Genomic DNA, 144,179 nt, shown 5'->3' with positions numbered 1-144,179 from the left:
TTTTTCCCGATTTTTTTTATATTTTTTTTATCAGTACACATGATCCCTCACTGCTTCTAGCTTGTGGGCCAATAAGAAGGCTGCAATATACTTGACTTTAGGAGTAGTAGTGTTTGCGAATTTTGCTCTATATTCGTTTTTTTGGAATATTCGCTATATTGCTATATATTCTTGTTTTAGAATATTATGAATATTCGAAAAAACAAAGTTATAGCAATATAGAGAATATTCAAAAAAAATCGAATAGAGCAATCTAGCTAATATAGTGCTATAATCTCCTTTGTCTAATAGTTGTAAGTTGAAAAATTTGCAATAAAAAAATCGAATCCGAAAAATCGAATTCCGAAAATTTGCATATTGCAGAATCATTACCTTTCCGATTTTTTGAGTAAAAAAAAAAATCGTGAATTTGAGAATTTGAGAATTTTCGACGAATATTCTACAAAATATTCACAAAATATCGCGAATTCGAATATGACCCCTGCCGCTCATCACTACTCACTACTGATATATCTGCATCTGACCTATAACCATCGCTGGATTCTTCACACCAGTCTCTAAGTATATTGATAAAGCTCTGGTATGAATTGGCATTTCTCAGGGCAATCCTATTAGGATAGTTCACATAACATATATTGGCCATTGAGTATATGAAGCCCGAATCATCAGCAGACATATCAGGACAGTTATACACACTTTTGTACAGTGAAAGATATTGGTTACAGAACAATATAGGGTCATCTCCTCTTCTAAATCTCATTCTTTGTAACGCATTCATCCCTCTATCATCACGACTCTGTAACACACGCTGCAGTTCTTTCATCCTTCCCTCTGCATCTAAGTTATCATTCTCATATGCAGATACCTGGGCTGCTAGAGGTGCTGGTACCCAAGTCCTTAGAAGAGAGCATGCATCTTTATCACTCAAAGTGTATTTCTGTACCATAGCCTCAAATTTATTAGACAGGCACACGGGTGACTCCAGTGTATTAGACTCACCCAGAATCTGGCACAATGTAAGTTTTTCATTAATTGTGAGTACACTAGTACCCTCCCCTAAATATCCAGGAGCATTTGCTAATGCCACCTCATTGGATATATTCACATCAGTGACCGTACAGATATTGGCTGATGGACACTTTTTCTTCCATTCATTGAGGGATAATATCCATTGCTCCTTTCTAAGTAGCTGGGAGTTTGTATCTTCCAATTTCCTCTCCAAAGACATTACCAATTCCTCCATATGAGATAATTTTAGTTGCAATGAACCAACAAGCCTACTCTTCATATCAAAGTTTGCATTGCATTGTTCCAATTGTTCTTGCAGCTCACAATTTCTTTCGGATAAATTGCACACAGTAGCCCTCAAGTCATCCATTTCAACACTGGAGGCAGTTGAAATGCTACTAAGATTATCTCCAATTTTCTCTATCTGCTCTCCAAGATGACTCCTTTCTGCTCTCCATTGATCCCCCATTTGCTCAGAAATTTCTGTGATTCTGAGCAATACCGCAATTTCGTTAGCCAATTTCTGTTTGTTACCTTTATTTGTAAGCGGTCTACTCTGCAGCTTGTCATTACACTGCGTGCAGAATTATTAGGCAAATGAGTATTTTGACCACATCATCCTCTTTATGCATGTTGTCTTACTCCAAGCTGTAAAGGCTCGAAAGCCTACTACCAATTAAGCATATTAGGTGATGTGCATCTCTGTAATGAGAAGGGGTGTGGTCTAATGACATCAACACCCTATATCAGGTGTGCATAATTATTAGGCAACTTCCTTTCCTTTGGCAAAATGGGTCAAAAGAAGAACTTGACAGGCTCAGAAAAGTCAAAAATAGTGAGATATCTTGCAGAGGGATGCAGCACTCTTAAAATTGCAAAGCTTCTGAAGCGTGATCATCGAACAATCAAGCATTTCATTCAAAATAGTCAACAGGGTCGCAAGAAGCGTGTGGAAAAACCAAGGCGCAAAATAACTGCCCATGAACTGAGAAAAGTCAAGCGTGCAGCTGCCAAGATGCCACTTGCCACCAGTTTGGCCATATTTCAGAGCTGCAACATCACTGGAGTGCCCAAAAGCACAAGGTGTGCAATACTCAGAGACATGGCCAAGGTAAGAAAGGCTGAAAGACGACCACCACTGAACAAGACACACAAGCTGAAACGTCAAGACTGGGCCAAGAAATATCTCAAGACTGATTTTTCTAAGGTTTTATGGACTGATGAAATGAGAGTGAGTCTTGATGGGCCAGATGGATGGGCCCGTGGCTGGATTGGTAAAGGGCAGAGAGCTCCAGTCCGACTCAGACGCCAGCAAGGTGGAGGTGGAGTACTGGTTTGGGTTGATATCATCAAAGATGAGCTTGTGGGGCCTTTTCGGGTTGAGGATGGAGTCAAGCTCAACTCCCAGTCCTACTGCCAGTTTCTGGAAGACACCTTCTTCAAGCAGTGGTACAGGAAGAAGTCTGCGTCCTTCAAGAAAAACATGATTTTCATGCAGGACAATGCTCCATCACACGCGTCCAAGTACTCCACAGCGTGGCTGGCAAGAAAGGGTATAAAAGAAGAAAATCTAATGACATGGCCTCCTTGTTCACCTGATCTAAACCCCATTGAGAACCTGTGGTCCATCATCAAATGTGAGATTTACAAGGAGGGAAAACAGTACACCTCTCTGAACAGTGTCTGGGAGGCTGTGGTTGCTGCTGCACGCAATGTTGATGGTGAACAGATCAAAACACTGACAGAATCCATGGATGGCAGGCTTTTGAGTGTCCTTGCAAAGAAAGGTGGCTATATTGGTCACTGATTTGTTTTTGTTTTGTTTTTGAATGTCAGAAATGTATATTTGTGAATGTTGAGATGTTATATTGGTTTCACTGGTAAAAATAAATAATTGAAATGGGTATATATTTGTTTTTTGTTAAGTTGCCTAATAATTATGCACAGTAATAGTCACCTGCACACACAGATATCCCCCTAAAATAGCTAAAACTAAAAACAAACTAAAAACTACTTCCAAAAATATTCAGCTTTGATATTAATGAGTTTTTTGGGTTCATTGAGAACATGGTTGTTGTTCAATAATAAAATTAATCCTCAAAAATACAACTTGCCTAATAATTCTGCACTCCCTGTATGTTGCTGACACTGAGACAACAACGCATTAACTTGACTCTTTTTTATTTTTTTTTTAAACAATTTTTATTGGTTTTTCATTAGAATAAACAAAGGAATAACAAATACAGTACATTTCTGAGAGTGTTTAGGTTCATCTGACGCAGCAGAAGAATAGAGTAGAGTATGAGCATCAAGAAGTACAAGCAGTAAATTGTACAAGGAGGCCAAAATAAGAGAGAATTACAATTGGTAAGTCATACAAACTAGAATGTACACCCGTATACAGTAAAACCATGGGTTCACAATCCTAGAGCTTTAACTTAGAACCCAAAAAGTCGAACATACAGAGGAAATGGCCAAAAGACATAAGGAAGTAATAGGACTGATTTAACTATGAAAAGCCTCTATATTTCCTCCAAGCCGACTATGTTGCAAGAAATTTCTTTCTCGTACCCAGTTCCCAATTGGACAGCTCCTCTAGACGATAGATTTGGTCGACCCTAGATTTCCAATGGTCAAGGGAAGGGACTTCAGATGAACGCCATTTGGTTGGAACCAAGAGACGGGCAGCCGCTAGTAGGAATTTTAGTAGGCCATGGCATTTATCATATCTAGCTAAGTCTAAAGATAATAGAGCAAGTTCAGGAGAACAGGGTGCGTTCGAGTTGCAGATGGAATTGCAGGTTTGGAAGATTTGGTTCCACCATAATGAAATAGGGGAGCATTCCCACCATACGTGGATGAAGGTGCCTTTTTCTGATCCGCAACACAGATCTGAAGCGTCTGGGTAAAGGATAGAAATTTTGTCAGGGGTTTTGTACCATCTCGTCAAGATTTTGTACCCGTTCTCCTGAACTCGGATGCATCTAGAAACTTTATGGGGAGCAATTGTTTATTTAGATCCTTCTCCCAGTAGCCTATAAAAGAGGGTTTGACCTTAGTGGGGGGGTCTATGAGCTTTTTATAAAGAAATGAGATCAGTTTAGGAGGGTATTTGCCAGTAGAAAGCAAATTTTCAAACCAAGTGGAGGAATGATCCATCGGCAGAGAGCGGGAAAGGGAGAGTAGTTCTTTTTTAAGATATTGGAGAGTGAGGAAATTAGGAGTGGTATCGAGAATGGAAGTTAAGTTTAATTCTAAAGGGGTACATCCCTCTTCATCTAACAGATCTGATATGGGGAGGTTTGAGTCTCTAAGCTGGGGGGAAGTGGAGGATCTTATCTCAGGTGGAGCTAAGGAGAAAAGATCTTTCATTCGAAGGAGGGAAGTTAAGGGGAGCAAATCGCTGTATTTGGACGAGAACCAGTTCCACACTTTAATGGAAGAGCGAATTAAAGGGTTGGACATTTGAGGAAGTAGAGTAAGGGGTTTCCCTGATAGCAGAAGGGATCTAAGAGAGGAATCGAGGTTAGCATTTTCCATATGGACCCAGAGTTTGTTAGGAGGGGAACGAATCCAATCAATCACCCTGCATAAATGTATCGCTTTTAGGTAAAGTTCCGGGTTAGGTAGACCAATTCCTCCCAGACGTTTGGACTTAGTGAGAGTAGCAATAGAGATTCTAGGCTTTTTCTTTTCCCATAAAAAGCGGTTTATGAGAGTATAAGGTTTCCTAAGGAAAGCACGGGGTATCCCGATGGGGAGGACTTGGAAAAGGTACGTAAGTCTAGGGAGAATTAGAGACATCACCATATTTTTTCTCCCAAACCAGGACAGGAAGTGGCCTTCAAGAGATTCCAATTGAGCGGTGATAGAGTGCAACAAGGGAGTATAATTCAGATGGAAAAGATCCGGTAGATGGGCATTGATTTTAATTCCTAAATAGGAGATAAGCTGGGTGGACCAATTAAAAGGTGAGTTTGCCTGTAGTTGTTTGATGGTTGCAGGGAGTAGGCCTATATGTAGGATCTGCGATTTGTGGGGATTAATTTTAAAGTTAGAAAGTGAGCTAAAGGTGTCTAAAATTTTTAGAATTTTGGGCATAGAAATGAGGGGGTTGGTAGTTAAGATCAATAAATCGTCTGCAAATGCAGCTAATTTACATTCATGCAAACCCACCTTCAGACCCTGAATAGAGTTTTCTTGTCTGAGAGCCTGTAAGAGGGTTTCCATGACTAAAACGAAAATAAGGGGGGAAAGAGGACAACCCTGACGAGTTCCATTCTTAATTAGGAAGTAGTTAGATAATTGGTTATTTACTAGGACAGACGCGGAGGCATTATCGTACATTGTAAAAATGGCTTGAATATAGGATTCTGGAAAATTGAATTTCTTTAGGGTATGTTTGATAAAGGACCAATCAATCCTATCAAACGCCTTTTCCGCATCTGTACCTAGGAGAACCAATGGTCGTTTTTTGCTAGAAGCAAAATAAAGGGCATTTAGTACTTTGGTAGTGTTATCCTTTCCCTCTCCGCTTTAATAAATCCTACTTGGTCGGGGTGGATTAAATCAGGAAGAATAGACTGAATTCTAGTTGCGAGCATTTTAGCTAAGAGTTTCAAGTCTGTGTTCAGGAGAGATATGGGTCTATAGTTAGCGCAGATGGAGGGATCTTTACCCTCTTTAGGAATGATCGTGATTACAGCTCTTGTCATGTCTGAAGAGAGAGGGAAATTTAAAAGCGTTTGATTGTAAACACGGATAAGATAAGGGGCTAAAGTTTTGGAGAAAGCCGAATAATAAGTTGTTGGGAGACCGTCGGGGCCAGGACATTTTTTTTTAGGGGAGGATTTTAAGGCGATGGAAAATTCAGTGATGTCGAAAGGTTTTGAGATGTCTAATTTTTGGGCTATAGTTAGGGAAGGTAAGTTAAGGGAGTCCAAAAATGATTTAGTATGAGAAGATGAACCTGAGGGAGGGGGTAAATTATAAAGTTCTTTATAGAAAAGTCTAAATTGTTCTGCAATGGACTCGGGGGAAAAAAGTTGGTGTCCCTGAATCGATTTGATCGAAGTTACATATCTAGCGTTTTTTCATTTTTTTAAACGATTCATCATGAATCTGGAGGCCTTATTGCCATGGGCATAAAATTTGTGTTGGGAAGAAAGATAAATTTTGGCCGACTTATTATTTAAAAGGTTCTTGAGCTCTGATCTGAGGGTGATAAGATCAGAAAGGTGTTGGGGGTCTAGGGAATGTTTGTGGAGGTTTTCCATTGTATGTATGCGGTCTAATAGAGAGGAGAAATGCTGGTCTGCTACTTTCTTCAAATGGGAACATTTACTTATAAAATGACCACGTATGTAAGCTTTGTGGGCATCCCATAAGGTTTGTGGAGATATATCAGGGGAGTCGTTCTCTCTAAAATAATGTTCCAGAAGGGAGGTGAAGTGTGCTGCATGTCTATCATCGCTCAAAATGGATTCGTTTAATCTCCAGCTGGAGGACTTACCAGAGCCAGCCTGAGTGTGGAAGGAGCAGAACACTGGGGCATGGTCGGATATGGTGATGTCTCCAATTTTCGGGTTTGATGTAAACATTTTGTGACCTATGAGTCCTTTTAAAATAAGAAATCTTCCCTCAGTGTCAGCAGTATGTGAAGAATATTGAAAAGGGAAGTTCTTTCTGAAGCCAATGCTGACTCCCCTGGAAGCCGCCCCATCCGAACCACTATGGAACCAAACGGGAAATCTGGAGTGGGAAAGGTCCGGAAATTTCCCTTGTTTGTAATGCGTTTCTTGAAGGAAAATGACTGAACATTTTTCCCTCCATAATAGGGAAAGAATCTGGGTTCTTTTAGAAGGAGATCTTAAATCCTTCACGTTAAAGGAAGATAAAGTAAAATCAGTCATGATGGGTCATATTTGGGGAGGGGGTGAGGGATAATGGCAGCTTCCAGGGAGGTCAGGAATCCCATAGGAGTAAGTTTGCGGCTCTCCAACGGAAGGGTCCGTACTCTCAGGGTGTACCGTGTCATATAATAACAAAAACATAACACAAAATAACAAATAAAGCCGGGTTGCAGAATAGCAACCAACTCAAGTGCAATTTGTTAATTATTCAGGTAAAAGAATGCCTGAACAGTGGAGTATCAGGGGGGAAAGGAGGTGAAGACCCTCTTAAAAGATGACCTGCACATGGATACCATCTAGGACAAGTCTAGAGACCATTAAGTTTTAGAGAAAGGGGAGAAAGGAAAAAGGAAAAAGGAAAAAAGGGGGGGGAGGGGTTAAGGGACAGGAAAGGGACGTGGAGGGAAAGAGAAAGGGAGAGTATGAAAACAGCCAAGAGCGGTAAGTAAATGGTTAATAGGTTATATCAACGAAAAGACCATGCTATTTTCTTGGGGGTCAGGAGACTGCTTCTTTTCTTCAATCTCTGTTGCTTCGGGGTGCCGACTTTCTCCCACGGTGTCATCTTTGGGAGGTCAGGGAGCACTGTGATATCTGAAACGGAGTCCCAGCTGGCAATATCAAGCGAAGGGGTGTCCGTTGAGGAGCAGAAATCTTGTAAATCCTCGTGAGAGGAGATCCTGAAGGCTTTCCTATCACGGTCGGCGTGGCTATCACATACGTGACACAGAGGGAGGGAACGAGGAAGGCCCTGACCAAGTGAGAGGGAAGATGGTGACCCCTGACTCACCTGGCGGCTGGCACCTGGCTGCCCTGACGTCCCTAGACGGGTTCCTCACCCGTACGCCGATCACGTGCCTAAAGCCCTGGCTTTCCCTGAGCTGAGCCCTAGGTAGTGAACAGGGCGATGGGAACACCAGTCCGCACCACTAACTCTAAGGGAAAACACCAAGGGGAGGACAGACAACACAGACTCAACATATATTCCCAGGTGGGCGACAACAGGAGACAACAATAAGCCCAACAGGGATCCGGAGGGTAGCACTCAGGAACGACAAGCAGGATTCACCACTCCAGTGGGTCAGTATAGATGTCCAGGCAGGAAGCTCTATAACTGGCAACTAGAGAAGTGTGAGGGGAGAATATAAGGAGGTAGGGAGTGGCAGACAAGAAACAGCTGAGGAGGAGAAGCTACGGATCCCTGAGAGAGACAAAAAGGATAGCAAGGCAAACACAGAAAACAATCACTAAAAAACAACGTGATCTTTAGATATAGAGCGCGCAGCCACCCGCTGCGACTTCCTGACCCCGGGTATAACGGAGTCAGACGTGGCTCTTGATACCCTCGTGACATTTCCCTGAGAAGTTGAAGGCAATCCCAAAGGGAAAGGTCCAACGGTAAGGAATGCGTTCAGCACGGAGGAAGTCGGTAAGCGGCTTGAGGACTTTACGCTTCTGGAGGGTGACCGGGGCTAGGTCTTGGAAGATAGAAATCGGGTTGTTATTGAAGTTAATATTCTTCATGGATCTTGCCGCAGTGAGAATTTTTTCTTTGTCCCCAAAGTTAAGAAAGCGACAAATGATGTCTCTAGGGGGTTCGTTGCTTTTTGGCTTGGGTCTTAGAGCTCTGTGAGCTCTTTCGATAACCATAAGGGAAAGATCATCACCCTCTAGGATTGAAGCGATTATAGTAAAGATTGCGGGCAAGATGTCTTCATTATCCACTGTTTCTGGAACCCCTCTGAAACGTAGATTATTCCTACGACTTCGATTTTCTTGGTCCTCCAGGTTGACGTACAATGTGTTAATGTGGCTTTGGCACACAGATAAGGATTGAGCCATCGCTGCACTGTGATCTAACGCAGCTGACTGAGTGGATTCAAGAGTTTCAATTCTGTGACCCACAAGGAGAATCTCCTGTGTCAGGCCGGCCAGCTCTTGTTTTAAAGGTAGGAGAGCTTCAGCTAAAGCTTGCTTTATAAACGATCTCGATACCGGGAGGTCTCGGGTTAGAGATGTTTCTCCGGTCTCACTTTCTCCTTCCGATTGGCCCTCTTCTCCGCAGTTAGGAGCGCGGTCAGTCATCGGCGCCATCTTGGAGAGATTAGCTTCGGCGGTTGAAGTCTGTTTTTTGAGGAATTTAGCCATACCCGAGTTCGGGTTCACAGCTTTAGGGATGGCCCCTTGGGGTCTCTGCTTAAGTAAGCTTGAATCCCGGCAGGTCTGTGTACGGAGCCTAGCGAGACACAGCCATTCAGCTCCGGCGCTAGCTCCGCCCCCTATTAACTTGACTCTTGAGAGGTTCATCTGCACATGAATGATACTTGGCAGAGGCATATTTCTTAACATAACTATAGGCCGGTTCCATTTCACCAAAGTACACTCAACACAAGATACAACTATTAATATAAAAGCTATTGTACTGCCAATACACACTCACAAGTGAACAAGACAAAGAACCAAACTTTTCAGTGTTCCCACAATGTCTTTACATACATGCACACACTTAGTCTGAACTCAAGTCAAGATTCCAAACAAGCACAAATTGTTCCTCTACAGAGAATCCACACTTTCCTCTGCTTTAACGCTTATTAACATACAGCATTCAATACTTTATCCACTATTACAACTCCACATACACTCAAGGACAACAAACAATTAGAACTTTTGCACATCCAATGAATAACTCAGCACACTTTCAATCCTTCTACGAAGTCCAAGATCCAGCTGACTTCACCACGGAATCTGTGCAAAAGGTCTGGTCTGTTCTTTCAGCAATTTGAATTAGAGCAATTCCGTCTTATAGGTTCTATGTGGATTTAGGAATTTCCACACTCTTTCTGGGGTGCCAAATGTAGAATGTGCTCTGCTTTACTGGTGCCTTAAATTCCTGAAGAACAACTGTATCTTAAAGAGGACCTTTCACCTGTATAAACTATGTGAACTGAGTATGCTGCCATATAGAGCGGCACCCGGGGATCTCACTGCACCTACTATTATCCCCGGGCGCCGCTCCGTTCTCCCGTTATAGGCTCCGGTACCTTTGCTCCTTAAGTTATAGTAGGCGGGTCTTCCCTTGTCCTGTGGGCGTCTCCTTCTCCTAGGCTGCAGCGCTGGCCAATCGCAGCGCACAGCTCACAGCCTGGGAGGTTTTTTTCTCCCAGGCTGTGAGCTGTGCGCTGCGATTGGCCAGCGCTGCAGCCTAGGAGAAGGAGACGCCCACAGGACAAGGGAAGACCCGCCTACTATAACTTAAGAAGCAAAGGTACCGGAGGGCATAACGGGAGAACGGAGCGGCGCCCGGGGATAATAGTAGGTGCAGTGAGATCCCCGGGCGCCGCTCTATATGGCAGCATACTCAGTTCACATAGTTTATACAGGTGAAAGGTCCTCTTTAAGTCAGTGTTGGATTTATTTACAAATAGGGATATACCTACATTCTAAATACAATTAAGGGAATGGGAGAGGGGATTGGAGGGAGTCAGGGTCCTTGAGCTAGCTACACCATTCTCTCTCTCAGTCACACATGCCATGGGCTTTTCTCTGTACTCAGAACACTCCTCTCCAGCAGGTCTCAGCAAATCACATTCTTGATTGTAGAGTCCAGAAAGACTTGTCTTGTCCCAGAGGTCACCAAGGTCACCATTGCTCCTACTTGTGAGCTAGGTTAAATGCAGGTAATTACACAGGAAGAAAGTTATATCATATACCCCTGCCCCCATCCCAGCATGTATGTCCTTGCCGACACAGGTGTGGGCAGTAAATACCAGCAGGGGGTCGGGTTTTCCCCAGGATATGACAGTCCTGGCAGATCTTCCTTTCATCAGTGTCCTGCCCCAAGAACCCTTTGATGGTCCTCATTTGCATATCTAGCAGACCCGGGCTCATTCAGTTCAAGATATCAAGGAACATCTTTGCATCAAAGCTGTATCATAGATGTCAATTTTATCGGTTCCAACAGGGGGTATAAACCTGTGGTCCTTAAGTGGTTAATAAACAGCAAACTAAGCTGCAAAAACCAGTGTCAGGCGGCTGCTGCCAAGGCCAATAAGATAATGGGTTGCATCAAAAGGGGCATAGATGCCCGTGATAAGAACATAGTCCTAACACTTTACAAATCACTGGTCAGACCACACATGGAGGACTGTGTACAGTTCTGGGCTCCTGTGAACAAGGCAGACATAGCAGAGCTGGAGAGGGTCCAGAGGAGGGCAACTAAAGTAATAACTGGAATGGGGCAACTACAGTACCCTGAAAGATTATCAAAATTAGGGTTATTCACGTTAGAAAAAAGACGACTGAGGGGAGATCTAATTACTATGTATAACTATATCAGGGGTCAGTACAGAGATCTATCCCATCATCTATTTATCCCCAGGACTGTGACTGTGACGAGGGGACATCCTCTGCGTCTGGAGGAAAGAAGGTTTGTACACAAACATAGAAGAGGATTCTTTACGGTAAGAGCAGTGAGACTATGGAGCTCTCTGCCTGAGGAGGTGGTGATGGTGAGTACAATAAAGGAATTCAGGAGGGGCCTGGATGTATTTCTGGAGCGTAATAATATTACAGGATATAGCTACTAGAGAGGGGTAGGTGATCCAGGGAGTTATTCTGATGCCTGATTGGAGTCGGGAAGGAATTTTTTATTCCCCTAAAGTGAGGAAAATTGGCTTCTACCTCACAGGGTTTTTTTGCCTTCCTCTGGATCAACTTGCAGGATAACAGGCCGAACTGGATGGACAAATGTCCTTTTTTCGGCCTTATGTACTATGTTACTTGGTCAATACATTTTGATCAAAACACATCTAAGCCCACCTACCAAGCGACAAGGTGGTCTCAGTTCAGGCGGGTCCTACGCTAAACCTGCCTATGCCATTATGCATTTATGTTCAGGAGCGCAGACCCCGCACATATAGTGTGTTGCTCCTAGTTACCTTCATGTGCAGCAGCAACCGGTGGGAGAAGGAGCACACACACCTATATGTACCACCTTATCAAGGTCGCCTATTAGATAGGTAGGGCAAAAGTGCACATGAATTCTACTCCCAAGATAGGAGCGTATTCACAAATGAAGGTGCCACTCCTTCAAAACAAGTTAAACAAATCACGAAAAAAAATAATGATGTTGCTTGGTAGGTGGTGTGGGGATTCGCTCTGGTAGGCAGATTAGCGGACGCAGTACAGAGGCAAAAACAAAGACTTAAACAGTGCAGTGTTTATTCACACACAAACAAAAATGACAGTTCATCATCTTGGTGTTCATTCACACCATGGCAAGTCCACAGAACAAAAAGCATTTACCTTGTCACCGGTTTTGGCAGTAGCAGTCCCCAACAGGCTATAAGGCCTGCTTCCCAGCAATACGGCTCTCAGCCCTTTAGTACAGCACACAATATGCAGATCCCAAACCACAGAGATTCACAGTGAAATGAAGGATAATCCACACCAGCTGAGACTGCTGGCTGGGTTTTATATCTCTAACCAAATCCCGGCTTGGATCGTGGGGAGCAGCCACCCACCCTGCACTTTGGCTGCTCCCAGTAAGAGCCGGCCCGGATCGGCTTTACAGCCACACTAAATAACCAATAGTGTCAGTCAGCACTAACGCCCGCTGACACTTAAAATTACCGGCTCTTACTTCACCGAGGCCAGGAACCTCGGTGACACATATCTTCTGTCAATGACGGCCCCTTGCGCTTTCCTACAGTGGGCTTACATGTGTTTAGATTCAAATGTATTGACCAAGTGTCCCAGATTTTATCAATAGAGTGAGGGCTTAGTCCATATGTTATGCTTGCATCCAGGGCCGGTGCAAGGATTTTTGCCGCCCTAGGCAAGATAAAAATTGCCGCCCCCCTTTCCTTATCAGATGATCTGCCCATATCATGTTCCACCCCTTTCTCAGCTTTTAAATTAAAAGAACTGCTATGTTTCCCTTAGGGTTAATTCAGCTTCTTGTAGCCGTCTCTTTTTGCGGAACGGAATTGCAGACCCATACATTTCTATGGGGCCTCACGACGTGCGGTCCCAATCCGGAATTGCGGACCCGGATCCGCAATTCCGATCCTGAAAAAAATAGAACATGTCCTATTCTTGTCCGCAATGGCGGACAAGAATAGGCATATTCTCTTAGTGCCGGCAATGTGCGGTCAACAAAATGCGGAACGCACATTGCCGCTGTCCGTGTTTTGTGGATCCGCAAAACACACACGGATGTGTGAATGGACCCTAAATGTGAGGTAAATTAGTTTCCAATGTAGTATTAATAACTAAACAATTAAATAATAAACATATTGCATTGTCTACTGACCACCAGGACAATAAGATGATCTGGTCTCTGGCTGCAGTCTGGCTCTGGGTCTGGCTCTGCGGACTCCCTTGTCACTCTCTCCCCCCCTCCCTCCTTTGTCACTCTCTCCCGCCCCTCCCTAGTCCCTCCCTTGTCACTCTCCCCCCCTTGTCACTCTCATTCCCCCCCTCCCTTGTCACTCTCATTATTCCCCCCTCCCTTGTCACCCCCCCTCCCTTGTCACTCTCATTATTCCACCCCTCCCTTGTCACTCTCATTAGTCCACCCCCCTCCCTTGTCACTCTCATCATTCCCCCCTCCCTTGTCACTCTCATTATTCCACCCCCCCTCCCTTGTCACTCTCATTATTCCCCCCTCCCTTGTCAATCTCATTATTCCCCCCCTCCCTTGTCACTCTCATTATTCCCCCCTCCCTTGTCACTCTCATTATTCCACCCCCCTCCCTTGTCACTCTCACTATTCCACCCCCTCTCCCTTGTCACTCTCATTATTCTCCCCCTTCCCTTGTCACTCTCATTATTCCAACCCCCCTGCCTTGTCACTCTCATTATTCCCCCCTCTCCCTTGTCACTCTCATTATTCCACCCCCCCCTCCCTTGTCACTCTTATTATTCCCCCCTCTCCCTTGTCACTCTCATTATTCCACCCCCCTCCCTTGTCACTCTCATTATTCCACCCCCCTCCCTTGTCACTCTCACTATTCCACCCCCTCTCCCTTGTCACTCTCATTATTCTCCCCCTTCCCTTGTCACTCTCATTATTCCACCCCCCTCCCTTGTCACTCTCATTATTCCCCCCTCTCCCTTGTCACTCTCATTATTCCACCCCCCTCCCTTGTCACTCTTATTATTCCCCCCTCTCCCTTGTCACTCTCATTATTCCACCCCCCTCCCTTGTCACTCTCATTATTCCACCCCCCCTCCCTTGTCACTCTCATTATTCCCCCCCTCTCCCTTGTCACTCTCATTATTCCACCCCCTCTCCCTTGTCACTCTCATTATTCCCCCCTCTCCCTTGTCACTCTCATTATTCCACCCCCCTCCCTTGTCACTCTCATTATTCCACCCCCCCTCCCTTGTCACTCTCATTATTCCACCCCTCCCTTGTCACTCTCATTATTCCACACCCCCTTGTCACTCTCATTATTCCACCCCCCCTTGTCACTCTCATTATTGCACCCCCCCCCTTGTCACTCTCATTATTCCACCCCCCCTTGTCACTCTCATTATTCCACCCCCCCCTCTCCCTTGTCACTTTTATTCTACCCCCACCTCTAGTGTAGCGTGGCCGAGCTCTGTTCGGTCCGCGGTACAGGAGCATTTGTTTCCTGTACCCGGCCGGACTGACAGGAAGTGCACACTAAGTGAGCACTTCCTGTCAGTCCGGCCGGGTACAGGTCAGGAAACAAAAGCTCCTTTACCGCAGACCAAACAGAGCTCGGCCACGCTACATTAACAACAGCACAGAGCAGACACAGCAGGCGCAGGCAGGATTCTTTAGAGCGGCAAGCGCTCAGCCTCAGCCGCTCAGGCGGTGCTGCATGAGGGGCGCCGCCGGCCGGCCGCCCGCCCGCCCGAACTTATATAACCAACTTTCTTTTTTTTTTTTTAACTGCGACGGGCGCCCCCTGCTCAATGGCGCCCTAGGCGACTGCCTAAGTGGCCTTACTGGTGGCGCCGGCCCAGCTTGCATCTATTATTATAGTGCATTATTTTCTGTGATTCTATCAGATAGTGCAAACCTAAAAGCAGCAGCATAACAGCAATTTGGATCCCCAATGAATGGAGCAAGGTGTAATAGAATCGCTCCTATTACCCAGGCTTTACATTCCCTTATTGGTCCCTGCTCTCCCCTTATAGTGTTGATGATGTCTCCCTATCTTTTCCCTACACTTTGAATGATCTTTCCTTGAACTTGTAAATATTTTCTAATACTATATGTAAGTATTTTCTAATACTATCCCTAGCGCCTGTCACGTCTCTCCCTGCATTAAGTACACTGGAAAATAGCAGCAACCAAGTTGGCTGTGCCTATTTATAGGGCTGTGACAGCACAGGGCTGGCTGCTGATTGGCTGCATGCATGGCATGGTGGGTGATCTCTTGTTCCCAGAGTTCTTAGCTCTATGTTCTAACATGTGCAGCAGCCATTATAGGAAAAAATGTGATTCGTTCGCACAAAGCGTGAGAAAATATGACTTTGGTGCAAAAATAATTTTTCCTGAAATTTAGATCGAATTCCACTTCGTCAACTTCGATTCACTCATCTCTAATGTGATCCCTCATATTTATATTAAAACAGCTGACACTGATGGATGCAGCAGGGGATGGTTAAGGAAGAAGAACATCTAGTGTATCTTTCTGTCCACCCTATAGCTGTTGGGGACCCACAAGGAGAATCTCCCATGGAAGAGGATGAAGATGAGATTCTGCTACTGCAAGAGGAGGAGGAGAAGTCAGTGGTGGAGGAGCGAAAGGACGATGATGATGGCAGTGGCCAGGACACCCAATCATGTCAGTGGGATGCGGAGCCAGAAAGAACTGGCTCTTCGGGCACACTGACCAGTATGTGAGTGTTGTAGTTGTTGAAGAGGGTTTTATATACCAATTTTCAGGGCAATTGGAGCCAATTTGGTTTGGTCCATCTGTCTATAAATTGTGTCGGTGACATAAACCCATTTTTGAGTTGCGATACACCTCCTTTGCATCTGTGACACAGAAATACAATAATTAATCTGTCTGTTAATTCTGTCCATGACATAAACCCATTTTTTGAGGTGCAAAACACCTCCCTTGCATCTGTGACACGGAAATACAACAGATAATCTGTCTGTCAAAGTTTTGAGTGCCCTCAAAGAATGAGCAGAGCATTAAATAAGGTAAGTGGTCATGGTGCTGCTAGTGTTGGTGGAGCTGCTGCAGGGAGAGGACGTTGTCTCACAAGTCAGGCAGCAGTCACTTATGCTTTTTGATGACTCTGCTGACGGTGGTTCCAGGGTACATCCACCTATCCTTGCCCCAGGAGTGGAAGAGATTGAGTGCAATGATGCCAAACCACTTGTTTGAGGATGAGGACGTGGGAAGACAACCGCAGCAAGTCTCTGATGATGATAACGAAACACAGGTGTCAACTGCTGCGGCTTTATGCAGTGTGCAGACCGATCAGAAGGGCAGGGATGAAGTGTAGATGGAAGATCATGTGGAAGATGATGAGGTCCTAGACCTCATATGGAATCAAGGTTATCAGAGTCACATGTGCAGTTATGAGGAAGAGGTCGTGGTCAAGCAGGACCAGCCGCAAAGTAAAAGAGAGAGCAGGGTGCAAAAGCACAGTGACTGGCCCCCCTCACTTCCTCTTCTGCTATGGTCTCAGCCTCGTCCTCCCCCTCTAAAGCAACAGGGCCACCTGGCTCCCTGCAAAGAGAGAATGTGACAGCACCACCAGCAGTTATCTTAGAAGGGGAGGGGACAAGAACAAGATTTTGAGAAATAAAGAACTCAAATGGATATATAATCTGAAGTCACTCCAACCCTATGGACTAAACATTGAGTTCAATGTTGCCACAATAGATTAAGTTTGGGTTGTGTGATCTCTTTGTGGGTGTACAACGTTAGTATTGTTTTTACATACAGTGGCCTTTTCCCCATCCGTGATTGTCTGAGGGAGTGTATATGGCAATTCTGTCCTTTGACAATGGCGGAGCGGGATATGTTGCTGCCCGCTTTGGTTATTGGGGGGACAGAATTAGGTTATGAGGAGTGTATATAGTGACATCGGATTATGCCTCTGTAGATTAGAACAGATAGGAGTTACCCTGATCATATACATATCTGACTCTATTATAATATGTAGATTCATCACCCGGACAGTCTGGGGGTATTATCCCATAATCCATACTTGTATGGATTGTGATCATTGATCATCTAGTTCCCCTTACACATGTGATTTATCACAGTTTGTAGGTATGGGACTCCTATGGATCCTTGGATACCTTCAGTGTCTTTATGTGTTGCCGTGGTAACACTGGGACGCCCGTTGTGAGGTCAGTAAGTTGCGCGTCGATGCCAGGATGAGGTAATCGGGATCACTTGTCGCGATCGTATGACGTCGGCAGTAGAGGACGGAGCAACATGACGCTTAGGGGCGGACCGATGGACACAGTACGTAGGTCATCAATGATGATGTGAATGATTAGACAGCTGGGTATACATGCTCACTGAGCGGTAAGCAACGCCGGACATGGCAAGTGTTATTTTGTTTTATATTTGAGATTCAGCAATTACAGACATTATTGTCACGGATGATATAGCAGATAGCTGGAAGTTATGGATAAACATCCGACTGGCTTGATCCCAAACTAAGGAGCATAAAAGTGACCCCTGTAAAACCCTAAGAGCTCACCCTGACTGCTAAGCACATACAAGGGTCTCAGAGGTAGACGATTGCATGCCCTCGTACCTAGACTGTGTGACACCTGAAAATCCTATAATAGTGAGGGGACACGACCACCGGCTCCCTGCACTTAATACGGAGGGAGTCAGGGTCACCTAGAATCAAGCCAGCAAAGAAACACAATACAAGAAAGGACTTATCTGAACAAGCAGTAACAGAAGACTCCAGCAGTGATCACTTCAATCCAGGAAGTAGTATAAACCGCAAAGTGAGGCAGTATGGGAGGGAATATAAAGGGAGGCAATTAGTGTGAATAGGTGACAGCTGGGAGAAGGAAAGGAGATGACAAAGTGAAGCCAAAACAAAGAACATCATGCAAGAGGTAGAGAAGAACGTCTGCCAGACCTTCTCAGAGAGCTGGCGGTTACAGTTATGTGATGATGGGATTAACCTTTAGGATGATTGTTGGAGACTCAGGTGAGGCACATAGGTGAATTAGATGAAGTGAACACACATTCTCATTGGTGTATTTGCGCCATTGCCTGCAATTGGATAATCTGGATGGGGGTGGCGCACTTGTTTTTTATTATAAATTGATGTATGTAACACAATGTGAACAGGCTTGACAAAGACTGTGTATCCGCCGAAACGTTGTCATTTGTATTACTGCTTTGAAGTCCGAATAAAGTCGATGATGTGAGATGCTGCTGATACCGTCTGCATTTTTTTAGCACCACCAGCAGTGTCACCGAGCATCTCCACACTGTCCCATGGAAGCATTTAGCTGTCCACCCCCCTAACACTGGAGAGAAAGAGGAAGTACCCCCCTACCCACCCACGATCCCTGGAACTGAATGCCAGCATTTAAAAATTCCTGGCCTTTGAAATGCTGCCATTCTGTCTGGTGGAGACTGACACTTTTAAAAACCTTATGGCGGTGGCTGTCCTTCAGTACGTGGTTCTCAGCCACCACTACTTTCCCAGGTGGGCTATCCTTACTCTGCACGAATACGTGGTGGACAAAATCAAGTGTGCGCTGTGCAAAGCCATCAGTGGCAAGGTCCACATAACCACTGATACGTGGACCAGTAAGCATGGGCATGGACATTATATCTCCCTAACTGCCCACTGGGTAAATATAGTGGCAGCTGGGCCTGAGGCGGAAAGAAGTTTGGAGTATGCCCTACTGTCACTGAGGATTGCTGGACGTTTCTCGGTGCCTCCTGTTGCCTCCTCTTCCTACTCCGCTACCTCCTCTACCGCCTCCGCATCTGGTCTGTTTAACACTTACACCACCAGCTTCAGCACAGCCAGGGGGGAAATGACAGCAGGTTGTTCTGAAACTCCTCTCCACACCGTGCAGGAGCTGTGAACGGGCATGGAAGAACAGACCGATGAGTGATTTGTGCCGCTGAGCCTCAAGCCCAGCATGGTGGTGTGCGACAATGGGCAAAATCTCGTAGCAGCTCTGGGACTAGCCGATGTGATGAACATCCCTTGCCTGGTGCATGTGCTTAATTTGGTGGTGCAGAAGTTTCTGAACAATCACCCCGAGATGTCAGAGCTTCTGTAGAAAGTGAGGGCCGTCTGTGCGCGCTTTCGCCATTCTTACCCTGATGCTGCTTTTCTGTCTGCTCTGCAGTGTAACTTCGGCCTTCCCGCTCACTGACTGTCATGGTCATATTGTTGTTTGACCGTCAAGCGGTTGCCGTGAAGACTCGTTGCTGGGGGCAACATGTAGTTTTTGGTTTGCACGTGCAATTCCTCTTTAAGGTGTGCCTCCCTGCTGTTTGGTGTGCTAGGGGTTAATCTTCTAGTTTGTGGGGATTATGGTGTATATAAGCTTGTTATATACCTGTGGCTTGCATGCTGGGGGCAGTGGTTCTACAGCCTTGCCTGGGTGATTCTGCCTAGTCCTTGAGGGCCACCTTATTGGACATACAGTACAGACCAAAAGTTTGGACACACCTTCTCATTCAAAGAGTTTTCTTTATTTTCATGACTATGAAAATTGTAGATTCACACTGAAGGCATCAAAACTATGAATTAACACATGTGGAATTATATACATAACAAACAAGTGTGAAACAACTGAAAATATGTCATATTCTAGGTTCTTCAAAGTAGCCACCTTTTGCTTTGATTACTGCTTTGCACACTCTTGGCATTCTCTTGATGAGCTTCAAGAGGTAGTCCCCTGAAATGGTTTTCACTTCAAAGGTGTGCCCTGTCAGGTTTAATAAGTGGGATTTCTTGCCTTATAAATGGGGTTGGGACTAGGGATGAGCGAACCCGAACTGTATAGTTCGGGTTCGTACCTAATTTTGGGGTGTCCGTGACACAGACCCGAACCCGAACATTTTCGTAAAAGTCTGGGTTCGGTGTTCGTCGTTTTCTTGGCGCTTTTTGAAAGGCTGCAAAGCAGCCAATCAACAAGCGTCATACTACTTGCCCCAAGAGGCCATCACAGCCATGCCTACTATTGGCATGGCTGTGATTGGCCAGTGCACCATGTGACCCAGCCTCTATTTAAGCTGGAGTCACGTAGCGCCGCACGTCACTCTGCTATGATCAGTATAGGGAGAGGTTGCAGCTGCGACGTTAGGGCGAGATTAGGCAGATTAACTCCTCCAATAGACTTCATTCTATGATCGATCTGCAGCTGTGGATCATTGAAGTGCTATTATTGACTTGCTCACTTTTTTGAGGCTGCCCAGAGCGTTTTTAGATCACTTTTTTTCTGGGGTGATCGGCGGCCATTTTGTGACTTGTGGTGCGCCAGCACGAGCTATCACCAAGTGTATTTAACCATCGATAGTGTGGTTATTTTGTGATATATCCTACATCAGCTGCAGGCTGAGCCTGTGTCACCGAAGTGCATTTAACCATCAACAGTCTGGTTATTTTTTGGCCATATACTACATCAGCTGCAGGCTGAGCCTGTGTCACCCAAGTGCATTTAACCATCAACAGTCTGATTATTTTTTGGCCATATATTACATCAGGGGCAAGTTGAGCCTGTCACCCAGCGCCTAAAAAATAGACCTGACATTTCTATTCAACCAAATCTGCACAGTTTTAGCTGGTCAAGTTATTTGTAGTGACCGTAAAAGCAGACTTTTTGTTCTGGGTTGAAAAAGCATTCCCAAATTTGCCATTCTCAAAATAACTAGTTTGTGGTATTTGAGGCCTACTTGAAATCTATCCCAAAAATAAAATCTTACATTGAAGGTATTGATAGTGTCATTCAGAAAAACCTAAGACAGACGCTAGCGTGCTGATAGAAGTGTCATTCTGTGAATAAACCTATAACTGTCACACAGCGCAAAAAAAACCAGGTCTCACATCTCTATTCAACCAAATCTGTACTGTTTTAGCTGGTCAAGTTATTTGTAGTGACCGTAAAAGCAGACTTTTTGTTCTGGGTTGAAAAAGCATTCCCAAATTTGCCATTCTGAAAATAACTAGTTTCTGGTATTTGAGGCCTACTTGAAATCTATCCCAAAAAGAAAATCTTACATTGAAGGTATTGATAGTGTCATTCAGAAAAACCAGACAGATTCTGCGCTGACATAAGGCCAGATTCTCTGTTACGGGACCGCTCTCCTCTGTCTGGGTGCCGGGGCCTAAATGTGTGACAGTGGCCTTTTCCAGTGGTGGGTGACGTGAAGCCTGATTCTCTGCTATGACATGAATACAGATTCTGCGCTGACATAAGGCTAGATTCTCTGTTACGGGACCTCTCTCCTCTGCCTGGGTGCCTGGGCCTAAATGTGTGACAGTGGCCTGTTCCAGTGGTGGGTGACGTGAAGCCTGATTCTCTGCTATGACATGAATACAGATTCTGCGCTGACATAAGGCCAGATTCTCTGTTACGGGACCGCTCTCCTCTGTCTGGGTGCCGGGGCCTAAATGTGTGACAGTGGCCTGTTCCAGTGGTGGGTGACGTGAAGCCTGATTCTCTGCTATGACATGAAGACAGATTCTGCGCTGACATAAGGCCAGATTCTCTGTTACTGGACCTCTCTCCTCTGCCTGGGTGCCTGGGCCTAAATGTGTGACAGTGGCCTGTTCCAGTGGTGGGTGACGTGAAGCCTGATTCTCTGCTATGACATGAAGACTGATTCTGCGCTGACATAAGGCCAGATTCTCTGTTACGGGACCGCTCTCCTCTGTCTGGGTGCCTGGGCCTAAATATGTGACAGTGGCCTGTTCCAGTGGTGGGTGATGTGAAGCCTGATTCTCTGCTATGACATGAAGACAGATTCTGCGCTGACATAAGGTCAGATTCTCTGTTACGGGACCTCTCTCCTCTGCCTGGGTGCCTGGGCCTAAATGTGTGACAGTGGCCTGTTCCAGTGGTGGGTGACGTGAAGCCTGATTCTCTGCTATGACATGAAGACAGATTCTGCGCTGACATAAGGCCAGATTCTCTGTTACGGGACCGCTCTCCTCTGTCTGGGTGCCTGGGCCTAAATTTGTGACAGTGGCCTGTTCCAGTGGTGGGTGACGTGAAGCCTGATTCTCTGCTATGACATGAAGACAAATTCTGTGCTGACATAAGGCCAGATTCTCTGTTACGGGACCTCTCTCCTCTGCCTGGGTGCCTGGGCCTAAATGTGTGACAGTGGCCTGTTCCAGTGGTGGGTGACGTGAAGCCTGATTCTCTGCTATGACATGAAGACAGATTCTGCGCTGACATAAGGCCAGATTCTCTGTTACGGGACCGCTCTCCTCTGTCTGGGTGCCGGGGCCTAAATGTGTGACAGTGGCCTGTTCCAGTGGTGGGTGACGTGAAGCCTGATTCTCTGCTATGACATGAAGACAGATTCTGCGCTGACATAAGGCCAGATTCTCTGTAACGGGACCGCTCTCCTCTGTCTGGGTGCCGGGGCCTAAATGTGTGACAGTGGCCTGTTCCAGTGGTGGGTGACGTGAAGCCTGATTCTCTGCTATGACATGAAGACTGATTCTGCACTGACATAAGGCCAGATTCTCTGCTATGGCATGAAGAGACTGATTCTCTGCTGACATGAAGCCAGATTCTTTGCTATGGCATGAAGAGACTGATTCTCTGCTATGGGACCTCTGTCCAATTGATATTGGTTCATTTTTATTTTTTTAATTTTAATTTTAATTCATTTCCCTTTCCACATTTGTTTGCAGGGGATTTACCTACATGTTGCTGCCTTTTGCAGCCCTCTAGCTCTTTCCTGGGCTGTTTTACAGCCTTTTTAGTGCCCAAAAGTTCGGGTCCCCATTGACTTCAATGGGGTTCGGGTTCGGGACGAAGGTCGGTTCGGGTTCAGATCCCGAACCCGAACATTTACGGGAAGTTCGGCCGAACTTCTCGAACCCGAACATCCAGGTGTTCGCTCAACTCTAGTTGGGACCATCAGTTGCATTGAGGATAAGTCAGGTGGAAACACAGCTGATAGTCCTACTGAATAGACTGTTAGAATTTGTATTATGGCAAGAAAAATGCAGCTAAGTAAAGAAAAACGAGTGGCCATCATTACTTTAAGAAATGAAGGTCAGTCAGTCAGCCGAAAAATTGGGAAAACTTTGAAAGTAAGGGCTATTTGACCATGAAGGAGAGTGATGGGGTGCTGCGCCAGATGACCTGGCCTCCACAGTCACCGGACCTGAACCCAATCGAGATGGTTTGGGGTGAGCTGGACCGCAGAGTGAAGGCAAAAGGGCCAACAAGTGCTAAGCATCTCTGGGAACTCCTTCTAGACTGTTGGAAGACCATTTCAGGGGACTACCTCTTGAAGCTCATCAAGAGAATGCCAAGAGTGTGCAAAGCAGTAATCAAAGCAAAAGGTGGCTACTTTGAAGAACCTAGAATATGACATATTTTCAGTTGTTTCACACTTGTTTGTTATGTTTATAATTCCACATGTGTTATTTCATAGTTTTGATGCCTTCATAGTCATGAAAATAAAGAAAACTCTTTGAATGAGAAGGTGTGTCCAAACTTTTGGTCTGTACTGTACATTGTCTTTCCTTATGTTTGCTCCTGATTCCCTACCTCACTTGTTATTTGTTAGGTGTGATTTTATGTTCAGGGTGTGTTGTACGTCTTCATGGTTGTTACATGTCTGGGCTGTTGTTGGTGTTTGTCCCCACATGTATGTTTGACGTTTGCCCTGTATGTTGTAGCCTGTATGCAGCGCTGCTTGGGGCTGCCATGCACTGTGTGAGCATGGGGGGCTCTGGCAGAGTTGGTATGCTGGATTCCTGTGTGGGTTGTTTGTACTGTGACCTGCTGTGTGTTCGGGCCCCTGTACTGATGCACGGGTTCCAGTTGTGGAGGCTTCTGCAGGTAAGTGAGTTGTCTTGTTGTTCTTACCTGCCGATCCTCTTGCTGTGAATGGTCTCTCCTTTTCCCTGCTTCTAGGCCTTTAGAGACTCCTGTTCCTCAGTGTTGTGATTGAACAGGTCGTCTCTCCCCTGCTCCTATTTGAGGGATTTCCAGGGCGACTCAGGATATTAGGTATCCAGGGTATGAGCCGTCCCACCATCAGGGTCCGCTCATGCGGTTAGGAGTTAGGGAGAGGATTAGGAACACAATAGGAGGTGACCTGCTTCCCTTTTCCTTGCTTCCTGGTCTAGCAGCTATCCACTATCCCTCTAACATTGTACAGTGGGGGGTTTCCCCCACTCCCCACCGTGACAGTATGTAAAAGGGATAGTGAATAACTGCTAGGCCAGGAAGCAAGGAAAAGAGAAGCAGTATTGACTACCTTCTCCCCCTTTCTACCTCCTTCATTTGGACCCCCACCTCCTGGTTCAAGATTATAATTTTTTTTATATTGGCAGAGTAAAGAAGTATACTGGCTACACCCAGCCATTGTTATACTTCAGCACAGTTTGTTCATTCTGTTTGCCATTTCTCAATGTTTTGTGGCCTACCCAACAAAAAATATAATAATAAAAAACAAACAAACAAACACAAAAACAGTGTTGACTACCTCCTCCGCCTACACTGCCACATCCACTGCCTCCTCAACCTCTTACTCCACTTGGGCCTCCGCCTCCTGGTTCAAGATTATTATATGTTATTTTAAGTAGTTTTCCTATACACATTTGTTTGTGGGGCAATTGGTTCTTTTTTCACCCCTCTAGCACTTACTATGACTATTTTACAGCCATTTTACTGCACCAAAGTTCGGGTCTCCATTAACTTCAATGGGGTTCGGGGTCAAGTCCGGGTAACCAAACCGAACTTTGAACTAAAGTTCAGCCGAACCCGAACATCCATGGGTTTGCTCATACCTACTCTTTACATGATAGAGCTTGCAACTAGTGAGGAGCGGACTGGTGGATGTCCAGGTTCAAGGGGTTAGACCGCACTTTGAAATAAAGTTCGGTTCGGCTTCCGAACTTGACCCCGAACAATGAACTCCATTGAAGTCAATAGGGACCCGAACTTTGGGGCTGATAAATGGCTATAATAAAAGAAATACAAAGGGCCAGAGGGCTGCAAAATGGGGGTAAGAGCAGAACAATTACCCTTCAACAAATGTGGATAGGGAAATTACTTAAAATAATAAAGAAATAAAAAACAACAATCTTGAACCAGGAAACAGAGGCTCAAGTGGAGTAGGAAGTTGAGGAGGATGTGGACATGGCAGTGTAGGTGGCGGAGGTGGATGAAGAAGCCAACATTCTTTCTGTTTTGTTGTTTGTTTTTTTGTTATGTGTCTGTCAATTCGGTATGTGACCTTTAGCTATTTTTTGGGGTGCGGCCAGTATATTTCTCTACTCTGCCAATATAAGTAAATGAATAAATGAGATAGGCACTCCTCCTTCTGGTATGTATATAGGATACACATATGTATCCATATAAAAATATATATAACAATGTGCAAAACACCATAAAAATAAAAAATAAAAATAAAAATGAGTAAAAAAAAGATTAAAAAAATATATATACAGATATGTTATACACTCACCTAAAGAATTATTAGGAACACCTGTTCTATTTCTCATTAATGCAATTATCTAGTCAACCAATCACATGGTAGTTGCTTCAATGCATTTAGGGGTGTGGTCCTGGTCAAGACAATCTCCTGAACTCAAACTGAACGTCAGAATGGGAAAGAAAGGTCATTTAAGCAATTTTGAGCGTGGCATGGTTGTTGGTGCCAGACGGGCCGGTCTGAGTATTTCAGAATCTGCTCAGTTACTGGGATTTTCACGCACAACCATTTCTAGGGTTTACAAAGAATGGTGTGAAAAGGAAAAACATCCAGTATGCGGCCGTCCTGTGGGCGAAAATGCCTTGTGGATGCTAGAGGTCAGAGGAGAATGGGCCGACTGATTCAAGCTGATAGAAGAGCAACGTTGACTGAAATAACCACTCGTTACAACCGAGATATGCAGCAAAGCATTTGTGAAGCCACAACACGCACAACCTTGAGGCGGATGGGCTACAACAGCAGAAGACCCCACCGGGTACCACTCATCTCCACTACAAATAGGAAAAAGAGGCTACAATTTGCACGAGCTCACCAAAATTGGACTGTTGAAGATTGGAAAAATGTTGCCTGGTCTGATGAGTCTAGATTTCTGTTGAGACATTCAAATGGTAGAGTCCGAATTTGGCGTAAACAGAATGAGAACATGTATCCATCCTCTGATGGCTACTTCCAGCAGGATAATGCACCATGTCACAAAGCTCGAATCATTTCAAATTGGTTTCTTGAACATGACAATGAGTTCACTGTACTAAAATGGCCCCCACAGTCACCAGATCTCAACCCAATAGAGCATCTTTGGGATGTGGTGGAACGGGAGCTTCGTGCTCTGGATGTGCATCCCTCAAATCTCCATCAACTGCAAGATGCTATCCTATCAATATGGGCCAACATTTCTAAAGAATGCTATCAGCACCTTGTGGAATCAATGCCACGTAGAATTAAGGCAGTTCTGAAGGCAAAAGGGGGTCCAACACCGTATTAGTATGGTGTTCCTAATAATTCTTTAGGTGAGTGTATATTCACCATACTATACAAGAATCGTTGTTACCCCGTTGTTAAATGGCCAATATAGAGATAATAATCCTCTCAACATTGAATCTTTAAATACATTCTATTTGTATTTGTAGGTGAACCTCTATATATACAAATACAGTCAGGTCCATAAATATTGGGACATGGACACAATTCTAACATTTTTGGCTCTATACACCACCACAATGTATTTGAAATGAAACAAACAAGATGTGCTTTACCTGCAGACTGTCAGCTGTAATTTGAGGGTACATCCAAATCAGGTGAACGGTGGGGGAATTACAACAGTTTGCATATGTGCCACTTGTAAAGGAACCAAAAGTAATGGGACAGAATAATAATCATAAATCAAACTTTCACTTTTTAATACTTGGTTGCAAATACTTTGCAGTCAATTACAGCCTGAAGTCTGGAACGCATAGACATCACCAGACGCTGGGTTTCATCCCTGGTGATGCTCTGCCAGGCCTCTACTGCAACTGTCCTCAGTTCCTGCTTGTTCTTGGGGCATTTTCCCTTCAGTTTTGTCTTCAGCAAGTAAAATGCTCAATCGGATTCAGGTCAGGTGATTGACTTGGCCATTGCATAACATTCCACTTATTTCCCTTAAAAAACTCTTTGGTTGCTTTTGCAGTATGCTTTGGGTCATTGTCCATCTGCACTGTGAAGCGCCATCCAATGAGTTCTGAAGCATTTGGCTGAATATGAGCAGATAATATTGCCCGAATCACTTCAGAATTCATCCTGCTGCTTTTGTCAGCAGTCACATCATCAATAAATACAAGAGAACCAGTTCCATTGGCAGCCATACATGCCCACGCCATGACACTACCACCACCATGCTTCACTGATGAGGTGGTATGCTTAGGATCATGAGCAGTTCCTTTCCTTCCCCATACTCTTCTCTTCCCATCACTCTGGTACAAGTTGATCTTGGTCTCATCTGTCCATAGGATGTTGTTCCAGAACTGTGAAGGCTTTTTTAGATGTCGTTTGGCAAACTCTAATCTGGGCTTCCTGTTTTTGAGGCTCACCAATGGTTTACATCTTGTGGTGAACCCTCTGTATTCACTCTGGTGAAGTCTTCTCTTGATGGTTGACTTTGACACACATACACCTACCTCCTAGAGAGTGTTCTTGATCTGGCCAACTGTTGTGAAGGGTGTTTAGGCAGCAGTCTAGAGACACCCAGTTGGACTGCTTACATCCAGCCGGCACATCATTGTATTAAGCTCTATAGCCATCAAGCTTTATTGTATCGTCTTCATCCCCTGATGAATCTGTCTTCTACTTTGACGGAGGAAACGCGTCGGGATGGTATATCTGGAAAGTAGTATGGTTATCGCTTGGGAGCACTACATTTAGGGAGGGAAAGCTATTGCTAGGGTCAGCCACCGATAAGTGGGGCCGCTCCATTTGGGGCTATACTTCTGCATTTAGGCGGGAGACTCCTCCGCTTTCAGGCAGGGCTTGATAGTCCAAGTAGGGATTTATCTCCCATGACCCAGCCTAAGCCCCTGTCTAAGAAGGGACACGTGGACTTGGTGATCTAGGGGGTAATATATTGTTGCATCTAAAACCTCTGGACCTTCCCTACTGATCCGGCAATCAAGCGGCAGAGAAAAGGTGTGAAAAAAATGGAAACGGAATCACCACCAAAGACGCCTTTCCCTCTAACTCCAAAGCTCAGAGCCACCACATTATCCTGGATACAACCATCATTTTCCAGACTACCTATGCAGTCAATTTTATGAATAATTTTTTGTTGTGGGACTTATTTTAAAAAGCAAATATAAAAGCTACGTTTTAAGTAGGTTAACCTCTTCCAGGGACAAAGATTAAATGAACTTGAATTTGTTTAGCCTTGAAAATAGACATCTATGGGGGGGGGGACATGATTAACCTGTACAAATATACAAAAGAAGCATACAAAAAATATCAAGGGAAGCTCTTCTGTGTTAAACCCCCTCAAAAAACAAGGGGCCACTACTTACTGTACGCCCGGAGAAAAAAAGATTCAGTCATAAGAGGCGACAAGCATTCTTTACAGTAAGATCTGTGAATCTCTGGAATAGCCGCAGGAGCCGGTCACAGCAAGTACAGGAGATGGTTTAGATGGCTTTATAATCAAAAATAACATTGAGGCTTATGACAAAGTGCAGAAATCTTGTTCTACAAGCCCTTTCCCTTTGGCCCAACCACTTTTTAAAAATAAGATAAGGAGGAGGCATGGTGGAGCTGGGCACAGCACACATGCACACTTCACTAATCGGCACACACGCATGGACGCGCATGCACATAGGGATTTTATTATAGAGGATATATACCTACTATAATAAAAGCCCTGTTTGCATGCTCATGGCTGCGTGTCCGTGCGAGTGTGCTGATAATTGAACTGCGCATGCGCGGCACGCCATCCAGTCAGCAGTGTTGACTGGACTATGCTCCACACGACGCCCGCACCGCCCACACCAGAGCGCTTCCCAATCACCAGTGCCCCACACGCAACCGTGCTGCCCACACCAGTGCGTACGGTGCACCCACCAATCATCACACGCCGTTCTGCATGCCACCCACACTGCCCACACCTGCGTGCCGGCCAATCATCGCCGCCGCTCGCAGGTTATGGTGTGCTCTCCACGTCGGGGCACTGCCATTACTGTTCGTGCATCACACAGCCGCACAGTCCCAGCACTGTCAGCCTCAGCCACCAGTCGCTGCCAGCAGTCTCAGCACCACCAGTCTGTGCCAGCCGTCTCAGCCATCAGTCAGTGCCACCAGCCACAGCCACCAGTCACAGTGCCAGCAGTCTCAGACAGCAGTCAGTGCAAGCCGTCTCAGCCATCAGTCAGTGCCACAAGTCACAGTGCCAGCAGTCTCAGACACCAGTCAATGCCACCAGCCACCAGTCACAGTGCCAGCAGTCTCAGCCACCAGTCAGTGCCACCAGCCACAGCCACCAGTCAGTGATAGCTGTCTCAGCCATCAGTCGGTGCCACCAGTCACAGTGCCAGCAGTCTCAGCCACCAGTCAGTGCCAGCCATCTCTGCCATCAGTCAGTGCCACCAGTCACAGTGCCAGCCATCAGTCAGTGCCACCAGTCACCAGTCACAGTGCCAGCAGTCTCAGCCACCAGTCAGTGCCACCAGCTACATCCACCAGTCAGTGCCAGCTGTCTCAGCCATCAGTCAGTGCTAGCAGTCTTAGCCACCAGTTAGTGCCAGCTGTCTCAGCCATCAGTCTTTGACACCAGCCACAGCCATCAGTCACAGTGCCAGGAGTCTCCGCCACCAGTTAGTGCCAGCCATTTCAGCCAGCAGTCTCAGCCACCAGTCAGTGCTAGCAGTCTCAGCCACCAATCGCTGCCAGCAGTCTCAGCACCACCAGTCAGTGCCACCAGTCAGTGCTAGCCGTCTCAGCCATCAGTCAGTGCAACCAGCCACAGCCACCAGTCACAGTGCCATAAGTCTCAGCCACAGCCAACAGTCTCGGCCACCAGCCACAGCCACCAGTCTCAGCCACCAGTCAGTGCCAGTGCCATTTAATATAAACTGTTCCTACTAATGTTTATGCACCAATGTTCTAGCGCCCGTTATTTTAACTGGCTTAATGTCTAGTATATGATAATCCTGTAACAATGAGGTTCCATTAATGAGTAACAGAAATGTATTTTAGTTTGAGCAATGGCCCCCAATTATATTATTCAAGTTCTCGATTCCTCATTTGAATACAGAAGAAAAGAATCTAAAAATTGCTGACGAGAACTGCGAAAAAGAGGAACTCGAAGATTTAAACATGATACAGTATTTAAACCTCGAATATCAGTCAGAGGAAAACAGGCCAGATGAGGGACATATTCCTGAGAGGTAATTTATTCATTGCTTTTCACTCACTACAATTATTTTTTTAGTTTTTGTTGTTTTTATATGCCATCGTTTTGGATTATAGGATGCAGTTGATAAGATGTGTCCATGCTTAAATGGGAGAAAAATGGGGCTAACCTGTGCATGCACTAATATTTTTACATTTATATAGGGATCAATAGTATTACAGCCTTAGGCTTTAGGTCTGTAAATTCAAGTGATCAAAGTTCAACATATCGTAGAAGTAAGGTTTATGTTTTTAATGTGCATTAAATGGATATTCCTAACTCATCCCTAGAACATGCCATCACTTTATTATCAATGGTGATCCAACCTCTGAGACCCTACCTATTTTCTTTTCCAATCGGAGGCAGTGCTCCCTTGTCTTTTGAGGGCATTTTACATGGAACAGTTATTCACCGTATTTTTTGTATGGCCCATTTTTATATTTGTACAGGTTAATCATGTCCTTAGATGTCTTTTCTCAAGACTAAATAAATTCACTTCTTTTAATCTTTCTTCATAACCAAGACCCTCCATGCCCCTTATCAGTTTAGTCGCTCTCCTCTGTACTCTCTCCAGCTCCAGGGCGCCCTTTCTATGGACTGGTGCCCAGAACTGAACTGCATATTCCAGATGAGGCCGCACCAGCGCTTTGTAAAGTGGTAATATTACATCCCTGCCCCGCGAGTCCATGTCTCGTTTAATGCATGACAATATCCTGGTGGCCTTAGAAGCAGCTGATTGACATTGTGCTGTAATTTAATCTACCATCCACAAGGACACCCAAATCCTTCTCAATAAGTGACTCTCCCAGTGTTACATCACCTAGGACATATGAAGCATGGAGATTATTACTACCAAGATGCAGAACTTTACATTTAGCCACATTGAACCTCATTTGCCAAGTTGATGCCCAATCACTCAGAGTGTCCACGTCAGCTTGTAGTTTATGGACATCTTCCATAGACTGTACAGTTCTACACAGCTTAGTGTCATCTGCAAAAATAGAAATGGTGCTATTAATCCAGTCCTCGATATCATTAATAAATAAATTAAATTATAGAGGACCCAACACTGAACCTTGGCGTCACCACTTATAACCCGGGACCATTCTGAATAGGAATCATTGACCACAACTCTCTGGACATGGTTCTTCAGCCAGTTTTCAATCCAATGTTGGGTAAATAAAAACAATTTATGGATTACTAAAACCTTTTTGAATGAAATGAAAGGGCAAAAATGATGTCCAGAGCTTTGCCCCACTGGCTATCATCGGCTCTGCTTGGTCATTCCAGTGGGGTATAATATTTCCCACTGTGTAAAAATATTCCATGGGTCAAAAATTCTAAATTAGGGCTCATGCTTACAACCATATGTATTTTTCAGTCCGCAAAACACGGATTCACAAAAAATACGATGGTGTCCGTGTGCATTCCGTATTTTGCGGAACGGAACAGCTGACCCCTGAAAGAACAGTCCTATCCTTGTCTGTTATGTGAACAATAATTGGACATGTTCTATTTAATGCAGAACGGACATGTAGACATACGGAAACGGAATGCACACGGAGTAACTTCCTTTATTTTTGCGGACCTATTGAAATGAATGGCTCTCTATACGGTCCACAAAAAAACGGAACGGACACGGAAAGAAAATACGTTTGACATTTGTATGTTCGACAATGCGTGATTGCCATGATATTTAGGTCAGGAAGTCAAGTAACATGGACAATGTAGACCTCTCCAAGACAAGGAAAAAAATGTAAAAAGCACTAATGAGGATAGATACAGAAGTGATCAACAAAGTGGTCCTCATCATGTCATGTGTGATCCAAATCCAAACAGGCAGAGACACAATCAGATTAGGCCAGGTAGACAATTATTACAACTCCTTTACTTGAAAGTTGGGACTAGCTTAAATTCTAGTGCAAAAAACTATGAAGGGGAGATACAACATATGCTGAGGATTCACTGTCGGACTGATGTTTCTTGGGTTCACCAGAGGAGATGTTTCTGAGGGACCACCCCACACCTATACAAAACATAGAGCACATCCACTAATTTCATTGTAAGTCCTAATAGATCATTTTTGATCTAATCCGTATGAAACAGGCCATATTGGCATTGATTGAGTCCTAACGTTGAAGTCTCCTGCTGGACCATTGGGCTTATTATTGTGTCAAAGCCTGGGCCCTTCGAAGGATCTTCTGGTAGTCTGGTATCGCAGTCAAATCATATAACAAAATCAGCAACTTTGCTCTAATAACTACCTCCCCCCATAGTAAATGAGTAATAAAAATAGACCCTGAATGTGCAGTTCTCATTCTCCTGTGGTTTGAACTTTACTTAGGAACAACTTCTTTTCTACGATCAGCAGATCTCACACTTCCATTTCAATGAGAAATGAGAAAAGTTATTTGGAGTTCTCTAAGCATAAATCTCACACACTGTATTTAACCTCTTAAAGGCTTTGTACATCTTCAGATGCCTATTTATTTTTTACTTTTTACTAGTGATGATCGAGCATGCCCGGCCGAACACCTGGCATTACAGTGATTGGCTGGCCGGAACATGTCATGATGATACGGGTTCGGCTCAGTCTTAGTCAGGGAGAGCTGTGCATAGGAAGGGACAGATAGTGTAGGGAGTGTTATTGGAAGATTTTTATTACAAAAACTTTCAAGGACTATTGTGTGACAGCAGCCATATATATTTTTAGCGCATCCTGTGCTAAATAGCGTCTAATAGGCCGCTGCTGACAGTGAAATTATCCGCGCCACATCTCCTGTGTAAAGTGTGCGTATCCCTAAAATATCAGTAACATCCAGTGTACTTTTTCCGTAGACGGTATCCGCTGCGGACAGTTACATTTTTGTGCCACATCTCCCGTGTAAAGTGTGCGCATCCAAAAAATATCTGTGACATCCAGTGTACTTTATCCGTAGACGGTGTCCGCTGCGAACAGTTAAATTATCCAGTTATTATAACCTTTTGCAGACAGAATTGTGGATCAATTGTCCCTTCTGACCGTAGGGGGCTGCATGAGAGAAAGGTGTCAAACATTCCTTTGTCTCACACAACCTTTTGCAGACAGAGGGCGATGAAAGCCAAATCATTTTAAAATAGAAAATAAAAATAAAAATTTAACTTCTAAGTGCCAGCGTTCTACGTAAGAACCCCAGGGCCACACTGTAGACATATGTCGTCCCTGAGGTTGCTCCGTAACCACTCAGGGCCTGAACTTCCTTGTTGTAGTCCCTCTTGAAGCGGTCCCGCATTGACCGCCACCAAGTGGTAAGCTTGTCCACTGTGGGGAAAAAAAAAGGTTAATTTAAGAATATTATTGTGGACTAGGTTTACATTATACATGAGTTAGTGCTGTACTTACCACATTCTTTCTGATCCACCGCACTGAGATCCTCCCAGCCACCAAACAAACATTCATATATCTGCCTCCAGAGCCGCTGGGTCAGGTGATGGTCTGCATGGTGGCGGTCGGTGTGGTCCCATAAGGTGGGACGCGCCTCCACCAGCTGGATAAGGAGATCGTTGTCTATACGAGGGACAACTATTGTTGCGTGTACTTACCGGTTCTTGAATTCAGCGACGCCATGCGAAACAGCATAATTGACATAGATTTCCCAAATTTTTGTTACTTACTTTTGGATAATTTTTCAATGGATGGATGTCCCAATTTTTTTCTTGTTTGAATCGTAGATGCTAAAAGAAAACGAAAAATATTCTAATAAACATAAATGAAATTTTATTGATTACCAAACTCAGTGCCGTCTGCCCACCCCCATTGCCATTGGCTTCATTGCATTGCCATCTGCCTCCACCTGTACCATCTGTCCCCATTCCGTGCCATTTTTGACCCACCCCACACGTGCAATAATCTGCAACCTATTCAATTACCTAGGCAAAGTGCGTCGGTCACGCCCCCAATTGCCATCAACCAAAACTCGGAACCATCACTAGCCAAACCACCACCACCCCCGGTGAAACTTGCCATAATCAGCCCCCTTTTCAATATCCGCACAAATAATCACACCCCACACCCCTGCGCTCGGCCACACCTGTTGTCAATCTGCTCCCAATCACTGCCATATTTGCCCGACCCCACACGTGCAATAATCGTGCCCCTAATCACTGCCCAAACCAACGTGCGTATTTCATGCCAGAATTGCCATCATCCCTACCGCTGACCCATCTGCCCACACACCCCCCCTCGCCATTTGACAATCGGCCACCTATTACATGACCACACCAAAATTTCATAAACCACCCCCGCACACCAAACCCCCACCCCACCATCAGCGACACTGCTCTGGAATCTGACCCCTCTATGACAACTTTCCCACCCCTGAAATAATCAGGCCCGTGCTCAATAACCCAAACACCCTCCCATACCATTGCCCCCACACCACACCACTGACATCTGCAAAAACACACCCATGCAAGTGCGATTATATGCCCCCATTATAGAAAGAAAGATTTTATGAAAGTGTACAGAAAGAGATAAAGAAAGAATGAAAAATAGAGAGAGAGAGAGAGAGAACTTTTCTGCACATACCTGTTTGTGACTTGTGCATCCAAGATGGCCGCTGGGTTTGCAGGGGGAGGAGACAAGCAGGGGGAGGTTAAATACATTCTGAGCATGCTCAGATATTGCAAATCAATGGAAACGGATCTGCCTCTGAAGGAAGCCATCACAGACGGATCCGTCTCCATTAACTTCTATTGTTTGTTCGGACGGATCCGTTAGGCTGCGCTTCGTCAGGCGGACACCAAAACGCTGCAAGCAGTGTTTTGGTGACCGCTAACCTAGCGGATTACAGACGTAACGAAGCACAAAATGATGCATTCTGAACGGATCCTTATCCATTCAGAATGCATTGGGGCTCAACGGATCCGTAGGCAACTAGCTATTTCTCCCAACACCCCATTCACATGCATGCTTGGCTTGGCATCTTCCTGGGAACATAGGATTGGATATGTTGAATAGTGATGGACGAACATCAGCCAGGACGTTTCGCAGGCGAACCTGAAAAACCTTCAGGTCATATTTGCAGCCACCAAATACTTACTAGAAGTGCACAAATAGTCCCACAACATAGACAGTGATATACCAAAGGGGGGGTCAATGGCAAAAATGTGCCCTGCTGAAGCCTAGAAATTTTTTATTTTAGGCCACGGGAGTATGGGCCCCAAAAATTAGGCATTCACCTAAAATAAAAAAACAAGTGATTATGTGGCTGGAGGTACAGTTGTGTTCAAAATTATTCAACCCCCACTGAAATTGAGTGTTTTGGCCAGTTTGACATTGATTTTGATCATTTCAGTCATCTTGTTTACAATTAAATCAAAGAGACCCTTGTAAGTCAGACAAATATTACATAACATTTATAATGAAATAACCACAAATGTCTTTTCTGTGCTCACATCATTATCAGTTTTATTCAACCCCCAAGTGACATTCAATCTTAGTACTTAGTACAACATTCTTTTCCAGTTATAACAGCTTTTAAACGTGAAGCATAGCTTGACACAAGTGTCTTGCAGCGATCTACGGGTATCTTCGCCCATTCTTCATGGGCAAAAGCCTCCAGTTCAGTCACATTCTTAGGCTTGCGCGCTGCAACTGCTTTCTTTAAGTCCCACCAGAGGTTCTCAATCGGATTTAAGTCTGGTGACTGCGATGGCCACTTCAAAATGTTCCAGCCTTTAATCTGCAGCCATGCTCTAGTGGACTTGGAGGTATGCTTGGGATCATTGTCCTGTTGAAAGGTCCAACGTCTCCCAAGCCTCAGGTTTGTGACGGACTGCATCACATTTTCATCCAATATCTCCTGGTACTGAAGAGAATTCATGGTACCTTGCACACGCTGAAGCTTCCCTGTACCTGTAGAAGCAAAACAGCCCCAAAGCATGATTGACCCCCCCGCCATGCTTCACAGTAGGCAAGGTGTTCTTTTCTTCATAGGCCTTCTTCTTCCTCCTCCAAACATAGCGTTGATCCATGGGCCCAAACATTTCTCATTTTTTTTGTCCACATGACTTTTGGCATACTGCAGTTTGTCCACATGACTTTTGGCATACTGCAGTCGACTCTTCTTATTCTTTGGAGACAGCAAGGGGGTGTGCCTGGGAGTTCTGGCATGGAGGCCTTCATTATGCAGTGTGCACCTTATTGTCTGAGCTGAAACTTCAGTACCCGCATCTGACAAATCTTTTTTCAGTTCCTCAGCAGTCACACGGGGACTTTTCTCCACTTTGCGCTTCAGGTAGCGCACAGCAGTTGAAGTTAGCATCTTCTTTCTGCCACGACCAGGTAGCGTTTCAATAGTGCCCTTTGCCTTGAATTTGCGAATGATGCTTCCTATGGTGTCTCTTGGTATGTTTAACATCTTTGCAATCTTCTTATAGACATTGCCCTTCCTGTGAAGAGAAATCACCTCTTCTCTTGTCTTCCTGGACCATTCTCTTGACTTCACCATGTTTGTAAACACACCAGTAAATGTCTAGAAGGAGCCGAGTATCACAGTCCTTTTACATCTGCCTAATTGGTGCTTATTATGCTTGATTGCTGCTCCTTGACATCCACAGGTGTTTTCAATACCTGATCGAAAACACTTGAATGAACCTCTGTTCTTAAGCGTGGTAGTCTTTAAGGGGTTGAATAATTGTGTCAATGAAGAAATCACAAAAAAAAACATTTAATACTGTATTACAAAAACAATTGATGTCATTTAAGTTGCATTTGGTTCTTTAAAAAGTCCTTGTAAGATTTAATTCTGAACACAATTACCAATGTACACTAAATTCCCTAAAACCCATAACAGCATTGGGGGTTGAATAATTTTGAACACAACTGTATATTAGACTGTCAGTGGATGACAATTTTACTGTAGGCCTGTACAGGCCCCAAAAATTAGGCATTCACCTGCCAGAAAAGAACAAGTGATTATGTGGCTGGAGGTACAATTCCTTCCGGGGACTTCCATTGCAGTGTGCCAATGGCCACAAACTTTCTAAAGGCCTCCGAGTCCACCAGTTTATATGGCAGTAGTTGGCGGGCTAGCAGTTCTGACAAGCCAGCACTCAGCCGTTGGGCAAGAGGGTTATCCGGCGTCATCAACTTTTTACATTCGAACATTTGGGCCACGGAAGCTTGGCTTTTGCCAGATGAACGCGACGATGGCACAGTGGAAGGTGGAGTGGAGGACAAATGGGAGGAGAGAGGAGAAGGAGAAGAGGCAGTACGAGGAGCGCCGCCAGTGTGGCTTTGTGTACAGTGTTGCTCCCACTGGGCTCGGTGATGGGAGGCCAGGTGCCTTCTTAAGGTGGTCGTCCCTAGTTGAGTGTTGGGCATACAGCGACTTATGCGTTGACAACACAGGCTGAAGATGGCAACACTATTTTAATTAGGGGGGGGGGAGAGGGGAGGCCGCACTGGTCACATTTAATACTGGGAATCCGCACTGGCCACCAATGAATATAGAGGGAGGGGGGCCGCACTGGTCACATTTAATACTGGGGAGGGAGGAAGGGGGGCCGCACTGGCCACCAATGAATATAGAGGGAGGGGGGCCGCACTGGTCACAATTAATACTAGGGAGGGAGGGGGGGGGCCGCACTGGCCACCAATGAATATAGAGGGAGGGGGGTCGCACTGGTCACATTTAATACTGGGGAGGGAGGGGGGCCGCACTGGCCACCAATGAGTTAAATACAGGAGGGGGGGTCTGCCCCCTGCTGCCTGGCAGCACCTGCCAGGCAGCAGGGGGCAGTCATGTACACAGTTCTCAGTATATTCTAACTTGAAGCGTCCCCATCACCATGGGAACGCCTCTGTGTTAGAATATACTGTCGGATCTGAGTTTCACAATGTAACTCAAATCCGATGGTATATTCTAACATAGAGGAGTTCCCATGGTGATGGGGACGCTTCAAGTTAAAATATACCATCGGATTGGAGAAAACTCCGATCTGATGGTATATTAATAGGGGACTGAAAGTCAATGGGAGACGGATGTTGAAATCGCCATGCGATTACTTCGAGTTATATTAATCGCATTGCGATTTCAACTTGGACCTGGTTTACTATGGTTGGTATGGTAGAATTAGCGAATATGACGAATATATTCATTATATTCCACAAAACGAAGAATTCTGCATCTTCGTTTTAGCTACCTATTCGACAACTTCGCTAATTCTAGCAATCATATAGGAAAGTTTACTATAGAGACAGCTAAGTTTAATTCGCTATGCGATTATATGACTGCTTTTTTTATAAAAATAAATAGAATAATTATAATACCTGATAATTATTATAACTTGAAATAATCACATTGTTATTTCAATAGGAGAGTAGCCTTTAAGTTAAAATCGCAATACGCGATTATTTAAATCGCATATTAATTGCGATAACAATAAAAATGACGAATATTCGATTTCGACTAATTCTAATATTCTATCGAATATTCGCGAATTTCGTCGAAATCGAATATGGCACCTCCCGCTCATCACTATTCCTTAATCAATATTTGGTGAAAGCAGGTATATCGCAACCCTCAATCTGTATTTTGTGGAAGAAGGTATATCAAACCCCTTAATCAGTATTTTGTAGAAGCAGGTATATCGCACCCCTAATCAATATTTTGTGGAAGCAGGTATATCGCACCCCTTAATCAGTATTTTGTGGAAGCAGGTAGATAGAACCCCTTAATCTAAATTTGCTGGAATCAGGTATATCAAACCCCTTAAAGTATTTTGTGGAGGAAGGTACAGTACAGACCAAAAGTTTGGACACACCTTCTCATTCAAAGAGTTTTCTTTATTTTCATGACTATGAAGGCATCAAAACTATGAATTAACACATGTGGAATTATATACATAACAAACAAGTGTGAAACAACTGAAAATATGTCATATTCTAGGTTCTTCAAAGTAGCCACCTTTTGCTTTGATTACTGCTTTGCACACTCTTGGCATTCTCTTGATGAGCTTCAAGAGGTAGTCCCCTGAAATGGTCTTCCAACAGTCTTGCAGGAGTTCCCAGAGATGCTTAGCACTTGTTGGCCCTTTTGCCTTCACTCTGCGGTCCAACTCACCCCAAACCATCTCGATTGGGCTCAGGTCCGGTGACTGTGGAGGCCAGGTCATCTGGCGCAGCACCCTATCACTCTCCTTCATGGTCAAATAGCCCTTACTTGCAAAGTTTTCCCAATTTTTCGGCTGACTGACTGACCTTCATTTCTTAAAGTAATGATGGCCACTCGTTTTTCTTTACTTAGCTGCTTTTTTCTTGCCATAATACAAATTCTAAGAGTCTATTCAGTAGGACTATCAGCTGTGTATCCACCTGACTTCTCCTCAACGCAACTGATGGTCCCAACCCCATTTATAAGGCAAGAAATCCCACTTATTAAACCTGACAGGGCACACCTGTGAAGTGAAAACCATTTCAGGGGACTACCTCTTGAAGCTCATCAAGAGAATGCCAAGAGTGTGCAAAGCAGTAATCAAAGCAAAAGGTGGCTACTTTGAAGAACCTAGAATATGACATATTTTCAGTTGTTTCACACTTGTTTGTTATGACTATAATTCCACGTGTTAATTCATAGTTTTGATGCCTTTATAGTCATGAAAATAAAGAAAACTCTTTGAATGAGAAGGTGTATCCAAACTTTTGGTCTGTACTGTACATCAATCCCCTTTTTCAGTATTTTGTGGAAGCAGGTATATGGCACCCCTCAATCAATATTTTGTGGAAGCAGGTATATAAATCCCCTTAATCAGTATTTTGTTGAAGCAGGTATATCAAACCCCTTATTAAGTAATTTGTAGAAGCAGGTATATCGCACCCCTCAATCAGTATTTTGTGGAAGCAGGATATCAAACCCCTTAATCAGTATTTTGCGGAAGCAGGTATATAGAACCCCTTAATCAATATTTGGTAGAAGCAGGTATATCGCACCCCTCAATCTGTATTTTGTGGAAGAAGGCATATCAAACCCCTTAATCAATATTTTGTGGAAGCAGGTTTATCAAACTCCTTAATCAGTAATTTGTGGAAGCATGTGTATCGTAGGCCTCAATCAATATTTGGTGGAAGCAGGTATATCAAGCCGCTTAATTAGTATTTTGTGGAAGTAGGTATTTCGCACCCCTTAATCTGTATTTTTTGGAAGCAGGTATATAGAACCCCTTAATCAATATTTGGTGGAAGCAGGTATATCACAACTCTCAATCAGTATTTTGTGGAAGCAGGTATATCAAACCCCTTAATCAGTATTTTGTGAAAGCAGGTATATCACACCCCTCAATCAGTTTTTTTGGGGGCAACAGGTATATCACACAAATTGCAATTAGTTATTCCAATAGCGTTTGTCCCTCTTTATAGCTGCGGTATCGCAGCAGAACCGCACACAACTGCTGCACAGTACAAATGCACTATAACATACTTTCTATGTTATAAAGTATATTATAAGTATATCACACCCCTCAGTATATCACACCTATCGATAGCACAACTATACCAGTCCTTAAAAGGACTTTTGTGGCCCTATTAGGTAGGCGTTTGGTGTCCCTAACAGCCTGTACCTGCTTCACAAAGCAGCCTCTTCCTACACTGGCAAAACACAGAATGTAAAATGGCTACCAGATCGGATTCTGTTATAAGGTGGGGATGTGTCCATGTGCTGAAATGTCTCAATTGGCTGTCCTGTCCCACCTGATGGATGTGTCATGGGTTAATTTGTGGAAGCATGTGTATCGCAGGCCTCAATCAATATTTGGTGGAAGCAGGTATATCAATCCGCTTAATCAGTATTTTGTGGAAGCAGGTATATTGCTCCCCTCAGGGTCCATTCACACGTCAGTATTTTTACCTTTCCAGATAAACGTTCCTTTTTTTTGCGGATCCGATTTTCAGTACAACCTTCAGTTTTTTTACTAAAGTGCTTCCGAATCCGTTCCGTGTTTCCGTTATTCAGTTTTTTTGTTTTTTTTTCCCCATCCATTTTCCTGTCAACAGATCCGCAAAATCGGATGACATTCGGATGGTTTTGTGCATGTCATCCGCATTTATGCGGATCCATTGACTTGAATGGACAACGGACCCGAAAAACGGACAGAAAGTAGGACAAGCTTAATTTTTTTTCAGGATCCGCATACTCAAAAATAGGAAAACGGAACGTATTCCGTGATTCGGACAGCACTATGATTGTTGTCCGCATTTTTGCAGAGGCAATTGAAATTAATGGATCCGAAAAAACGTTCCGATTTAAACGGAACGTAAAACTGAGTTTTATAATGGACGTGTGAATGGACCCTCAATCAGTATTTTCTGGAAACAGGTATATAGAACCCCTTAATCAATATTTTGTGGAAGCAGTATATCGCACCCCTCAATCATTATTTTGTGGAAGCAGGTATATCAAACCCCTTAATAAATATTTTGTGGAAGCAGTTGTATCACAGGCCTCAATCAATATTTGGTGGAAGCAGGTATATCAATCCCCTTTTTCAGTATTTTGTGGAAGCAGGTATATCGCACCCCTCAATCAGTATTTTGTGGAAGCAGGTATATAGAACCCATTAATCAATATTTTGTGGAAGCAGGTATATAAATCCCCTTAATCAGTATTTTGTGGAAGAAGGTATATCAATCCCCTTTTTCAGTATTTTGTGGAAGCAGGTATATGGCACCCCTCAATCTGTATTTTATGGAAGCAGGTATATCAAACCCCTTAATCAGTATTTTGTGGAAGTAGGTATATCAATCCCCTTAATCAGTATTTTGTGGAAGCAGGTATATAGAACCCCTTAATCAATATTTGGTGGAAGCAGGTATATCGCACCCCTCAATCAGTATTTTGTGGACGTAGGCATATCAAACCACTTAATCAATATTTTGCGGAAGCAGGTTTATCAAACTCCTTAATCAGTATTTTGTGGAAGCAGGTATATGACACCCCTCAATCAGTTTTTTGGGGGGCAACAGGTATATCACACCCATTGCAATTAGTTATTTCAATAGCGTTTGTTCCTCTTTATAGCTGCGGTATCGCAGCAGAACCGCACACAACTGCTGCACAATACAAATGCACTATAATATACTTTCTATGTTATAAAGTTATAAGTATATCACACCCCTCAGTATATCACACCTATCGATAGCACAGCTATACCAGTCCTTAAAAGGACTTTTGTGGCCCTATTAGGTAGGCGTTTGGTGTCCCTAACAGCCTGTCCCTGCTCCACAAAGCAGCCTCTCCCTACACTGGCAAATCACAGAATGTAAAATGGCTACCAGATCGGGTTCTGTTATAAAGTGGGGGTGTGTCCATGTGCTGAAATGTCTCAATTGGCTGTCCTGTCCCACCTGATGGATGTGTCATGGGTCAAAGTTCGGCGCAATGAGAAAGAATATGGCGCATGTTCGGCGAATCGTGAACGAGCAAAGTTCGCCGAAAAATGACCATCGTGCGAATCGCAAGACCATCTCTAATGTTTAACAGCTAAATCCTTATCTCCCCCACATCTGCCATTGGGGAACAGATTTCTCAAAGCCCCCATACAGATTAAACAATTGGCTGATTCTGTCAAAATCAACCAATATAAATCTAATGTGCGCAGCCAGAACATATATAAGTATCTGAGATTCTGATATTGATGACCTATCCTAAAGATAGGTAAGTTTCACATCAGCCGGGGTCCGACACCCTGGACTCCAATCAGCTGTTTGAGTGCAGTGCCACTTGCAGCTTGCCAACCACAGCACCTTCCATTGGATAGTGGCTGTGCTTGGTATTGCAGCTCAGCCCCATTCACTCGAATGCGACTGAACGAAGTCTAGGAAACGTGACCAATGAACATGATGTCACTTGCCTAGGAAGAGGCTGCAGCACTCACCGGAGTGCCATGGGTTCTTCAAACAGCAGAGTTTGCCAGGAGTCAACTCTCACCGATCTGATATTGATGACCTATTCTGAGGATAGGCCAACAATAGCAAAATATTCGAATTCGGGAATATATGACGAATATTCTACAAAATATTTGCGAAATGTCACGAATTCGAAAATGACCTTTGCCGCTCATAACTAACAATTCAGACGATCCCTGTAGACATTTCTAGGATGCACTTAGTATCTGCAATTCATTTGCATTGCTCCTAAATGTAAGAAAAAAATATTAAAAGGGGTCTGTCAGCAGCTTTGACCAAACAAACTGCTGACAGCACTAGCTAGGGGCCAGGCCAACCAGGACAAACATACCTTTAATGGAGCATTTATTAAGAGGATTCTGCTGGGCACTTCTCCTGTAAGTGGCCTGGAGGGAGTGCGCTGCTTTCCAAGGGAGGGGCTATGTAGCAACGCACTGCCTCTAGGGCAATTACAGGAGCAGTGCCCAGCAGAATAAAACTTCATACTCACTCACTGCTGATGGGATAAGCTCCACAAAAGATATGTTTGTCCTTCTTTCCTGGCAACCTATCCAGAACTATCAGCAGTTTTCCATGTTAAAAGCAGCTGACAGCATTCCTTTCAGTTCAAAACATTTTTGTAGGAAATAAAGTAAAACAAAAAATATTTCTAGAACTTTCCAAGTCTAACTATACATATTGTCAGTCTCTTGTTACAGGCGCTAAAGCAAGAACATGTTGGTGCCGAGATTTTCTCTTGTGAACCTTCTGTATATCACAGGTACAGTATGGGACAGATAAAGCTGTAGCTTCCCCGAATTCACTGATCAGGAGATAATTAGTGTTAAACGAATTGAAGTCCACAATTTGAATTTTAAGATAAATTTGATTTTCCGCAAAGCAAAATTTCCTTGTGCTTTGAGGTAGCGAATTGATTTTACCTAAAATGGTGTAAAAAAACCAAAAAATCATACTTACAGTACAGTACCTCATCCATTTGCTCCTGACGGGCCAGCCGCTACCGTCTTGCTTGAAGATCTTGTATGAAATCCCTTGCGCTGTGTCACAGGCCGTGTGAGATTTCTCTCCAGATCTTCATTCAAGATGGCAGCGTCCGGCTCGTCGCAAGCAAATGGATGAGTTAAGTATGATTTTGTAAAATTTATTTTACACTCTGTTTTTACTATCAGATGCGGCGATCAGCTATGAACACGGCATCTGAGGGGTACAATGACGGGTGGGAGGAGCACTGTCATTGCACCCACTATTTATAAAGAAATGTGCCTCGTAACAAGGTAATTCGTCACGAAGCGCATTTTTTTGTAAAATTCTGTGAAGCAGCTAAATAGTATTTTCCAACACTTTGTTCGTCTCTAGAGATAATATAATGTTTCTTTTTTTAGACTGATATTCGCATAGTGTCTTTCTACACGTGGCAAATTTCTGTCCCGAATGAGCTCCGATTTACGATATATCGTCCGAAAAGCACTTTCTTTTACACAGCCCGATAAAAACTGGATGGGGGACAAATAATCGTTATTACGATCATTCGCCCCTCATTCAGTTTACATATGGTCAGCATTCCCTATTCACTCAGGGTGATGAGATGCTGACACAGAGCACTTTTGATGCTGCGTGAAACATGCGATCACCCAACAAATGAGGCTTTGTTCATTTGTTTGTTCTCCGGCATGTTTTCATGGCGAAATGAACAGGAAAAAGGTTTTTTTTCAATCCTGATCTTCGGCCCATGTTAAAAGGTTGTTAAAATATTTAGGGCATTAACTTGAAAATGTGCAGTTTTCTCACTAGTAGCTTTAGCGGATTGCAGTTTAAGATGTCATATCAGTTTTCCAATCTGAACAAGCAGAGCTGTGGGACATGCCAGCCGTTCGAGCCTCTGAAAGGGAATTTTGACTCCAATAGACGATAAAGTGGAGACAGAGTTATTACTCTGCCATGTTATCTTTTTTTCCAAATTTTTGAATATTCATGTAGATGAAAGCCTCCACCAGACATCTGACATAAATGTTCCTATTTCTAGGAGTCTACTGCAACTGGGAAGTAATTTACCCCAATACAGCGAAGAGTGTCCAAGGATCTTGTGCCCTAATCCCATGCTCTTTCAACTACCCCAGTGATGTTCAAGCTTTGGATGGAATTGTCAAGATTTGGTACAAGGACTATGATGGTGACCGAAAGCTAGTTTACAATCCTACTGACCCCACAGATTCATCTTTTCAAGGACGAGTAGAATTGGTGGGTGCGCCAGAGCCCAAAAACTGCACCATCCTATTAAAAAACCTCCAGACCTCTGACTCCGGGATATTTCAGTTCAGATTTGAGGTTATTAATGGCAATAAATGGCTAGACAAGACTGGAGTCAGCCTGGACGTTACAGGTGAGTCTCCAGAAACGAGTCCTTACTAACTCCACTTTACTTATTCTACACTGATTGGGGGTTATAGCATGTCCATGTCCACATTCAGAGCTTCATTCAGATCTTTGCAAGTTTCCCATTACACTTGAGCATTAGGAGCAAGACAGTTCCATAAGTCTAGTTTTGGGTAACTTAAAGTTATAACAGTTTTAAAGTTTTAGCTTTAGTTAAAGGGATTTTTTCACTTCAGTAAGTGGCATTTATCATGTAGTAAAAGTTAATACAAGGCACTTACTAATGTATTGTTATTGGATTCATTTTTCCATCACATTATACACTTCTCGTTTCCATGATTACAGACCACCCTGAAATCCATCAGTGGTGGTCGTGCATGCATAATATAGGAAAAAGCACCAGCCTATGTGCACTCCCATGGTCCTGGACCACCAGAGAAGCTGACACTTTCTCCTATACTGTGCAAGCACGACCACCACTGATGGACTGCAGGGTTGTCTGTAATCATGGAAACAAGCAGTGTATAATGGGATGGAAAAATGAATCCAGCCAGCAAAGGAAGCAATATGGGTAATAACACTACATTAATAAGTAGCTTGTATTAACTTTCTCTACATGCTAAATGCCATTTACTGAAGTGAGACAACCCCTTTAACAGTTCAACAGTAAATGACTGTCTTATTCTAAAGGCAACCAGTAGAATTATGAATGCAGCTCGTGGTTCACAGTTGTGCTTTCCAGAGATTTTTCAGAGATTTCCAGAGATTGTCTTCAATCTAGTTTCCCATTGGGGTTCACAATCTAAATTTCTAAATGAACCTATCAGTATGTTTTTGTAGTGTGGGAGGAAATTGGGATAAGAAAATGAACAGGTTGACCATGGTTGGATTCAAAGTGCTAAGCCTTTGTGCTATCATAGTTCACAATATCCTAGATTCTAGTTTTTGCGAGAAAGGCAAGACTGTGGACCTTTAAACAAGGACACCTATAAGTTGCTCAGTAATAATGAACACTAGAAGCTCCCCCTTAAAAAGTTCCCAGAACTGGAGTTTGGGGTGTTGCCATGGGCAGGTCAAGATCTTTTGGTGCCCAAGGCAAGTATTTCAGAATGGATCTGGTTGCTGATGTTTGCACAATAGCTAAAAATCGTACACTCATTTGTCCATCAAATTTCTTTTATGAGCCCCTTGTTACCTTCCCACCAGTTCCTTGCATTTTCATTTCTGATACATACTCCTAATTTTCTTCAATCCAACCCCTCCACACATATGAATTTTGCCTGAACAATAGGTTGCCTAGTTTGCTAGTTCCCTGCAAAGGTGTGCTGTTTCTCTTGTCTGCCCTTGTACTAATGTCTACCTCTTAACTGGATTCTGACTCAATGCTGCCTGACCTGTGCTTGCCTTCTGTATTGAACCTTCCCTGCCTGCCCTGACCTCAGACAGGGAAATTACTGAGACTGAATTGGTAGTTACCTACCTTAGACTTTTTTCATGTCTACTCTTACAGAAAATTTACTGTTTAGTTGTGGATCTACTTCTCCTCTCCGTGGCTCAAAGACAAATGTTCACAAATAGGACATGAGTTTATTCAATACAATTGGTGGCCATTCTTGTATTTCAAACTTCACCATGATCCATGTTTGAAGGACTCTCAAGATGAGAAGCTTGATGATTTATCAAACTCTGTCCTAGAACCACTTTCTAATGGAAAGCTACTCAGCCTGTCTTCTTCCTTTTAACCTATAGTCCATAATACATGATCTTTCTACAGATGATCTCCTTCCTCCAGAGGTTGTGTTTCCCCCACAAATTGATGAAGGCTCTTCAGTAACATTTCAGTGCTCAACACCATACTTTTGTCCAGATGGTTCAGTGTCGCTAGAATGGATGGACTACCCTTCAGAGAGATCATACCTATCCTTCATGGTACAAATGGACACAAAGGCTGTTCTTTTCACTAGAAACCTGACCACCAGCTTCTCCTGGACAGACCACCAGAAAAAAATCCGCTGTGAGGTATCTATTGGACAGAAAAAAGCAATGAAAGAAATTACCCTCAATGTTGCACGTAAGTAGGAATGCCAAAAGTATATCTAACCCAAAATGAATATAAGCTGAAACATTTACAACTATTTCAGATTTTTTCCGATTAAAATTGTGATTGTCTGAAAAAGTCTATAAAGTATAAACGCATTTAATGTAGTCTCATGTTCCTACCTTAAGGAACTATATCTTATAGGAAATTTTTATTGGGTTTGACTAGAGTGAATTAGAGTAATTTTTTGTTTGATTTGGGTTTTTTAAAATTCCTAAAGCCTTTTTTCTTTTTTTCTTTTTTTTTTTTGCATTTTTGGGGGTTAGCAAATTTTCAAAGTAGTGTGTATACAGTGCATTGAAAAAGTATTCATACCCCTTGAATTTTTCCATATTTTTCCACATTACACCCTCAAACTTAAATGTATTTTATTGTGATTTTATGTCATACACCAACACAAAGTAGCAAGTATGCATGAAGTCAAAAGAAAATGATAAATGGTTTTCAAAATTTGTGATAAATAAAAATCTTAAAAGTGTGGTGTGCATTTGTATTCATCCCCCTGTACTCAGATACCCCTAAATAAAATCCAGCGTGACCAATTGCCTTCAGAAGTCACCTAATTAGTAAATAGTGTCCACCTCTGTGTAATGGCTTCTCATTATAACTACAGCTGTTCTGTGAAGGCCTCAGAGTTTTTAGAGAACATAAGTGATAAGACAGCATCTTGAAAACCAAAAAACAAACCAGAAAGGTCAGGGATAAAGTTGTGGAGAAGTGTAAAGCAGGTTTAGGTCATAAAAAATATCCCAAGCTCTGAACATCTCACAGAGCACTGTTAATACAAAAATTGATGGGGTACGGAATAACTGCAAATCACCTAAAATAACAGCCCAGGAAAGGAGAGCACTAATTAGAGAAGCAGCCAAGAGGTCCATGGTCACTCTGGAGGAGTGCAGAGATCCACAGCTCAGGTGGGAGAATCTGTCCACAGTACAACTATTAGTCATGTACTCCACAAATCTGGCCTATATGAAAGAGTGGCAAGAAGAAAGCAAGCCATAAGAAGTCCCCTAGAAGAGCCCAGTCAAAGTCCAGACCTTAAAGGGAGTCTGTCCCCACAAGTTGCCCTTATAGACCGCTTACATAGCGCTGTAGCATAACTATAGATCAGTCAGAGCTGAACCTGGACATATCCCCATTTTCACCCAGGCAGCCCCCCTGACTTGAGCATCGGAGCAGTTCATGCTCGCTCTCCTTTGCCCTGCGCTAAATCGCGTTGGGAAAAGGCATTTCTGGAGTTCCGGAGACAAACCGGGCTCTCCATAGGGCTGCCAGACGGAGGCTAGGGCAGCGCTAAAGTCCACCCATCAGAGCCGGTGATGTCACCGAACACACTGCTGGGCAAAAGCCTCCGATGCTAAGATCAGGGGGGCTGCCTGGGTGAAATTATGGGTATGTCTGGGTTCAGCCCTGAACTCGGACAACCACTTTGAGTTTGTTGGTGTAACATGAAAAAATGGGGAAAAGTTCAAGGAATATAAAGACTTTTTCAAGGCACTTTATCAGTTAAATTAGTGTTCATCCGCATTGTATCGGGCATAGAGAGGGTACATATTGTAAATAATGTTTTTCAGGGAATTTCCTGTTACAGACCCATATTAAGTCTAATGTAAGTCATTAAATATTGAAACCTTTTATTACAAATCCCCGTTTTAGACTTACTGTCTTATATGAGAAGAATGTGGCTCTGTAAGAGAAAATTTACCAGCTGCCGAAATAACAGCAAAGCCATTAACGCTCTATGTGGTGATAACTGCACCAACAACTCTCCCTTATTTCTTCATTTTAATAGGACACATGAGGATTGTTTTAGGCTCTGTTCACATAGTATTTTTTCCATCCTAGGTCTAAGTCAGGCGCAGGGGCATAACTGCGACTCATGGGGCCCCACAGTAAAACTTGTAACTGAGCTCTACTCCACCATGATGACTACCTTCAGAACATGAGCAACTTATGATTATGTTGGTTTCCCTAAAACGCACCCAAATGTGCACAGTGAAGCTATAGCACAAGCATAATGTTATGCCTGCTACCCTGGTAGTTGCGCCTATGATTAAGGGTACTCCCCAATATGTACCTCCAACTAAAGCCTCTGACATATACCATTAAATAAGGGTAGATAAGCCATTAATGTCCATTTTAAGAAAAAAAAGATATACAGCACGGTATGTGTCTTTTACTGTATCCCTCTGTATAGGAAAGCGTAAAATACTGAACTTTCCCATACAGTAAAAGCATAGGTAGGCCAACAATTAACCCAGCCTATGCAAAAAAGACACTTTTACCAAGAGACCCTTAGTCTTTATTCCAAGTACTTCATTATAGGATTTGTGCGGTATTTTGCTATTGATGGCCTATCCTTAGGATAGGACATCCGTATCTTATCGGCAGCGATCGGATCAGCGATCAGCCTATCCTTGATATAGGCCATCCATATCTTATCGGCAGTGATCGGATCACCGATCAGTCTATCCTTGATGAAGGCCATCTATATCTTATCGGCAGTGATCTGATTATCGATCAGCCCTTCCATGATATAGGCCATCCATATCTTATCGGCAGTGATCGGATCACCGATCAGTCTATCCTTGATGTAGGCCATCCATATCTTATCGGCAGCGATCGGATCAGCGATCAGCCTATTCTTGATATAGGCCATCCATATCTTATCGGCAGTGATCGGATCACCGATCAGTCTATCCTTGATGTAGGCCATCCATATCTTACGATCAGTCTATCCTTGATATAGGCCATCCATATCTTATCGGCAGTGATCGGATCACCGATCAGTCTATCCTTGATATAGGCCATCCATATCTTATCGGCAGCGATCGGATCAGCGATCAGCCTATCCTTGATATAGGCCATCCAAATCTTATCGGCAGCGATCGGATCAGCGATCAGCTTATCCTTGATATAACACACACCTGACCAGCTGAGAAGCCAATTGTCGCATTACTTTTGGTCCCTTAACAAGTGGGAGGCACTGTAACGGATCTCCTGGCACCCCGACCGGGTACCTCCGTTGATAGGTGCTCCTAGTGCTTTCCGAGGACACCAAGCATTCCACTTGACACCGTACGCACTGCAGACCCCACGAACCGCTGAAGCTTGGTTGAGGTCTCGCCGTCTCCTACCCACCCTGGACCTACGACAAGGCTCCAGGTTCCAGTGGGTGAACCTCTCCTAAAACCAGAGAGCAGGAACAGCTCTTAAAAGAGCTAGTAGTTATAGCCAGGAGAGTATAGCAAATCTTCAGCGTATAGCAATCCCCCAGTGTTGATCAGTTACCCAAACACCAGCCTCAACATGATGAAGGATAAAACAGGCACACTTTATTGAGGGCTACCCGCCCGTATTTATGCAGGTCCCCATCTGGTGGACACGCCCCTAGGGGACCAGAAGGAAGACTGTGACACAGGACAGATACGTAGCAACTCAGGATACACAGACACAACACATCCCCACAATGCATCATGGTTACCTCCTCTCTGCCCTGGAGACACCTGAGGAGAAATTCAATTATCTCTCAGGACAAAGGGAAATCGCCAATACACATGTGGGGACAACAGGACAGAAATCACCACCCAAACACACAATGTCACACCCCCACAGCAAACACAGACATTTAACATATCCCCAGATAGCTCAAGTCTGAGTGCATATCATTAGGTGAATGGCACTCTGAATACACGAATACAATAAAATTAGCTATCTGGGTACCCTCACATAACAAAATACAATTCCAAAGACAGATTTAAGCTGTGCGGCCGGTCTGTCTTCTCCTTTAAAGTTAGTATGGGCCATAATCCTGAGGCAAGAGGCTGGTAAACAGGCCTCTCCAAAACCCAGTGGCGAGGTTGGTTTCGCCACAGGCACATATGCAAATTGTTGTAATTCCTACACCGTTCACCTGATTTGGATGTAAATACCCTCAAATTAAAGCTGTCAGTCTGCAGGTAAAGCACATCTTGTTCATTTCATTTCAAATCCATTGTGGGGGTGTATAGAGCCAAAGATGTTAGAATTGTGTCGATGTCCCAATATTTATGGACCTGACTGTAGGCCATCCATATCTTATCGTCAGCGATTGGATCAGCGATCAGCCTATCTTTGCTATAGGCCATCCATATCTTATCAGCAGTGATCAGATCAGCGATCAGCTTATCCTTGATATACTGTAGGCCATCCATATCTCATCGGCAGCAATCGGGTTAGCGATCAGGCTATCCTTGATATAGGCCATCCATATCTTATCAGCAGTGATCAGATCAGCGATCGGCCTATCCTTGATATACTGTAGGCCATCCATATCTTATCGGCAGCAATCGGATTAGCGATCAGCCTATCCTTGATATAGGCCATCCATATCTTATCAGCAGTGATCAGATCAGCGATCGGCCTATCCTTGATATACTGTAGGCCATCCATATCTTATCGGCAGCAATCGGATCAGCGATCAGCCTATCCTTGATATACTGTAGGCCATCCATATCTTATCGGCAGCAATCAGATCAGTGGTCAACCTATCCTCAGGATAGGCCATCCATAACTTATCGGCAGCGATTGGATCAGCGATCAGCCTATCCTCAGCATAGGCCATCCATATATTATGGGCAGCGATCAGATCAGCGCGGATAGCGTACAGAATGAGCGCAATAATTTTGAAGCACTTGTTTCTCTTTTTCCCAACTTAAAAGTCAGATAAAGAGGTTGAGGCCAAAGGATTTTTTTTAACTTACAAATTGTATTTATTCAAAGTCCTTCCACTTAATTTTCTTAAGAGAAAAGTGTAAATTCGGAAATCTAGGACATTGCACTTTGTGGTCTCCATGCCTAGGAGTTATGCACACAGGGGCGTTGCTAGAGTCTGAAGAGATCCGGGGCATGAGCCCATGTAAAGCCATGCCCCCACCCCCATGAAGCCACGCCCTCATCACCACCGGGGGGGGGGCCTTCACAGTAGTTATTAACCCCTTTCAGCAGTCCCGCCTTCACCTTCAGTGAATGGGGGACTGCTGAATGGGGTAATAACTACAGTGAAGGGCCTAGCCATCTGGGCAACCCCCACAGATCATCCATAACAGTGTCATCCACAGATCCCCTATAAGTGTCATCCACAGATCCCCATCAGTGTCATCCACAGATCCCCCATAAGTGTCATCCACAGATCCCCATCAGTGTGATCCACAGATCCCCCATAAGTGTCATCCACAGATCCCCATCAGTGTCATCCACAGATCCCCCATAAGTGTCATCCACAGATCCCCCATAAGTGTCATCCACAGATCCCCCATAAGTGTCATCCACAGATTCCCCATAAGTGTCATCCACAGATTCCCCATAAGTGTCATCCACAGATCCCCCATAAATGTCATCCCCAGATCCCCCATAAGTGTCATCCACAGATCCCCCATAAGTGTCATCCAAAGATCCCCCATAAGTGTCATCCACCACAGATCCCCATAAATGTCATTAACAGTTCCACCTAAGTGTCATCCACAGATCCCCTCCTCACCCAGCGGCGCCATCTAGCTAATTTATTCACTTCACTTGCCTCTGTGTAATCTCAGGCGCACTGGCAGAGGCATTGTCGAACGAGGTGCGCTGGAAGACGGCGCATGCGTACTTCGCTCAACGATGCCTCTGCCAGTGCGCCTGTGCGAGATTACACAGAGGCAAGTGAAGTGAATAAATTAGCTAGCAGGCGGCGCTGGGCGGGGAGGTGATCTGTGGATGACAGAGGCAAGTGAAGTAAATAAATTAGCTAGGAGGCGGCGCTGTGGGCATTCGGGGCACTGGACAAAACACAAATGTTTTGACCTAACGACGCCCCTGGATGGACACACACATACTAAGAAACTGGGTGCAGAAGGGGGCCACATACAAAGTTTTGCTGTATAGTCCTATAAGATCTGTGTATGCCCTTGACTGGAAAACCCCTTTAAGGTATATAGGGACAGTGACGGGAAAGTTCCTGATTTGCTACTAAAAGCATTAGTCAAAATAGCTGGAATGTAATATTTCACTTACCGAGTAGTTACCCCTGGCATTAGCAGATGAATGTAAGGGGAACCGGCAGCTGACCCACCTTCTATCAAGAATGTTCAGTCAAGAATGTGCCTAAAAGTTCTTTAACTTGTTTTGGGGCTGAGAGCTCAATGATCTGGTTTAACGTAATTATCAATTCAGATTTTGTGTGCTTACTGTTTATAATTAATTTCTCCATAGATCGGCCCAAAGAAGTGAAAATCGTATTGCATCCTTCAGGTGGAAATATCAAAGAAGGTGACTCTGTCAGCCTGACCTGTCAGGTCAATAGCAGCTACCCCTTGGTGACCAGCTACACTTGGTACAAGGAAGGACAGCAATTTTCCAAAGAAAAGATTGTATCATTCCACAGCCTATCCAGAACTGACCACGGGGAATATCGATGTGAAGTGGAAAATTCTTTAGGCCATGTGTCATCGGATATACGTCGAATAATTGTCTTCTGTAAGTAATATCCTAACAAAGGTTCACGAAACACTAATGAAAGATCAGCTTGGACTTAATAATATCACCAGGTAGGGGACCTCGTGCTTGGTCTGGGAAAGACGGCTTGTGTGCCGGCCACATCAACATGTGAGTATAGTACAATAGATCCATAGTCAGATAGGAACCCATTGCACTACAAATTACTCAGAGGAGCTGCCATAGATCCGGGAGGTATGGCCACCTCATAAGCTGTGTTTTCCGGACAAGGCACAGTCACTTGCAGGACCCCTCAGTCTGCAATAATAGCCCAACTAGGTGTTACTTTCACAGCGCATTATCCAATCACTGCTACCAGTGTCAGACTATGCAGCGACACCCCCCAACTGGTAACATGCAGGTGGACCTCCATTGCAAGCTATTGGTAATTTCTTCATAACTTTTAGTAGGGATAATGGCACAGCTCAGAGTCATGCTCCAGAATTGTCATTACATAGGAATTGCAAGTAAAACAGACTTGTCAGGAGATGGGACAGCTCCTCTTTAAGTACATGCACAAACCTAGCTTTGTGGATTCTGGTAGCTCATTGTTGCAGAACAAAAGAACTTTGTGCAAATGAGCTGGCCACCAACCAGTAGACTGCCCTTTTGATACTCCTTAACAGTAGATATGTCCTTTAGTGTCCCTCATAGTAGATATCTTCCCTTAGTGCCCCTCCCCGTGGCTATGCCACCTTAGTGCCCCCTCATAGGAGATATGCCCCTGTAGTTTTAATAAAATAAAAAATCACTACTCACCTAGGCCTGCTCCACAGATGACTGAAACACATTCTCCTCTTGCTTATATATTGTGTCAAAGGCCTTATTTGCATGGGCCGAGGTTCAGGGCAATTATTGAGAACGACCATACTGTTTAGTAGTGTTGAGCGCGAATATTCGAATTGCGAATTTTTATCGCGAATATCGCCACTTCGAGAATTCGCGAATATTTAGAATATAGTGCTATAATTCGTATTCGCGAATAGTGTTGAATATTCTAATCGCAAATTTATCGCGAATGTATTACATTGTCGATTTTTTGCAATCAAGTAAACAATGACTGGAGATCACGAATTCTCAAATTTACAAATTGATGGCGAATTTTCAGCTACAAATTCACAAAATATCGCAAATTCGAATATTGCCTATGCCGCTCATCACTACTGTTTAGATGGTGTTATGGTAGCTAACTGGTTGGTTTACATTTGGGTTTGCTCATATTTTACAGTATTGCAGTTTTTTGTTTTGAGTTACAGTAATTTTTTCCATTCAGCCCTTTACTCAATTTTCTAATGATTACAAGGAATATGAAATTGGAATTTTTTTCAATACATCCCAAAAATATCAGACGACGTTGATAGAAATGTCACAGCCGGAGCTTCTCCGGGTCCGGTCTATCATGAGATCATGGAGATATGGTGGCATAGCTTCTTGTAATATCTACAGTGTAGTGAATGAGGTCTGTCGAGAGCAGAACTCTAGAAGGAAACTATTTATCAATAATAAAAAACATATTTTAGGATGCCGCCATAATTACAACTTTTCATTTCCCCGACTGACTGCATGAAAATATATGACATAACAGAAGTGAAAGTTTCATTTCTGTGAAAGGAAAGATAGAACGTCCAAATTAATAAAATACATGATAAAATGTAAAGAAGTGCAGTTTTTGGAGAAACGAAACAAGGATTGTAAACTCGGTGTAGGTGCTGACTGCAGGGATCTATTCGATTTGCAGAAGTGTAAGTTATGAGTCAAAATTATGATTTATATATTTTAAATGATAATTTAAAGAAAACTAGAAAATATATCATCCTGCAGAAGCCCCGAGGAAGCTGAAAGACCTCGCACCCTCTTAGGGTCACCTATAGGTATCTATCTTGTAAAGAAATTGTCCACCCTTTTCAAGTGGTGACCTATCTCCTCAGGAGAGGCCATCACTGTCTGATTGGTAGGGCCCCGACACCCCTCACCCCCACTACCCCGATGTTCTGTAATAGAGCTGGAATTACACAGCTCTGCCTATCATGCAGTGGACGGAGCTGGCCACGTCAGCGCCCTGTACCCCACTTATACAGATCCATCTTTTGTACAGTGGATAGAACTGGTTACTACAGCTCCACTACCACTCTCGTCAATGGGAACAGCCCTGTAATATCCAACACGTAGTCCTGCCACAGGGACTACGGCAGAACAGCTGATCAGCAGGGATTAGGGGTGCTGGACAACCACCAATCGGATAGTGATGACCTATCCTGTATTACCATGAGTTGGAAGATAATCTAGAGAGTAGTGTGACTCTGAGGAACTTGGCATAGCCATCTATTGCATTGTCACCAACTGATTTGAGCAAGTTTGGTGTTATACTATATGTATAGTGCAATGCGTAACCACCCTTCAGATGTGTCAACCCTTACCATTCCTCGTATTTTATTACTGACTGCAATTTTAAAAGGATAAAAATATAATATAATATTGTGACATATATGCAAAAACCTCATCAGGCTGCAATTCACATCATAAGTAGAGATGAGCGAATCGATGTTAACAAAGTGGAATTAGATCCTAATTTCAGAAAAAATTTGATTTGCACCGAATTCGAATTCGCAACGAATCACATTTTTTCCTATAATGGCTGCTGCACGTGTGAGGACATGGAGAAAGGAACTCTGGGAAGGCGGGATCACCCATAATGCAATGCATGCAGCCAATCAGCAGCCAGCCAGCCCTGTGATGTCACAGCTCTATAAATAGCCTCAGCCATCTTGGAATCTGTCATTCTCCAGTGTGCTTAGTGCAGGGAGAGACATCAGCAGGCGCTAGGGACAGTGCTAGGAAAGACTTCATTGTGATGAAAAAACGATTTAGAAGTTCAGGGAAAGATTAGTCAAGATGTAGGGAAAGGATAGGGAGGCATCATCTACACTATAAAAGCAGAACAGGGTTCAGTAGGGGAGGTTACAGCCTGGGTAATAAGAACGATCCTATTACACCTTGCTCCACTGACTGGGGTTGCAATATATGATACCTCTGTAATTCCAGCAAACCGATCTCTTTATTGTGGTGCAAGTGCTGTGTAATGCAGCCATTAAAAGGGTTTATTACTAGGAAATATTTATACATCTTATTAGCCCTTGTGCAGTGCAGTTATATGTTCTAAAGCCTTTTTTGTGGTGTATTAGTGGCAAAAAAGAGTATTATTAGCCGTTGTGTGGTGAAGTCCAGCAACCCGGCAGTTCTTGAAAGGTTGACTCAGTCTTCCACTTCGTCCCAAGTGATATCAGACACCCCCAGTCAAGGGTTGGTGGGTTCGTCAGACACAAACCTTAGTTGGCATCGTCTGGGAGCAGCCAGAGAAGTATTATATGCTGTGGGCTCAGCTCCACTATACAGTGAGGACAAGCTACTAGAGGACAGTCAGCAGCTACTGGCCAGCCAGAATGTGGAGGAGACATCTGCCATAGGTGAGGAAAGTGGCGTTGGAGCTGGTGTCGCGAGCAGTCAGGCTCCTGACTCAGAGACCTTGAGGAGGACATCAGTGACGTGCAGACAGTACTCGATGATAATGTAGCTGATCGCAATTGGGAGCCGGGTGACAAGGGGCTTCATCATCATCAGGAGAAGAGGGTGGCAGCTCGTGCATGAGGCAGCGGTGGAGCCAGCAAGTTGGTAGTGCGGCCGGGAGGGTGGCAGCAGTGGGAGGTCGAGAACCAAACGTGCCTAGGGTAGACCACACTCTTTGTCGGAGCCTATCTGCCTAGAAAGTAGTGGTGCAGGGGTTCACAGAGGCAGCGGCAGTAGCAGTCAGTCAGTGCGTAGTGTTGGGGTTAAAATCACCTACTCGGCGGTGTGGCAGTTTTTTGTTAAGCCGCCGGAGGAGGTAAACATGGTCATTTGACAAAGTTGTGGGCAGAAGGTGAAGCGTGGCCAGGGTGCCAATATTGGCACCACAGCCCTGCGTCAACATATGCAGCGTCACTATAAAGTGGCATGGAAGAACCGTGACTCCAATGTGGTGGCCCAGCCTGCCGCAGCAACTGCTGCATCACCCAGTGGCACACACACAGTTTCAGGCAGTCAAGACTCCACCACCTCAGCTGAAGGGAGCTGCCTTTCCTTCCCATCATCTACCGGTCTTGATGCTCCTGCTCCTCACCCTCCTCGTCAATCATTCCGTCAGAAATCGATCACCGAAGCGATTGCCAAGAGACAACAGCATGCGTGCACTCATCCAACGAAAAGCTGAATGTGCTCCTGGCATAGTTGCTGGTGCTGCAGCCCTCCCTTTCCAAATGGTGGACTCTGCACCTTTCATAGAACTGATGGCTTGTGACAAGCCGAGGTGGAGAGTCCCAAGCCTTCATTTATTTGCCAAAAAGGCAGTACCAGCCCCGCACACGCATGTAGAACAGAATGTGGGCCAGTCCTTGAGCCTGTTGGTGTCTGCCAAAGTGCACAGCAGCTCCGACATGTGGAGCTGTAACTACAGTCAAGGACAATATATGTTCTTTACGGCCCAGTCAAACCAGCAACTTGGCTAGGTGACACCGCTTCCGCCTTCATGTTCTGACGCCGTTTATCTTGCAACAATGTCCACCTCTGTCTCCACATCCTCCACCGTGTTCTCAGCCTTCACTGCAGGGACAATTCACAGTGCTCCTCCAGCATACCATATGTGCAGGGCACGGCGGTGTCACGCTGTTCTACACCTCATTTGCCTGGGCGAACAGAGTCGAACAGGAGAGAAACTTCACTGTGTCCTTCTTCAAGAAATCGAATCCTGTCTTTCTCCGCGACAACTCAAAATCGGAACCATGGCGACCAACAACGGGAAGAACATTGTGTTGGTGCTTCGTCATGAAGGGCTGAGCCATGGCACACGTGTTCAATCTGGTTGTCAAGCGGTTCCTGAAGTCTTCCACCCATCTGCAAGACATCCTAAAAATGGTCAGGAAACTTTGCATGCACTTGGTATAGGGTGGCCTAAAATGTCCCTTTTAGTTTAAGTGAGTGTCACGGTGCTCCTACCTGGATAGTTGGACCCCAGGCATTGGCTCCAAAGCAGACAAACAGGAGGGGGAAATAGTTGAGAAATTTGAAGAAATAATTGTGTCCAAACCTTGTGATGAAGTTTAATAGCAGCTTTACTTTGATAAACTTTCCATCAGACACAATCTTCCAACTTTGTCTTAGTCCCAGCAGGCTTTGGCATTTAAACTCTGGCAGGCAGGCAAACTCAACTTTGCTACATCTGTTGCTCGCTGGCTCTGCTGTACTGACAGGGTAGCTGTATAACTTAGCTTCTTCTCTATGCTGCAACTTCTCTCTTTATAGTCTGTCTCTTAATTATGCCAGGGAACTCTCCTCCTGGCTCCTGAGGCTCTAAGCTGTGGCCTCCACATCCAGCAGAGCTTAAGGTGCTCTGGCTGGCTTTGGCACGTCCAGCAGAGACGTGCCCAGGACACCCTTCTTCCCCTAGCAGGGGGTAAGCTAGACTAACCAAAACTGATCCCCACATTTCCTCCAGGAAATGGGACTCGCCCACTCCTCCACAGAGGGGGGTTAGAATAGAATGGAAAGCTTCATTCTACCTAACTGTAACTCTGCCGTGTTTGCTGCCACCTGCTGGTACACCAGGCACATTACATTTGAACATGACAGTTACAAACATTAGAAATGCACAGTGCATAGGAGCTGAAATAAATGCATAGATGACATGATATTAGCATACACAGATAGAAGCAGGGCATAGGTTTGGTAATGCCACTCTGGGGCGTTAAACAAGCACACCCTCCTTGAGCTACAGCAGCGGCATCCCACCAACATAGGCTGCTATGCAACGTTTCTACCCGTTGGAATTCCACCCTCCATATGTTTGACTGGAGTACTCCCCTGTGTAACTTCGATGTCAGCCAGTGGCAGCTCACGTGTGACACCTGCCGTTTGCTCAGGGTATTTGAAGAGGCCACATTATTTGTCAGTTGCCAGGACTACAGGATGAACAATGTAATTCCACTGCTTCATGTCCTGGAACAGATGCTGGTAAATCTGGGGACTGGAGACGTGGTACATAGATCTCACGGCCATATGAGCCCTGTGGGGGCTGAACTGAAGGAGGAGGAGGCACACCGTAGCAGTATGCAGTGGAGATGGAGGCAGGGAGTTCCTCCGAGTCACTTGCGCGTATATAATTATATATGTACAGCTGGTATAAGTTATACATCTTCTTGTATATAGTGATATGGACCATGCTGGTATAACCTGGGTATCTCCTGTATATAATTATATATGTACAGCTGGTATCAGTTATACATCTTCTTGTATATAGTGATATGGACCATGCTGGTATAACCTGGGTATCTCCTGTATATAATTATATATGTACAGCTGGTATAAGTTATACATCTTCTTGTATATAGTGATATGGACCATGCTGGTATAACCTGGGTATCTCCTGTATATAATTATATATGTACAGCTGGTATAAGTTATACATCTTCTTGTATATAGTGATATGGACCATGCTGGTATAACCTGGGTATCTCCTGTATATAATTATATATGTACAGCTGGTATAAGTTATACATCTTCTTGTATATAGTGATATGGACCATGCTGGTATAACCTGGGTATCTCCTGTATATAATTATATATGTACAGCTGGTATCAGTTATACATCTTCTTGTATATAGTGATATGGACCATGCTGGTATAACCTTAGTATCTCCTGTATATAATTATATATGTACAGCTGGTATAAGTTATACATCTTCTTGTATATAGTGATATGGACCATGCTGGTATAACCTGGGTATCTCCTGTATATAATTATATATGTAGAGCTGGTATAAGTTATACATCTTCTTGTATATAGTGATATGGACCATGCTGGTATAACCTGGGTATCTCCTGTATATAATTATATATGTACAGCTGGTATAAGTTATACATCTTCTTGTATATAGTGATATGGACCATGCTGGTATAACCTGGGTATCTCCTGTATATAATTATATATGTACAGCTGGTATCAGTTATACATCTTCTTGTATATAGTGATATGGACCATGCTGGTATAACCTGGGTATCTCCTGTATATAATTATATATGTACAGCTGGTATAAGTTATACATCTTCTTGTATATAGTGATATGGAGCATGCTGGTATAACCTGGGTATCTCCTGTATATAATTATATATGTACAGCTGGTATAAGTTATACATCTTCTTGTATATAGTGATATGGACCATGCTGGTATAACCTGGGTATCTCCTGTATATAATTATATATGTACAGCTGGTATAAGTTATACATCTTCTTGTATACAGTGATATGGACCATGCTGGTATAACCTGGGTATCTCCTGTATATAATTATATATGTACAGCTGGTATAAGTTATACATCTTCTTGTATATAGTGATATGGACCATGCTGGTATAACCTGGGTATCTCCTGTATATAATTATATATGTACAGCTGGTATAAGTTATACATCTTCTTGTATACAGTGATATGGACCATGCTGGTATAACCTGGGCATCTCCTGTATATAATTATATATGTACAGCTGGTATACGTTATACATCTTCTTGTATATAGTGATATGGACCATGCTGGTATAACCTGGGCATCTCCTGTATATAATTATATATGTACAGCTGGTATAAGTTATACATCTTCTTGTATACAGTGATATGGAGCATGCTGGTATAACCTGGGCATCTCCTGTATATAATTATATATGTACAGCTGGTATAAGTTATACATCTTCTTGTATATAGTGATATGGACCATGCTGGTATAACCTGGGTATCTCCTGTATATAATTATATATGTACAGCTGGTATAAGTTATTCTTCTTCTTGTATACAGTGATATGGACCATGCTGGTATAACCTGGGTATCTCCTGTATATAATTATATATGTACAGCTGGTATAAGTTATACATCATCTTGTATACAATGATATGGAGCATGCTGGTATAACCTGGGTATCTCCTGTATATAATTATATATGTACAGCTGGTATAAGTTATACATCATCTTGTATACAGTGATATGGAGCATGCTAGTATAACCTGGGTATATCCTGTATATAATTATATATGTACAGCTGGTATAAGTTATACATCTTCTTGTATATAGTGATATGGACCATGCTGGAATAACCTGGGTATCTCCTGTATATAATTATATATGTACAGCTGGTATAAGTTATACATCTTCTGTATATAGTGATATGGACCATGCTGGTATAACCTGGGTATCTCCTGTATATAATTATATATATACAGCTGGTATAAGTTATACATCTTCTTGTATATAGTGATATGGAGCATGCTGGTATAATCTGGGCATCTCCTGTATATAATTATATATGTACAGCCGGTATAATTTATACATCTTCTTGTATATAGTGATATGGACCATGCTGGTATAACCTGGGCATCTCCTGTATATAATTATATATGTACAGCTGGTATAAGTTATACATCTTCTTGTATATAGTGATATGGACCATGCTGGTATAACCTAGGCATCTCCTGTATATAATTATATATGTACAGCTGGTATAAGTTATACATCATCTTGTATACAATGATATGGAGCATGCTGGTATAACCTGGGTATATCCTGTATATAATTATATATGTACAGCTGGTATAAGTAATACATCTTCTTGTATATAGTGATATGGAGCATGCTGGTATAACCTGGGTATCTCCTGTATATAAATATATATGTACAGCTGGTATAAGTTATAAATCTTCTTGTATATAGTGATATGGACCATGCTGGTATAACCTGGGTATCTCCTGTATATAATTATATATGTACAGCTGGTATAAGTTATACATCTTCTTGTATACAGTGATGTGGACCATGCTGGTATAACCTGGGTATCTCCTGTATATAATTATATATGTACAGCTGGTATAAGTTATACATCTTCTTGTATATAGTGATATGGACCATGCTGGTATAACCTGGGCATCTCCTGTATATAATTATATATGTACAGCTGGTTTAAGTTATACATCTTCTTGTATATAGTGATATGGAGCATGCTGGTATAACCTGGGCATCTCCTGTATATAATTATATATGTACAGCTGGCATAAGTTATATATCTTCTTGTATATAGTGATATGGAGCATGCTGGCATAACCTGGGCATCTCCTGTATATAATTATATATGTACAGCTGGTATACGTTTTACATCTTCTTGTATATAGTGATATGGACCATGCTGGTATAACCTGGGCATCTCCTGTATATAATTATATATGCACAGCTGGTATAAGTTATACATCTTCTTGTATACAGTGATATGGGCCATGCTGGTATAACCTGGGTATCACCTGTATATAATTATATATGTACAGCTGGTATAAGTTATACATCTTCTTGTATATAGTGATATGGACCATGCTGGTATAACCTGGGCATCTCCTGTATATAATTATATATGTAGAGCTGGTATAAGTTATACATCTTCTTGTATATAGTGATATGGACCATGCTGGTATAACCTGGGCATCTCCTGTATATAATTATATATGTACAGCTGGTATAAGTTATACATCTTCTTGTATATAGTGGTATGGACCATGCTGGTATAACCTGGGCATCTCCTGTATATAATTATATATGTACAGCTGGTATCAGTTATACATCTTCTTGTATATAGTGATATGGACCATGCTGGTATAACCTGGGTATCTCCTGTATATAATTATATATGTACAGCTGGTATAAGTTATACATCTTCTTGTATATAGTGATATGGACCATGCTGGTATAACCTGGGCATCTCCTGTATATAATTATATATGTACAGCTGGTTTAAGTTATACATCTTCTTGTATGTAGTGATATGGAGCATGCTGGTATAACCTGGGCATCTCCTGTATATAATTATATATGTACAGCTGGCATAAGTTATATATCTTCTTGTATATAGTGATATGGACCATGCTGGTATAACCTGGGCATCTCCTGTATATAATTATATATGTACAGCTGGTATACGTTATACATCTTCTTGTATATAGTGATATGGACCATGCTGGTATAACCTGGGCATCTCCTGTATATAATTATATATGTACAGCTGGTATAAGTTATACATCTTCTTGTATACAGTGATATGGAGCATGCTGGTATAACCTGGGCATCTCCTGTATATAATTATATATGTACAGCTGGTTTAAGTTATACATCTTCTTGTATATAGTGATATGGAGCATGCTGGTATAACCTGGGCATCTCCTGTATAAAATTATATATGTACAGCTGGCATAAGTTAAATATCTTCTTGTATACAGTGATATGGGCCATGCTGGTATAACCTGGGCATCTCCTGTATATAATTATATATGTACAGCTGGTATAAGTTATACATCTTCTTGTATATAGTGGTATGGAGCATGCTGGTATAACCTGGGCATCTCCTGTATATAATTATATATGTACAGCTAGTATCAGTTATACATCTTCTTGTATATAGTGATATGGACCATGCTGGTATAACCTGGGTATCTCCTGTATATAATTATATATGTACAGCTGGTATAAGTTATACATCTTCTGTATATAGTGATATGGAGCATGCTGGTATAGCCTGGGCATCTCCTGTATATAATTATATATGTACAGCTGGTATAAGTTATACATCTTCTTGTATACAGTGATATGGACCATGCTGGTATAACCTGGGCATCTCCTGTATATAATTATATATGTACAGCTGGTATAACTTATACATCTTCTTGTATATAGTGATATGGACCATGCTGGTATAACCTGGGCATCTCCTGTATATAATTATATATGTACAGCTGGTATAAGTTATACATCTTCTTGTATATAGTGATATGGACCATGCTGGTATAACCTGGGCATCTCCTGTATATAATTATATATGTACAGCTGGTTTAAGTTATACATCTTCTTGTATGTAGTGATATGGAGCATGCTGGTATAACCTGGGCATCTCCTGTATATAATTATATATGTACAGCTGGCATAAGTTATATATCTTCTTGTATATAGTGATATGGACCATGCTGGTATAACCTGGGCATCTCCTGTATATAATTATATATGTACAGCTGGTATACGTTATACATCTTCTTGTATATAGTGGTATGGAGCATGCTGGTATAACCTGGGCATCTCCTGTATATAATTATATATGTACAGCTAGTATCAGTTATACATCTTCTTGTATATAGTGATATGGACCATGCTGGTATAACCTGGGTATCTCCTGTATATAATTATATATGTACAGCTGGTATAAGTTATACATCTTCTGTATATAGTGATATGGAGCATGCTGGTATAGCCTGGGCATCTCCTGTATATAATTATATATGTACAGCTGGTATAAGTTATACATCTTCTTGTATACAGTGATATGGACCATGCTGGTATAACCTGGGCATCTCCTGTATATAATTATATATGTACAGCTGGTATAACTTATACATCTTCTTGTATATAGTGATATGGACCATGCTGGTATAACCTGGGCATCTCCTGTATATAATTATATATGTACAGCTGGTATAAGTTATACATCTTCTTGTATATAGTGATATGGACCATGCTGGTATAACCTGGGCATCTCCTGTATACAGGGAGTGCAGAATTATTAGGCAAGTTGTATTTTTGAGGATTAATTTTATTATTTAACAACCAGTGGGTTCTCAATGACCCCAAAAAACTCATTAATATCAAAGCTGAATATTTTTGGAAGTAGTTTTTAGTTTGTTTTTAGTTTTAGCTATTTTAGGGGGATATCTGTGTGTGCAGGTGACTATTACTGTGCATAATTATTAGGCAACTTAACAAAAAACAAATATATACCCATTTCAATTATTTATTTTTACCAGTGAAACCAATATAACATCTCAACATTCACAAATATACATTTCTGACATTCAAAAACAAAACAAAAACAAATCAGTGACCAATATAGCCACCTTTCTTTGCAAGGACACTCAAAAGCCTGCCATCCATGGATTCTGTCAGTGTTTTGATCTGTTCACCATCAACATTGCGTGCAGCAGCAACCACAGCCTCCCAGACACTGTTCAAAGAGGTGTACTGTTTTCCCTCCTTGTAAATCTCACATTTGATGATGGACCACAGGTTCTCAATCGGGTTCAGATCAGGTGAACAAGGCCATGTCATTAGATTTTCTTCTTTTATACCCTTTCTTGCCAGCCACGCTGTGGAGTACTTGGACGCGTGTGATGGAGCATTGTCCTGCATGAAAATCATGTTTTTCTTGAAGGATGCAGACTTCTTCCTGTACCACTGCTTGAAGAAGGTGTCTTCCAGAAACTGGCAGTAGGACTGGGAGTTGAGCTTGACTCCATCCTCAACCCGAAAAGGCCCCACAAGCTCATCTTTGATGATACCAGCCCAAACCAGTACTCCACCTCCACCTTGCTGGCGTCTGAGTCGGACTGGAGCTCTCTGCCCTTTACCAATCCAGCCACGGGCCCATCCATCTGGCCCATCAAGACTCACTCTCATTTCATCAGTCCATAAAACCTTAGAAAAATCAGTCTTGAGATATTTCTTAGCCCAGTCTTGACGTTTCAGCTTGTGTGTCTTGTTCAGTGGTGGTCGTCTTTCAGCCTTTCTTACCTTGGCCATGTCTCTGAGTATTGCACACCTTGTGCTTTTGGGCACTCCAGTGATGTTGCAGCTCTGAAATATGGCCAAACTGGTGGCAAGTGGCATCTTGGCAGCTGCACGCTTTACTTTTCTCAGTTCATGGGCAGTTATTTTGCACCTTGGTTTTTCCACACGCTTCTAGCGACCCTGTTGACTATTTTGAATGAAACGCTTGATTGTTCGATGATCACGCTTCAGAAGCTTTGCAATTTTAAGAGTGCTTCATCCCTCTGCAAGATATCTCACTTTTTTTGACTTTTCTGAGCCTGTCAAGTCCTTCTTTTGACCCATTTTGCCAAAGGAAAGGAAGTTGCCTAATAATTATGCACACCTAATATAGGGTGTTGATGTCATTATACCACACCCCTTCTCATTACAGAGATGCACATCACCTAATATGCTTAATTGGTAGTAGGCTTTCGAGCCTATACAGCTTGGAGTAAGACAACATGCATAAAGAGGATGATGTGGTCAAAATACTCATTTGCCTAATAATTCTGCACGTAGTGTATAATTATATATGTACAGCTGGTATAAGTTATACATCTTCTTGTATATAGTGATATGGACCATGCTGGTATAACCTGGGCATCTCCTGTATATAATTATATATGTACAGCTGGTATAAGTTATACATCTTCTTGTATATAGTGATATGGACCATGCTGGTATAACCTGGGTATCTCCTGTATATAATTATATGTGTACAGCTGGTATATGTTATACATCTTCTTGTATATAGTGATATGGACCATGCTGGTATAACCTGGGTATCTCCTGTATATAATTATATATGTACAGCTGGTATAAGTTATACATCTTCTTGTACACAGTGATGTGGACCATGCTGGTATAACCTGAGCATCTCCTGTATATAATTATATATGTACAGCTGGTATAAGTTATACATCTTCTTGTATATAGTGATATGGAGCATGGTGGTATAACCTGGGCATCTCCTGTATATAATTATATATGTACAGCTGGTATAAGTTATACATCTTCTTGTATACAGTGATATGGACCATGCTGGTATAACCTGGGCATCTCCTGTATACAATTATATATGTACAGCTGGTTTAAGTTATACATCTTCTTGTACATAGTGATATGGACCATGCTGGTATAACCTGGGCATCTCCTGTATATAATTATATATGTACAGCTGGCATAAGTTAAATATCTTCTTGTATACAGTGATATGGGCCATGCTGGTATAACCTGGGCATCTCCTGTATATAATTATATACGTACAGCTGGTATAAGTTATACATCTTCTTGTATATAGTGGTATGGAGCATGCTGGTATAACCTGGGCATCTCCTGTATATAATTATATATGTACAGCTAGTATCAGTTATACATCTTCTTGTATATAGTGATATGGACCATGCTGGTATAACCTGGGTATCTCCTGTATATAATTATATATGTACAGCTGGTATAAGTTATACATCTTCTGTATATAGTGATATGGAGCATGCTGGTATAACCTGGGCATCTCCTGTATATAATTATATATGTACAGCTGGTATAAGTTATACATCTTCTTGTATATAGTGATATGGACCATGCTGATATAACCTGGGTATCTCCTGTATATAATTATATATGTACAGCTGGTATAAGTTATACATCTTCTTGTATACAGTCATATGGACCGTGCTGGTATAACCTGGGTATCTCCTGTATATAATTATATATGTACAGCTGGTATAAGTTATACATCTTCTTGTATATAGTGATATGGAGCATGCTGGTATAACCTGGGCATCTCCTGTATATAATTATATATGTACAGCTGGTATAACTTATACATCTTCTTGTATATAGTGATATGGAGCATGCTGGTATAACCTGGGCATCTCCTGTATATAATTATATATGTACAGCTGGTATAAGTTATACATCTTCTTGTATATAGTGATATGGACCATGCTGGTATAACCTGGGCATCTCCTGTATATAATTATATATGTACAGCTGGTATAAGGTTACATCTTCTTGTATATAGTGATATGGACCATGCTGGTATAACCTGGGTATCTCCTGTATATAATTATATATGTACAGCTGGTATAAGTTATACATCTTCTTGTATATAGTGATATGGACCATGCTGGTATAACCTGGGCATCTCCTGTATATAATTATATATGTACAGCTGGTATAAGTTAAACATCTTCTTGTATATAGTGATATGGACCATGCTGGTATAACCTGGGCATCTCCTGTATATAATTATATATGTACAGCTGGTATAAGTTATACATCTTCTTGTATATAGTGATATGGACCATGCTGGTATAACCTGGGTATCTCCTGTATATAATTATATATGTACAGCTGGTATAAGTTATACATCTTCTTGTATACAGTGATATGGAGCATGCTGGTATAACCTGGGTATCTCCTGTATATAATTATATATGTACAGCTGGTATAAGTTATACATCTTCTTGTATACAGTGATATGGACCATGCTGGTATAACCTGGGTATCTCCTGTATATAATTATATATGTACAGCTGGTATAAGTTATACATCTTCTGTATATAGTGATATGGAGCATGCTGGTATAACCTGGGCATCTCCTGTATATAATTATATATGTACAGCTGGTATAAGGTTACATCTTCTTGTATATAGTGATATGGACCATGCTGGTATAACCTGGGTATCTCCTGTATATAATTATATATGTACAGCTGGTATAAGTTATACATCTTCTTGTATATAGTGATATGGACCATGCTGGTATAACCTGGGCATCTCCTGTATATAATTATATATGTACAGCTGGTATAAGTTAAACATCTTCTTGTATATAGTGATATGGACCATGCTGGTATAACCTGGGCATCTCCTGTATATAATTATATATGTACAGCTGGTATAAGTTATACATCTTCTTGTATATAGTGATATGGACCATGCTGGTATAACCTGGGTATCTCCTGTATATAATTATATATGTACAGCTGGTATAAGTTATACATCTTCTTGTATACAGTGATATGGACCATGCTGGTATAACCTGGGTATCTCCTGTATATAATTATATATGTACAGCTGGTATAAGTTATACATCTTCTTGTATATAGTGATATGGACCATGCTGGTATAACCTGGGTATCTCCTGTATATAATTATATATGTACAGCTGGTATAAGTTATACATCTTCTTGTATACAGTGATATGGACCATGCTGGTATAACCTGGGTATCTCCTGTATATAATTATATATGTACAGCTGGTATAACCTGGGTATCTCCTGTATATAATTATATATGTACAGCTGGTATAAGTTATACATCTTCTTCTATATAGTGATATGGACCATGCTGGTATAACCTGGGTATCTCCTGTATATAATTATATATGTACAGCTGGTATAAGTTATACATCTTCTGTATATAGTGATATGGAGCATGCTGGTATAACCTGGGCATCTCCTGTATATAATTATATATGTACAGCTGGCATACGTTATACATCTTCTTGTATACAGTGATATGGACCATGCTGGTATAACCTGGGTATCTCCTGTATATAATTATATATGTACAGCTGGTATAAGTTATACATCTTCTTGTATACAGTGATATGGACCATGCTGGTATAACCTGGGTATCTCCTGTATATAATTATATATGTACAGCTGGTATAACCTGGGTATCTCCTGTATATAATTATATATGTACAGCTGGTATAAGTTATACATCTTCTTCTATATAGTGATATGGACCATGCTGGTATAACCTGGGTATCTCCTGTATATAATTATATATGTACAGTTGGTATAAGTTATACATTTTCTGTATATAGTGATATGGAGCATGCTGGTATAACCTGGGCATCTCCTGTATATAATTATATATGTACAGCTGGCATACGTTATACATCTTCTTGTATACAGTGATATGGACCATGCTGGTATAACCTGGGTATCTCCTGTATATAATTATATATGTACAGCTGGCATAAGTTATACATCTTCTTCTATACAGTGATATGGACCGTGCTGGTATAACCTGGGCATCTCCTCTATATAATTATATATGCACTCTGTGGACTTCTCAAGCTGTTCTCCCACCCTTCCCACTCCATGACTGGGCCACTATTTTGCCTTTTTGGCCTGGTTGACATCATCATCAGAGATGAGCGATTTAAAAAAAAAAATCGATTCGGCTGGTTCGCCAAATTTTTTGAAAAAATTTGCCTTGATCCGAATTTATTTGTGGTGAATCTTGTTAAAAAACAGCTATTTTCTGGCTGCAGAGAGCCTTATAGTGGTGCCTTGCAGTAACACACATAGGGAGTCTGCTTTGGTAGTGAAATAACACTGTGAGTCCGTATGACATGCAGATGACAGGCGTCGCTCTTAGAATCACTGCGCACTTCACTTATTGGAGCAGTCACGGGGCCAAAACTGACCAAATAACTCAAGCATGACCTCAGCCTTACAGGTCGATGTTAGCGCCAAGAAGAAGCGCACTCCTTTTACACCGTCGTCAGCTGATTCCACATAGATGTCAGAGGAAGGGCAAATTAATCAGTGACGTCACCACACACTTACTGCTGACCCCCTCTCCACTCTGTCGGGGGCTCTACTTGTATAAGCGTTTAATAGAACAGGTTCTGTAGACATCTATGTGGGATCAGCTGAAGACGGTGTAAAAGGAGTGCGCTTCTTCTCGACGCTAACATCGACCTGTACGGCTGAGTTCACACTTGAGTTTTGGCCCCGGAACTGCCTAAATAAGTGAAGTGTGCAGTGATTCTAAGAGCGACGCCTGTCATCTGCATGTCATAAGGACTCACAGTGTTACTTCACTACCACAGCAGACTCCCTATGTGTGTTACTGCAAGGCACAGTGTTCTACACCCCTATACAGGCACAGTGTTCTACACCACTATACAGGCACAGTGTTCTACACCACTATACAGGCACAGTGTTCTACACCACTATACAGGCACAGTGCTCTACACCACTATACAGGCACAGTGTTCTACACCGCTATACAGGCACAGTGTTCTACACCACTATACAGGCACAGTGTTCTACACCGCTATACAGGCACAGTGTTCTACACCACTATACAGGCACAGTGTTCTACACCGCTATACAGGCACAGTGTTCTACACCACTATACAGGCACAGTGTTCTACACCACTATACAGGCACAGTGTTCTACACCACTATACAGGCACAGTGTTCTACACCACTATACAGGCACAGTGTTCTACACCACTATACAGGCACAGTGTTCTACACCACTATACAGGCACAGTGTTCTACACCCCTATACAGGCACAGTGTTCTACACCACTATACAGGCACAGTGCTCTACACCACTATACAGGCACAGTGTTCTACACCGCTATACAGGCACAGTGTTCTACACCACTATACAGGCACAGTGTTCTACACCGCTATACAGGCACAGTGTTCTACACCACTATACAGGCACAGTGTTCTACACCGCTATACAGGCACAGTGTTCTACACCACTATACAGGCACAGTGTTCTACACCACTATACAGGCACAGTGTTCTACACCACTATACAGGCACAGTGTTCTACACCACTATACAGGCACAGTGTTCTACACCACTATACAGGCACAGTGTTCTACACCACTATACAGGCACAGTGTTCTACACCACTATACAGGCACAGTGTTCTACACCACTATACAGGCACAGTGTTCTACACCGCTATACAGGCACAGTGTTCTACACCACTATACAGGCACAGTGCTCTACACCACTATACAGACACAGTGCTCTACACCGCTATACAGGCACAGTGTTCTACACCACTATACAGGCACAGTGTTCTACACCACTATAGAGGCACAGTGTTCTACACCACTATACAGGCACAGTGTTCTACACCGCTATACAGGCACAGTGTTCTACACCACTATAGAGGCACAGTGTTCTACACCACTATACAGGCACAGTGTTCTACACCACTATACAGGCACAGTGTTCTACACCACTATACAGGCACAGTGTTCTACACCACTATACAGGCACAGTGTTCTACACCACTATACAGGCACAGTGTTCTACACCACTATACAGGCACAGTGTTCTACACCACTATACAGGCACAGTGTTCTACACCACTATACAGGCACAGTGTTCTACACCGCTATACAGGCACAGTGTTCTACACCACTATACAGGCACAGTGCTCTACACCACTATACAGACACAGTGCTCTACACCGCTATACAGGCACAGTGTTCTACACCACTATACAGGCACAGTGTTCTACACCACTATACAGGCACAGTGTTCTACACCGCTATACAGGCACAGTGCTCCACACCGCTATACAGGCACAGTGTTCTACACCACTATACAGGCACAGTGTTCTACACCACTATACAGGCACAGTGTTCTACACCACTATACAGGCACAGTGTTCTACACCACTATACAGGCACAGTGTTCTACACCGCTATACGGGGACAGTGTTCTACACCGCTATACAGGCACAGTGTTCTACACCGCTATACAGGCACAGTGTTCTACACCGCTATACGGGCACAGTGTTCTACACCACTATACAGGCACAGTGTTCTACACCACTATACAGGCACAGTGTTCTACACCACTATACAGGCACAGTGTTCTACACCACTATACAGGCACAGTGTTCTACACCACTATACAGGCACAGTGTTCTACACCGCTATTCAGGCACAGTGTTCTACACCACTATACGGGCACAGTGTTCTACACCACTATACAGGCACAGTGTTCTACACCACTATACAGGCACAGTGTTCTACACCACTATACAGGCACAGTGTTCTACACCACTATACAGGCACAGTGTTCTACACCACTATACAGGCACAGTGTTCTACACCGCTATACGGGCACAGTGTTCTACACCGCTATACAGGCACAGTGTTCTACACCGCTATACAGACACAGTGTTCTACACCACTATACGGGCACAGTGTTTTACACCACTATACAGGCACAGTGTTCTATACCACTATACAGGCACAGTGTTCTACACCACTATACAGGCACAGTGCTCTACACCGCTATACAGGCACAGTGTTCTACACCTCTATACAGGCACAGTGTTCTACACCGCTATACAGGCACAGTGTTCTACACCGCTATACAGGCACAGTGTTCTACACCGCTATACAGGCACAGTGTTCTACACCACTATACAGGCACAGTGTTCTACACCACTATACAGGCACAGTGTTCTACACCACTATACAGGCACAGTGTTCTACACCACTATACAGGCACAGTGTTCTACACCACTATACAGGCACAGTGTTCTACACCACTATACAGGCACAGTGTTCTACACCACTATACAGGCACAGTGTTCTACACCGCTATACAGGCACAGTGTTCTACACCGCTATACAGGCACAGTGTTCTACACCGCTATACAGGCACAGTGTTCTACACCGCTATACAGGCACAGTGTTCTATACCACTATACATTCACAGTGTTCTACACCGCTATACAGGCACAGTGTTCTACACCGCTATACAGGCACAGTGTTCTACACCGCTATACAGGCACAGTGTTCTACACCGCTATACAGGCACAGTGTTCTACACCGCTATACAGCACAGTGTTCTACACCGCTATACAGGCACAGTGTTCTACACTACTATACAGGCACAGTGTTCTACACCACTATAAAGGCGCAGTGCTCTACACCACTATACAGGCACAGTGTTCTACACCACTATACAGGCACAGTGTTCTACACCGCTATACAGGCACAGTGTTCTACACCCCTATACAGGCACAGTGTTCTACATCACTATACAGGCACAGTGTTCTACACCACTATACAGGCACAGTGTTCTACACCGCTATACAGGCTCTCTGCAGCCAGAAAATAGCTGTTATTTAACGAGATTGTCCGCGAATAAATTTGGATCGAATATAATCTTTTTGTAAAATTCGGCAAACCGGCTGAATCAAATTTTTGAGAAATTCGCTCATCTCTAATCATAACCATTGGGTGGCCACACGTAGACATATAGTATAAACATCTCCTGACAGAGGATCTTGAAATAATGGTTTGGTTTTTCAATGTTGATCATGTTGTGATCAGAGCAGTTTCTGTTTTCAGCGGTTCAGAAATGAGGTAATAGAACCTTGTTGCATATAATTCCCACTTCTTGATCAGTGTTAATATACTACCAAAACCTAATGGTGTGTTATTTCTGTGTCATGTCTATAGCGGCTAGGATCGTGGTCTCTCCCTTACAAGGTATGAGAGAAGGAGAGCCGGTGACCCTGACCTGCGAGGTTCCTGGCATCAGACCCGATGAAGTTCACTACAGCTGGTTTAAGAACAATATCTGGATCAAACAAACTTCAGCGCCATCGCTCCACTTCCCAGGAGTATCCATCAGCGATGCCGGTTATTACCACTGCACTGTGCAAAATGACAAAGGCATCGACACTTCCCCTCCTGTCACAGTAAATGTCAAATGTGAGTCTACCTTAACCCATCATCTACAATATGTGATACTACTGTACGTAGAGTATGGCTGCATGCACATGTTTTTAATGGCCACTTAAACAGTAGTGAACCGGTCTAACAGCCGTTAAAAACGGGTACACTAGTGCAATATGGAATAAAAAATCAATCGCCTCATCCACTTGCATGCGCAGAGGCAGTCATTCCTCTCTTGATACTGAAGGACCTGCACTCAGGCGTCACATTTCAGTGCAGGACCTTCGGCAGGTCCTTCAGAATCAAGAGAGGAGCAACTACCTCTGCACAAGTGTATTTCAGCTGAGGATCACTATGGGTGACATTGGGGGCCACTATGGGGACATTATTACAGTGGTGGGCCATTATGGGGGACATTAGGTACTGTATATTACAGGGTTTTAGATTTTATTGATAAAAGCCAATTCAATTCATCCGTTTTAAACGGTCAGGAAAAACGGATGCAAAGCGGCCATTAGAAATGGACAGAAAATGAATGCACATGGGGTTGAAAAATGGCCTTGGAAAAACTGACAGTGTGACATATGCCTGCAGCCTAAGGACCTTCATGTCACTCCACACTGGAGATGTTTGCTCTTTTCATGAAGAATTCTCTCTAATCTGTGAGACTGCAAGGATTAGTATAGTCCTGATGTCTATGAGGGGAATTTCATCAAGCTCCACACTAGAATTTCGGCTTCAAAAAGACATAAAAATAAGACCTTGCAAATTTTAGGGCTTATTTGCCCAAAAATATTGTGGCATTTTCCTTTTTTTTACACCGCACAGTCACTCGTTGACAGGGTCAGGCAATATGACAATGCGGGGACTAGGCCCAGTGAACAAAGAAGGAAAGGCAGAGGATTGTAGAGGAAGGAGGAGAGCAAAGGTGCAGAGAAGTGGCTTGGGCCCACCCTTGGTGCACTTAAAGGAGTTGTCTCATCTGAGACCTTGGTGGAATATCTCTGGGATATGCCACCAATGTCAGATAGGTATGGGGTTCCACCTTTGGCATCTGAACCTATCTCAGAATGGGATACCCTGTGAGCAGCAGTGAGCAGTGAGTGGAGGGCAGCATTCTCTTCTATGGGACTGCTGAAAATGGCTGAGTGCTGACTCTATCTGTGGAAGACCCATAGTAGTGGATAGAGGGGTGGCTGCGCGGGTGCGATCAACTCCCGATTCATTTCTATGGCACTTGGCACTCAGCTATTTTTGGAACTCCCATAGAAATGAATGAAGAACACGCTACACGTGCGCAGTATGATCCCCTTCAATTTTGAGCCCCATTCCAGAGACAGGTGTTTGGTCCCAGAGGTGAGACCCACACCTATCTGACATTGGTGGCATATCCTAGAGATATGCCCCTGTCTCAGATGAGACAACCCCTTTAACTGCTCATTTGCATATGGATGAAGAGTACCTTTTCTCCAGAATGAAGCAGCAGAAAGGTGTGAAAGAGGTAAAAGCCTAAACAAGTAGAGACGTCCAGCTTCCCATCAAAAAGTGATAGCCTTTACTCTTTAAAGTGATAAAATATCCAATGACACAACATAAGCGTTTACGCGTTTTGGATCACATTTTAAGATTATATACAGGATTATATTCAGTGCCCGGTTCCAGGATGATCCGTGCCTCCCCAAGTGATTGCAGGTGAGCTGCTGTTGAGAACTGTAGAAGGTATAATCACCAGTGATGGCCAGTTCACATTATTCACCCGCGAACACATGCGGGCTGCCATCTTTTCTCACAAGTCCGGCGATGCACTGGTAAGCCCTTACCTGTGCCTGTGCGCGATCCAGTCTGAAATCAAATGCAGTTCCGAGAACAGCCGCCGGGGGCCTTCATCGGGATGTTCTCGGAACTGCCTGCTCCCGCTGACCGCATTTGTTTCAGACCGGCTCGCGGCACAGGCACAGGTAAGGGCTTACCTGTGCATCACCGGACTTGTGAGAAAAGATGGCAGCCCGCATGTGTTCGTGGGCGAACAATGCGAACTGGCCATCACTGATCATCACATCCAGCTGAGCTAGCCCTACAAGGCATTTTAGATGGTTTCTCCGTGAATTTCCTAGTGACAGGCTTCCTTTAACCGAAGACATTGCATTGGGTTGATGTATTTAGAAAAAAATTAATAGATTTTAAACAAATTAAATTCTCAAAAAACTGCATTCTAGCCATTTGGAAATTTTTGTGATTTGTTTCGGACTAAATGCAAAAAATGGTGAATGTCAGCAGACAATGCCTTTCAGTCAGCCTCAGCCAATCAGGAGAGACTATACTGACACGGATCATTAGAAAGTAGATAAGATCCTAGCCAGGACATTCATGTATTTTCTGTGGTTATACATTGCTGTTCAGGATGAGCGAATCGACTTCGGATGAAACATCCGAAGTCGATTTGCATAAAACTTTGTTTCAATAGTCTACAATACTGTACAATACTGTACTTTGCGAAGTCTCGCGATACTTCGCATAATATCTTCAGAAATTAATTTGTACTGTAAAAAAACATTTCCCGAACGTGGCACCTTGGGACCGAACCTGTTTTTACAGTAAAAATCAACTTCTGAAGTTATTATGCGAAGTATCGCGAGACTTCGCAAAGTAATAACTTCGGCCCTTCGGAGGCAATACATTCTATTACTCTACAGAGCGCTCGCTCCGTACAGTATTAAAACAAAGTTTTATGCGGATCGACTTTGGATTTTTCATCCGAAGTTGATTCGCTCATCCCTAATTTCTGTGATAGGGTGTCTGACAGAGAGAGAGAAATGAAATCTTACCTTTAAAGACAGGATCAGCTACTATAGTGGAGACAGCACGTCCTTTCTGGGAGGTTTATTCCAGATGTGACGTTTCGGCCTTTTTCAAGCATGCATTGAGGCTTGTTAGCCGAAACGTCGCATCTGGAATAAACCTGACTGAAAGGACCTGCTGTCTCAATACTCTCTTTATTTTTTGTGGATATCCGACTTGTTAGAGGAATCTAACCACTTCCCCTGGAGACGTGCACCCACCATCAGATCTACTTGGGTGTACTGGCCATCTTAGATTTTTTTCCAGCTACTATAGTGTCTACTATAAGGAGAGTTTACTGAGACCATAGCCAGTTAGATTTCAAGAGAAACTAAACTTTTAATGATTTTTTTTTAAATGTCCCTACTGCCCTAGTAATAATTTTTCGAATGTTTTTTATTTAACGATTTCGAATTTTTAATATAGATATCAACCCCCTAAAGCGCAGATTTCTTGCACACTTTAAATTTATTACTCTCCACACCACTGACTTCTCAGCGGTGTATGGAGCACGGACTGTACACCTCATTAGTAGGGCCGCAGAGAGCGGAGTAGGGGCAGGAGCTCACATTGCTGAATCGGAGCCAGAATGAATTTAAAGAAATGTGCTCATGTCTAGTGTACAATCTTTTCCTATTCTTCCATGGTTGAGGTTACTCTACGATCAATGGTTTTGATTGAAAAATACAACAAAATGGCCGTCACACTGAGCAGTTTGGATACATTATATTTTTTTACAAAACTGGGACTGGACCCAATAAAGACAAGTCTTTGTCCCTACACCAATTTGGGTAGGCGGGCAAAGCCTAAAAATTGCTGTGGTGTATAAACTGCAAAATATGATACAATTATAAGAAAATAAAATTACTGTAAATGTAAACGCTAAGTCATAATGACCTTCTCTTCTTCTTATCATACCGTAGATCCTCCAAGAATCCCATCACTCTCATCCTTCCTGGAGACTCAACACGGCAACTTGGCAATAATTCACTGTACTGTGGAAAGCAATCCCTTCTCACAGCTAGCACTATACAAAGATGGGAGTCTAATGGGAAACTCCAGTTCTCATGGCACCCCCAGCGAGAGGCTACAGGTGGTATCAACTGGGAACTCTCTGAGCCTGAAGATCCAGGACGTGAAGCTATCTGATGGAGGGCTGTACAGCTGCAGTGCAAAGAATTATTTGGGAAACTCATCTGCAAGTCTTCAGCTGACAGTAGAAAGTTAGTAGTACTGGTTGTTACCTGCTCTGCACTGGGGCAGATGGGGCTAGTGGGTGTCAAAAGTCAAGTGTATGAGGAAGATGGGGCTTGTTATCCCCCCCAGCAGTTCCAAACAACTGCTAATATGGTCCCGGAATTTAGTAGGTGTGCATGTTCTGTGGGGAACATAGGGTAGACTGCTGTCCTGTAGGTAATAGTGTTGTCCAATATGACAAAGTCATGTAATATAAATGATATTGCATGCATATATGGTGCAGCGCCGTCCTATAGGTAACAGCTCATTCTTAACAGTAATAGAGCTGTCCTATAGGTAATAGTGCTATATAGAGGGTCAAGTGTAGTGTTGTACTATAGGGTCTAGTGCTGTACGATAAGCTCTAGTGCAGTACTATAGGGTCTAGCGCTGTACTATAGGGTCTAGTGCTGTACTATAGGGTCTAGTGCTGTACTATAGGGTCTAGTGATGTACTATAGGGTCTAGTGCTGTACTATAGGGTCTAGTGCTGTACTAAAGGGTCTAGTGCTGTACTATAGGGTCTAGTGCTGTACTATCGGGTCTAGTGCTGTACTAAAGGGTCTAGTGCTGTACTAAAGGGTCTAGTGCTGTACTATAGGATCTAGTGCTGTACTATAAGGTCTAGTGCTGTACTATAGGGTCTAGTGCTGTACTAAAGGGTCTAGTGCTGTACTATAGGGTCTAGTGCTGTATTATAAGGTCTAGTGCTGTACTATAGGATCTAGTGCTGTACTATAAGGTCTAGTGTTGTACTATAGGGTCTAGTGCTGTACTAAAGGGTCTAGTGCTGTACTATAGGGTCTAGTGCTGTACTATCAGGTCTAGTGCTGTACTATCAGGTCTAGTGCTGTACTATAGGGTCTAGTGCTGTACTATAGGGTCTAGTGCTGTACTAAAGGGTCTAGTGCTGTACTATAGGGTCTAGTGCTGTACTATAGGGTCTAGTGCTGTACTAAAGGGTCTAGTGCTGTACTATAGGGTCTAGTGCTGTACTATATGGTCTAGTGCTGTACTAAAGGGTCTAGTGCTGTACTATAGGGTCTAGTGCTGTACTATAGGTTATAGTGCTGTACTATAGGGTCTAGTGCTGTACTATAGGGTCTATTGCTGTACTATAGGGTCTAGTGCTGTACTATCAGGTCTAGTGCTGTACTATCAGGTCTAGTGCTGTACTATAGGGTCTAGTGCTGTTCTATAGGGTCTAGTGCTGTACTAAAGGGTCTAGTGCTGTACTATAGGGTCTAGTGCTGTACTATAGGGTCTAGTGCTGTACTATCAGGTCTAGTGCTGTACTATAGGGTATAGCGCTGTACTATAGGGTCTAGTGCTGTAATATAAGGTCTAGTGATGTACTATAAGGTCTAGAACTGTACTATGGGGTCTAGTGCTGTACTATAGGATCTAGTGCTGTACTATAGGGTCTAGCGCTGTACTATAGGGCCTAGTGCTGTAATATAGGGTCTAGTGATGTACTATAAGGTCTAGAACTGTACTATGGGGTCTAGTGCTGTACTATAGGATCTAGTGCTGTACTATAGGGGATAGTGCTGTATTATAGGGTCTAGTGCTGTACTATAGGGTCTAGTGCTGTACTATAGGGTCTAGTGCTGTACTATAAGGTCTAGTGCTGTACTATAGGGTATAGCGCTGTACTATAGGGTCTAGTGCTGTACTATAAGGTCTAGTGCTGTACTATAGGGTATAGTGCTGTACTATAGGGTCTAGTGCTGTACTATAGGGTCTAGTGCGGTACTATAGGGTCTAGTGCTGTACTATAGGGTCTAGTGCTGTACTATAAGGTCTAGTGCTGTACTATAGGGTCTAGTGCTGTACTATAGGGTCTAGCGCTGTACTATAAGGTCTAGTGCTGTACTATAGGGTATAATGCTGTACTATAAGGTCTAGTGCTGTACTATAGTGTCTAGTGCTGTACTATAATGTCTAGTGCTGTACTATAGGGTCTAGTGCTGTACTATAAGGTCTAGTGCTGTACTATAGGGTCTAGTGCTGTACTATAGGGTCTAGTGCTGTACTATAGGGTATAGTGCTGTACTATAAGGTCTAGTGCTGTACTATAGTGTCTAGTGCTGTACTATAATTCTAGTGCTGTACTATAGGGTCTAGTGAAGTACTATAAGGTCTAGTGCAGTACTATAGGGTCTAGTGCTGTACTATTTGGTCTAGTGCTGTACTATAGGGTTTAGTGCTGTACTATAGGGTCTAGTGCTGTACTATGGGGTCTAGTGCTGTACTATAAGGTCTAGTGCTGTACTATGGGGTCTAGTGATGTACTATAGGGTCTAGTGCTGTACTATAAGGTCTAGTGATGTATTATAGGGTCTAGTGCTGTACTATAAGGTCTAGTGCTGTACTATAGGGTCTAGTGCTGTACTATAAGGTCTAGTGCTGTACTATAGGGTCTAGTGATGTATTATAGGGTCTAGTGCTGTACTATGGGGTCTAGTGCAGTACTATAAGGTCTAGTGCTGTACTATAGGGTCTAGTGATGTATTATAGGGTCTAGTGCTATACTATGGGGTCAAGTGCTGTACTATAAGGTCTAGTGCTGTACTATAAGGTCTAGTGCTGTATTATAATGTCTAGTGCTGTAATATAGGGTCCAGTGCTGTACTATAGGGTCTAGTGCTGTACTATGGGGTCTAGTGCTGTACTATAAGGTCTAGTGCTGTACTATAACGTCTAGTGATGTACTACAGGGTCTAGTGCTGTACTATAGGGTCTAGTGCTGTATTATAAGGTCTAGTGCTGTATTATAAGGTCTAGTGCTGTACTATAACGTCTAGTGATGTACTACAGGGTCTAGTGCTGTACTATAGGGTCTAGTGCTGTACTATAAGGTCTAGTGCTGTACTATAAGGTCTAGTGCTGTACTATAACGTCTAGTGATGTACTACAGGGTCTAGTGCTGTACTATAGGGTCTAGTGCTGTATTATAAGGTCTAGTGCTGTATTATAAGGTCTAGTGCTGTACTATAACGTCTAGTGATGTACTACAGGGTCTAGAGCTGTACTATAAGGTCTAGTGCTGTACTATAGGGTCTAGTGCTGTACTATAGGGTCTAGTGCTGTACTATAGGGTCTAGTGCTGCACTATAAGGTCTAGTGCTGTACTATAGGGTCTAGTGCTGTACTATAGGGTCTAGTGCTGTACTATAAGGTCTAGTGCTGTACTATAGGGTCTAGTGCTGTGCTATAGGGTCTAGTGCTGTACTATAAGGTCTAGTGCTGTACTATAAGGTCTAGTGATGTACTACAGGGTCTAGTGCTGTACTATAGGGTCTAGTGCTGTACTATAGGATCTAGTGCTGTACTATAAGGTCTAGTGCTGTACTATAGGGTCTAGTGCTGTACTATAGGGTAAAATGCTGTACTATAGGGTCTAGTGCTGTACTATAGGGTCTAGTGATGTACTATAGGGTCTAGTGCTATACTATAGGGTATAGTGATGTAATATAAGGTCTAGTGCTGTACTATAGGGTCTAGTGCTGTACGATAAGCTCTAGTGCTGTAATATAAGGTCTAGTGCTGTAATAAACGGTCTAGTGCTGTATTATAGGGTCTAGTGCTGTACTATAGGGTCTAGTGCTGTACTATAGGGTCTAGTGCTGTACTATAGGGTCTAGTGCTGTACTATAGGGTCTAGTGCTGTATTATAGGGTCTAGTGCTGTACTATAGGGTCTAGTGCTGTACTATAGGGTCTAGTGCTGTACTATAGGGTCTAGTGCTGCACTATAAGGTCTAGTGCTGTACTATAGGGTCTAGTGCTGTACTATAGGGTCTAGTGCTGTACTATAGGGTCTAGTGCTGTACTATAAGGTCTAGTGCTGTACTATAAGGTCTAGTGCTGTACTATAAGGTCTAGTGCAGTACTATAGGGTCTAGGGCTGTACTATAGGGTCTAGTGCTGTACTATAGGGTCTAGTGCTGTACTATAGGGTCTAGTGCTGTACTATAAGGTCTAGTGCTGTACTATAAGGTCTAGTGCTGTACTATAGGGTCTAGTGCTGTGCTATAGGGTCTAGTGCTGTACTATAAGGTCTAGTGCTGAACTATGGGGTCTAGTGCTGTATTATAGGGTCTAGTGCTGTATTATAGGGTCTAGTGCTGTACTATAGGGTCTAGTGCTGTACTATTTGGTCTAGTGCTGTACTATAGGGTCTATTGCTGTACTATTTGGTCTAGTGCTGTACTATAGGGTCTAGTGCTGTATTATAGGGTCTAGTGCTGTATTATAGGGTCTAGTGCTGAACTATAGGGTATAGTGTGTACTATAGGGTCTAGTGCTGTGCTATAGGGTCTAGTGCTGTACTATTTGGTCTAGTGCTGTACTATAGGGTCTAGTGCTGTATTATAGGGTCTAGTGCTGTACTATAGGGTCTAGTGCTGTACTATAGGTTATAGTGCTGTACTATAGGGTCTAGTGCTGTACTATAGGGTCTATTGCTGTACTATAGGGTCTAGTGCTGTGCTATAGGGTCTAGTGCTGTACTATTTGGTCTAGTGCTGTATTATAGGGTCTAGTGCTGTATTATAGGGTCTAGTGCTGTATTATAGGGTCTAGTGCTGTACTATAGGGTCTAGTGCTGTACTATTTGGTCTAGTGCTGTACTATAGGGTCTAGTGCTGTATTATAGGGTCTAGTGCTGTACTATAGGGTCTAGTGCTGTACTATAGGTTATAGTGCTGTACTATAGGGTCTAGTGCTGTACTATAGGGTCTATTGCTGTACTATAGGGTCTAGTGCTGTACTATAGGGTCTAGTGCTGTACTATAAGGTCTAGTGCTGTAATATAAGGTCTAGCGATGTACTATAAGGTCTAGTGCTGTATTAAAGGGTCTAGTGCTGTATTATAGGGTCTAGTGCAGTACTATAAGGTATAGTGCTGTACTATAAGGTCTAGTGCTGTGCTATAGGGTCTAGTGCTGTACTATAGGGTCTAATGATCTACTATAGGGTCTAGTGCTGTACTATAGGGTCTAGTGCTGCACTATAAGGTCTAGTGCTGTACTATAGGGTCTAGTGCTGTACTATAGGGTCTAGTGCTGTACTATAAGGTCTAGTGCTGTACTATAGGGTCTAGTGCTGTGCTATAGGGTCTAGTGCTGTACTATAAGGTCTAGTGCTGTACTATAAGGTCTAGTGATGTACTACAGGGTCTAGTGCTGTACTATAGGGTCTAGTGCTGTACTATAGGATCTAGTGCTGTACTATAAGGTCTAGTGCTGTACTATAGGGTCTAGTGCTGTACTATAGGGTAAAATGCTGTACTATAGGGTCTAGTGCTGTACTATAGGGTCTAGTGATGTACTATAGGGTCTAGTGCTATACTATAGGGTATAGTGATGTAATATAAGGTCTAGTGCTGTACTATAGGGTCTAGTGCTGTACGATAAGCTCTAGTGCTGTAATATAAGGTCTAGTGCTGTAATAAACGGTCTAGTGCTGTATTATAGGGTCTAGTGCTGTACTATAGGGTCTAGTGCTGTACTATAGGGTCTAGTGCTGTACTATAGGGTCTAGTGCTGTACTATAGGGTCTAGTGCTGTATTATAGGGTCTAGTGCTGTACTATAGGGTCTAGTGCTGTACTATAGGGTCTAGTGCTGTACTATAGGGTCTAGTGCTGCACTATAAGGTCTAGTGCTGTACTATAGGGTCTAGTGCTGTACTATAGGGTCTAGTGCTGTACTATAGGGTCTAGTGCTGTACTATAGGGTCTAGTGCTGTACTATAAGGTCTAGTGCTGTACTATAAGGTCTAGTGCAGTACTATAGGGTCTAGCGCTGTACTATAGGGTCTAGTGCTGTACTATAGGGTCTAGTGCTGTACTATAGGGTCTAGTGCTGTACTATAAGGTCTAGTGCTGTACTATAAGGTCTAGTGCTGTAATATAGGGTCTAGTGCTGTGCTATAGGATCTAGTGCTGTACTATAAGGTCTAGTGCTGAACTATGGGGTCTAGTGCTGTATTATAGGGTCTAGTGCTGTATTATAGGGTCTAGTGCTGTACTATAGGGTCTAGTGCTGTACTATTTGGTCTAGTGCTGTACTATAGGGTCTATTGCTGTACTATTTGGTCTAGTGCTGTACTATAGGGTCTAGTGCTGTATTATAGGGTCTAGTGCTGTATTATAGGGTCTAGTGCTGAACTATAGGGTATAGTGTGTACTATAGGGTCTAGTGCTGTGCTATAGGGTCTAGTGCTGTACTATTTGGTCTAGTGCTGTACTATAGGGTCTAGTGCTGTATTATAGGGTCTAGTGCTGTACTATAGGGTCTAGTGCTGTACTATAGGTTATAGTGCTGTACTATAGGGTCTAGTGCTGTACTATAGGGTCTATTGCTGTACTATAGGGTCTAGTGCTGTGCTATAGGGTCTAGTGCTGTACTATTTGGTCTAGTGCTGTATTATAGGGTCTAGTGCTGTATTATAGGGTCTAGTGCTGTATTATAGGGACTAGTGCTGTACTATAGGGTCTAGTGCTGTACTATTTGGTCTAGTGCTGTACTATAGGGTCTAGTGCTGTATTATAGGGTCTAGTGCTGTACTATAGGGTCTAGTGCTGTACTATAGGTTATAGTGCTGTACTATAGGGTCTAGTGCTGTACTATAGGGTCTATTGCTGTACTATAGGGTCTAGTGCTGTACTATAGGGTTTAGTGCTGTACTATAAGGTCTAGTGCTGTAATATAAGGTCTAGCGATGTACTATAAGGTCTAGTGCTGTATTAAAGGGTCTAGTGCTGTATTATAGGGTCTAGTGCAGTACTATAAGGTATAGTGCTGTACTATAAGGTCTAGTGCTGTGCTATAGGGTCTAGTGCTGTACTATAGGGTCTAATGATCTACTATAGGGTCTAGTGCTGTACTATAGGGTCTAGTGCTGTACTATTTGGTCTAGTGATGTACTATAAGGTCTAGTGCTGTACTATAGGGTCTAGTGCTGTACTATAAGGTCTAGTGCTGTACTATTTGGTCTAGTGATGTACTATAGGGTCTAGTGCTATACTATAGGGTCTAGTGCTGTACTATAGGGTATAGTGCTGTACGATAAGCTCTAGTGCTGTAATATAAGGTCTAGTATAGTACTATAGGGTCTAGTAATGTATTATAGGGTCTAGTGCTGTACTATAATGTCTAGTGCTGTACTATAAGGTCTAGTGCTGTACTATAGGGTCTAGTGCTGTACTATAGGGTCTAGTGCTTTACTATAAGGTCTAGTGCTGTACTATGGGGTCTAGTGCTGTACTATAAGGTATAGTGCTGTACAATAGGATCTAGTGCTGTATTATAGGGTCTAGTGCTGTACTATAATGTCTAGTGCTGTACTATAAGGTCTAGTGCTGTACTATAGGGTCTAGTGCTGTACTATAGGGTCTAGTGCTGTACTATAAGGTCTAGTGCTGTACTATAGGGTCTAGTGATGTACTATAGGGTCTACTGCTGTGCTATATGGCCTAGTGATGTACTATAGGGTCTAGTGCTGTATTATAGGGTCTAGTGCTGTATTATAGGGTCTAGTGCTGTACTATAATGTCTAGTGCTGTACTATAAGGTCTAGTGCTGTACTATAGGGTCTAGTGCTGTACTATAGGGTCTAGTGCTGTACTATAAGGTCTAGTGCTGTACTATAGGGTCTAGTGATGTACTATAGGGTCTACTGCTGTGCTATATGGCCTAGTGATGTACTATAGGGTCTAGTGCTGTATTATAGGGTCTAGTGCTGTATTATAGGGTCTAGTGCTGTACTATAGGGTATAGTGTGTACTATAAGGTCTAGTGCTGTACTATAGGGTCTAGTGCTGTATTATAGGGTCTAGTGCTGTACTATAAGTTCTAGTGCTGTACTATAAGGTCTAGTGCTGTACTATAGAGTCTAGTGCTGTATTATAGGGTCTAGTGCTGTATTATAAGGTCTAGTGCTGTACTATAGGGTCTATTGCTGTACTATAGGGTCTAGCGCTGTACTATAGGGCATATTGCTGTTCTGTAGGGTCTAGCGCTGTACTATAGGGTCTAGCGCTGTACTATAGGGTCTAGTGCTGTACTATAGGGTATATTGCTGTACTATAGGGTCTAGTGCTGTACTATAGGGTATATTGCTGTACTATAGGGTCTAGCGCTGTACTATAGGGTCTAGTGCTGTACTATAGGGTCTAGTGCTGTATTATAGGGTCTAGTGCTGTACTATAGGGTATAGTGTGTACTATAGGGTCTAGCGCTGTACTATAGGGTCTAGTGCTGTACTATAAGTTCTAGTGCTGTACTATAAGGTCTAGTGCTGTACTATAGAGTCTAGTGCTGTATTATAGGGTCTAGTGCTGTATTATAAGGTCTAGTGCTGTACTATAGGGTCTATTGCTGTACTATAGGGTCTAGCGCTGTACTATAGGGTATATTGCTGTTCTGTAGGGTCTAGCGCTGTAGTATAGGGTCTAGCGCTGTACTATAGGGTCTAGTGCTGTACTATAGGGTATATTGCTGTACTATAGGGTCTAGCGCTGTACTATAGGGTCTAGTGCTGTACTATAGGGTCTAGTGCTGTATTATAGGGTCTAGTGCTGTACTATAGGGTATAGTGTGTACTATAGGGTCTAGCGCTGTACTATAGGGTCTAGTGCCGTACTATAGGGTCTAGTGCTGTACTATAGGGTCTAGTGCTGTACTATAGGGTCTAGTGCTGTACTATAAGTTCCAGTGCTGTACTATAAGGTCTAGTGCTGTACTATAGGGTCTAGTGCTGTACTATAGGGTCTAGTGCTGTACTATAGGGTCTAGTGCTGTACTATAAGGTCTAGTGCTTTACTATAAGGTCTAGTGCTGTACTATAGGGTATAGTGTGTACTATAGGATCTAGTGCTGTACTATAGGGTCTAGTGCTGTACTATAGGGTCTAGTGCTGTACTATAGGGTCTAGTGCTGTACTATAGGGTCTAGTGCTGTACTATAAGGTCTAGTGCTGTACTATAGGGTCTAGTGCTGTACTATAAGTTGCAGTGCTGTACTATAAGGTCTAGTGCTGTACTATAAGTTCCAGTGCTATACAATGGGGTCTAGTGCTGTATTATAGGGTCTAGTGCTGTACTATAAGGTCTAGTGCTGTACTATAGGGTCTAATGATGTACTATAGGGTCTAGAGCTGTAATATAGGGTCTAGTGCTGTACTATAAGGTCTAGTGCTGTACTATAGGGTATAATGCTGTACTGTAGAGTCTAGTGCTGTATTATAGGGTCTAGTGCTATACTATAGGGTATAGTGATGTAATATAGGGTCTAGTATAGTACTATAGGGTATAGTGCAGTACTATAGGGTCAAGTGATGTGATATAGGGTCTAGAATAGTACTATAGGGTCTAGTGATGTACCATAAGCTCCAGCTGTGTACTAAACGGTCTAGTGCTATACTATAGGGTATGGTGTGTACTATAAGGTCTAGTGCTGTACTATGGGGTCTAGTCATGTACTATAAGTTCTAGTGCTGTACTATAGGGTCTAGTGCTGTACTATAGGGTCTAGTGCTGTACTATAGGGTCTTGTGCTGTACTATAGGGTCTAATGCTGTACTATGGGGTCTAGTGCTGTACTATAGGGTCTAGTGCTGTACTATAGGGTCTAGTGCTTTATTATAGGTTCTAGTGCTGTACTATAGGGTCTAGTGCTGTACTAAAGGGTCTAGTGCTGTACTATGGGGTCTAGTGCTGTATTATAGGGTCTACTACTGTACTATAAGGACTAGTGCTGTACTATAGGATCTAGTGCTGTACTATAAGGTCTAGTGCTGTACTATAAGGTCTAGTGCTGTACTATAGGGTCTAGTGCTGTACTATAGGATCTAGTGCTGTACTATAGGGTTCAGTGCTGTACTATAGGGTCCAGTGCTGTACTATAGGTTCGAATGATCTTCTATAGGGTCTAGTGCTGTACTATAGGGTCTAGTGCTGTACTATAAGGTCTAGTGCTGTACTATAGGGTCCAGTGCTGTACTATAGGGTCTAATGATCTTCTATAGGGTCTAGTGCTGTACTATAGGGTCTAGTGCAGTACTATAGGGTCTAGTGCTGTACTATAAGGTCTAGTGCTGTACTATAGGGTCTAGTGCTGTACTATAGGGTCCAGTGCTGTACTATAGGGTCCAGTGCTGTACTATAGGGTCTAATGATCTTCTATAGGGTCTAGTGCTGTACTATATGGTCTAGTGATGTACTATAAGGTCTAGTGCTGTACTATAGGGTCCAGTGCTGTACTATAGGGTCCAGTGCTGTACTCTAGGGTCTAATGATCTTCTATAGGGTCTAGTGCTGTACTATAGGGTCTAGTGCTGTACTTTAGGGTCTAGCGCTGTACTTTAGGGTCTAGTGCTGTACTTTAGGGTCTAGTGCTGTATTATAGGGTCTAGTGCTGTACTATAAGATCTAGTGCTGTACTATAAGATCTAGTGCTGTACTATAGGGTCTAATGATCTACTATAGGGTCTAGTTCTGTACTATAAGGTCTAGTGCTGTACTATAGGGTCTAGTGCTGTACTATAGGGTCTAGTGCTGTACTATAGGATCTAGTGCTGTACTATAAGGTCCAGTGCTGTACTATAAGGTCTAGTGCTGTACTATAAGGTATTTTGCTATACTATAGGGTCTAGTGCTGTACTATAGAGTCTAGTGCTGTATTATAGGGTCTAGTGCTGTACTATAGGGTCTAGTGCAGTACTATAAGGTATATTGCTGTACTATAGGGTCTAGCGCTGTACTTTAGGGTCTAGCGCTGTACTTTAGGGTCTAGTGCTGTATTATAGGGTCTAGTGCTGTACTATAAGATCTAGTGCTGTACTATAGGGTCTAATGATCTACTATAGGGTCTAGTGCTGTACTATAGGGTCTAGTGCTGTACTATAGGGTATAATGCTGTACTGTAGAGTCTAGTGCTGTATTATAGGGTCTAGTGCTATACTATAGGGTATAGTGATGTAATATAGGGTCTAGTATAGTACTATAGGGTATAGTGCAGTACTATAGGGTCAAGTGATGTGATATAGGGTCTAGAATAGTACTATAGGGTCTAGTGATGTACCATAAGCTCCAGCTGTGTACTAAACGGTCTAGTGCTATACTATAGGGTATGGTGTGTACCATAAGGTCTAGTGCTGTACTATGGGGTCTAGTCATGTACTATAAGTTCTAGTGCTGTACTATAGGGTCTAGTGCTGTACTATAGGGTCTAGTGCTGTACTATAGGGTCTTGTGCTGTACTATAGGGTCTAATGCTGTACTATGGGGTCTAGTGCTGTACTATAGGGTCTAGTGCTGTACTATAGGGTCTAGTGCTTTATTATAGGTTCTAGTGCTGTACTATAGGGTCTAGTGCTGTACTAAAGGGTCTAGTGCTGTACTATGGGGTCTAGTGCTGTATTATAGGGTCTACTACTGTACTATAAGGACTAGTGCTGTACTATAGGATCTAGTGCTGTACTATAAGGTCTAGTGCTGTACTATAAGGTCTAGTGCTGTACTATAGGGTCTAGTGCTGTACTATAGGATCTAGTGCTGTACTATAGGGTTCAGTGCTGTACTATAGGGTCCAGTGCTGTACTATAGGTTCGAATGATCTTCTATAGGGTCTAGTGCTGTACTATAGGGTCTAGTGCTGTACTATAAGGTCTAATGCTGTACTATAGGGTCCAGTGCTGTACTATAGGGTCTAATGATCTTCTATAGGGTCTAGTGCTGTACTATAGGGTCTAGTGCAGTACTATAGGGTCTAGTGCTGTACTATAAGGTCTAGTGCTGTACTATAGGGTCTAGTGCTGTACTATAGGGTCCAGTGCTGTACTATAGGGTCCAGTGCTGTACTATAGGGTCTAATGATCTTCTATAGGGTCTAGTGCTGTACTATATGGTCTAGTGATGTACTATAAGGTCTAGTGCTGTACTATAGGGTCCAGTGCTGTACTATAGGGTCCAGTGCTGTACTATAGGGTCTAATGATCTTCTATAGGGTCTAGTGCTGTACTATAGGGTCTAGTGCTGTACTTTAGGGTCTAGCGCTGTACTTTAGGGTCTAGTGCTGTACTTTAGGGTCTAGTGCTGTATTATAGGGTCTAGTGCTGTACTATAAGATCTAGTGCTGTACTATAAGATCTAGTGCTGTACTATAGGGTCTAATGATCTACTATAGGGTCTAGTTCTGTACTATAAGGTCTAGTGCTGTACTATAGGGTCTAGTGCTGTACTATAGGGTCTAGTGCTGTACTATAGGATCTAGTGCTGTACTATAAGGTCCAGTGCTGTACTATAAGGTCTAGTGCTGTACTATAAGGTATTTTGCTATACTATAGGGTCTAGTGCTGTACTATAGAGTCTAGTGCTGTATTATAGGGTCTAGTGCTGTACTATAGGGTCTAGTGCAGTACTATAAGGTATAGTGCTGTACTATAGGGTCTAGCGCTGTACTTTAGGGTCTAGCGCTGTACTTTAGGGTCTAGTGCTGTATTATAGGGTCTAGTGCTGTACTATAAGATCTAGTGCTGTACTATAGGGTCTAATGATCTACTATAGGGTCTAGTGCTGTACTATAGGGTCTAGTGCTGTACTATAGGGTCTAGTGCTGTACTATAGGGTCTAGTGCTGTACTATAGGATCTAGTGCTGTACTATAAGGTCCAGTGCTGTACTATAAGGTCTAGTGCTGTACTATAAGGTATTTTGCTATACTATAGGGTCTAGTGCTGTACTATAGAGTCTAGTGCTGTATTATAGGGTCTAGTGCTGTACTATAGGGTCTAGTGCAGTACTATATGGTATAGTGCTGTACTATAGGGTCTAGCGCTGTACTTTAGGGTCTAGCGCTGTACTTTAGGGTCTAGTGCTGTATTATAGGGTCTAGTGCTGTACTATAAGATCTAGTGCTGTACTATAGGGTCTAATGATCTACTATAGGGTCTAGTGCTGTACTATAGGGTCTAGTGCTGTACTATAGGGTCTAGTGCTGTACTATAGGATCTAGTGCTGTACTATAAGGTCTAGTGCTGTACTATAGGGTATAGTGATGTACTACAAGGTCTAGTGCTGTACTATAGGGTCTAATGATCTACTATAGGGTCTAGTGCTGTACTATAAGGTCTAGTGATGTACTATAGGGTCTAGTGCTGTACTATAAGGTCTAGTGCTGTACTATAAGGTATTTTGCTGTACTATAGGGTCTAGTGCTGTACTATAGGGTCTAGTGCTGTACTATAGGGTCTAGTGCTGTATTATAGGGTCTAGTGCTGTACTATAGGGTCTAGTGCAGTACTATAAGGTATAGTGCTGTACAATAAGGTCTAGTGTTGTACTATAAGGTATAGTGCTGTACTATAGGGTCTAGTGCTGTACTATCAGGACTAGTGCTGTACTATAGGGTCTAGTGCTGTACTATAGGGTCTAGTGCTGTACTAAAGGGTCTAGTGCTGTACTATGGGGTCTAGTGCTGTACTATAGGGTCTAATGCTGTACTATAAGGTCTAGTGCTGTACTATAGGATCTAGTGCTGTACTATAAGGTCTAGTGCTGTACTATAGGATCTAGTGCTGTACTATAGGGTCCAGTGCTGTACTATAGGGTCTAATGCTGTACTATGGGGTCTAATGATCTTCTATAGGGTCTAGTGCTGTACTATAAGGTCTAGTGCTGTACTTTAGGGTCTAGTGCTGTACTTTAGGGTCTAGTGCTGTACTATAAGATCTAGTGCTGTACTATAGGGTCTAATGATCTACTATAGGGTCTAGTGCTGTACTATAAGGTCTATAGAGTCTAGTGCTGTATTATAGGGTCTAGTGCTGTACTATAGGGTCTAGTGCTGTACTATAAGGTCTAGTGATGTACTATAAGGTCTTTTGCTGTACTATAGGGTCTAGTGCTGTACTATAAGGTCTTTTGCTATACTATAGGGTCTAGTGCTGTACTATAATGTCTAGTGCTGTACTATAAGATCTAGTGCTGTACTATAGGGTCTAGTGCTGTACTATAGGGTCTAGCGCTGTACTATAGGGTCTAGCGCTGTACTATAGGGTCTAGTGCTGTACTATAAGGTCTAGTGCTGTACTATAGGGTCTAGCGCTGTACTATAGGGTCTAGCGCTGTACTATAGGGTCTAGTGCTGTACTATAAGGTCTAGTGCTGTACTATGGGGTCTAGTGCTGTATTATAGGGTCTAGTGCTGTACTTTAGGGTCTAGTGCTTTATTAATGGGTCTAGTGCTGTACTATAGGGTCTAGTGCTGTACTATAAGGTCTAGTGCTGTACTATGGGGTCTAGTGCTGTATTATAGGGTCTAGTGCTGTACTATAAGGTCTAGTGCTGTACTATAGGGTCTAGTGCGGTACTATAGGGTCTAGTGCTGTACTATAAGGTCTAGTGCTGTACTATAAGGTCTAGTGCTGTACTATAGTGTCTAGTGCTGTACTATAGGGTCTAGCGCTGTACTTTAGGGTCTAGTGCTGTACTATAGGGTCTAGCGCTGTACTATAGGGTCTAATGATCTTCTATAGGGTCTAGTGCTGTACTATAAGGTCTAGTGCTGTACTATAGGGTCTAGCGCTGTACTATAGGGTCTAGTGCTGTACTATAAGGTCTAGTGCTGTATTATAGGGTCTAGTGCTGTACTATAGGGTATAGTGTGTACTATAGGGTCTAGTGCTGTACTATAAGGTCTAGTGCTGTACTATAGGGTCTAATGCTGTACTATAGGGTCTAGCGCTGTACTTTAGGGTCTAGTGCTGTACTATAGGGTCTAGCGCTGTACTATAGGGTCTAATGATCTTCTATAGGGTCTAGTGCTGTACTATAGGGTCTAGTGCTGTACTATATGGTCTAGTGCTGTACTATAGGGTCTAGTGCTGTACTATAGGGTCTAGTGCTGTACTATCGGGTCTACTGCTGTATTATAGGGTCTACTGCTGTACTATAAGGTCTAGTGCTGTACTATAAGGTCTAGTGCTGTACTATAAGGTTTAGTGCTGTACTATAGGGTCTAGCGCTGTACTTTAGGGTTTAGCGCTGTACTTTAGGGTCTAGTGATGTACTATAGGGTCTAGTGCTGTACTATAGGGTCTAGTGCTGTACTATAAGATCTAGTGCTGTACTATAGGGTCTAATGATCTACTATAGGGTCTAGTGCTGTACTATAGGGTCTAGTGCTGTACTATAGGATCTAGTGCTGTACTATAAGGTCTAGTGCTGTACTATAGGATCTAGTGCTGTACTATAAGGTCTAGTGCTGTACTATAGGGTATAATGCTGTACTATAGGGTCTAGTGCTGTATTTTTTGGTCTAGTGCTGTACTATAGGGTCTAGTGCTGTACTATAGGGTCTAGTGCTGTACTATAGGGTCTAGTGCTGTACTATAGGGTATAGTGTGTACTATAAGGTCTAGTGCTGTACTATAGGGTCTAGTGATGTACTATAAGGTCTAGTGCTGTAATAAACGGTCTAGTGCTGTACTATAAGGTCTAGTGCTGTACTATAGGATCTAGTGCTGTACTATAAGGTCTAGTGCTGTACTATAGGATCTAGTGCTGTACTATAAGGTCTAGTGCTGTACTATAAGGTATTTTGCTGTACTATAGGGTCTAGTGCTGTACTATAGGGTATAGTGTGTACTATAAGGTCTAGTGCTGTACTATAAGGTCTAGTGCTGTAATAAACGGTCTAGTGCTGTATTATAGGGTCTAGTGCTGTACTATAAGGTCTAGTGCTGTACTATAAGGTCTAGTGCTGTACTATAGGGTCTAGTGCTGTACTATAGGGTCTAGTGCTGTACTATAGGATCTAGTGCTGTACTATAAGGTCTAGTGCTGTACTATAGGGTCTAGCGCTGTACTATAGGGTCTAGTGCAGTACTATAAGGTATAGTGCTGCACTATAAGGTCTAGTGCTGTATTATAAGGTCTAGTGCTGTACTATAGGATCTAGTGCTGTACTATAAGGTCTAGTGCTGTACTATAAGGTCTAGTGCTGTACTATAGGGTCTAGCGCTGTACTTTAGGGTTTAGCGCTGTCCTTTAGGGTCTAGTGCTGTACTTTAAGGTCTAGTGCTGTATTATAGGGTCTAGTGCTGTACTATAGGGTCTAGTGCTGTACTATAGGGTCTAATGATCTACTATAGGGTCTAGTGCTGTACTATAAGGGCTAGTGCTGTACTATAGGGTCTAGTGCTGTACTATAGGATCTAGTGCTGTACTATAGGGTCTAGTGCTGTACTATAAGGTATTTTGCTATACTATAGGGTCTAGTGCTGTGCTATAGGGTCTAGTGCTGTACTATAGAGTCTAGTGCAGTACTATAAGGTATAGTGCTGTACTATAAGGTCTAGTGCAGTACTATAGGGTCTAGTGCAGTACTATAAGGTATAGTGCTGTACTATAAGGTCTAGTGCAGTACTATAGGGTCTAGTGCTGTACTATAAGGTCTAGTGCTGTACTATAAGGTCTAGTGCTGTACTATAGGGTCTAGTGCAGTACTATAGGGTCTAGTGTTGTACTATAAGGTATAGTGCTGTACTATAGGGTCTAGTGCTGTACTATAAGGTCTAGTGCTGTACAATAAGGTCTAGTGCTGTATTATAAGGTCTAGTGCTGTACTATAATGTCTAGTGCTGTACTATAGGGTCTAGTGCTGTACTATAGCGTCTAGCGCTGTACTTTAGGGTCTAGTGCTTTATTATTGGGTCTAGTGCTGTACTATAGGGTCTAGTGCTGTACTATAGTGTCTAGTGCTGTACTATAAGGTCTAGTGCTGTACTATGGGGTCCAGTGCTGTATTATAAGGTCTAGAGCTGTACTATAGGGTCTAGTGCTGTACTATAAGGTCTAGTGCTGTACTATAGGGTCTAGTGCTGTACTATAGGGTCTAGTGCTGTACTATAAGGTCTTGTGCTGTACTATAAGGTCTAGTGCTGTACTATAGGGTCTAGTGCTGTACTATAGGGTCTAGCGCTGTACTTTAGGGTCTAGTGCTGTACTATAGGGTCTAGCGCTGTACTATAGGGTCTAGTGCTGTACTATAGGGTCTAGTGCTGTACTATAGGATCTAGTGCTGTACTATAAGGCCTAGTGCTGTATTATAGGGTCTACTGCTGTACTATAAGGTCTAGTGCTGTACTATAGGGTCTAGTGCTGTACTATAAGGTCTAGTGCTGTACTATAGGGTCTAGTGCTGTACTATAAGGTCTAGCGCTGTACTATAGGGTCTAGCGCTGTACTTTAGGGTCTAGCGCTGTACTTTAGGGTCTAGTGCTGTATTATACGGTCTAGTGCTGTACTATAGGGTCTAGTGCCTTACTATAGGGTCTAGTGCTGTACTATACGGTCTAGTGCTGTACTATAAGGTCTAGTGCTGTATTATAAGGTCTAGTGCTGTACTATAGGATCTAGTGCTGTACTATAAGGTCTAGTGCTGTACTATAGGAACTAGTGCTGTACTATAAGGTCTAGTGCTGTACTATAGGGTCTAGTGCTGTATTATAGGGTCTAGTGCTGTACTATAAGATCTAGTGCTGTACTATAGGGTCTAATGATCTACTATAGGGTCTAGTGCTGTACTATAAGGTCTAGTGCTGTACTATAGGGTCTAATGCTGTACTATAGGGTCTAGTGCTGTACTATAGGGTCTAGTGCTGTACTATAAGGTCTAGTGCTGTACTATAAGGTCTAGTGCTGTACTATAGTGTCTAGTGCTGTACTATGGGGTCTAGTGCTGTATTATAGGGTCTACTGCTGTACTATAAGGTCTAGTGCTATATTATAGGGTCTAGTGCTGTACTATAAGGTCTAGTGCTGTACTATAGGGTCTAGCGCTGTACTTTAGGGTCTAGTGCTGTATTATAGGGTCTAGTGCTGTACTTTAAGGTCTAGTGCTGTACTATAAGGTCTAGTGCTGTACTAAAAGGTCTAGTGCTGTACTATAGGGTCTAGTGCTGTACTATAAGGTCTAGTGCTGTACTATAGGGTTTAGTGCTGTACTATAGGATCTAGTGATGTACTATAAGGTCTAGTGCTGTACTATAGGATCTAGTGCTGTACTATAAGGTCTAGTGCTGTACTATAGGATCTAGTGCTGTACTATAAGGTCTATTGCTGTACTATCGGATCTAGTGCTGTACTATAAGGTCTAGTGCTGTACTATAGGGTCTAGTGCTGTACTATAGGGTCTAGTGCTGTACTATAGGGTCTAGTGCTGTACTATAGGGTCTAGTGCTGTACTATAAGGTCTAGTGCTGTACTATAGGGTCTAGTGCTGTACTATAAGGTCTAGTGCTGTACTATAGGGTCTAATGCTGTACTATAGGGTCTAGTGCTGTACTATAGGGTCTAGTGCTGTACTATAAGGTCTAGTGCTGTACTATAAGGTCTAGTGCTGTACTATAGTGTCTAGTGCTGTACTATGGGGTCTAGTGCTGTATTATAGGGTCTACTGCTGTACTATAAGGTCTAGTGCTATATTATAGGGTCTAGTGCTGTACTATAAGGTCTAGTGCTGTACTATAGGGTCTAGCGCTGTACTTTAGGGTCTAGTGCTGTATTATAGGGTCTAGTGCTGTACTTTAAGGTCTAGTGCTGTACTATAAGGTCTAGTGCTGTACTACAAGGTCTAGTGCTGTACTATAAGGTCTAGTGCTGTACTATAGGGTCTAGCGCTGTACTTTAGGGTCTAGTGCTGTATTATAGGGTCTAGTGCTGTATTATAGGGTCTAGTGCTGTACTATAGGGTCTAGTGCAGTACTATAAGGTATAGTGCTGTACAATAAGGTCTAGTGTTGTACTATAAGGTATAGTGCTGTACTATAGGGTCTAGTGCTGTACTATCAGGTCTAGTGCTGTACTATAGGGTCTAGTGCTGTACTATAGGGTCTAGTGCTGTACTAAAGGGTCTAGTGCTGTACTATGGGGTCTAGTGCTGTACTATAGGGTCTAATGCTGTACTATAAGGTCTAGTGCTGTACTATAGGATCTAGTGCTGTACTATAAGGTCTAGTGCTGTACTATAGGATCTAGTGCTGTACTATAGGGTCCAGTGCTGTACTATAGGGTCTAATGCTGTACTATGGGGTCTAATGATCTTCTATAGGGTCTAGTGCTGTACTATAAGGTCTAGTGCTGTACTTTAGGGTCTAGTGCTGTACTTTAGGGTCTAGTGCTGTACTATAAGATCTAGTGCTGTACTATAGGGTCTAATGATCTACTATAGGGTCTAGTGCTGTGCTATAAGGTCTATAGAGTCTAGTGCTGTATTATAGGGTCTAGTGCTGTACTATAGGGTCTAGTGCTGTACTATAAGGTCTAGTGATGTACTATAAGGTCTTTTGCTGTACTATAGGGTCTAGTGCTGTACTATAAGGTCTTTTGCTATACTATAGGGTCTAGTGCTGTACTATAATGTCTAGTGCTGTACTATAAGATCTAGTGCTGTACTATAGGGTCCAGTGCTGTACTATAGGGTCTAGCGCTGTACTATAGGGTCTAGCGCTGTACTATAGGGTCTAGTGCTGTACTATAAGGTCTAGTGCTGTACTATAGGGTCTAGCGCTGTACTATAGGGTCTAGCGCTGTACTATAGGGTCTAGTGCTGTACTATAAGGTCTAGTGCTGTACTATGGGGTCTAGTGCTGTATTATAGGGTCTAGTGCTGTACTTTAGGGTCTAGTGCTTTATTAATGGGTCTAGTGCTGTACTATAGGGTCTAGTGCTGTACTATAAGGTCTAGTGCTGTACTATAAGGTCTAGTGCTGTACTATAGTGTCTAGTGCTGTACTATAGGGTCTAGCGCTGTACTTTAGGGTCTAGTGCTGTACTATAGGGTCTAGCGCTGTACTATAGGGTCTAATGATCTTCTATAGGGTCTAGTGCTGTACTATAAGGTCTAGTGCTGTACTATAGGGTCTAGCGCTGTACTATAGGGTCTAGTGCTGTACTATAAGGTCTAGTGCTGTATTATAGGGTCTAGTGCTGTACTATAGGGTATAGTGTGTACTATAGGGTCTAGTGCTGTACTATAAGGTCTAGTGCTGTACTATAGGGTCTAATGCTGTACTATAGGGTCTAGCGCTGTACTTTAGGGTCTAGTGCTGTACTATAGGGTCTAGCGCTGTACTATAGGGTCTAATGATCTTCTATAGGGTCTAGTGCTGTACTATAGGGTCTAGTGCTGTACTATATGGTCTAGTGCTGTACTATAGGGTCTAGTGCTGTACTATAGGGTCTAGTGCTGTACTATCGGGTCTAGTGCTGTATTATAGGGTCTACTGCTGTACTATAAGGTCTAGTGCTGTACTATAAGGTCTAGTGCTGTACTATAAGGTTTAGTGCTGTACTATAGGGTCTAGCGCTGTACTTTAGGGTTTAGCGCTGTACTTTAGGGTCTAGTGATGTACTATAGGGTCTAGTGCTGTACTATAGGGTCTAGTGCTGTACTATAAGATCTAGTGCTGTACTATAGGGTCTAATGATCTACTATAGGGTCTAGTGCTGTACTATAGGGTCTAGTGCTGTACTATAGGATCTAGTGCTGTACTATAAGGTCTAGTGCTGTACTATAGGATCTAGTGCTGTACTATAAGGTCTAGTGCTGTACTATAGGGTATAATGCTGTACTATAGGGTCTAGTGCTGTATTTTTTGGTCTAGTGCTGTACTATAGGGTCTAGTGCTGTACTATAGGGTCTAGTGCTGTACTATAGGGTCTAGTGCTGTACTATAGGGTATAGTGTGTACTATAAGGTCTAGTGCTGTACTATAGGGTCTAGTGATGTACTATAAGGTCTAGTGCTGTAATAAACGGTCTAGTGCTGTACTATAAGGTCTAGTGCTGTACTATAAGGTATAGTGCTGTACTATAGGGTCTAGTACTGTACTATAAGGTCTAGTGCTGTACTATAGGATCTAGTGCTGTACTATAAGGTCTAGTGCTGTACTATAGGATCTAGTGCTGTACTATAAGGTCTAGTGCTGTACTATAAGGTATTTTGCTGTACTATAGGGTCTAGTGCTGTACTATAGGGTATAGTGTGTACTATAAGGTCTAGTGCTGTACTATAAGGTCTAGTGCTGTAATAAACGGTCTAGTGCTGTATTATAGGGTCTAGTGCTGTACTATAAGGTCTAGTGCTGTACTATAAGGTCTAGTGCTGTACTATAGGGTCTAGTGCTGTACTATAGGGTCTAGTGCTGTACTATAGGATCTAGTGCTGTACTATAAGGTCTAGTGCTGTACTATAGGGTCTAGCGCTGTACTATAGGGTCTAGTGCAGTACTATAAGGTATAGTGCTGCACTATAAGGTCTAGTGCTGTATTATAAGGTCTAGTGCTGTACTATAGGATCTAGTGCTGTACTATAAGGTCTAGTGCTGTACTATAAGGTCTAGTGCTGTACTATAGGGTCTAGCGCTGTACTTTAGGGTTTAGCGCTGTCCTTTAGGGTCTAGTGCTGTACTTTAGGGTCTAGTGCTGTATTATAGGGTCTAGTGCTGTACTATAGGGTCTAGTGCTGTACTATAGGGTCTAATGATCTACTATAGGGTCTAGTGCTGTACTATAAGGGCTAGTGCTGTACTATAGGGTCTAGTGCTGTACTATAGGATCTAGTGCTGTACTATAGGGTCTAGTGCTGTACTATAAGGTATTTTGCTATACTATAGGGTCTAGTGCTGTGCTATAGGGTCTAGTGCTGTACTATAGAGTCTAGTGCAGTACTATAAGGTATAGTGCTGTACTATAAGGTCTAGTGCAGTACTATAGGGTCTAGTGCAGTACTATAAGGTATAGTGCTGTACTATAAGGTCTAGTGCAGTACTATAGGGTCTAGTGCTGTACTATAAGGTCTAGTGCTGTACTATAAGGTCTAGTGCTGTACTATAGGGTCTAGTGCAGTACTATAGGGTCTAGTGTTGTACTATAAGGTATAGTGCTGTACTATAGGGTCTAGTGCTGTACTATAAGGTCTAGTGCTGTACAATAAGGTCTAGTGCTGTATTATAAGGTCTAGTGCTGTACTATAATGTCTAGTGCTGTACTATAGGGTCTAGTGCTGTACTATAGCGTCTAGCGCTGTACTTTAGGGTCTAGTGCTTTATTATTGGGTCTAGTGCTGTACTATAGGGTCTAGTGCTGTACTATAGTGTCTAGTGCTGTACTATAAGGTCTAGTGCTGTACTATGGGGTCCAGTGCTGTATTATAAGGTCTAGAGCTGTACTATAGGGTCTAGTGCTGTACTATAAGGTCTAGTGCTGTACTATAGGGTCTAGTGCTGTACTATAGGGTCTAGTGCTGTACTATAAGGTCTAGTGCTGTACTATAAGGTCTAGTGCTGTACTATAGGGTCTAGTGCTGTACTATAGGGTCTAGCGCTGTACTTTAGGGTCTAGTGCTGTACTATAGGGTCTAGTGCTGTACTATAGGGTCTAGTGCTGTACTATAGGGTCTAGTGCTGTACTATAGGATCTAGTGCTGTACTATAAGGTCTAGTGCTGTATTATAGGGTCTACTGCTGTACTATAAGGTCTAGTGCTGTACTATAGGGTCTAGTGCTGTACTATAAGGTCTAGTGCTGTACTATAGGGTCTAGTGCTGTACTATAAGGTCTAGCGCTGTACTATAGGGTCTAGCGCTGTATTTTAGGGTCTAGCGCTGTACTTTAGGGTCTAGTGCTGTATTATACGGTCTAGTGCTGTACTATAGGGTCTAGTGCCTTACTATAGGGTCTAGTGCTGTACTATACGGTCTAGTGCTGTACTATAAGGTCTAGTGCTGTATTATAAGGTCTAGTGCTGTACTATAGGATCTAGTGCTGTACTATAAGGTCTAGTGCTGTACTATAGGAACTAGTGCTGTACTATAAGGTCTAGTGCTGTACTATAGGGTCTAGTGCTGTATTATAGGTTCTAGTGCTGTACTATAAGATCTAGTGCTGTACTATAGGGTCTAATGATCTTCTATAGGGTCTAGTGCTGTACTATAAGGTCTAGTGCTGTACTATAGGGTCTAGTGCTGTACTATAGGGTCTAGTGCTGTACTATAGGGTCTAGTGCTGTACTATAAGGTCTAGTGCTGTACTATAAGGTCTAGTGCTGTACTATAGTGTCTAGTGCTGTACTATAGGGTCTAGTGCTGTACTATAGGGTCTAGTGCTGTACTATAGGGTCTAGTGCTGTACTATAGGGTCTAGTGCTGTACTATAAGGTCTAGTGCTGTACTATAGGGTCTAGCGCTGTACTTTAGGGTCTAGTGCTGTATTATAGGGTCTAGTGCTGTACTTTAAGGTCTAGTGCTGTACTATAAGGTCTAGTGCTGTACTACAAGGTCTAGTGCTGTACTATAGGGTCTAGTGCTGTACTATAAGGTCTAATGCTGTACTATAGGGTTTAGTGCTGTACTATAGGATCTAGTGATGTACTATAAGGTCTAGTGCTGTACTATAGGATCTAGTGCTGTACTATAAGGTCTAGTGCTGTACTATAGGATCTAGTGCTGTACTATAAGGTCTATTGCTGTACTATCGGATCTAGTGCTGTACTATAAGGTCTAGTGCTGTACTATAGGGTCTAGTGCTGTACTATAGGGTCTAGTGCTGTACTATAAGGTCTAGTGCTGTACTATAAGGTCTAGTGCTGTACTATAGTGTCTAGTGCTGTACTATGGGGTCTAGTGCTGTATTATAGGGTCTACTGCTGTACTATAAGGTCTAGTGCTATATTATAGGGTCTAGTGCTGTACTATAAGGTCTAGTGCTGTACTATAGGGTCTAGCGCTGTACTATAGGGTCTAGTGCTGTATTATAGGGTCTAGTGCTGTACTTTAAGGTCTAGTGCTGTACTATAAGGTCTAGTGCTGTACTATAAGGTCTAGTGCTGTACTATAAGGTCTATTGCTGTACTATCGGATCTAGTGCTGTACTATAAGGTCTAGTGCTGTACTATAGGGTCTAGTGCTGTACTATAGGGTCTAGTGCTGTACTATAGGGTCTAGTGCTGTACTATAAGGTCTAGTGCTGTACTATAGGATCTAGTGCTGTACTATAAGGTCTATTGCTGTACTATCGGATCTAGTGCTGTACTATAGGGTCTAGTGCTGTACTATAGGGTCTAGTGCTGTACTATAGGGTCTAGTGCTGTACTATAGGGTCTAGTGCTGTACTATAGGGTCTAGTGCTGTACTATAAGGTCTAGTGCTGTACTATGGGGTCTAGTGCTGTATTATAGGGTCTAGTGCTGTACTATAGGGTCTAGTGCTGTACTATAAAGTCTAGTGCTGTACTATAGGGTCTAGTGCTGTACTATAAGGTCTAGTGCTGTACTATAAGGTCTAGTGCTGTACTATAAGGCCTAGTGCTGTACTATAAGGTCTAGTGCTGTACTATAAGTTCTAGTGCTGTACTATAGGGTCTAGTGCTGTACTATAAGGTCTAGCGCTGTACTATAGGGTCTAGCGCTGTATTTTAGGGTCTAGCGCTGTACTTTAGGGTCTAGTGCTGTATTATACGGTCTAGTGCTGTACTATAGGGTCTAGTGCCTTACTATAGGGTCTAGTGCTGTACTATACGGTCTAGTGCTGTACTATAAGGTCTAGTGCTGTATTATAAGGTCTAGTGCTGTACTATAGGATCTAGTGCTGTACTATAAGGTCTAGTGCTGTACTATAGGGTCTAGTGCTGTACTATAAGGTCTAGTGCTGTACTATAGGGTCTAGTGCTGTACTATAGGGTCTAGTGCTGTACTATAAGATCTAGTGCTGTACTATAGGGTCTAATGATCTACTATAGGGTCTAGTGCTGTACTATAAGGTCTAGTGCTGTACTATAGGGTCTAGTGCTGTACTATAGGGTCTAGTGCTGTACTATAGGGTCTAGTGCTGTACTATAAGGTCTAGTGCTGTACTATAAGGTCTAGTGCTGTACTATAGTGTCTAGTGCTGTACTATGGGGTCTAGTGCTGTATTATAGGGTCTACTGCTGTACTATAAGGTCTAGTGCTGTACTATAGGGTCTAGTGCTGTACTATAAGGTCTAGTGCTGTACTATAGGGTCTAGCGCTGTACTTTAGGGTCTAGTGCTGTATTATAGGGTCTAGTGCTGTACTTTAAGGTCTAGTGCTGTACTATAAGGTCTAGTGCTGTACTACAAGGTCTAGTGCTGTACTATAGGGTCTAGTGCTGTACTATAAGGTCTAGTGCTGTACTATAGGGTTTAGTGCTGTACTATAGGATCTAGTGATGTACTATAAGGTCTAGTGCTGTACTATAGGATCTAGTGCTGTACTATAAGGTCTAGTGCTGTACTATAGGATCTAGTGCTGTACTATAAGGTCTATTGCTGTACTATCGGATCTAGTGCTGTACTATAAGGTCTAGTGCTGTACTATAGGGTCTAGTGCTGTACTATAGGGTCTAGTGCTGTACTATAAGGTCTAGTGCTGTACTATAAGGTCTAGTGCTGTACTATAGTGTCTAGTGCTGTACTATAAGGTCTAGTGCTATATTATAGGGTCTAGTGCTGTACTATAAGGTCTAGTGCTGTACTATAGGGTCTAGCGCTGTACTTTAGGGTCTAGTGCTGTATTATAGGGTCTAGTGCTGTACTTTAAGGTCTAGTGCTGTACTATAAGGTCTAGTGCTGTACTACAAGGTCTAGTGCTGTACTATAAGGTCTATTGCTGTACTATAGGATCTAGTGCTGTACTATAAGGTCTAGTGCTGTACTATAGGGTCTAGTGCTGTACTATAGGGTCTAGTGCTGTACTATAGGATCTAGTGCTGTACTATAAGGTCTAGTGCTGTACTATAGGATCTAGTGCTGTACTATAAGGTCTATTGCTGTACTATCGGATCTAGTGCTGTACTATAAGGTCTAGTGCTGTACTATAGGGTCTAGTGCTGTACTATAGGGTCTAGTGCTGTACTATAGGGTCTAGTGCTGTACTATAGGGTCTAGTGCTGTACTATAAGGTCTAGTGCTGTACTATAGGGTCTAGTGCTGTATTATAGGGTCTAGTGCTGTACTATAGGGTCTAGTGCTGTACTATAAAGTCTAGTGCTGTACTATAGGGTCTAGTGCTGTACTATAAGGTCTAGTGCTGTACTATAAGGTCTAGTGCTGTACTATAAGGCCTAGTGCTGTACTATAAGGTCTAGTGCTGTACTATAAGTTCTAGTGCTGTACTATAGGGTCTAGTGCTGTACTATAAGGTATAGTGCTGTACAATAGGATCTAGTGCTGTACTATAGGGTCTAGTGCTGTACTATAGGATCTAGTGCTGTACTATAAGGTCTAGTGCTGTACTATAGGGTCTAGTGCTGTACTATAAGGTCTAGTGCTGTACTATAGGGTCTAGTGCTGTACTATAGGGTCTAGTGCTGTACTATAGGGTCTAGTGCTGTACTATAGGGTCTAGTGCTGTACTATAAGGTCTAGTGCTGTACTATGGGGTCTAGTGCTGTATTATAGGGTCTAGTGCTGTACTATAGGGTCTAGTGCTGTACTATAAAGTCTAGTGCTGTACTATAGGGTCTAGTGCTGTACTATAGGGTCTAGTGCTGTACTATAGGGTCTAGTGCTGTACTATAAGGTATTTTGCTGTACTATAGGGTCTAGTGCTGTAATATAATGTCTAGTGCTGTACTATAAGGTCTAGTGCTGTACTATGGGGTCTAGTGATGTACTATAGGGTCTAGTGCTGTACTATAGGGTCTAGTGCTGTACTATAGGGTCTAGTGCTGTACTATAGGGTCTAGTGCTGTACTATAGGGTCTAGTGCTGTATTATAGGGTCTAGTGCTGTACTATAGGGTCTAGTGCAGTACTATAAGGTCTAGTGTTGTACTATAAGGTCTAGTGCTGTACTATAGGGTCTAGTGCTGTACTATAAGGTCTTTTGCTGTACTATAGGGTCTAGTGCTGTACTATAATGTCTAGTGCTGTACTATAGGGTCTAGTGCTGTACTATAGGGTCTAGCGCTGTACTTTAGGGTCTAGTGCTTTATTATAAGGTCTAGTGCTGTACTATAAGGTCTAGTGCTGTACTATAGGGTATAGCGCTGTACTATAGGGTCTAATGATCTACTATTGGGTCTAGTGCTGTACTATGGGGTCTAGTGCTGTACTATGGGGTCTAGTGCTGTACTATGGGGTCTAGTGCTGTACTATAGGGTCTAGTGCTGTACTATAGGGTCTAGTGCTGTACTATAAGGTCTAGTGCTGTACTATGGGGTCTAGTGCTGTATTATAGGGTCTATTGCTTTACTATAGGGTATAGTGTGTTCTATAGGGTCTAGTGCTGTACTATAAGGTCTAGTGCTGTACTATAAGGTCTAGTGCTGTACTATAGGGTCTAGTGCTGTATTATAGGGTCTAGTGCTGTACTATAGGGTCTAGCGCTGTACTATAGGGTCTAATGATCTTCTATAGGGTCTAGTGCTGTACTATAGGGTCTAGTGCTGTACTATAAGGTCTAGTGCTGTACTTTAGGGTCTAGTGCTGTACTATAAGGTCTAGTGCTGTATTATAGGGTCTAGTGCTGTACTATAGGGTCTAGTGCTGTACTATAGGGTCTAGTGATGTACTATAGGGTCTAGTGCTGTACTATAAGGTCTAGTGCTGTACTATAAGGTCTAGTGCTGTACTATAGGGTCTAATGATCTTCTATACGGTCTAGTGCTGTACTATAAGGGTCTAGTGCTGTACTATAGGGTCTAATGATCTTCTATACGGTCTAGTGCTGTACTATAAAGTCTAGTGCTGTACTATAGGGTCTAGTGCTGTACTGTAAGGTCTAGTGCTATACTGTAGGGTCTAGTGATGTAGTATAGGGTCTAGTGCTGTACTATAGGGTCTAGTGCTGTACTATAGGGTCTAGTGCTGTACTATAAGGTCTTGTGCTGTACTATAAGGTCTAGTGCTGTACTATAGGGTCTAGTGCTGTACTATAGGGTCTAGCGCTGTACTTTAGGGTCTAGTGCTGTACTATAGGGTCTAGCGCTGTACTATAGGGTCTAGTGCTGTACTATAGGGTCTAGTGCTGTACTATAGGATCTAGTGCTGTACTATAAGGCCTAGTGCTGTATTATAGGGTCTACTGCTGTACTATAAGGTCTAGTGCTGTACTATAGGGTCTAGTGCTGTACTATAAGGTCTAGTGCTGTACTATAGGGTCTAGTGCTGTACTATAAGGTCTAGCGCTGTACTATAGGGTCTAGCGCTGTATTTTAGGGTCTAGCGCTGTACTTTAGGGTCTAGTGCTGTATTATACGGTCTAGTGCTGTACTATAGGGTCTAGTGCCTTACTATAGGGTCTAGTGCTGTACTATACGGTCTAGTGCTGTACTATAAGGTCTAGTGCTGTATTATAAGGTCTAGTGCTGTACTATAGGATCTAGTGCTGTACTATAAGGTCTAGTGCTGTACTATAGGAACTAGTGCTGTACTATAAGGTCTAGTGCTGTACTATAGGGTCTAGTGCTGTATTATAGGTTCTAGTGCTGTACTATAAGATCTAGTGCTGTACTATAGGGTCTAATGATCTACTATAGGGTCTAGTGCTGTACTATAAGGTCTAGTGCTGTACTATAGGGTCTAGTGCTGTACTATAGGGTCTAGTGCTGTACTATAGGGTCTAGTGCTGTACTATAAGGTCTAGTGCTGTACTATAAGGTCTAGTGCTGTACTATAGGGTCTAGTGCTGTACTATAGGGTCTAGTGCTGTATTATAGGGTCTAGTGCTGTACTATAAGGTCTAGTGCTATATTATAGGGTCTAGTGCTGTACTATAAGGTCTAGTGCTGTACTATAGGGTCTAGCGCTGTACTTTAGGGTCTAGTGCTGTATTATAGGGTCTAGTGCTGTACTTTAAGGTCTAGTGCTGTACTATAAGGTCTAGTGCTGTACTACAAGGTCTAGTGCTGTACTATAGGGTCTAGTGCTGTACTATAAGGTCTAATGCTGTACTATAGGGTTTAGTGCTGTACTATAGGATCTAGTGATGTACTATAAGGTCTAGTGCTGTACTATAGGATCTAGTGCTGTACTATAAGGTCTAGTGCTGTACTATAGGATCTAGTGCTGTACTATAAGGTCTATTGCTGTACTATCGGATCTAGTGCTGTACTATAAGGTCTAGTGCTGTACTATAGGGTCTAGTGCTGTACTATAGGGTCTAGTGCTGTACTATAAGGTCTAGTGCTGTACTATAAGGTCTAGTGCTGTACTATAGTGTCTAGTGCTGTACTATGGGGTCTAGTGCTGTATTATAGGGTCTACTGCTGTACTATAAGGTCTAGTGCTATATTATAGGGTCTAGTGCTGTACTATAAGGTCTAGTGCTGTACTATAGGGTCTAGCGCTGTACTTTAGGGTCTAGTGCTGTATTATAGGGTCTAGTGCTGTACTTTAAGGTCTAGTGCTGTACTATAAGGTCTAGTGCTGTACTACAAGGTCTAGTGCTGTACTATAAGGTCTAGTGCTGTACTATCGGATCTAGTGCTGTACTATAAGGTCTAGTGCTGTACTATAGGGTCTAGTGCTGTACTATAGGGTCTAGTGCTGTACTATAGGATCTAGTGCTGTACTATAAGGTCTAGTGCTGTACTATAGGATCTAGTGCTGTACTATAAGGTCTAGTGCTGTACTATCGGATCTAGTGCTGTACTATAAGGTCTAGTGCTGTACTATAGGGTCTAGTGCTGTACTATAGGGTCTAGTGCTGTACTATAGGGTCTAGTGCTGTACTATAGGGTCTAGTGCTGTACTATAAGGTCTAGTGCTGTACTATGGGGTCTAGTGCTGTATTATAGGGTCTAGTGCTGTACTATAGGGTCTAGTGCTGTACTATAAAGTCTAGTGCTGTACTATAGGGTCTAGTGCTGTACTATAAGGTCTAGTGCTGTACTATAAGGTCTAGTGCTGTACTATAAGGTCTAGTGCTGTACTATAAGGTCTAGTGCTGTACTATAAGTTCTAGTGCTGTACTATAGGGTCTAGTGCTGTACTATAAGGTCTAGCGCTGTACTATAGGGTCTAGCGCTGTATTTTAGGGTCTAGCGCTGTACTTTAGGGTCTAGTGCTGTATTATACGGTCTAGTGCTGTACTATAGGGTCTAGTGCCTTACTATAGGGTCTAGTGCTGTACTATACGGTCTAGTGCTGTACTATAAGGTCTAGTGCTGTATTATAAGGTCTAGTGCTGTACTATAGGATCTAGTGCTGTACTATAAGGTCTAGTGCTGTACTATAGGAACTAGTGCTGTACTATAAGGTCTAGTGCTGTACTATAGGGTCTAGTGCTGTATTATAGGGTCTAGTGCTGTACTATAAGATCTAGTGCTGTACTATAGGGTCTAATGATCTACTATAGGGTCTAGTGCTGTACTATAAGGTCTAGTGCTGTACTATAGGGTCTAGTGCTGTACTATAGGGTCTAGTGCTGTACTATAGGGTCTAGTGCTGTACTATAAGGTCTAGTGCTGTACTATAAGGTCTAGTGCTGTACTATAGGGTCTAGTGCTGTACTATGGGGTCTAGTGCTGTATTATAGGGTCTACTGCTGTACTATAAGGTCTAGTGCTATATTATAGGGTCTAGTGCTGTACTATAAGGTCTAGTGCTGTACTATAGGGTCTAGCGCTGTACTTTAGGGTCTAGTGCTGTATTATAGGGTCTAGTGCTGTACTTTAAGGTCTAGTGCTGTACTATAAGGTCTAGTGCTGTACTACAAGGTCTAGTGCTGTACTATAGGGTCTAGTGCTGTACTATAAGGTCTAGTGCTGTACTATAGGGTTTAGTGCTGTACTATAGGATCTAGTGATGTACTATAAGGTCTAGTGCTGTACTATAGGATCTAGTGCTGTACTATAAGGTCTAGTGCTGTACTATAGGATCTAGTGCTGTACTATAAGGTCTAGTGCTGTACTATCGGATCTAGTGCTGTACTATAAGGTCTAGTGCTGTACTATAGGGTCTAGTGCTGTACTATAGGGTCTAGTGCTGTACTATAAGGTCTAGTGCTGTACTATAAGGTCTAGTGCTGTACTATAGGGTCTAGTGCTGTACTATAAGGTCTAGTGCTATATTATAGGGTCTAGTGCTGTACTATAAGGTCTAGTGCTGTACTATAGGGTCTAGCGCTGTACTTTAGGGTCTAGTGCTGTATTATAGGGTCTAGTGCTGTACTTTAAGGTCTAGTGCTGTACTATAAGGTCTAGTGCTGTACTACAAGGTCTAGTGCTGTACTATAAGGTCTATTGCTGTACTATCGGATCTAGTGCTGTACTATAAGGTCTAGTGCTGTACTATAGGGTCTAGTGCTGTACTATAGGGTCTAGTGCTGTACTATAGGATCTAGTGCTGTACTATAAGGTCTAGTGCTGTACTATAGGATCTAGTGCTGTACTATAAGGTCTATTGCTGTACTATCGGATCTAGTGCTGTACTATAAGGTCTAGTGCTGTACTATAGGGTCTAGTGCTGTACTATAGGGTCTAGTGCTGTACTATAGGGTCTAGTGCTGTACTATAGGGTCTAGTGCTGTACTATAAGGTCTAGTGCTGTACTATGGGGTCTAGTGCTGTATTATAGGGTCTAGTGCTGTACTATAGGGTCTAGTGCTGTACTATAAGGTCTAGTGCTGTACTATAGGGTCTAGTGCTGTACTATAAGGTCTAGTGCTGTACTATAAGGTCTAGTGCTGTACTATAAGGCCTAGTGCTGTACTATAAGGTCTAGTGCTGTACTATAAGTTCTAGTGCTGTACTATAGGGTCTAGTGCTGTACTATAAGGTATAGTGCTGTACAATAGGATCTAGTGCTGTACTATAGGGTCTAGTGCTGTACTATAGGATCTAGTGCTGTACTATAAGGTCTAGTGCTGTACTATCGGATCTAGTGCTGTACTATAAGGTCTAGTGCTGTACTATAGGGTCTAGTGCTGTACTATAGGGTCTAGTGCTGTACTATAGGGTCTAGTGCTGTACTATAGGGTCTAGTGCTGTACTATAAGGTCTAGTGCTGTACTATGGGGTCTAGTGCTGTATTATAGGGTCTAGTGCTGTACTATAGGGTCTAGTGCTGTACTATAAAGTCTAGTGCTGTACTATAGGGTCTAGTGCTGTACTATAGGGTCTAGTGCTGTACTATAGGGTCTAGTGCTGTACTATAAGGTATTTTGCTGTACTATAGGGTCTAGTGCTGTAATATAATGTCTAGTGCTGTACTATAAGGTCTAGTGCTGTACTATAGGGTCTAGTGCTGTACTATAGGGTCTAGTGCTGTACTATAGGGTCTAGTGCTGTACTATAGGGTCTAGTGCTGTACTATAGGGTCTAGTGCTGTACTATAGGGTCTAGTGCTGTATTATAGGGTCTAGTGCTGTACTATAGGGTCTAGTGCTGTACTATAAGGTCTAGTGTTGTACTATAAGGTCTAGTGCTGTACTATAGGGTCTAGTGCTGTACTATAAGGTCTTTTGCTGTACTATAGGGTCTAGTGCTGTACTATAATGTCTAGTGCTGTACTATAGGGTCTAGTGCTGTACTATAGGGTCTAGCGCTGTACTTTAGGGTCTAGTGCTTTATTATAAGGTCTAGTGCTGTACTATAAGGTCTAGTGCTGTACTATAGGGTATAGCGCTGTACTATAGGGTCTAATGATCTACTATTGGGTCTAGTGCTGTACTATGGGGTCTAGTGCTGTACTATGGGGTCTAGTGCTGTACTATGGGGTCTAGTGCTGTACTATAGGGTCTAGTGCTGTACTATAGGGTCTAGTGCTGTACTATAAGGTCTAGTGCTGTACTATGGGGTCTAGTGCTGTATTATAGGGTCTATTGCTTTACTATAGGGTATAGTGTGTTCTATAGGGTCTAGTGCTGTACTATAAGGTCTAGTGCTGTACTATAAGGTCTAGTGCTGTACTATAGGGTCTAGTGCTGTATTATAGGGTCTAGTGCTGTACTATAGGGTCTAGCGCTGTACTATAGGGTCTAATGATCTTCTATAGGGTCTAGTGCTGTACTATAGGGTCTAGTGCTGTACTATAAGGTCTAGTGCTGTACTATAGGGTCTAGTGCTGTACTATAAGGTCTAGTGCTGTATTATAGGGTCTAGTGCTGTACTATAGGGTCTAGTGCTGTACTATAGGGTCTAGTGATGTACTATAGGGTCTAGTGCTGTACTATAAGGTCTAGTGCTGTACTATAAGGTCTAGTGCTGTACTATAGGGTCTAATGATCTTCTATACGGTCTAGTGCTGTACTATAAGGGTCTAGTGCTGTACTATAGGGTCTAATGATCTTCTATACGGTCTAGTGCTGTACTATAAAGTCTAGTGCTGTACTATAGGGTCTAGTGCTGTACTGTAAGGTCTAGTGCTATACTGTAGGGTCTAGTGATGTAGTATAGGGTCTAGTGCTGTACTATAGGGTCTAGTGATGTACTATAGGGTCTAGTGCTGTATTATAGTGTCTATTGCTGTACTATAAGGTCTAGTGCTATACTATAGGGTCTAGTGATGTAGTATAGGGTCTAGTGCTGTACTATAGGGTCTAGTGATGTACTATAGGGTCTATTGCTGTACTATATGGTCTAGTGATGTACTATAAGGTCTAGTGATGTAGTATAGGGTCTAGTGCTGTACTATAGGGTTTAGTGATGTACTGTAAGGTCTAGTGCTGTACTATAAGGTCGAGTGCTGTGCTATAAGGTCTAGTGCTGTAATATAAGGTCTAGTGCTGTACTATAGGGTCTAGTGATGTACTATAGGGTCTAGTGATGTACTATAAAGTCTAGTGCTGTATTAAGGGGTCTAGTGCTGTACCATAGGGTCTAGTAATGTATTAAGGGGTCTAGTGCTGTACTTAGGGGCGTAGCTGCCCTGGTTCAAGAGTTTAGCTTGGGCCTTCCCCGCTTCCCTCAGTGCTTTGTGATGGGGCAGGGTGCACCAAGCCTTTCTGCTGCCTGAGGTAAAAATTTAAACCCCCCCCCCTCCATACCAAATGTACAACCCAACCCCTTAACTCCAGTCCTGCTGTTAAAGGGGTTGTCCTTTTTTTTTTCTTTTACTACTGGAGTGCCGGCAGGCATGGCATGGCAGCACCCCCCTGTGTAGCTGAAAGCCTGATACTCGGGGCAGCGGCCAGCAGGACTCAAGAGTCAGCTGCCTAGGGCCTCCTAGGAGCAACTGGGCCCGGGGCAGCTGCCCCTTTTTCCCCTTGTTAAAGACGGCCCTGCCCTCACAGTATTAGTGCTCCCCAAAATCCCACCAATAGAAATAATTATCTGCCAGAGTGCACTTAGTGTTAACAGTACCCCTAATAGTAATAATGCCTCCATAGTGCCCATACTAGTAATCATATTTCCCGTAGTCCCCATTAGTAATAATTCTTCTTACAATGTGTAAAAGTAAAAAAAATCCCCCTTATAATGTGCACCAGTACAAAAATAAGCCCTATAATGTGTGACAATACAAAAAATACCCCTTTCCCATCACATCAGACTCCCATATCAGAGCTCAAATCAGATCCTCAAATCAAAGCACTATATCAGATCCTCAGACCCTCATATCAGATCCTCAAACCCTCATATCAGATAAAACCCTCATATCAGATCCTCAACTCCATTATCAGATCCTCAGATCCCCTTACAAGATCATTAGACCCCATATCAGATCCTCAAATCCCCATATCAGATCCTCAGACCCTCATATGAGATCCTCAGACCCCCATATCAGATCCTCAGACCCCCATGTCAGATCCTCAAACCCCCTTATAAGATACTCAGACCCTCTTAACAGATACTCAGACCCTCAGACCCCCTTATCAGATGCTCAGACCATCATATCAGACCCCCATATCAGATGTTCAGGCCCCTATATCAGATGTTCAGAGCCCCATATCAGATGCTCAGGCCCCATTATCGATGCTCACGCCCCCATATCAGATGCTAAGACCCCCATATCAGATACTCACAACCTCATATCAGATGCTCAAACCCCCATATCAAATGCTAAAACCCTCATGAGACCTCAAATCAGGTTTAAAATGCTGCTCTACATGTCCAGCGTCCTCTCCTGCAGTGTCCGCTCATTGGTCTTCTCCGGCCCGTGCTGCACTGTCACCTGACTGCATGCAGCATCAGGTCATAGTCCACTCTGTATGTCCTGACGCTGTATGCAGTCAGGACAGTGCAGCGCGGCCCTGAGCCGACAAGGGAGAAGGGGTGAGCACAGTACTTCTCTCTTTGCCCCCCCCCCCCACCCCATAATAGAAGTGCTCACTAGTATTCAAGAATAAGCCTCCTCCCTCGCTGGGCCCCTGTGCAGCTGAATTGACTGCACAGGCGGTATGTCCTTCCATGTGTTACCCTCTATTTCTTCTGCTAAGGTTCTCCAATGTCTTAACATACAATATACAGAGACTAATCTGTCTCATACATGTGTTACAGCGGCTAGAGTGGTCATCACACCATCGCCTGAAACAGAGGAAGGAAAAGAGGTCACCTTGACCTGTATGGCAACCCGAGGCTCTGAGGAAGAAACCACATATTCCTGGTATAAGGACAGCAGGAGTTTTAAAGAAGACATGAATGGGAAAGAGCTTGTCCTCCCCAGACTGTCCCGAACAGATGCAGGTTCCTATTTCTGCAAAGCTCATGACACCAGAGGCACCAGCACCTCCCCATCGGTGACACTGCACGTGCTATGTAAGTTTCATTTCTCCTAATTACTTAGAGACTGAGCTTGGGATTTCGTAATAATTACATCCGATATAGACCTATGTCAATGGTGGTTTTAAAACCCTAGCGCTGCAAATAAATTCATCTTTTTTTGAAGCTTTGTTATCTAGATGGATTTTATGAAATATCTCCTCTGATATTTCCTTCCTTCTTTCCTTCCCTCCCCCAAATCAAATCGCACAAAATTTGGGTTAGTTAAAATAAGAATTTTTTGGAAAAATTTAGCTTGAATTTGCGAATTTTAGTTTCTAGGTACAATATTACTTGGTTCTGGGACGACCATTGCAACTTGAGACCGTAACTCTGGAAAAACTGGTAAATGGTTATGAAGCCCCCCCCAAAATGTCAACTCAAAATAGAAAAAAACATCACAACTTAAAGCCAGATAAGCACAACACTAAAACAGCTAAGTGAATTCAGAATATAAAAGTCATAAATTGCTTCTGGAAGCTAAATTACTGTATACGGTGAGGATAGGAGTTCAGGGTACCAGTGATGTCCATTGGAGCAGTTCATCCTGAGCTAACGAGTATCATGGAATATGCAGTACCGCACTACAATAGGGAGGCACTATCGGACAGCCAATCAGTGCGGGTGTTTTACTAGTCATGTGAGTGATGTTCCAGCTAATTACACGTGCCGTAGACATGGTGCTGCAGACCAGTAATGTCTAAGGCATTGGATGTTGAGCATGGTTTCAAGTTACAATGGCCAAGGAAAAAATTGCATGTTGAAAATGTTGCAAATATTTTATTCTGAGGCCATTGAATCTGGAGGGACCTGTATAAATATAAGGAAATAGTTATTTTTCCAAAAAGTATTTTTTTTAGTCAGCTCAAGAGATTCAAAGAAGAAGAGAGTTTTCCAGGTAATTGGCATTCTTTTGATTTGGGTCGAATTTATTTTGGACCCAAATCGAATTGATTGGCCAGTTCTGCCCGAATTGGACCCAAATCAATGTAATAAATGTGAATGTGGAGCTTTGTGAATGTTATCATTATAGTGCATCTTCTTCCTTTTAATGAACAGGAGGACAATAATCAGAATTTTTTTTGCAGTTCCACCTAGAGACCTCTCAGTAAATTCACTTGTATCAAGTGGAGGTATTTCACAGGCGGTTATTCGGTGCACCGTGGACAGTGATCCTCCATCACAGATGCTCCTCTATCGAGACAGGACTTTGCTGGCTTCAAGCACCAAAGTTATTTCCAACAACAGATATGAAGTTTCCCTTTCAACTAATTCTTTACAGTTACAAATCCAGAACGTTGTGTTTGAGGATGAAGGGGAATACATCTGCTTAGCAAACAACTCATATGGACAGATGACGGGAGCCTTAGTATTTTCTGCAGAGAGTAAGTGTGTACGCTTTTTTTTCTTCCAGACTGCTTAGCCAAACTCCATAAAAATGATGACTTAGTAGAAACTTTCCACCTTAGACAGTCAATCTTCAGTCTATGCTAGACATGATAAGAGTTAAATCTGGTTTCTGCATGCAGTTTTTAAAGCCAATTTCCACACCCATTGCCCTAATAGTCCCGTTTATATTCTGTTGTGAGATGTTTATGCTATATGTGTCTAGATGTGGTTAAATTGCAGATTCAAATTTTAGCTTTTAATACAGAATTACCAGAACCTTTACTAATGTAGGAAATTAACAGGCTGCAGCATTTATTTTGTGTCCCCTCCATAGGTTTTCCCTGCAGAGCTTTGCTCCCAATCACCAGTGTGCAGGAAACTAGCAGGTCACCATTCACTTGAGTTGTAATTCTGTACAAAGTGGGTGGCTAGGAGAAAATTCAAGCTGAATGAGTCTTTGAAAATTAGAAGTTTGTCAGAAGTCTTGGGGGGCAGATCTGCGACAATCAACTGCTTGTTGTGGCTGTCAGAGTGGTTGCATGTGATATGTGGTTATATGAAATAAAAAATAAAATAGGGGGTGTCTCTGTAGAAACACAGATGTGACCTCCTGTACCTTTAGACTGGGCTCAAGATATCCCAATATGTCAAGAGTTTGCCAGGCCAAGTTACTGTACATGGCTGTAATGGGAGGATTACCATTATGACCAGTTGGCCTGTTCGAGCTATCAGTGAGGCAGTAAACTGAGCCGATCAAGTTCCTGGCTAGTGGCATTCACAAACTGGACGGAGCCTGACTAACATCTGGTAGGCTCCACCACCCCAAGTCATACGTGAATGCTACTAGTAGAGCAGTGCTGGGGCCTGATAGATGCCGGACCGACCGCATGTGATGCTGCTGTCATGAGTGCTCTGACGAGGCCCAGCATGAAGTACAGTCTCAGTGCCAGGCCCATTATATGTCAGTGGAGACGGGGGGAAAGTTACTAGGGGCACTATAGGGAGATTACCTGGGGGAAGTGGGGGCATAAACATTACTGGGGGCAGTGGTAGGACATTAATAGAGGCAGTGGGGGAAATTACTGGGGTAGTAGGGGTTTCCAGATCCAAAGTTTGCCCTGGGGCCCATAGAACTCTACTGCCTGCACGTCAACCACCTGTGTACCGACCTTGGACTGTTTTCTCGATTAGCCTCTAATTAATTTTTTTTTTAATGATTCTTTTGATTTTCTGACTGTTCTGGCACTCTTTCCTGGTTCTGACCCTGCTTGTCTACTACTCTTTGTACACTGGTCTTTCTGGGAGATCTGATTGTAATGATCTCGCACCAGTTTTCTGCAACCTTTCTCGGCAGATATAACCTTAGCAACTAAGGCTACTTTCACACTCGCGTTTTGTGCGAATCCGTCGTGTACGGATCCGTTCAGATAATACAACCATCTGCATCCGTTCAGAACATCCGTTTGTATTATCTGTAACATAGCCGATCCGTCTTGAACACCATTAAAAGTCAATTGAGGACAGATCCGTTTTCTGTTGTGCCAGATTGTGTCAGTGAAAACGGTTCCGTCCCCATTGACTTACATTGTGTGCCAGGACAGATCCGTTTGGCTCAGTTTCATCAGACGGACACCAAAACGCTGCAAGCAGCGTTTTGGTGTCCATCTCCAAAGCAGAATTGAGATTGAACTGACGCAAACTGATGCATTCTGAGCAGATCCTTTTCCATTCAGAATGCATTAGGGCAAAACTGATCCGTTTTGGATCACTTGTGAGAGCCCTGAACGGATCTCACAAACTGAAACCCAAAACACGAGTGTGAAAGTAGCCTAAGTCCATCTGGCCTTGTGGCATGCTCTGGTGAAGAACCAAGGGGTTGCTTTAACTTCCTACCAACCAAAGTGCTTAAAGAAACCTGGTAGCAGTTTGCTGGCTGTGGTTTTGGACAATGACCATAGTTTTTCCTTACAAAGTGTCTGAGCAAGAATGTATTAAATTTGAATATTGGAAAATGAGAGTCCTTAACAAAATTTGAGGAAGTGTAAGGCTGTACACATGTTCTCCATGGGCTGTGATTAGCGTGGCAGCTCAAATACTTGATTGGGGAAGAGAATTAATAGACAAAATCCTGGGATAAAATTGTACGAGTATTTATGTCAAATCATTTTGGATAGATATGGAATATTTATATAGTGTGGTCAAACAGTAAAAAAATTTCTTCTACATTCTTATTCTCAAAATTTCTCCAAATTAAAATAGCGGCAAAAATTGTTGTATCTCCACCTGGTGATGTTCAAGAGGGAAGCGGAGTGAATCTAACCTGCTTTCTCAAGACTATGTCAGAAAACGTAAAGTACTCCTACACCTGGTATAAAAACAACATTCTATACCTGGAAGGATGGAGCAGTGTCTTAGAAATGTCACAAGTCTCCAGTTTGGATTCTGGTTTTTATTATTGCAAAGCGTGGAACAATGAGAGCAGCAAGAGCTCAGCCGCGGTCAGCCTGAACGTTGCATGTGAGTAGACTGTGCACTCTCATTGGTGTGATCATTAGTGAAAAGGTCAAAACCATTTCTGATTTCCGTATGGAAAGTGCATCAAGAATTGACATGTTGACAAAGAAAATGTGCCATATAGACGAGCTGTGCTTTTTGCCATTGAATTGAAGCGTATGTAAACTCAATGCAAGGACAGAAGAATCACCAGGCCATTAACTGGACAATGAAGCAATTGAAAAAAGGGTTGATCTAGCATCGAAGAAATAAATATTAAAATCCAGATTAAAAATATATTAAAAATACATGTCCACTGGTAGATAGCCTTTTGCTTACGCGTTTCAGGCCTCTGGAGCCCTTAATCATAGCATAAACAGTATTTTTTTTTATCTGATAACTTTTTTATCTGGATTAATAACACATATGGATTTTAATATTTATTTCTTCTGTGCTCGATCAACGTTTTTTTTCAATTGCTGCAGAATGGTGCCATTTTGCAGACTGAGCATAGATATTTTTTTTCGTTTTATCCTGAAGTCCAATAGTAATGACATGGCACAAAACAATTTAACGTATGAGTTTTATTTATACCCATGATTTTTAATACAAACCACTTGGAATCTGTTTCTAACAACAGATACATTTTCCTCCTCTCTCACTGCACAGATGGACCAAGGCATCTCAATGTGATGTCCTTTCAAGACACGGCAGAGGGAAAATCCGCCTTTATTCGGTGTACTGTAGACAGTTTCCCATCTGCTGAAATGTCCCTTTATAAAGAAGACCGATTGGTTGCTTCCAGCAGATATGAGGACTTTGTGAGAGATGAGCGATACCAGGTTACGTCATCCCGTAATGAGCTGACTGTGAATATTAAGAATCTAAAGCTGGAGGATGAAGGAAAATACAACTGTACCTCCAAAAACAGCATTGGATCAACTTCTCAATCAATGCATTTCAATGTGCAGAGTAAGTTCTACTGTAAAGCTCGAGGTCTCCTCATGTCTTGTATGCTCATTCAATGTATCACCTGCAAACAGCCTCCTCTGTAAAGTTAGCAATAAAAGAGTGAGGAACTAGCTTTTCCTACAAGGAATGAGGACAAAGGTGGGCAAGCGATTACTGGGCCTTTCTGTATAAGAATAAGACAGTAAAATGGCCTGAACCGACATTGGTAGGTTGCCTTCTGGATAAGCCCTATGGTCTATGTACAAGTATGCTGGCATTGCTACTCTAAAAGTGTCCACACATATGAACGTGTCTATTTAGGCCAAAACTGTGTATCTGGCTGGCCTGACGCTCTTCCAAGATTTTGGAAACGGAAGTATTGGGCGTGTCTGTTCAAATGCGAGATAAGCCACTACCAGGGGTGTCTAGGGATGGCTCTTTCCCCTCTTTTCATAGGGGGAGGCTGAACTGAGCATGTATGTGCATGGGGAACTCAAGAAGCATAGCTGTCGGCAAAGTGGAATTCTACCAACAGCTAATGAAGGTGTTTGGCCTCAATCCATATTTAGCTACTAAAGAGAAGTATGAATTCACTTAATCAACCCTATGGGAACTGTAAGGTTGCCATTAGTGGTGGCTATCTAAAGTCATGTTAAATATCAAGGAGAAGGGCACTGGGTGGCTATAGTAGACTTCAATTTAATATGTGAAAACTAACATGTTACTTCCTTTTTAGCTGCAAGAGTTCTGGTATCTCCATCTATGGAAGTTTGGGAAGGTTCCCAGGTGACTATGACATGTAACTTTTTGAAGTCGCAGTTGGAGGACACCGAATACATTTGGTACAAGGACAGCAAGTGGCTTAAGAAGACAGGAGACAACTCACTGGTGTTTGACCAAGCAAAGGGCAGTGACACTGGGTATTATCATTGTGTTGTGCAGAGAACTGAGGACAGCAGTGTCTCTCCATCAGTCTTCCTTCATGTGTCTTGTAAGTAAGGGCATTGATTAAGCATTTTCCAACTTTATGTAATCTAAATGTTCGAAACAAAAAGAATCCAAAATAAAAATAAATTTTCTAAACAATGATTCATTAACTGATTCAATCTCAGAATTCTAACAATTAGAAATTTCACACATCTATAAAAGGTCCCAAATTTTCAAGCCAAATATTAAACTGCACTCTTTGGTGAGATACAGCAGAACAGTTGTTCCTGCCATAGCTATCATAACTAACCATTCAGTGATTGATCTCAGTCAGCAGCCATTGGCTCTCCAGAGGTGCTCTCCCCCACGTAACTAGGAACTGTTTCAAGAATCTTCATTGATTATGGAGAAATATCTATGCTGAGGTAGTAAAGTCCAAGATACAGTTGATATTGACCTATAAGCTAGCAAATATAACATCTTTGCTCGGGTTTTAATGAATGGATGGCAGCCCTAAAAGACTGTATTCTAAAACATAAAATTTGCATTTACAAATGCACAGCTCTAGAGGAAATATTTTGTTTTTCAGATGGTCCACGAACACCAGTAATGTCATCATTTTGGGAAGCACAGAACAACCAGATTGGCATCATTCAGTGCTCAGTAGACAGTGACCCACCATCCAGCTTCGCTTTGTTCTTCAGAGGGATGATGGTATGGTCATCAAACTCCAAGGAATCCCCGAGTGGCAGCATAAGAGTATCCTCTTCACGAAATAGGATGAAGATGGAGATCAGTGAAGTGAGGCTGGAGGATGAAGGAACATATCTTTGTGTAGCAAACAATTCCGTTGGAGAGTCAAGAGCAACAATCAACTTTACTGCCCAGAGTATGATAGTCTACTATACATTTTCTCTCTTTTCCTGCTCTTTTTTAGAGTTCAAAAATGTTTTTTCCTAATAGAAATAAATTTGATTGTTTCCATCTACTTACAGTTGCAAGAAAAAGTATGTGAACCCTTTGGAATGATATGGATTTCTGCACAAATTGGTCATAAAATGTGATCTGATCTTCATCTAAGTCACAACAATAGACAATCACAGTCTGCTTAAACTAATAACACACAAAGAATTAAATGTTACCATGTTTTTATTGAACACACCATGTAAACATTCACAGTGCAGGTGGAAAAAGTATGTGAACCCTTGGATTTAATAACTGGTTGAACCTCCTTTGGCAGCAATAACTTCAACCAAACGTTTCCTGTAGTTGCAGATCAGACGTGCACAACGGTCAGGAGTAATTCTTGACCATTCCTCTTTACAGAACTGTTTCAGTTCAGCAATATTCTTGGGATGTCTGGTGTGAATCGCTTTCTTGAGCTCATGCCACAGCATCTCAATCGGGTTGAGGTCAGGACTCTGACTGGGCCACTCCAGAAGGCGGATTTTCTTCTGTTTAAGCCATTCTGTTGTTGATTTACTTCTATGCTTTGGGTAGTTGTCCTGTTGCAACACCCATCTTCTGTTGAGCTTCAGCTGGTGGACAGATGGCCTTAAGTTCTCCTGCAAAATGTCTTGATAAATTTGGGAATTCATTATTCCTTCGATGATAGCAATCCGTCCAGGCCCTGACGCAGCAAAGTAGCCCCAAACCATGATGCCCCACCACCATACTTCACAGTTGGGATGAGGTTTTGATGTTGGTGTGCTGTGCCTCTTTTTCTCCACACATAGTGTTCTGTGTTTCTTCCAAACAACTCCACTTTGGTTTCATCTGTCCACAGAATATTTTGCCAGTACTGCTGTGGAACATCCAGGTGCTCTTGTGCAAACTGTAAACGTGCAGCAATGTTTTTTTGGACAGCTGTGGCTTCCTCTGTGGTATCCTCCCATGAAATCCATTCTTGTTTAGTGTTTTACTTATCGTATATTTGCTAACAGGGATTTTAGCATATGCCAGAGACTTTTGTAAGTCTTTAGCTGACACTCTAGGATTCTTCTTCACCTCATTGAGCAGTCTGCGCTGTGCTCTTGCAGTCATCTTTACAGGACGGCCACTCCTGGGGAGAGTAGCAGCAGTGCTGAACTTTCTCCATTTATAGACAATTAGTCTTACCGTGGACTGATGAACAGCAAGGCTTTTGGAGATACTTTTATAACCCTTTCCAGCTTTATGCAAGTCAACAATTCTTAATCGTAGGTCTTCTGAGAGCTCTTTTGTGCGAGGCATCATTCACATCAGGCAATGCTTCTTGTGAAAAGCAAACCCAGAACTGGTGTGTGTGTTTTTTTTTTATAGGGCAGGGCAGCTGTAACCAACATCTCCAATCTCATCTCATTGATTGGACTCCAGTTGGCTGACACCTCACTCCAATTAGCTTTTGGAGATGTCATTAGTCTAGGGGTTCACATACTTTTTCCACCTGCACTGTGAATGTTTACATGGTGTGTTCAATAAAAACATGGTAACATTTAATTCTTTGTGTGTTATTAGTTTAAGCAGACTGTGATTGTCTATTGTTGTGACTTAGATGAAGATCAGATCACATTTTATGACCAATTTGTGCAGAAATCCATATCATTCCAAAGGGTTCACATACTTTTTCTTGCAACTGTATATGGAGCCAGCATATTGTGCTGTGATATACAGAGATTGTCATCATCACTGTCCCAAATGGGGACCTCATACTCACATAAACACCATAAGGACAAATTTCATAGTAAGCCAATTAGCCTGTCAGTACGTTTTGTGTCTGTGTGCGGTGCAAAATCAGAGCAAACAGAGGAAGCCCATGCAGATATTCTTAGTCATATTCAAAACCATCATTCTATTGCCGAAAGGCACTAGTGCTGACAGTCAATAGAGCCATATAGTGCCTGTGTATGCCACTGATGGCACCATACGTGGCACACTGAGTGCCTATAACACAGATCCATAGGGGCTTTGTATGTCACTGTACAGGCTCCGTGCTCATGGCTCTCTTGAGCTCGAGCTATTAGGAGTAGAAACCCAGCGTTGTTAAGCTTTCTATGCACGCTCTGATTTATGCTAAATAATCACTGGCCCCGTGGGTCAACTGTTAACCACACAGAGACTACTCCAAATGGTAGGGGCTTTGTAAATTCCCTACAGTTAAATCTAGATCCCTGTATGAGGGTTAAAGGCTGAATATGAGGGGACTTCCAGGATAACATCATTAGGTGTAGCCCCAAGCCATATCCCTTAGTTAACACAATGGTTCCACAACCACATTGTTATAAATAATAAAGCAGATTACCATTACTACAGTTAACTCTCTTTTTTGTTATTTTGAGGTTTAATCTACATTTACATTATCTTTTTGTAGTCTTTACTTATCAGGCTTTGCTGTAATGCATTTTTAACTAATGCCAGTTTGAAAATGCAGAAAGAAAAAAGATTATTTTAACTTTAAAAGATCAGAAGTAGATTATTATAGCCTAGAATATTGTGTGCTTACTAGCTGAGTTATACATTTATGTAGTAGGTGTGTTTTTCTGATTTTTAAAAATGTGTGCAGAGATCACTTGCTAATGTACAGTCTGTATCTGATTACATCTGATCTAAGGTTCACTTCATGTCCAAACTTTCCACCAGATGTATATGGCAAATACTTCCAGTGGAAGGCTCTTTCACTATATTTATTTATCGTCCAGAGCAAGCACTGGTAACATAAAAACAACTGTGCTGCACAGGGCTTAGCATGAAAATAAATGTACATACTTGTGAGATATGGTGCTGTCATGTGGTGAGCATTCAGACACATTTAGGTACCTTTTATCATATATTTTATAAGATCAGAAAACCCCTATAAGTATAGAGCTGATATTATGTGATCTGCAAGGTAAATGTTTCTTATTCTCTCAGTTTCTCGTGTTGTTTTCAGCCACCAGGATTGTGATCAGTCCCTCATCAGTGGTTCAAGAAGGACAGGCTGTGAACCTGACATGTGAAGTCACTACTGATGATTCAAGTGCAGTGACGTACACGTGGTATAAAAATGGCATCAAGTACTCAGTAGGTTCCATAACGATCCTGCAGTTCAGTAATGTGACCCGTGAGGACAGAGGATCTTTTCAATGCAGTGTTCAGAGCCACCACGGAATTAAAAGTTCCCAGTCTGTTACCTTAAATGTTCTATGTAAGTATGCATTGGTTGAGGTGGCAAGTGTAATACAGTACTTCAAATTATAGCTATTCCACATACCTATAAAGCATAAATGTAGATATCAGAGGCGTAACTATAATTAATGGGGCCCCATGGCAAAATAACGAAATGAAAACAGCAGTGTAAGCAGCAAAAAGTATAGGTATGTGTACACACAATTAATCTGAAAACCCACATTATAGCAAAAAGCTGCCATATTGTTGTTCCATACAGAAAGGTACAATATTCTTGCACCTTTTTGGGCCCTCTCCACCTCTGGGCCCCAAGGGAAGTGCTATGGCTGCTGTTGGTATATGTACACCCATTGTAGATTTCTCACTTTTTCTGTACAGATCCTCCAAAAAACATGGACATAAAATCATTTTTGGATATGGAGCACAGCAAGGTAGCCATCATTCTAGGCAGCGTTGACAGTAATCCACCAGCAGATTTGTCTTTGTATAAAGATGGACAACTCATAGCTTCTTCAACCAAAGGAAGAAGGTCCAGCGAAAGGATGAAAGCTTACTTCTTACCAGACATGTTGAGACTGGAAATCACAAACATCAAGTCCACTGATCAAGGAAGCTATGTTTTCACTGCCGAGAACACCCTGGGAAGGAACCAAGCCTCCGTTATCTTTAATGTGGAAGGTAACTAAGATCAGCTAAAGTTATGAAAAGGTTGTCAGACACAAAAAAAATACCCTTCCCTTATGCCAATAGTTTGTATGAGAGTTTTGCCCTTGGTCTAAAATTCACAAGTTTTTTCTTTTTACTTTACTGGTATGCTTCTGTGAGTTCTTCTGTTTTGGACATTGAATTAGGCAGCTCTTTCTTTCCCTCTACCAGCAGGAAGTTACAGCATGCTATAAACGCGGGAACTGCATCTCACAAGCCATAACTTTTTCATTTTTTCATCTATATAGCCATATAAGGGCTTGTGTTTTTAATTTAAACCATTTTTAACAATATGCGGTGGGGGGAGGGGTGTGTGATTGCATGAAAAAACCTGCAATTCTATCATTGATTATTGGGTTTTATTTTTATGTTGTTTACCGTGTGGTATAAATGATAACTTTTATTCTGCATATCAGTATGATTACAACAATACCAAATTTATTTATATTGTTACGTACGCACTGACGCATTCCACGACCAGGGATGGGTCTGTCAGGGGCCAGACTACCTCCAAGCTCTCACTCCGCACACACCACACACTCAGGCCATAGAGCGAGCATAGATCACTCCCAAACATGCACAGTCCCAACACCCCAAACACCAGCTGCCGCCACCGACTTTGACGTAAGTTGGAAACACTGCAAAAGCCACATATAAATGTTCTGCTCACAAGCAATCGCACAATCACTAGTGATGAGCGGCAGGGGCAATATTCGAATTTGCGATAATGCGAGAATATTTGGTAGAATATTCGTCATATATTCGCAAATTCGAGATTATTTTCTTGATCGCAAAAAAAAGGCAATGTAATATTCGCGTAATGCGCGTGAAATACAGGCGTGGGTCACTATAACTAAATTTTTTAAGCTGCTAGAAGTTTCCTGAGACTGGAGAAAATGGTTGGCACGGCAGAACATTACAATAGCTTTATATGCAGAGAGAGTGCTCCAATATATTCGCGATTACGAAATCGGCACTATTGATGCGAATATTTTGGCGCAATACGTGCAATTTCACATTTTAACAGGTCTGACTATATATTAGTGATCAGGGAGGTTACTGATGAAAAAAAAATCTAGAATATTCGAAATTACGAATATATATCACTATATTCTAAATATTCGCAAATTCTTGAAGTGCCGATATTCGCAATTAATATTCGCTTTTCGAATACTCACGCCCAACACTAACACTCACACGTTCAGGCTATGGATTCTTAAATGCAACAAGGCGGAATAATAAAGTGAATATTTTATACACAAAAATAGTGCAGTGCTTACAAAAAACTGATGTGAAATGAGTAGAGTAAACAGTAAGAGTAAAATACAGTACAGAAAATACAGTAATAAGAACTTGCTGCCCGCAGGAGAAGGGGAAGAAATGGATACCCATCAGCTCAGCTCTGACTCCCACACGGTGTAACACATGAAATATGTCCATGCAACATTTTTATAGAACCAGGATTGGCTAGACAAAAATGTAAGGTTTAGAGATGCACAAAAAATATCAAACAAATTGTGCGAAATTTGATACACTTGGAAAAAATTCAAGAAAAACTGACTTGAAAAAATACCAGTAATGGTAAATCTTCTCCAATGTTTCCATCTTGTCGAGCTGACGGCACTCCATATTAGTCTAATGTTAAATTTCATCATTTTGCTGTCTACAGTCTCGTTTACTATTACTCCAGTTTCCTGATGTTTGCTCTCTTTGTTAATCGTATATCTTTATACTTTTTGGCAGAAGTCCATGTTCTTGTCACTCCGTCCTCAGAAGTAAGAGAAGGGCAGATAGTCGCACTGACTTGTGAAGTTTTAGATAACCCTGAAGAAATAATTAGTTACACCTGGTACAAGAACAGTAGGTGGTTCCAAGATGTCAGCGTGAGCTCCTTCGGGCTTGGAGCAGTAAGTAATCGTGATGCTGGGTCTTACTCCTGCACAGCCCATAAATCACAAGGCTCCAAAACATCTCCACCGGTCTCTCTATCTGTACTATGTAAGTTGGTGTACTCTACCTTATCTTTTTGACTTTTTCTGTACTATTCGAAAAATGTTGGTTGGGCTTTAATTAAAACTTTGTTGGGGTCTAGAAGCAGTGAAATGAACTCTTCCGGTTTTCTGAGTCTTTTCATACTCGTATATACTGTATATATTAACAAATTGACTTACTATCCTTAGATGTCTATACAATCCTATTAAGGATACAAATACAGTAAATCAGAACATTTTACTTAAGAATACAACATTACAACAATTATCATTTTAAAACCCTGTTCTGCGGTGCCGCATACTCACTATAAAAAAGTCAAAATACAGTCACGATGACCACAAATCGAAATGGATTTCTAGTCTAAAGTGTTCAAAGATGATAACCATGTGGGACATATATATGAGAATTAGTGTTGAGCGAATTGAAGTATCCGAAGTGAACTTCGATCAGAATTTCAGGAACATTTTGATTCACTGTGAAGCCTGGTAACGAATCAATTTTCCATGAACTGGCGTAAAAAAAACATACCTCATCTGAGCACAGAGAGGCCACCGGGGACATCTTGATTGAAGATCCCGAGCGAAATCTTGTGCGCAGTGACATATATTCAATAAAAATGGCTGCTCAAATGGATGAGTTTTTTTTTTTAAATTAAACTCCTGAAAGCACTCATTTTTCATCTCAGATGCGGTGATCGGAGATGAACATGGCAACTGCGGGGTTTAATGATAGGTGGCGGCGCAATTGCCGTTCTCCATCATTGATCCAGATACTTACAAAGATATGCGCTTCGTGACGAAGTAATACATCACAAAGCGAATTTCTTTGTGAAACTCGGTGAAGCAGCTGAATCAACGTTTTCAAAACTTCACTCATCTCTAATGATGATCCATAGATACTCTGTATTAATGGTGGTCAGGTTGAAAACTGATTTATCCATTGATTAAGGTTGGTGGAGGCAAAAAAAAATGGTGAAAGTACAGAGACATCCATGCAAGCAGCTGCTTTAGACAATCAATTGATGACCCAAAGATGAGCAGTGGATGCCCTACCTATATAAAGAATGGCTACCCTGAATGGTCAGCCTGCAAGAAAGAGTACTGTATAGTAGGACTTTAAACTAACATTTGCCTGCAGCCTACAAGATAAAAGGTGAGGCAAGGAGTTTAAAGATTTCTTAGATCCACAGGGAATTCTTTTCTCTGCTTGTGAATTTAAGAACCAGAGGAATTGGTCTTGGATGGAAAGTTTTGTGGTGGAGTCCTCCTAGGTCATCAAGCTGGAGACCAAATCAGAAGAATTGGTCTTGGCTGGAAAGTTTTGAGGTGGAGGCCTCCTAGCCGGTCATCAATCTGGAGGCCAGAGTGTATGTGCTACTGTATGTGCCATTCTTACAATCTTGTAAAGTTATTTTGGGATAAATATAATTTCGATAGCCTGTGCCATAGATCATTCTGTTTGGCTGTGTTGTTGCTTCTTAATTCGATGACTAGTGATGTTATTGTTGTGAACACTAGACCCATATTAATTATTTAATTAAAGCATGATTTTGAAATATCACAGGCTCAAAGGGTACATCTAAAACTGTGTCAAAAATAATCTATCAGGTTGTAAATAATCTTAAAGCATTAAAATGGCCATACCCATTAAATGATTGCCACTGACCCTCTATTTTGTATGGGGTCCTCCCGATTCTCACCTAATGGCAGATGCTTGAGAAAAGAAGGACTAGACAGTTGGATTTCAACATGACCGATCCATCTGTTCTTACAGAGCAAGTGTATGAGGGGTGTGGTCAGGAGAAATAGGAGTTCAGCCAATAGCTTTCTGAAATGTATGGTCAGCTTAACTTTCTGCAAAGCCACCCTAATGTAAGACATTTTTCGTACAAAAGAACCCTAATGTGAAGCAATAGTATCAGAGAAAGTAAGTCCTAATCTAGTTCTTTCATAATTTAGTTGTTCATCACTTATACAGATTTCCTAAACATTCCGTTTGATTATCTTATTTTCAACAGATCCGCCAAGGAACTTGTCCCTAACTTCATTTTTAGAGCTTCAGGGAAGACAACTAGGAGTAATATTATGCACTGTGGATAGCAATCCTCCTTCACAAATGTATCTTTTGAAAGGAAAGGAATCATTAGGCTCCTCCAGTCTCCAGGATTCTACCCAACGGCTCAAATTGTCTTCTTCTCATAACACATTGAAGTTAGAAATTGGAGACCTCACTAGAGAAGACCAAGGAGAATATTCATGTCAGGCTCATAATTCTCTTGGGACTTTGGCAAAATCCATAAGATTCATAGTACAAAGTGAGTAGAGATTGATTATGTACATACTGTATGTGCTGTTAAAAAACTTTGGTGTACATGCTTTAAATAATTACTATAACATGTTTAGTCCCCATGGCAACACTATACCCGTTACCTTACTGCCTCCTATTTAAAAGAAACTATCTTCTATAATATAGCCACATGTGTAAATAATCAACTGTAACTCCAATTATACTGCAAAGAGAAACACCGGAGCTTGCCAGCTCCTGTTGGTTGTAATCTGGCACAGAAAGGTTGCAAACCGAAGCAGCAGAATGTGGATTCCAGCCAGAAAAATAATAAATAGAATATAACTACTATAATATTGCGCTTTATATATAAGAATATAACTACTAGAAAACTGCCCACTAATCACACCTTACAACAATAAATCGTTTTTTACATGCATGATTTCCTGGCTTATTTTACAGGTGCAAGGCTGATGGTAGTACCATCTGAGGAGATATATGAAGGCCACTCTGTGACCCTTATTTGTGAGGTTCCCCGGACGACCAATGCAACCTACACCTTCTTTAAGAATAACAAGTGGCTTCATGAAGGTCCTGAGAGGACTTATGTACTGGTCAATGTGTCCAGCTCAGAAACAGGTTCTTACCACTGTCTAGCAAATCACTGGAGAGGGAACATGGCCTCCCCCTTGGTTGGAATAAGTATACTATGTACGTTTTTTTTTATCATAGTGTATGAAAGAAAACCTCTACCGTGATTACGTTAAAGCTCTTCACTTTTGATGGTTTCATCGACAGCTTCTGTTTATAAAGAAAGATATCATGATGTATAGTATACTGTCCTCATACACGTTAATCTGACATGTAGCTAAACCTTCTCTGTCTTGATAGGTAGAGAAAACTGTACTGCTTATGCAATGAGCCGGACCGTGGGTGCAGTTACACGGACTCCAAATTATGCAGTGGGTCAGGATATGGGTTTAATAGTCTATAGTTTTGTTCGTGACGCCAATTGCAGCGTTCGCAGGGTACTAACACAAGGCCCTTTAAGGTGTTGTAACTTACGTACCAGGTTAGGAATGCCAGAGTGGTATAATGTCTCTGTGTGGTGATGGCAATAGTGTCAACAGTGGACTCCTGGATCCTGGCTCACTTGCAATAAAATGAGTGTGTTGCTAGTAGGAGTAATTGAGGGATTTGCAGCAATAATGCAGATCCAGACTTGGAATAAAGTTCAAACTTGACGTTACTTGTTGCAGCAGTAATCCATGTGAGATACAGCAATAGTCTGAAGTCCCAGCAGGTATTGGCAACGTGTGGCAGGAATCTATCTTCTGCTTCTATCATGTGCCTAGAGCTCTTTGCAGGATAAGTCGTCTGCTTGTGGCTCTGTAATGTGGCAGGAATTTATATCTTCTGCGCTTGCTATCTTCTGCTATCTTGAGGACTGACTAGCTGAGGAGGAATTTGGCTTCTCCTGGTCTCTGGACGGTACTCACTGTTGTGCTCACAGGGTATGCTTCTTCCTGGAATACTGGAGGTGGCTGCTTGCTTCTACCAGCTGAGGCTGCATGGCTCAGGCTGGGAATGATGATCAATTGTCTCAACCAAGACAAGATCTTGGCTTTGGATCCCTAAATCTGGGAGCTTCTACAAGCACACCCTACCTCTAGCAGGGGGTGGGTTACACTAACCTAACTTTCTCTCCACCCATGAGGCAGGATATTCCACACCTCACAGAGGGGGGAGCTAAACTGGAATGTACTATTCCAGTTTAGAAATACTAAACTGAACTAAGTACCTGCTAAACATTGCTGCCATCTGTCGGTGTACATAGAAATTACAGCAATACATATGTAACAAGGATTATAATGCACCTAAGTGAGGATGTGACGTAAAATTTCACAAGATGACAATGTAAACGCTCTTAACAGGTTGTAGCGGGGTAAAAGAGTTTCGTAACATAACTCTAACTTTCACTTTAACTTTCTCTTTATTGATAGTAGATTGACAGGAAAGGTGAAACCACAGAATAAAACAGTAGTATTTTAGAACATAAATATCCATGGTACATGGCATAAGACACAGAATAATCTGCTATACACGCAGTACATGAGGTAATACAATAGTAATGATCTATCAGGTACAAGAAACATATACAGTAAATGTCACAAGATAGTGTCCTTACCGACAATGCTTAAAAACAGATAATGAGGCAGGAAAACCAGTGAGAGAGTGTGGCTCCTGAGACATAAGATGGTTGCTGCTTGCTGTACCAGCACAAGACTAGAAAGAACCAGGAACTACCCACAATGGGACTTCCATAATGCATAGGGAAAAACAGGCTGGATGAAATACATGAACTCATCAGTAGATGGTGCTGTTACCATACAATGTAATGCAAATGAATTACAACACAGGTAATGCAATGTCAAACTGATAAACACACAGAAACAACTGGATCTGCATCTGGGGACAGAACATATAGCAAAAATAGTGTGGTGCCATGTCAGAGACATCCATGAGATGTTCAATAATTTAGTGTTAAACTTTTAAAGCAACTATTGAATAGTGTTGAGCAAATCGAAGCATCCAAAGTGGAATTCGGTTTGAATTTTAGGAAAAATTTGATTGCAAACGAAGCCGAATTTCCTCGCACTTTGTGGTAACAAATCATTTTTCCTAAAATGGCGGCTGGAGTGGTCTTACAAAGAACATAAAAAATAAATAAAAAAATACTCATCTTGTCCACTTGCTCACACAGGCAGTTTGCCCCTCTCTTGATTGAAAAAGACCTGCTGAAGGACTTGCGCTAAGCATGATGACATCACTGCGCGCTCCCAGCATGGAACATATGATAGATACCAATGGCATCAAACTGGCCTTGTTGACTTAGGTTTGCTATAAATATCATGAGAGAGTGGCAGTATTGGTTGCATTCAGGCCCCAAACTTTCAAGCTGTAACTAGAAGCTTAAAATATTCAGCCACAGGGTGAAAGTGCTCAAATGTAATAAATAGTGGCCAATGAAAGGAAACTCCTTCAGTTGACCATCAGTACATGTGGTAGAGTTGATTTACCAGATTTGAGATTTACATTTTAAGGATTATAAGGCCTCTTTCACACTTGCGTTGTTGGGATCCGGCGTGCACTTCCGTTGCCGGAGGTGCCCGCCGGATCCGGAAAAACGCAAGTGTACTGAAAGCATTTGAAGACGGAACCGTCTTCCAAATGCTTTCAGTGTTACTATGGCAGCCAGGACGCTATTAAAGTCCTGGTTGCCATAGTAGGAGCGGGGAGCGGGGGAGCGGGGGAGCGGGGGAGCGGGGGAGCGGTATACTTACAGTCCGTGCGGCTCCCGGGGCGCTCCAGAATGACGTCAGAGTGCCCCATGCGCATGGATGACGTGATCCATGCGATCATGTGATCCATGCGCTTGGGGCGCCCTGACGTCACTCTGGAGCGCCCGGGGAGCCGCACGGACGGTAAGTATACCGCTCCCCGCTACACTTTACCATGGCTGCCAGGACTTTAGCGTCCCGGCAGCCATGGTAACCATTCAGAAAAAGCTAAATGTTGGCTCCGGCAATGCGCCGAAACGACGTTTAGCTTAAGGCCGGATCTGGATCAATGCCTTTCAATGGGCATTAATTCCGGATCCGGCCTTGCGGCAAGTGTTCCGGATTTTTGGCCGGAGCAAAAAGCGCAGCATGCTGCGGTATTTTCTCCGGCCAAAAAACGTACCGTTCCGGAACTGAAGACATCCTGATGCATCCTGAACAGATTTCTCTCCATTCAGAATGCATTAGGATAATCCTGATCAGGATTCTTCTGGCATAGAGCCCCGACGACGGAACTCTATGCCAGAAGACAAGAACGCAAGTGTGAAAGAGCCCTTAGCTTGCCTCAAATAAAAATATTTCTTGGTATGCACCATATTAATATTGGCAATGGCAAATACTTGCACCTGATACAATGTATTGTGATATTCCAGATGGCCCCAAGAATCTGGTGATATCGTCCTTCTTAGAGACTAATGAAAGAAAGAATGGAATCATATTGTGCAGCGTGGACAGCCACCCACCGTCCATCATTGAAGTTTACAAGAGCAATCTACTCTTGGGCAGCTCAGCAATAAGACAGGCTGACCGAGGACATAAGTACTGGACTTCTACATCGTATAATCATCTACGGCTGGAGATAAGAGACTTGACGGAGGAGGATTATGGGAGTTATATCTGCAGAGCTAATAATACAATGGGAACAGCAAGTTCATCGATAGACATCAATACAACAGGTAGGTTATTTTACTTTAGTTTTCCACCCAATATAAAGCCTTTCTTTGTATGTTAAAGGGGGTTTCCAATACTTTTAGATGGTCTTTCTTTAGAATAGCTGCAGTACCAGACACAACCACTACAAAATATTGGGCACGGTGCCTGTTAAACAAACAAAAAAAGCAGCAGTGGCAGCCCCTCGAGTCGTCTAACCGGTGTTAGAACTGATAGTGATGACCATTCCATGAATACCCTGGAAACCATTTCATCCTACGTAGACCTACTTATATTTGATCTTCGTTCAAACAATACATAAAGATTAATTTATGGAACAATAAAATATAAAATAAAATTACAATTTGCAATCATTTATTAAACAAAAAGTAATCAAAGCTATTCCATTTCTTCTAATAACTGGTTCTATGTCCCTTGGGCAGAAACAACCTCCAGCAGATGTGCTTTAAAATTGTCTACCGGTCTCTTTTTTTTCAGCTGGGAGAACATTTTTCCATTCCCCCACAAAGAGGCTTTTTAGGTCCTACAATGCTGGACGCACAGTCCATTATATTAGAAATGAAATGTTAACACCCCTCCATTTTGTATTTTCAGCTCTGCTTTGATGGATTTAGTGGTATATTTCGGGTCATTGTTACAAGGTCACTTTTGGCTGATGGATGGTCCCATGTTATCTTCAAGTATCTTCTGGTTTCTGTAAAGATGAGCAGGAGAGGCCATCCTAGTGAGAAATATGTCAAAAACATGACATTTCCACCACTATACCTTATGGTTCTTATAAGGTTCCTCCTGGTGAAAAGCTGTTCTTGGCTTTCTTGGAGTCTGTCTACGTGTCCGTGGGCCAACTTTAGACTTGTTCTGATGATCTTTCTAGACATCATGGGTACAACTTCCATGTAAATCTAATTTGCAAACCTTTTTTCGGAGATTTATGCACTAGGACAACAGTAATAAGGCGAGCTACTGGTATGTTGTGAATCCCAATGTAATTCTGGGGATTTCTTTAGGCTCTTTTGCAAGGGCCAGTAATCAGGAATGAACTTCGTAAGTATGTCCCTTCAGCCGCTCATCAGCCTGTCTAAATGCCCCACTGATCACCTCACAAATGATCTTGTATGCAGTCACCAAAAAAATAGTTTGTCACCAGAAGCAGGTGGTGTGCCGCAGACTATATGAAAACTGTACTGGGGACGTGTGATGATAATAATAACGCCCCTTAATACAAGTGCCGATCGGCTTATTACAGTAAATGGTCGATCGTTGTTATTAGAGATGAGCAAATCTCATATTTTGAAATTCGTTCACGCTTCGTTTACTGGTAAAAGGTGAATTGCGTTATGGATTCTGTTACCATGGACCATAACGCAATTCTATGATGGAATGCATAACGGAATGTCTTTAGAGGCATGCCGTCATAATAGAAGTCTATGGGCTGCATAACGGATCCGTCCAGTTTCCGTTTTGCAGGGGAGAAATGTACTTACCTTATCACATCTGCAAACCTCTAGTCTGATGATTCATTCTGCATTTGTGGCTTTTTATTTTTAATTCTACCCTCTATCTTTGTATGCAGTATAAATGAAGATTATATATTGACGGCCACATGTGTTACTAGCCTGCCTCTGTGATGTGCATACCAGATGACCGTATAGCAAGCTAACCTTGTTGTCCTCTTCTCTTCCAATAGAAAGAGAGTCTCCAGCCTATAAGGTCATTTCCTGGCTTGCTATCATCTGTATTTTGTTCTTGGTCTCCGGTATCATTATACTTCTGAACTGGGAGAAGTAAGTAATATTATGTCATTCTTTATGTGTTTATTGTTCACTTTATTGAGTGTCTTTCTCTCCCTACTTTTTATAACTACATGACCAGGCTCGGACTGGCCCACAGGGGTACAAGTGAATCTCCTGGTGGGCCCCTGAGCAAGGTGGGCCCCTAGTCTCCCACCCCTGCACAAGTGGCACATAGCACAGTAGACTTACTGTACTACATACAGTATATATATATTCGATGTACAGCACCTCAACCAGCTTATGTTTTTATAAAAAAAACTTCATAGAGTATTAAAGAAAATCCCCAGCTTGATCAGAGCTGAGATGACTTCTAGGTATAGAGGAAAGCTACCAGTGTCCTCTTTTCCCCAGGACCTACCTTCTCAAAGTTGCCGCAGGGACCCCCATATTCAATCATCTTGCTGCTATGTGAGCAGGTAATATTTGATCGTATCCATACGGTGGGCCCTAGACACCGCAGTCGGACACTGTACATGATAAAAAGCAGATCACAAAGCTTCCTCCTGCTTGGATCTACATTGATCATCTGTGATCTGTAGGGAAACCTGGCAGTAAGAGTTGGCTTTCCCTGCAGCACCACCACAGGTGAACTGAAGCATTACACATTGTCCATTTCAATCAATGTGTTATTTGTATAATACAGGATAGGTCCTCAAAAGAGTGAGAGATGTTCTTCATAACTGCTCTCCACTTTGGCCGAGAGATGACCATTCTGAACAGAGGAATCCCCTCTGCTAACTAATACCTTAAAAGTGATGGTCACAAATAGTGATGAGCGGCAGGGGTCATATTCGAATTCGCGATATTTCGCAAATATTTCATAGAATATTAGTCGAATATTCTCAAATTCGAATATTCATTATATTCTACGATTTTTTTTACTCAAAAAATCGGCAAGGTAATGATCGTGTAATATGCGAATTTTCGTATTCGAATTTTCAAATTTTTATTGCAAATTTTTCAACTTTTAGACAAAGAATATTATAGCACTATATTAGCTAAATTGCTCTATATTCGTGTTTTTTTTTCTCGAATATTCGCTATATTGCTATAACTTTGTTTTTTCGAATATTCCTAATATTCTAAAACAAGAATATATAGCAATATAGCGAATATTCGAAAAAAAAAACGAATATAGAGCAATTTAGCTAATATAGTGCTATAATCTTCTTTGTCTAATAGTTGTAATTTTTTTCTCATCTGAAGTTCAGATTGGAAAAAAAATTACAACTATTAAAAAGAAGATTATAGCACTATATTAGCTAAATTGCTCTATATTTGTTTTTTTTTCGAATATTCGCTATATTGCTATAACTTCGCTTTTTCGAATATTCGTAATATTCTAAAAAAAGAATATATAGCAATATAGCGAATATTCGAAATTACGAATATATATCACTATATTCGAAATATTCGCGAATTTTCGAAGTACCTATATTCGCGATAAAAATTTGAAATTCGAATATTCGTGATCAACTCTAGTCACAAATAAAAAAAAAACTGGGGGGAGTCATTCAAAACTTTCCATCATAACAAAAGACACAACAAACCATGGCCAGGATGAGAGGTAGGCCAAGTAGGCGGCTACTTAGGGCACTGTTGTGTTAGGGGATTCCTTTATTGCCACTATTCAGCCCATGCTGTAAAATAAAGAGATGGTTCGCCTCCCCATGGCTGACAATACAGTAAGTACAAGCAAACACAATGCAACAGCACTCTGCAAACACATAGAACATATGAACTAATGCTATATTCTAGTGTTGAACAAATCAAAGTTAACAAACTGGAATTTGGAAAGATTTGATTCGCCACAAGCCTGAATTTCTTGGCACTTTGTGGTAACAAATTAATTTGATCACGGCTGACCGCGAAGAGGCTGCCGTGGCCATCTTGCTGATGTGTGAACGCTGGGCGGGCGCTGTGACGTCATCAGTGATGATCAGATGAGAAATCCGAAGGGTTTAAATGAAAGACAGGATGTTATATTCTAATTTTGTCAATCCATTGGAAGAGGTATAGTCGTGAGGAGAGAACATGGATGCCGGCTCTGGACGTTCATACTCCTAGCCATGCAAAAATTTCCATTAAAGCGAGCTCCCCAGGTTGAGGATCCAGAGGCCCCTCGTAAGAGGGGGGTAATGTCACAAACTTACCTGTCCGGATTCCAGCGGCAAGATCTCGGCTGCGAAGCCACACCCCCTGGTGACGCGACAGAGTCCCTAACAACAGGACGCAATGCTCTGTTTCTCTCCACAGCGGACCTGTGCTGGAGGAGGCTAGCGGTGCTTGATCATTCAGCTGTTCTGTCTCTGTGTTCTGTGTCTGACTAATGGAGCACCTATCAGGTTCTGATCCTGTCTCCCGGCGCTCTATCTAAACTCCATCCTGGCCATACACCAGTGCCTGTGATAGCTTCAGACTCCCTAGCGGTGCTCTTGGTTGTGGTTCTGTATGCGTGTGGACTGGTATTATTGTTATTGACCTCGGCTTGCCTTTGACCATTCTCTGTCTTGTGTTTTGGTACTGTGCTTCCTGTCTGGTTCTGACTTTGGCTAGGCTTTGTGACTACCCTTCGTCTTGCGATTTTGTACTATTTTGTCCCTCCGGTTCTGACCCATTCCCATACGACACAGTCTCGGTGTTGTTCTGTCTCTGTGTGTGTCTGTCTTGCAGTTTAGCTGAGAAGGGAAGGTCAACCAGTTGCAGACTTGCCGCCTAGGGCTTGCACTGCAAATAGACAGGGAAAGCGGGCGAGGTTCCAGTTAGGACTCACCGTCTGTGTGTTCCCGACGTTATGCTCTATCCTATTATTACAGATATTAATTACCTTTAGTATCTGCACGCTTTGAATCTCCTAGCTTCCAGCGGGGGTCATTATTGGCTCATTGAGGGTTTCAAAGCATCTAAGTACTAAAGTGTAATTTTGTTTCTTAGTTTGATTTTGTCCTTATTACGTTTTTTGTTTTCCAGTGTGAATGTTTTTCCTTTGTTCTGTATTCATTCCACTCCAGAGTTCTCCACCAAATTGTTCCTTATTACCCAATCAGTGATGTGCTGTGATTTCCATTGGTTCAGTGTTTCTCACATGTGTATTTTAACCATTGAGTGTTTTGACATAGAGCTAGTGTAGTCCGAAACGCGTCAACATTTTTATCTGTTTGTATCTTGCATGTAAATAAAGCATCCGGTCGCCAGTGCTGGATTTTTTCCTACACCTGACACATAAGTGCACTCAGAACATTCATATCATTGTCTTCATATTTTCCAGGATTAAAGAGAAGTATTGTAGGATCACAGACCAGGAACCTATCGAGATGGACAATAAGGAACCATCTCAGGTAAAGAGATGTATTATATAGTGTACGCCAAGCACAAGATGGGACTGGTTTCAGTACATAGTTTAATGTGTCCCTGTACATCAAGGGTTTTGATTAGTGGTGATCTGAGCGCTGAGACACCCAACAATCACTAGAAGGAGGAGAAAGAAGAGCTCATACAGAGTGCTGTGTGTCCTCGCTGCGAGAGATGGACTGGAGGCGAGCTCCTACACTTTATATTGAGCCCATCCTCATGCGGAGAGGAGAGAGAGCATTTGGTGTGAGCGCTTCTTTCTTCTCGTTCTTGGGGTCAGCAGGGGTGCCAGCACTTGGACCTCCGTTGATCAAACCCTTTACTATGTCGCTGAGACATCAAAGTGCAGGAACACTTTAGGAAAGTCCTTCAGGAAGCCGTAAATACTGGGTTTGGTTTCCATAAAAGTGATGAGAGCTGCGTAGAATGAAAAACGTTTTGAATTCTGGCACCAAAGGAATGATTAATTCCCCCCAAGTCTGTGCCAATTATTTTTTAATTATGTATATTTAGTAGTCGATACCCGAAAGCTCGACTTAAATGACTGATTTCTCACTACCTGTGGCCACCACTGGGGGGAGCTTAGGAGCTTACTGCTTACAGTGTATAATTGAGCTCAATAAATAAGCAGTCTATAGTGATCTCCTACGTTCCCATTATTGGTGGTAGTCAGTAGCAAGAATCATTGAACTCCATGTCTTGAAGATCTGCATCAGAATATGGAGCTTTGAACCCTATGAAGATACCTTAAAAGGGTTTTCTGTGATTTTCATATTGATGGCTCTCGGCACCCCCACAATCTTGAGGAAGCCATGTTGCTCACCGGAGCTCTGGTGAGTGCCGTGGCCTCATCGCAGCTTACCAAGCAAGGCGCCATCCACTGTATAGCGGCTGTGCTTGGTATTGTAGCTCAGCTTCACTTGCATGGGACTGAGCTGCACCTAGGCCATTTGACCGATGAATGTGACCTCTTATGACCAAGGAAGAGGACTAAGCCCTCACACGGCCTCTTCATACAGCTGAATGTTGGACCCCGGCAATCTTATATTGGTAACGTATTCTGAGGATAGGCCATCAATATGAAAGTTACGGAAGACCCCTTCAGGGTCCATTCACATGTCCGTGTCCATTTTGCAGACCACAAAAGGAGGATCCACAAAACATGGACATCGGCTGTGTGCACCCCACGTCGCAGTGTGGACCCATTAACTTCAAGGGCGGCCTTGTGCTTCTGGGTCTGTGCGGACATAAAGCAAAAGATAGGGCATTTATTTTGTGGTCCGCAAAATGGATACGATCATGTGAATGGGGCCTTATGGAAATAATGAGCAGACATGGTAGCCTTCCCAGCAGGTCAATATCTGTGTTCGATTCACTTCGTCTTGACGGTGATCTCATATCAATTGATTTTTCTTCTTTTTCTAGAGCTGAATTATTGACTATGCTCCTCGGCGAAGACTCCAGAACGGCCATTTACGGTAATCGTAGTGAACATGATACTTCAGTCTGTATAAGAACATCTAGAAGCTCCAGGACTCGTCACATAGGATGACTTACAGGACTCTGGATGATACTTCTACAGATGTGGCCTGAGCTTTTCTTATCACTTTATCCATAAACCAGTTGTGAAGATAATGTTGGACATCTTCTCGAAGCTTTGCTGTAAATCTACCCTGCTTTTTTATATTGTTCCTGTGGTTGCTAAAAGTAAAATGAGTTTTTTGAATTTTCGGAATAATCTTCATTTAAAACAACCTACCATTTTGAGGTGTGAAAGACCTCCACCTAGCTGATGGTGCTGCTGGATCTCATAGAAATCCAGCAGAGCTCTGCTACTATTTCTGCAGTGGTGTACCTTCAGTGGTTCCAGACCACGTGACTGCTTCAGGGCTCAAGGGGCCCAGCGCTTAACTTCTTCTCTTCCAGACATGAAAACACTCATTTTTCATGCAACCAGTAGGGGGAGTTTCATGCAAAGAGATTATTACGGTAACTGTATACATTCCTTTACACAGAGCTCCCCCTAGTGGAAGCTGCAGGTCTCCAGTTTTGAAATACTGTATATTATGTATAGCAGTGATTTACAGCTGTACCGACGAGTAGTGATGAGCGGCATAGGCAATATTCAAATATTCATATTTCGTGACTTTTTTTGCCATAAATACGCAAATTTGAGAATTCCTGATCTCCAGTCATTATTTACTTGATTGCAAAAATCGGCAATGTAATATATTTACGATAAAAATTTGCGATTAGAATATTCACGATCAACACTAAGGGGTAGGCAACTTTCCTATTGGTTGCTAGGGATGTTGCTAAGTGCCGATATTCGTGATAAATTCGCGATTAGAGTATTCGCGATCAACACTATTCGCAAATACGAAGCACTATAGTCAAAATATTTGTGAATTCTCGAAGTGGCGATATTCGCGATTCGAATATTCGTGCTCAACACTACCGACGAGATTTATCAGTGTATTTATTCCAGTTGTCTGGTGTGACTGCATTGATAAGTAAGGGGTTCAGAACGAGTGCCATGTTTTTGAAGCACCTGTTACACTTTCCGGAAAAAAAAGACGGATAAAGAGGGTGAGATTGGTGGCGACTTATTTTTATTCCAATTTTTTTAATTAAAATTTGGTTCGCTTATTAAAAAAAAAATGAAAATCTAGGGTGTTGCACTTTGCTAGTCCACATGTGTCAAACACTCCCAGGCAATACAGGACGCAAAGGAGAGGTGAATGAGGCAGGAGGGGTCCATACTAACTTTTTGCTATTGTGCTCTATGATAGTTGTGTACGTCCCTAGCTGTCTCTGCTCTCACCCTCGCAGTATTGTAGATCGCAAAAGGGAAGAGAAGGAGGTTGGATATGGCAGATCAGAGTGTGGAGAATAGGGAAAGCATCTAAAGAGGGGAGCTGACACAGGCTGTATATACAAAGATAAGTGCACGCACAGGGGAAGGCAGCAGCATCCTGGAAAGACAGATCCAGATACATTACTAGGAGGAACACATCCACAATAGAAAAGTCTGAAACTAGGAGCAGGTTGTAATCTGAATATCAGAGATCTGAAAATGAATGAAGGAATGAAGGTTTTTGACTCCAGGAAACCACTAATAGTGTTGGGTGAATCAAAGTCCACAAAGTGTACTTCGATCCGAATTTCAGGGAAAATTTGATTCACAGCAAAGCCGAATTTCCTCATGCTTCGTGGTAGTGAATCAATTTTCTCTGAATGGCGGTACAAAATAAATAAAAAAAATCATACTTACAGTCAGGTCCATAAATATTGGGACGTTGACACAATTCTAACATTTTTGGCTCTATACACCACCACGATGGATTTGAAATGTAACGAACAAGATGTGCTTTACCTGCAGACTGTCAGCTTTAATTTGAGGGGATTTACATCCAAATCAGGTGAACGGTGCAGGAATTACAACAGTTTGCATATGTGCCTCCCACTTGTTAAGGTCCCAAAAGTAATGGGACAATTGGCTTCTCAGCTGTTCCATGGCCAGGTGTGTGTTATTCCTTCATTATCCCAATTACAATGAGCAGATAAAAGGTCCAGAGGTCATTTCCAGTCTGCTATTTGCATTTGGAATCTGTTGCTGTCAACTCTCAAGATGAGATCCAAAGAGCTGTCACTATCAGTGAAGCAAGCCATCATTAGGCTGAAAAAAAACACAACAAACCCATCAGAGAGATGGCAAAAACATTAGGCCTGGCCAAAACAACTGCTTGGAACATTCTTAAAAAGAAGGAACGCACCGATGAGCTCAGCAACACCAAAAGACCCGGAAGACCACGGAAAACAACTGTGGTGGATGAGCGAAGAATTCTTTCCCTGGTGAAGAAAACACCCTTCACAACAGTTGGCCAGATCAAGAACACTCTCCAGGAGGTAGGTGTATGTGTAAAGTCAACAATCAGGAGAAGACTTCACCAGAGTGAATGCAGAGGGTTCACCACAAGATGTAAACCATTGGTGAGCCTCAAAAACAGGAAGGCCAGATTAGAGTTTGCCAAACGACATCTAAAAAAGCCTTCACAGTTCTGGAACAACATCCTATGGACAGATGAGACCAAGATCAACTTGTACCAGAGTGATGGGAAGAGAAGAGTATGGAGAAGGAAAGGAACTGCTCATGATCCTAAGCATACCACCTCATCAGTGAAGCATGGTGGTGGTAGTGTCATGGCGTGGGCATGTATGGCTGCCAATGGAACTGCTTCTCTTGTATTTATTGATGATGTGACTGCTGACAAAAGCAGCAGGATGAATTCTGACGTGTTTCGGGCAATATTATCTGCTCATATTCAGCCAAATGCTTCAGAACTCATTGGACGGCGCTTCACAGTGCAGATGGACAATGACCCAAAGCATACTGCAAAAGCAACCAAAGAGTTATTTAAGGGAAAGAAGTGGAATGTTCTGCAAT

The 144,179-nt window shown here is 42.5% G+C and overlaps 1 protein-coding gene across 2 annotated transcripts; it reads left to right on the top strand.

Annotated features, from left to right (window-relative positions):
• Nucleotides 1-30,469: 30,469 nt before the first annotated feature.
• SIGLEC1 (sialic acid binding Ig like lectin 1) lies at nucleotides 30,470-141,898 on the top strand. Of its 2 annotated transcripts, none has more exons than XM_040419376.1 (22): nucleotides 30,470-30,510; nucleotides 44,144-44,218; nucleotides 45,482-45,838; nucleotides 47,606-47,902; nucleotides 54,164-54,427; nucleotides 75,396-75,650; nucleotides 79,376-79,675; nucleotides 115,153-115,410; nucleotides 116,502-116,798; nucleotides 119,062-119,319; nucleotides 119,965-120,267; nucleotides 120,983-121,237; nucleotides 121,763-122,062; nucleotides 125,081-125,335; nucleotides 125,695-125,994; nucleotides 127,765-128,019; nucleotides 130,031-130,327; nucleotides 130,759-131,007; nucleotides 134,291-134,593; nucleotides 136,276-136,372; nucleotides 139,650-139,719; nucleotides 141,158-141,898. In XM_040419376.1, exons 2-22 carry the CDS (start codon nucleotides 44,173-44,175, stop codon nucleotides 141,161-141,163), a joined length of 5,022 nt encoding a protein of 1,673 aa, XP_040275310.1. In that variant the 5' UTR covers nucleotides 30,470-30,510; nucleotides 44,144-44,172; the 3' UTR covers nucleotides 141,164-141,898. The 2 variants fall into 2 exon arrangements, with proteins under 2 accessions (XP_040275310.1, XP_040275311.1); XM_040419377.1 differs by having other exon boundaries at nucleotides 30,484-30,510; nucleotides 44,157-44,218.
• Nucleotides 141,899-144,179: the final 2,281 nt, after the last annotated feature.

The sequence above is a fragment of the Bufo bufo genome, chromosome 2 (genome assembly GCF_905171765.1).
Source record: "Bufo bufo chromosome 2, aBufBuf1.1, whole genome shotgun sequence".
Classification (NCBI taxonomy): domain Eukaryota; kingdom Metazoa; phylum Chordata; class Amphibia; order Anura; family Bufonidae; genus Bufo; species Bufo bufo.
This window is presented reverse-complemented; position numbering and strand designations above follow the sequence as displayed.

Coding starts and splice junctions, on each gene's coding strand:
- SIGLEC1 (XM_040419376.1), top strand. CDS start 44,173: ATGTTGGTGCCGAGATTTTCTCTTGTGAACCTTCTGTATATCACAG. Junction 121,238..121,762: donor AGTCTTCCTTCATGTGTCTT/GTAAGTAAGGGC, acceptor TTTGTTTTTCAG/ATGGTCCACGAACACCAGTA. Junction 128,020..130,030: donor GGTCTCTCTATCTGTACTAT/GTAAGTTGGTGT, acceptor TATTTTCAACAG/ATCCGCCAAGGAACTTGTCC.